The following is a 143,142-nucleotide window of genomic DNA, read 5'->3' on the forward strand; positions in this document are numbered from 1 at the left end:
GCTGCCTCACAGTGATCAAGACATCGAGTTCAAGAAGACTTTAAATCTGGCGATGAAGACAAAATGCCGCAGATTTTTTAGAGTAGTCTTTTATTTCTAAGAATTATGTAGTGGCAGTTATGCCTTAAATCAATAAATGACATTTTGTTTTAACTCTTTCTCACTTGGCTCACCTAATTAAGTATGAGGTCTAGGAAAGTAATTGAGATTAGTGGTACTTAAGAGAGCCTCGCTCCACCAACATTTCTTCCTACTTTCCTGGTCATATTTGATTGGGGTCACCGAGCGGATTGAGTGACTACAATCTGTCTAAGTTTGACTTTTATTTTTGGATATGATTTTGGTTAAAGAAACTTTGATATAATCATTGGCTATTAATAAAGTGTCGATTCTTTAATGTCTTGGACATACCTAATTCGAACTTTATTATTTTAAAGATATAAGAGCCAATGGTTTTCATGTGGAAACACATTGTGAGAATGGCCAAGAGTTCCTTTGCATCACCTCTAATGACTACGGACATAAACGAGTATTAGAGAAACTTATGTGTCGCTCTAGTGGGTTATATGCAACCACTATTCTAGTCATTGAATCCAACCATGTCATGAGAGATGACTTATGAGATTCTAACACATATAGGCTTTGGCACGATCGTCTGGGACACCCAGGTCGTGATATGATGATCCGTATACTAAAGACTTCACACGGACATCCATTTTTCAAAACGAAAAGAAGTCAGAACCGAAATTTGGTCCAAGGTAAGGCTGGTGCCGCCTACCCCCTACGGCCCAAAAGTGGTATTGACACCACTAATACCTCCTTGGTTCCCTTTTCTACTTCTAAAGTCAATTGTGACTTCGTGGCTCAACCGGATTCTTCCCTGGTTGCTTCTAAAGCCCATCTTTCATTTTGCAAAGCTTGCTCTTTAGCAAAATTAGGATAGAGACCATCCTATGCAAAGGACACTAACGAAAATATTTCATTCTTACAAAGAATCCCTGTGGATCGACTCAACCAACTTGCGGACTGCTTAGATGTTTTATGGTGTTGGTTAATGTGCAGACACGCTGGTCACGTGTCGCGCTATTATCCACTCGTAATGCTGCTTATGATGAACTCCTAGCCCAGAACATATGGCTACGGGCTCACTACCCAGATCATCTCATTCAGTCAATTTGACTTGATAATGCTAGAGAGTTTATATCGAAAATTTTCGATGACTATTGCATATCATTGGGTATTGATATCAAGTATCATATTCCCATGTACACACCCAATTGGTCTAGCGGAAAAGCCACCATTAAAAGACTACAATGGTAGCTCGGACTTTGGTAATGCGCACCAATATTTCTGCTTGGGTTATGCAATATCGCATGCAGCTATGCTAATTCTTCTACGACTCAAAGCCACTCAACTTTTATTTGCGTTACAAATATGTCTGCAAGGATTTATGTCCCCACATGAGGACATGGTGCCTCCCAGAGGACATGGAGACCCATAGGTTCGATGGATTCTCGCCTTAAGAAGAAAGCGAGTTTGGCACAACTCGATCCATTGATCATTGATACTCAAAATCCGTCTCATGAGAATATTCTAGATTGTGGTTATCGTTGGGGGACGCCTCAATGTTAGAACCAATTCCTGAGAATATAGAGAGCTCTACGAATTACACTAGTGTACATGAAGACGTGGAATTATTGAGACCAATGACATTGAACCTTACTCCGTTGAAGAATGCCAACATAGAGAAAATTGGCCTAAATGGAAAGATGCGATCTGACACGCTTTGAGCAAGCGCATAATTTAACCCTGAAAATATCGTTAGTAGTATAAACAAATAGGGATCGTTCTATTCGGGGGATTGAGGGTACACCTGTCATTGTCAAACAATTAAACAATTAAAATTAAAACAAAGTATAATATTCACAAAGATATTCACAAGTATAAACATTATTTACGAAAAAGGGGGGATTTTTGGTTTAGGTTTTTCGAAAATTAAACTAAGTAAAGAAAACAAGTAAAACATAAAAACACGAATGGAATGAGAGAACAAAGATCAAAACCGAAACTATGATTAAAATCGATTCAAACCCTAATATTGTTCATCTAAGTCATGATAAAGGAGTTGATCATGTGAAATATTCGAAAGCAAATAATTTCCCATATTTTACTTTTCAATGCTAATTAACCTAAGTGAAAGCACCTAGATTAATCCTATCAAACATGTAATCAAACCCTAGAAAGCTAGTCAATCATGACATGTTTAACGCATGAAACACATAGAAAGGCTATCAACTCAAGTGTGCAACTTAGTATGAAAAAGTCCGCCACCTAATTGCAATCTTCTTTAATTAAATTCGATCTTTGTCCAAAACCTTTACTACTTTGATTCAAGTTTACACAAAACAAAAAGTTGATTTCATGTTCTTAAACCTAGCAACATTCATATCAAAACCCTAAGTGTTTCGAACCACATAAGATTAAAATACAAAAGATATCTATAACGCAAATTTAATTACACAAACTCACATAAGCAACTCTCGAATTACAATAATAGAATCTGAAAATTTCATTCAATCATATAAAATTCCAGAAATTAATATTTGTTCAAACATATATGTCAACTAGGGAAAAACCAACGAAATTCAAACAAATGTTACAAAGTAGAGGTTGAATTACACCGTGGATGGAGGATGATGATGGGTGAATAACGATGGAATCCTTGAATTTCGAAAGCAAGCTTCAAGGGTGGATGGTGGAGGAATAGATCACGGCTCCTTCTTCTCTTCCTTGGCCTTGCTTGAACTTCGTGGCTTGCTCTAGAGGATGGAGATGCTCACGGCAACAAATGAACTTTTCTGATTTTTTTCTAAAGTGTAAACGTAAGGGAGAGGACCCTAGACGTCTTCATTGAGAGAGTATATATAGGGACGGCAAAACTTGGTCTCCAAGCCGTGTATTTCTTCTTTATTTTCCATGGAATTAATCTGAAAATGCCACATAGTTTCCTCCAATGATAGCTTGCCAAATAAGCCCTATGAGATGGTCCAAACAATCACAAAACTCCATTTTAATTCCCTAGAAATCTTGGCCGAAATACCTTGAGATAATTTCTGATTTTTTAGTTCAAATTCGGCCAAACTTCCTTTAGGAATTCTAGGGATGAATCTAGACTCCTTTGAGAGCTTTTTGTGTTCAACACATATTCTCTTTCCTTAAAAGTCTCCCAAGAAAATCTCCATCGAAATCTTCTTCATATTTTCTGATTTTTCACACCATTCCTTATTTCTCTCTTGATATTTCACTGGAAACTCTCTCTAGGGTTTCTTCATTGCGTCACAAACCCTAATTCCATGGGCTTTTGTGGGCCTTTGATCCATTTTGCCGAAAATCCAATAAGTCTTGAGAGTTCTTGGGCCTTGTTGCTTCAACTTCAAGCCTTGTCACCTTCCAACGTCATAACACTTTATTTTTCCATGTCTTTTTCATGGTTGCGTTGGAAACTTGCTTGGTAAGCTCTCCTCCTTTTCGCAGGGTTTCCTGGTTGAAGCAGGAAAACTTCTTTTCTTCATTTCTGCTCATTTCTGTGGTCCATTGTTTCTCATTTTTGCTCCCCTTAACGTTTGCAAGCTCCTCTTTCCATTTATGAGTTCATTTCCACTTTTTAGCTCCGAGATCCTGAAAATAGAAACTATTAAGAAAAATAGAAACTTTCCTAAAATGAAAAATGGCAACTTTCCTAAATTGAAAATGGAAACTTTCCAAAAATGAAAAATAGAAACTACAAAAGTAGAAACTTTCTACAAATAGGGGCTTTCCCAATCAAAGAATGGAAACTTTCCTAAACAGAGTTTTATTAAGGAAATAACGCAGAAAATGTAGGGAAATGCAGTTAAAATGTCGCATTAAAATGCTTCTATCACGATCCAGGTTGAATTGGATTCACTAACGAAGAGGAAGAATTTCGGGCCTGAGATGCCAACACCTCCTAACATAAAACTTGTTGACATTAATATGTCTTCGTTAGATAGCGTGATGAGAAAAAGAGATAATAATCTCGCCTTATGGCGCAAGGCTTCTCACAAAACGCCCTGGAATCGACTACGAGAAGACATATTCTCTCGTAATGGATGTCATTGCACTCCACTACCTTGTCAGTTTGGTAGTTTCCAAATAACTGAACATGCGGCTTACAAATGTGGTCACTACATATCTCTATGGGGATCTAGATACGGAATATAATGAAGGTTCTTGTGTACTTCATTTACCCAAGTCAAGTGGCTCTAGACCACGGAGCGTATTTGCAACGAGGTTGAAATGATCACTAAAATGACTACTTGATTGGGAAGGGATATAATGAACTATGCCCACGCGTTTCCATGACAAGTTCCGGATTTGCAATTGTTGCGGTTTATGTTGATAAACATAATTGAAACCCTTGAGAGTTAAGGGAAACCGCTGAACACCTGAAATCCGAGTTTGAGAGGAAGGACCTTGGGAGAACACGGTTTTGTCTAGATTAAGAACTTGTATACCGTGTCAATAGATGCTTAGGCATTTTGATAAAGTCAAAAATGCACTCCCATGGTCGTCTGTAGTCTTGGCCCTAAAAGGGATCCGTTTCGTCCCAGGGATGATGACAAAGACGTGTTAATAACAGAAGTGCTTACTTATGTACAATAGGTGCATTATTGTACTTATCACAATACAAGACCGGACACCTCAATTGTTAAGAACTTGTTGGCTAGATATAGCCCCGCACCAACGCAACGTCATTGGACTGGTATAAAGACAATCTTTCGTTACTTAAAATGTACGATAGATATGGGCTTGTTCTATCCCTGCAGAGAGACAAGAATGACGGAAGAATGAGAACGGATCTCATTAGCCCAAGAGGCGCCGTCCAAGACGCCATGACTGACAAAGCTGCCACCGCCAAGGGTGGCCGGCGTCATCCTCCTCCCTTACACCAAAACGATGGTGATGTTTGTTGATTTAGGGTATCTCTCTGACCCTCACAAAGGTCGCTCCCAAACGGGTTATGTCTTTACCATGGGAAGCACTGCGATATCTTGGAGGTCTACAAAGTAGACCCTTGTTGCTACTTCCTCAAATCATGCAGAGATCATTGCTCTACATGAAGCTGTGCGAGAATACATATGGCTAAGGTCTATAGTTAGACACATTCGAGGAACTTGTGGTTTGAAGTCTACCACAGATGAACCTACATGCATTTATGAAGATAATGCAGCTTGTATTGAACAAATGAAATTAGGTTTCATCAAGGGCGACAACACCAAGCATATATCGCCTAAGTTCTTTTACAATCAGCAACAACATGCACTTCTAAATATTGAAGTGAATCAAATCCGATCAGATGATAATGTAGCGGACTTATTGTAATACCCCGGAAAAAAATCCAAATTAAATTCCGTGGATTTTTAGAAATGATTTCACGATAGTAGGAGCGAGTACGAAGCTTGGAGAAGTTGTGGAATTAGTTCGAACGATTTTATTTTCGAAAACGAACGTTTTTAGGGGGTCAACAAAGTTGACTTTTTATACGTTCAAAATTTGGGAAAACTTCCTTCATGAAAGTTGTAGAGCTCGTCGATACGAGTTCGTGGACATGTGGAACGCATTATTCGGAGTTCGTATGATTAAGTTATGAATATTTGAAAATTGGGAATTTTCTATAAATAGGAAAAATTTCTGATTTATTCATTAAGGACGAAACTTTTCTGTTTTTGCGGAATAGTCCCCCGGACTCTCTCTCTCTCTCGATCGAAAACCCTCAGACCCGGCGGGTCGAGCTCGACCCGACCCGGCTTTTTCACCACCCTCCGGCCACCTCCAGCTCAGGACCCGGCGCCTCCCGAACTCGCCGCCGCACGCCCAGTCGCCTGGTGGTGTCATCTTGCTCCGCCGCTGCCCCCAGAAGTGGATCGAAGCCCCCCCGAAGCTAGAACCCGACCCGACCGGAAAACCACTTTTCCGGCGTTGCATGGGCCGATCGTTCCCATTTTCGTGATCTCCTCTTCATGCTGATCATCCCCATGTAAGCCTTTCATCACGATTTTGTGTATAGAACGCTAGATCATGGTTTGACTTTTTCGACGTCCCTGATTTAATCTGAAATCTGATCAGACGCACGAGATTAATCCAACTTCAACGCTTGATCTAGGACGATCTAGGCCAAACCAGACTTAGCTCCAGGTATGAAAGTCGACCACCCTTTCATTTTGAACCAGTTTGTAGTTGGTCACTTTGCCATCTGAGGTGGTTGACCGGCGTTGACCGCCGCGTTGACCGCCCACTGACCACCGCTTGTGGCGGCGCATCAGACCATATTTCGAGTTTTCATTATCTAGGCGATGATCTATGCATCCATACGAGCGTTTTGATATATAACATGGTCATGTTAGAAAAAGTTGATAAATAGTGGATTTACGTTTTGACGTTACTATTTAACGTTTTTACGTTTATCTTCGGTTTACGATCTGTGAAGATCTGACCATCGGTTTTGCTTCAATTTTGGATATGTTGATCGTATGACTGTCCCGGTGACTTTGTGAGGTCACGGGCGAAGATCCGACCGTTGGATCTTCGTATAATTGAGAAATAGTGATTCGGAAGGCGATTCGTGAGAATCTGACCGTCGGATTTTCATATAATTTTATGGAGATGTTTGTTAGAGTGATTCAAGAAGATCTGAGTCTTCGTGATAATTTTGGAGGATGATCCTAAAGGCGATCCGTGAGGATCCGACCGTTGGATCATCATTAAATTCAGATCCGACCGTTGGATCATCGTATAATTTCGATCTGACCGTTGGATCATCATTAAAATTAGAATCCGACCGTGGGTTTCCGTATATGTGTGCTTTTGAGTTGTTGGCTAAGTTAAGATCATTATTGGATTAGGTGATCGATGGATTTATTTGGCGGACGATTCGTGAGATTGTTAATGGAGCTGTTAAGAAGACGCAGCTGGATTAGAGGTGAGTAAACCTCACGTGGTTCATATTACGAACCCAATATATTTAATTGCTTTATTTTGCAATCATATGAACTATAGTTGGTATTAATGGGCATTCCTGTGTGAATGTCTATCTATATATATATTATTTATGTGAAATAATATGTATTGTTGAAATTGTGAGATATTATGTACTGTTATGGTTGTGTTGAGTTTATTGTTGAAAAGCAACAATATTGTGAGAGGTATTAAATTTATTGTTGAGAAACAATAAATTGTTGATTTGTTGAGATATATTGATCTGTGGAGATCAATAGGTCACGGGGGTGACCATGGCATCTATTAGTGAACCACGCCCTTGTACCGGGTAGGTGGAAACTAATAGCATTAAATCGTGAACCACGCCCTCGCGCCGGGTAGGTGGAAACGATCAGTTAGAGCTCTAGTCTGTCTGCCAAATGTTGAGTGACCTTATGAGGGTAACGGGGAGTGACTCATAAGTGTATAATATTTATATATATATATATTTATATATATATGAGAGTGAGAAAGTGAAGTGGTTTTGTGGTGATCATTGTAATTGTGATGTTTCTACATTTCTATACTTGAGTTAAAGGAAATGTATTTTATTAAATCAACAGTTCTTCTTGTTTACTCATACTGGCTGTAAAAAGCTTACCGGGTTTTGTGTTGTTGCAACTCCCGGTACACTATTCAAATTGTGTAGCGGGTAATCCTACAGGACAGGAGAACCAGGACGGTGATCGTGCGGTTAGAGCAATTGTTAGAGTTTTACAGCAATTGTACGTTGTGAGGTGTGTTATGCTCATTTGAGCTTTACAATATTGCTTGTGAGAGTGAATTGTAATAATGAACTCGAAGTTTCGAGATTTGGATTTTGTAATTGTAATTATTCATGTTTCGGATTTGAATTTATTATTCAAAATTCGGGGCGTGACACTTATTTACTAAGTCGTTACCTAAATCTACCTTCGAGAAACATGTGAGAAGCATCGGATTAAGAAAGTTATCCGAACTCAAGGTTTTTGTTACCTGGCAAGGTTTTTAGTGAGGCAACGATCAAAGTGTCATCACCAAGTTTGAGCGGCACAAGGGGGAGTGTTGAAGGATGTCGACATAATGTGTGCCTTTCTCTAACTAAGGTTTAGAGTTGTAATAGGAAAATGTTCTAAGTATTCAATTGTATTCGGATTCTTACCTTTTGTGTACCTTGTAACTCTCTATTTAAAGGGCTCCTATTATCAATGAAAATACACAATTACAATTCTCCTACAACATCATCATCATCATCATCATCATCATCATTATTATTATTATTATTATTATTTTTTTTTTTTTTTTTTTTTTTTTTGAGAAAAGTATTGTTTACTTCAACCAAAATTTGACTTTGGAAGCTTAGTTCGATTTATTCTTATTTTTAGGGTAGAACGATTGGTTTATCATGAGAGGTATTCTTACTTATGTTAGTAGGTCAAACAAGACAACTTTTATCTACATTAAAGATCGATTACAAAAGAAATTATCTAGTTTGAGAGAACAGTTGTTAAGTGCGCTCGGTAGGGAGTTATTGATGAAGGTGGTAGCCTAATACCTTCGTACCCTATGAGTTGTGTATTGTTGCCACAAACCTTTTGCAATGAGCTCCAACAAATATGTGCTTTATTTTATTGGGGTTCAAAAGACAACTAACGCAATATCCATTGGAAGTTTTGGAATTCACTTTGTACTCCAAAATATTTGGGAGAGTTAGGGTTTATCAATCTTTATGCTTATAATCTAGTCATGTCGGCCAAACAAGCCCAGAGGCAAGGATTAAAATATCTGTATGTACATATCTATCGGAACTTTGAAAAAGAGAGATATCAGAAATATTGGGGATATAGGAGAAAATATATCATTTTTGAAAGAGTCAATTTATTGAAATTACATATAAATACATATGAATGTCAACTTCTTCTACATCTAAGAAGAGACTCTAGGTGGTTGAAAAGCCGCTCACTAGTCTACGAAAATGCAATAATCAGACCAAGACATATGACCCATATAGTACGAATTGTAGTGATGAACATGATAGTTATAGATTTCTTTAGAGCTACCAATTGTTTCCCCTATAAAGGGATAATAACCCAATAATCTGTTCTCTTTGTCTGAAACTTTAATATAATTGAGGCAAATCCCATATAATTGAGAAAAATGAAGTGAATGAGTTACTTTTTGAAATTGCTTCATCATGAATTCTCCTCATCCAAATTCGTTTTGAGGGGATTTCTCCTCACCTAGATTTCCCTTGAGTAGATCTTTCTTCACATAGATTTGCATTTAGAGAATTATAGTTTTTTTTTTTTTTTTATCAGATTTTACAGATATTTCTTCACTTTATGGGGGATATATCCTAAAATTCTTCACTTTATTGGGGATATATCCCAAATATCTAACATATCGAGAATATTTGATGATGTCGGAGAAATTTCGGGGGAAACAGTAGAAGATAAGATTAATCCCCCTAAAATATATCTGCGTATCCAAAAAGGAATATATCGGGAGATATATCGGAAATATTTCAGATATTTTTATTCTTGCCCAGATGGTTATATGAAACAGTAACTATCTCGTAAATCTGTCCCACAGTAGGGTTTTCATTCGACTACTTTCTGGGAAGATTCTCTTGGTTCTCACTGGCTTACACGTGGAGGAGCATTATAAAGCATAGGTTGGTTCTCTGTTATGGTTCTCGGTGGCTATTTGGGAGAGTAGGACGGGTTAACCTCACAACTTTTGCTCGCTTTTATCTTTATGCATTCCAAGTATTTTGTGGTATTTTTCTCAGTGAATTGACCCATTAGGGCATGCTTGAAATATTTCATCACTGGAATCTACCTTCTCGCCATCTTCATGTCAGTCACGAAAGTGTGAAACTTCTTGATGATAAAATTATCTGGCGTTATGACCCAAAATGAGGGGTTTACGGTTTATAGGGCTTATGAGCTAGATAATAAAATAAAACGGAACATTTATAACTGGATAATTGTCCTATCTTTGTCCAAGTTACTTCTTCTTTCTTTCTTTTTATTATTTTTTTTTTCAAGTTTCTTTTTTTTTTTTTTGGAATACAAGTTTCTTCTTTTTTGGCTAGTAGTGTTGGTTGATGTTGGGAAAAAAAATAATAAAAAAAATAAATTATTTTTGTCATTTTTCCAATTCCAATAAACTGCAACGAGGTCTTAGTGAGAGTATTATCGTTATCAGTGGTTTTAGAATTACAATATTATTGAAGTTAGATTTTGCTTACTGTAACTCAAAATTCATATATACATTCACCATATTTTGTGTTTTGCCGCCATGCTACTGTATGATCATTAAGATCATTAAAATTACTTTAATAACTATTGGATATGATAATTAGTTAATTACCTAACATGGTCGGAATATTGGTTGGCAGTGAATGGCTCGTCTATAGACTAACATGCAGCCGCACTCATTCGGTTTGCATCATCTAATTGCTCAATTAGCTACCTAACCAGACCAAAGAAGAAAATAGCTACCTAATCATGCTCTTTGATGTACTCAAACCAGACAAATAGTTCACATTTTTTCAAGCAAGTTTTTTAACAGATGATCAATACTAATTTATTGGGATGATATTCCTCCTTACACAGAGTAGGTAAGTTTATACTTTATATTCGATCACCTTTTCCATAGCTTTGAAAAAGAATGTGGCATAAATAGTTGGTGGTAAACCAACCATATGGTACTACTACGTTCTCTAAATGGCTTCATGGTCAAAATACCTTCACTGCCGATCTACTTCTTTAATTTTCCGATTTCAAACCCTTGTTTCTTTGAAATAGAACGAAGCTCACTTTTTAGTAACTTAGTTAAGTAACACCGCTTAAGTGGTTGGTCATAAATCAGCTATACGGCACAACTACATTATGTAAATTTACTTATCAAATTTACTTATTATATTGAGTAGTATCGCCTTCTAAATTGAGTGACACAAAAACAGTGAATTCACTAATTAAGTTCCACTCTTACTGTTTTAAACATCATGGAGCAAAGTTGGCAATCAAGAACTATTGCATTGCTGCATGTGTATTTTAAGGGCAGGGACTAGAAGAAGCAAGTATAATTTTAGGCAAAACCGCAAAATACAATAGCTCTCTAAAGATGGTAGCGCGCGGTTGCTACTTTTTTATGCAAACTTCAAAGCCCTACCTGTTTTCTATTTTTATTTTTTATTAACTGAAATAAAACATGCGAGTAACAACGATAAAAAGCCTCTACTAGAAACACCCCCTTCCACCCAGCTGATCAAAGCCCTATCTGTTAATCCTCTTTGTTTGTTGACCTCTTTATTTGTTGACAACAGATCATCCTCTGAATTAACTATGCACCAGTTCTGGAGTATCGGCTTTAAATATTTGAGTGTCAGACTGGCAATAGGTTCCACATCTTTTGACCTTATTACACTTCACTAGAAAAGACATTCCTAGAAAGCATTTCCCCTACTGTTTTTACACAATAATCGACTTATAATATCATTTTATCATTTAAAAACACTAACTGGAAAGTGGCTAGCTAACCAAATTGTTTAATACAGAAACTGAAGAAGATGCAGATTTCCAAATAAATATGGTGAAACAATAAGGACACACCATCTGCTATTCAGCTTTTGGTTTTATTTTATAGTACACTTAGATTTTATTGAGCAATATAACTTGGAAACAAAATTTCAAGACTGGATGTGGACATTTGCCATCAGGGAAGCAACTGCCCCCACTGATTGTCTAAATGAATCTGGGTATGGACTGACAGAGATATTGTGTGAATGTGTGATGCATCATATAATTTTGTGGAGGAGAGGTTTTGGACTATGGACTGCTTCCCGATGGCGATTCCCTGTCACTTCAAATAAAATACCCACACCGTTGTGCTAGATGAACCGTGAACCATGAAGCCCCGCTTGTTATTGTTTATGTGGATTTCCTCCAATATATTGTCTGCATTTTAAAGTGAAATTTTCACAAGTCGTGAATATCAATTAGCAGCATGTTGGCTACCCAAAATTAATAGGTAATGTACTTGCATGGTTTGAGACTAAACTAATCTTGATGCGGATATTGCTTTTGGATAGTTAATGTTCAGTTAACTTTCCAAACAATAATAAATATTACATAAATTCAATGACACAATAGGTAATATAAAAAAAGGGTTTAAAATTGTGGCTATTATAATATATATATATTTTTTTAAGAATATCATGTTGATATATTATTATTATTCAGGCCAGAAATAATCATTACATATCCTCCCTCTACCATATATGGATAGATAAGGAGTTTGTGGTATTACACAGCGATACATAGATTAGGTCCGATCATTTTACGGTACATATGCTCACTTATTCTAAGAAAGCCTATAAACTATGTTACCAATGACAAGTAAATAGGCAAAGTTCAAATGAAAATAGGCAAAGTTCAAGTAAATAGGCAAAGTTCAAATGTTAACACTAGGGGTTTACTAGGGTAGATGACACTAGCACATCTTCAGTAGAAACTTTCTTATTCTTGGAGGCTAGGGGTTCTTGTTCTTCGACCCCAAAGGCCTTCCCTTCTTCTTGATTGGCTGCATGTCTTCTTTTGGGATCATTCCTTCCTTAGGAATCAGGATTCCCCCTAGAGCCTCAATCAGTCCAAGAGACTTGGCAGAGAATTTGGTGTGGAATTCCAGCACCTTCATCTTCTTTCGGAGCATGGATGGACTTGTAGTCTGGTTATTTTCCCCAAAAAGTGTTTTCAGTTTTTTTGGGGACGTGAATGGTGAGGATGGACGCCCTCTTTTGACTGCAGCCTGGTTTGTCTCGGCAGGAGGTAAAGCTAGCACAGTATTTGCCGCTTCAGGCCTCAAATCTTCATTCCTAATGACAATAGGACGTCTAGGTTTATGCGCAGATGGAGCACCAAACATATCCGAGCAATAGATGGCAGTATGGGGGCCTGTACTCCATGAAAATGAAATGTCCCATTTTGAAAGCGAAGATCAGAAAAGCTTGGAAAGTGGGACACTAGAGAAGTCCCAATTGCAACCTGTGTTTCAGTATTAGTCTGCTCCTCCGGAGCAGCCTTAAGAGGGCATATATCCTGATCATGGAAAATTAGATTGCAGTCCCTACACTTCCCATGTAAATTCTCAAAGAAAAAGGATATATATCTCTTTCACCACACCAGGGAGAAGTTTCAGCATACGTTTCAGAAAGAAGGGTTGGGATATAGCATGCGCACATGAACCCTAATAAGGCCTTTGTTATCAAATAGCTTTTGATCAAAGTCTAGAAACTTGCCTGCAATCGAACCCACATTCATAATAGTTTTCCTGTCTTCTAGGGTAGGAGGAATACCTGAAATCTTGACCCAGAAGAAGAGGTGATTCATGGAAACCTCAAGCGAATCTGCAAGCCCATCATATTGTTGCAGCAGCACAGGAGATCGGCTACAGTACCATGGCCCTCCCCGGATAACCTTGTTTCGGTCTCTTTTCAGATCAAAGGCAAACACAAACCGGCCTTGCATACTGGTTTGCACTTTAAAGCCTCCACCAAGGACCCAAATGCGCATGAAATGGCGTTGAAGGTCCATAGCTTCATATTATTTCTTCTTTGTCAAAGGTTTGGCCAGAACAAAAGCTTGAGAGTTGGATCTGTTGCCTCCATCATTTAGGTGGGAGATGTAGACAACGTCAGAGCCTGCAAGAGAGAGCGAAGCAGCAAAGCTTGCAGTAACATCCTCGATGGATGTCATGCTTTCGGCGAGGGAGGTTGGGATGCCGTGAAGAGGAGGCTAGGATATCCTTACCTTAGCCTTAGGAACGGATTTTCAGTTTTTGACCACTTTTCGATCACATATTCACATCTTAACCGTTCAGTTTTTAGGTCTTAATATATAGATCACTTCTGCAAATTTTCAGCCAAATTGATGATCGTTAAGGTATCGAACTCGATTAAATCAATGAACGAACCGAATCTGTCGAACCGGAATCGTTCGTGTTCATTATTGTAAATTGCAGTTTTGAATGCCTTAACGATCATCAATTTAGCTGAATTTTGTAGAGATAATCTATACATTAGGATCTAAAAACTGAACGATTAAGATGTGAATATGTGATCGAAAAGTAGTCAAAAACTTGAAATCCGTTCCTAAGCTAAAGTAAGGTCATCCTTAACCAAGAAGGATTGTGTATATATATATATATGGCCCTTCCACTAAGGGATTTTTTTTTTTTTGGGTCATTTTAAGGGATCTCTTGTGAGACCAGCTTTTCGATGGCATCTCGGCATCTTGACCATTTAGTTTTAGTTCCTAATGTATAGATCACTTTTGCAAATTTTCAGCCAAATTGATGATTGTTGAGGTATCGAACTAGATTAAATCAATGGATGAACCGAATCTGTCTAAACATGAAATCGCAGTTGTCTAAACATGAAATCGCAGTTATAAATGCCTTAACGATTATCAATTTGGCTGAAAATTTGCAGAGATGATCTACGCATATCGACATAAAACCTGGATGGTTGAGATGTGATCATGTGTTCGAAAAGTGAGTTTAATAGGTAATCCCTTACAATGGCCAAAAAAAAGAATCTCTTATATATATATATATATATATATATATATATATATAATAAAGTCTATATAAAGACGTATTCAATTTGCATACAATTCTCTGTTTTGAAGTCGTTTCATATTCTGGTGGTAAATCCATGTTCACTTCCTCAAAAAGATCTACATGTAGAAAAACATTCTTCACATCAAACTGTTGTAAAGGCCAATCAAAGTCTGTGGCTAAGGATAGTAGGACTCAAAACTTTTTTATCTTAGCCACATGAGCACATGTTTCTTTATAATCAACTCCATATGTTTGTATGTAACTCTTGGCCACTAACTTGTCTTGTACCTGTTCACAGACAGGGGCGGAGGGATGAAGGGGCACCCTGGGTCAAGTGTCGCAGTCATGATTTTGGGCAAAAGATATATATATATATATATATATATATATATATATATATATATATATATATATATATATATATATATAGATTAAATACTTGTTACTCCCTGTACTTTTCACCGAAAAACAGTTCAGTCCCTCACCTTTTAAATTAAACAATTTAGTCCTTATTCTCTCTAATTCTCACACAACAAGTCCCAAAATGACCATTATACCCCTCACTTTCTTTTTTGATATTTTTTATATATTTTTCTCTCTTTTTTATTTTTATTTTTCCTGCTTCTCTCTCTCTCTCTCTCTCTCCAAATTCGTCTCTGACCTCGAGTTCATCCACATTGACAATTCGACGACTCCAAGCTCGGAGTCAAAGGCCTCGTCAACTCAAGTCTCTCCTCCATCCCCCGATCTTTATCCACCCACCCATAATATCACACCAATTCCAACCCACGACCCAACCCGATGTCGAATCAATCCCCACCATCAACCTCTCCGACCTCCACTCTGATCATCGCTCCGCCAACATCTACCCCATCTCAACAACAGTCTCATGATTTCTCTGGAGATCCCCTCAATTCCGCCTTCAAACCTATTGACAAAGTCCAAAACCGCCGGAACAACCAACTGAGGGCTGTAATCCCTAGTCCCAATCCAAGCACTTTCAATAGCCAATCCATTCTCATACTCATGCGAAACCACCGGGTGGTGCAATTCCACACCCTTGGGCGACTTCCTACAATACAAAAACGCAATCGACGGCGGGCAAAAGAACCACTTGTGTAAATTACTAGTATAATAATCAGCCCCAATCTCCTTCATATCAACCTCAGTGCACCCAATGCTGTGAGCCGCATCGACGAAAACCTGATCAACCCCCTCCTCCCTACAAATCCTAACCAACTCCTTAACAGGTATAACCACACACGGCATTGAAGTAATATGATCAATCACAGCTAACCTAACCCTCCTACCATTAGCCTTCCCCTTCTCCAAAGCTTTCTTAAACTCGGTTACAATCTCATCGTTGGAATTCAAAGGAAACGGCAAGGGTACCTCAATGACGTGCCCGCCGGCGCGAGTGACGTAGGCCTCAATCGACTTCTTGACGGCGCCGTAGGCGTAATGGAGCATGACGACGGCGTCGCCCTGCTCGAATTTGCTCTCGGAGAAGCCCCAGGCGGCCTGCTGGAGGACGATGGCGGCGGTGGTGGTGGCGTTGTCGACGATGGAGACCTCCTCGACGTGGTCGGCGTTGATGAGGTCCTTGATGAGGGTGCGGGAGTGGAGGATGCCGGTTTGGAGGTGGTTGAAGTAGAAGTGATCAGGCTGGGAGAGGTACTTGAGCTGCCAGCGGCGCTGGGCCTGGAGGACGGAGTCGGGGCAGGACCCGAAGCTGCCGTTGTTGATTCGGGCGACGGTGGGGTCGTGGTGGGAGAATTCGGCGGCGATTTCGGAGGGGGTGATGAAGGAGAGTTCCTCGTCATGATCTGATTATCCGTCTACTAAAGACTTCACATGGACATCCTTTCTTTCGAGCGAAATGAAGCATGAATCAAAAGTTGATTCCTGGGGCAGCCGCTGTCCACCACCAGCCAAGGGCTGGCACAATCCTTATCCATGACGCCATGGATAGCGTACATCATGGTGATGACGCCCTAGGTGATGCTGCAATCACCGACTTTGCTTCAAATAGTGTTTCAGACGCTCAGGCCCAACCACAATCCTCATTGGTTGCTTCTAAAGCCTCTCGCTCGTTTTACAAAGCCTGTTCCTTAGGAAATTTAGGACTGAGACCGTCCTATGCAAAGGATATGAAAATACTCATTATGTTCTTACATAGAATCCATGGGGATTCTATGGACTGATTCAACCAACTTGCGGACATTTAAATATCTCATGATGTTGGTTGACACGCAAACACGCTGGTCATGTGTTGTGCCATTGTCCACTTGTAATGCTGCTTATGCTACACTCATAGCACATATCATATGACAACGGGCTCACTCCCCGAATCATCCTATTCAGTCAATTGAATTTGACTATGCTAGAGAGTTTACATCGAAGACTTTCTATGGATATTGCAATGGGATTGATGTTGGACATCATATTCTCATGAACACACCCAAATGGTCTCGCGGAAATTACTACAATGGTAGTCATTGGCAATGCGCACCAATCTCCTTCTATCCGCTTAGGGGTGATGCAATATCGCATGCAGCTATGTTAATTCGTCTACGACCTACCGCTACTCAATGTATCTCTGCGTTATAGCTAGTGACTAGGTACAAGTATTTCGTACTTACGCACATTTGAGTGAGCTATTTATGTGCCAATTGCGCCGCCACAGCTCACTATGACAGGTCCTTACAAACGAATGGGCAACTACGTTGGATTTGAGACTCCGATAATCGTCCGCCACTTAATGCCCTTGCAAGGAAATCTCATTACCACTAGATTTGCGGGTTGTCACTTGGATGAGACAGTCTTCCCGTCGTTAGGGGGAGATAAGAACACGAATGTTTAGTAGGAACGACAGGAATTGTCGTGGTCTGTCCCCACTATGTCTCATCTCGATCCCCACTAAAGTGAAGAGATCACACATATCTGCTGCAAATATGCCTGCAAGAATGAACATCCCTACGAGAGGACGTAGCGCCACCCTACACGGAGGTAGGCATGGCGCTAACGCCAAAGAGAGTGGCACTCTGGCGTTATAGGCCATGGCCCCAGAAAGGATGCGTGGGAGGCCTGGGGGTTCGAAGGATACTTTCGCACAACCCAATCCTTTGATCATCAAGACTCAAATTCCGTCTCATGAGTATCTTCCAGATTATGGTTATCGTTAGGGGACGCCTCAACGTCAGAACCTATTCCTGAGAATATAGAGCTCTATGAAATTACACTAGTGTACATGAGACGTGGGATAGAAATTCCATCATAATTGATGATGTAGTTGCGCATTTTGTTGTGCATGAGTTTGTTGAGTCCGATGATATCGAACCACGCTCCGTTAATGAATGAATGCCAACGTAGAGAAATTTGGCCTAAATGGAAAGATGCGATCCAGGTTAAGTTGGATTCTCTAACGAAGAGGAAGGGTTTTTGAGCCAGTGATGCCAACACCTCCTGACATAAAACCTATTGACTAATGGGTCTTCGTTAGAAAGCGTGATGAGAAAAAGAGATGGCAATCTCGCCTTATGGCGCAAGGCTTCTCACAAAACGCCCTGGAATCGACTACGATGAGACATATTCTCTCGTAATGGATGTCATTGCACTCCACTACCTTGTCAGTTTGGTAGTTTCCAAATAACTGAACATGCAGCTTATAAATGTGGTCACTGCGTATCTCTATGGGGATCTAGATACGGAATGTACATGAAGGTTCATGGTGAACTTCATTTACCCAAGTCAAGTGGCTCTAGACCACGGAAAGCGTTTACAATAAGGTTGAAACACTCACTAAAGTGACTACTTGATTGGGAAGAGATATGCCCGCGCGTTTCCATAACAAGTTTCGGATTCTATCGCGGTTCATGTTGGACATGATCTTCATTAGAAGCCCTTAAAGAGTTAAGGAAAACCGCTGAACACTTAAAATCCGAGTTTGAGATGAAGGATTTTGGGAGAACACGATTATGTCTCGGTTTGGAACTTGAGCATCGTGTTGATAGATGCTTAGGCATTTTGACAAGGTCAAACCTTCAAGCACCCCCATGATCGTCCGTAGTCTTGATCCTGAAAATGATCATCTTCGTCTGAAGGATGATGACGAAGATGTGCTAGGGGCAGAAGTGCCTTACTTGAGTACAAAAGGCGCATTATTGTACTTAGCTTAATGCACAAGACCGGACATCTCATTTACAGTGAACTTGTTAGCTAAGGTATAGCTTTGCGCAAACACAACGCCAGTAGATTGGTGTAAAAGATATCATTCGGTACTTGAGATGTATGATTGATATGGGCTTGTTCTATCGCTACAGAGAGATGATGGATTCAGACCCATCACACACCAGGAACGCCGCCAACACTGGCCTGCGTCCACTATCCTCATTCCAAAACGATAAGCGTTTTGGAAGGCTTTGCTGATGTTGGGTATCTCTCTGACCCACACAAAGGTCATTCCCAAACTGGTTAAGTGTTCAACATGGGTAAAGACCATGATATCTTGGAGGTCTACAGAACAGACCCTAGTCGCTATATCTTCGAACAATGCAGAGATTATTACTCTTCACAAAGTGGTTCGTGAATGTATATGGATTGGATCCATAGTTCCGCATGTTCAAACAATTGTGGTTTGAAGTCTACCACAGATGATCAGCCTACGAGCATATAGGATAATGCTGCTTGTTTTGAAGCAAGGCTACATCAAAAGCGACCACACCAAGTATAATCAGCAACAACAAACTCTCCTTAAGATTAAAGTGAACTAGGTTCAATTTGAGGACAGTGCGGCATCTTGCTCACTAAGTCATTGCCTAAATTCCACTTTCGAGAAACATGTTGGTAGCATCGTTTGAGGAAGTTATCCGAACTCCCATGACCGTAGTCATCAGGGGGAGATGCAGACGTACATCAGGGGGAGATGTCTACATGGATGGTCTCGAAACATGAAGGGTGTGTTGTGCTCTTTTTCCCCTTCGACCGAGGTTATTTTTGTCCCATTGGGTTTTTGTTACTCGGCAAGGTTTTTAATGAGGCAACGAGATGAGCACCACGTTTGGGCGACACAAGGGGGAGTGTTCAAGTAAATCCAAAATATGTGTCTGGCCCAAACTCAAGGTTACTTGACCTAGTTGTAATTGAGTTTAGAATTAGAGATATTCTCGGAAATATTCATAGATATCCGATTAATTGTACGATTATCTTTCATTGTACAACTCTAATTCTATGTCTTGTAATCCTCTATATAAAGAGGCCCCTATTATCAATGAAAGCACGACTCAATTCTCTCCCAATTTCAGTTTTCCTTAAACAATATATATATATATTATTTATTATATGTATTTTTAATATTATTTATAAATAAATATTTATGTAAACTTCATCTTTTTGTCAATATTTAAATTCTATTAATAAATATGTTCAAAAAAATAAAGATTCTTTTAATAAAAGATCTTTATCAACATATCAATTTTCTTTGATTGAAATAAAAAATTTATTTTATTTTGATGTTTGATTTTAACTTCATATTTTACAATCCAAAATTATTTGTATGAATTTTTATATAGTAAATTAGTAATATTGTTAATGGGGATTGAGGCGGGTACAGGGACCTAATCCCCTATGGAGACGGGGACGGGGAATCCCCAGTATCTTATTACAGGGATTGGGGCGGGTAAGGGGATGGGGAATGAAGTCGGGTATGGGGATGGTAATTTAATCCCCTTACCCTACCCTCCCCATTGCCATCCCGAACCCGAATTATGCTAGTTCAGGCTTTTCTCAAATATAATTGAATGAGGTAGCGTCAGAGGATTATGAAATTAATATGATGTCTTTCAGTAGCTTTCGGATTCTCCAGTAATGGATAATAAGGGCACCATTAATACAACTAATGTAGATTCTCGAGTTACTTTCAACTTGGATTTGCTTGTACCCAAATGCAGCATGTTGAGATAAAACATCTCGTAGAGTAATTGCTTTGGTAACTAATATATCAAAGGAATCAATATTCTACATTATGTAAAGGCACAATTATTGATAAGCGCTAAGGAACCACCACGGTATGGCAAACCCTAATATCTCCCTAACGGCGCTTCTCTTTGCGCTCACCCTAAAGCGGCTTGTATGCGGCGGCGAGAATCTAAGCGGCTCCGGCCACATTGAACCACCAAGAAGTCTCTCTCTAGTCCTAACAGAGGTGGCTGACCCTCTCTACCTTAAGGATAAACCTCCTTACTTCTCTCGATCTTCTGATCGAATTAGGGGTGATGGTGATGATCCAAATCAGGTGGAACCTTGGATCAAGAAGACCATGACGAGAATGGGCGGTGGTTTTGCACGAAGATTGGTGACTGCGCTGCTCTCGGGGTGCAGTAAAGCATAGTTTTTGGTATTGCCAGATTGGGTGACCTCGGGGGGCAGGTTGTCTTGGCTGCCAGAATGGGCAGTGGTCTCCAGCTATGTTTGGGTGTCCTGGGTGCCCAAATCAATGTGGGATCAAACCCAAGTCCAGTTTTGGGTGAGTTCGACGGAGGAGACGACGGGGCTGTTTTCTCCTCTATTATGCGATCCGACTCGACCAACTTCTATCTACTCTATCTCCTGCCCAGACAGCTCTATTGCGTCTCCGAACAACAGCCTGGGGTGGGAGAACTCGGATTGGATCCGTAATGGGGGGAGCCCGGCGTTGGTACCCCAGAAGGCGGCGTAGTGGCCTTCAACAGTTCAACGTATTGGGCCTCTATCTGGGCCTGGAGCCATGTTGGTTTCTGGGTTTTGACTTTTAGAGGTGCTACTGCCATCGAAGCTATGGGCCGTTATACGATCGGAGGTGAACTATGGCAGAGGTGCTACTGCCCTAGTGTTTTAGGCCCAAATTGGCTAGGGCAAACTGTTGGGCCCATGCTTCGGGCTCTTAAAGGAAAGTGTGATGGGCTCGGTCTCTTCCTTAACGAGTCAATTTAGATCTTCAAGAATGTGGGCAGCTGTGGGGCCCACCTCACCCTGCTGTTAGGCCCAACCTCTCTATGGACCGGGCAACGATTGTTTTCGGAAAAATCTCCTAGCCCTAGCTTGAAAGGCAAAGGAAAAATATAGGTTGGTGTGGTAGGGGCCTATTTACTATGTCTTACTATTCTCCATAGTTTATAGGCTCACTTTAAATAAGTGAGCGGTTAGTTCGAATATAGATGGTCTGTTTCTATGTATAACAGTAGTTCTCTTACTACAACTTCTTGATCTGTCTAGTTGAAGTCACCAGAAGGATATGTAATGGCTATCTTGGCATGCGTTAATGAAATCCACATTTCTTTCAAAAAAGGAATCAATATTCTCATCCGTATGAGTTAGAGAAAAACCTTGAGTGACCTTATAACAAAACCGGCTACAGCTCTTGAACTATTGATTACAATTACATCAAAAGTGATAGGTTTTAGGGTTTCCAAATTGATAAAGAATTTATTGGTACGCTAACTATGCTCTACCATTTTATCAGTAAAAACTGTTTCTTTTCCTATTTTCTGAAGGAAAAAGAAAACAAACAAAAAAAAAACTTTTTTTGAATCGAAGGAGGTCAATCAAATTTATAATTCAGTAAGCAGTACCAGAAACGACACAGCTCAGAGAGACCGATAGAAAGAGTCGTCCATTACGACATACAAATGACCTATTCTAAGAAAAAACAGAACCTCGCACTCCCGGGTACACTCAGCTTTCAAGGACAATTAAGCACCTTTATTCTAACAAAACATAGAAACTCAGAAGAAAAATAAAAATGTGACAACCGAGTAACTAGATCTTGCGACCTAAGAAACATTTAAACATTACTAGTTGAGGATGATGCACCAGCATTCCCAACAGTTCCACCATCTGTATGCAGCTCCTCTTTAACACACTTAGGCCTATTCTTGCTTCTAATTGCCTTTTGGGCCCAAAACCCAATCCATGTACACATTGGGTTCCAACTTGGAAAAACCCTAGTAGCCCAATACCAGGCTCAAACAACCCAACTAGGACAAATCCTAGATGAGATACCAGCCTTCTCCACCATGCTGCCATATCCGTTGTAGTCCACCGCCGCACCTGCCGTCAGACCACTAGTGACACTTTCTCCATTGCCGACTCCCACAGTTGGCGACGACCCTTTGCCTAACAGTTCCATCATCCAGAGCTCCTCCGCCGTCAGCATGTTAGCACTGAAGCCAATATTGCCTGCCATCGTCGTGTACACCAACTCATTAAGACACCAAGGAGGAGCAAATCCACCTTCGTGCACAAACACCTTAGCATACCAGTCCCAGACCGGATCCTTCACACCGGCAAACCATCCCAGTATAGCAGAAGCCAAGTCTACTACCTTGCGCCCTAAACCCGGCCGCGCAACACGAACTACCACCATTGCCGATCCAACACACTCAGCACCAGCAAATAAAACCGACACAGATTTATCCCCACCCAGACAAACGAGGAAAAGAATAAGCAGACGAAGATCTGCCATGAGCACCATTGAATGGAGAAAGTTTTGAGAAACCACCAGCACTCAAGCCCTAGCAGAGCACTAGGTCGGATGCATGCTAGAAAACAAAAAACAAAAAACTTATTTTAAATGTTACATTTCCATTTTTTAAACATTGAAGTTTAATATTTGAATGGAAAAATTGAAAGTGGCCGAGACCAATATTGTTTTCAGATTCACACCTTCTAACTTGTCATGCCGCCTCACCCATTTTAATAAATGGCATTTTTTCATCGTTTTGTATACAGAGACAATATGTTGCTCTAGACTGATCAACACATATAAATACTCATATATGGCTTTTGGGTTTCAAGATTTGACTCTTAAACTATTACATAATATGAGACACATCGTTTATCGAGACTTCTGACTGAGATTATGATTTGAAATAAACCATATTTAAAAGCTTCATCCTCTACAAAACTACAAAATTTCCAGCTTCATGTTTTTGTCTTTTAATTTCAGTTAAGCAAGTTCCGACCTTGATGTGTCTGACCTGCTTCACGCAAAAGATTCTGGCCTTACTGCCAAAGTCCCAAATACCCTCCATCACATTTGAGAAACCAATGGTACTGAGTGAGGGTAGGTTTGTCGTTTCCACTAGGTGCAGACCTACTAGTTTTAGGGCACTCAAAAAACTATACATATCACCCCGCTAAAACTATTAAAAAAATAGTAACAAAAGGAAAACATTGCATGCTTGGTTTGTATTTTAACATAAAGATTCTTGATCTTGTCTGATGATAACTTCAAGCTTCTTGACTTGTTCTCTAGTTTTCATGAAAACACTATACCTTTTATTTCTCGGATTCACAGTGAGATAAGCCAAAGACCGTACAGTTGAACTTAACACATCATCATCATCTTCATCAATATTATCATTAGTCACTTCGCAAAAAGAAAATGCATAAAATCAAAAGAAGCTTTTAACATGTACTGTCAAAAGAAGAAAATGTTTCATTTCATATATCAAAACACAGACTTGCTGACTAGTACTGATATTCATGAGTGTTTTCTGAGAAACATCTCAGCACCACCATGCCCTCCCTCACTTAACCCATCAAATCTTTCTGATTCTACTTACAACAGTCAGTAGGCACTCATTTAATTCAGTAGAAATACATCACCTTCTCTTTATGATCAGTCTTGTTTTCATCAACACTGAACAAGCTGTTAGATATAGACCCATTTTCATTATTAATATTGATATTAATATCAGTGCTACTACTACTAATCAGCTGCTTAACATCTTCAAGATCATAATCTCCGAAACGGGTATTATTACCATTGTACCCAGTTGGCCTCTCACCCCATTGGTTGTTGTTGTTGATATAGTTATGATGATCACCTGATATTGCAGCACTACTACTGTTTCCATAGTTAAGCATCATGAACTTCTGGTTCTGATCTTCAAGCTGAAAACCCATACCCATTTCCTCTTGTTTGATATTTCCTGATGGCCTGGACTCATAGCTGATCTGATTGTTGTTACAGCTCCCATCAGATGATGTACTGCAGCTTCCTTCACTTCCAAACATGATGAGGTTTAGATTTTTCTTCACAGCTGGGTGATTGTAGTGCATGGAACCCACAAGGCACTCTTGAGTTTGAAAAAGGGAGGAGTAGTTGGTGAGAGGGGTTGAAATGTTTGGCATTATTTCAAAGCCTGATGAGAAAGATCCCGGAGTAGCAGGACTTGTTAAGGTTGGGGTGTAAGTACTGTAAGTCATCATGTTAAGGTCTTTGTGCATGAGTGAGAGAGGTTGATGATGAAATGGTTGGTTTTGAAATTGGTGAAGAGAGGAAGAAACAGGAAATGGGGGAGGCTTTGATCTATGACTCTGAGAAGTTGTTAATGAAGGAGGAGCCATATGAGTCTGCATATCCCTGAGCTTCTTCTTCAGCTTGGTGTTCCAGTAGTTCTTGATATCATTGTCAGTCCTTCCTGGCAGCTGCGCTGCTATAATCGACCACCTGTAATTAATTAATTGTTAGTTAATTACATATACATATTATAAGTCATGATGATTCAGAAGCTAGCAGATAAAACCTAATTTTGGCTGGCTTTATTTCCCTCAACAAACAGCTGTTAAGTGGTTTTTATGATGTTAGATCCAAACTTGGCATGCACGCAGAGAAAATTATCCTAATATGGGTAGATTATTGATAAATGCAGCTTTTAAAGAAATAAAATAAAACTAAAACAAAAAATAAAAACACAAACAAAAAAGATAAAAAAAAAAAAGACTAGTTCTGTCTTCTCTCTCTCACCCCACCCCCCAACCCCCCCCCCCCCCCCCCCCCCCCCCCGGTTCTTTGTTATTACCCAGTTTGGAAAAAACTCATCATCATCATCATCTCTAATGAGAGCAAAAGATAATTGAGGAAAAACAGCAGACTTGTTCTAACCATGGATATTTGTTAAAAAAAAAATTAAAAAAAGGAAATATTTATGTACTTAGAGTAGTAGTGGTACCTGCTTCCAATACTAGTAAAGAGGGTGCAAATTATTCTGTCTTCCTCCTCAGAAAATTCTCCATGTTTGATGTTTGGCCTCAGATAGTTAAGCCATCTCAATCTGCAGCTTTTTCCACATCTCTTCAAACCTGATTCACAAAAACCCAAATTAATTAACCCGAAAACATGAATTGATTAAAGCACATCTAGGATATCATATAACCTCTGTGAGAGAGAGAGAGAGAGAGAGAGAGAGAATTGGATAGGTAATAACCAGCTTTCTGAGGGAGAGCGATCCAATTTCCACCAGTACCATATTTGTCAATGTATTCTTTGAGCTTTGAGTCTTCTTCTGGTGACCATGGTCCCTTCTTAACATTTGCCTTGTCACAACAAGGAGCCCTTCCCATCTCTCTCTCTAAGTCTCTCTCTCTTTCTGGGGAGAAGTCTTTGATCTCTTGGATATGATCCCCTAAAGCTCTCAGAGGAACCAAAGGTCTTCACTTTTTAAATGGGACTTTGGTTGGGCTGCTACTACTGCTGGGGCTTATTATATTTATATGCCTTTTCACTTAATAATGGACAGAGAGACTATAGAAACGGGTTTGGACAGCGTACACTAGAACTAGTATTACTTTATTCAAGTGATGCTTAAGTCAAAATGAGAGAGACAATGTTCAATTCAATCACCAGTTAATTTCTAACTCCTACATGTGTAATGCCAATTAGCTAGGCTAATAGCACTTTCTAACTTTCCATCTCATAAACGTTGGCAAACACTACATATATATCAACCTCACTCGGACGTCTTTTCCCTTGAAAGTATCCAAAGTCCAACGGCTGATTTAGTAGAAACAAATAGACGGGCAATTGAAATGGTTATGGCCAAAAGGGCTCTGTTTAGTTTTGACCGGTTGAAATATTTACCTAATAAGAAAAAGGGCACTAGTTAATAATATTTTCAAATTTAGTCATTATAAGAAATATTTGAATGTTATTCGTATCACGTGATAGTATTGAGTTATATAACTATGCGACTAATCAACAGTTGACACCACATAATGAGTAAAAAAGTAATGATTCCTTGAATTTTAACAAACTTTAATTATTTAAAAAGATGTCCAAGATGTAATAGAAATGACATTTATATTTCTATTATTTTAAAATTTAAAATTTACAGATTTAGTTTGACTACTATAATAATTTCTTAACCAATTATCTATTGATTCATTCTTATGTCTTAATAAGTTAATATGGACATATTAATAAGCTATCGAATACAAATTAGTATAAAGCATAAACTTGGAAATCCTTTGATCCTCTTTATAGATAAAGATAAATATATATATATATATATATATATATATATATATATATATATATATATATATATATATATATAGTTTTAATCAGACCTCCAAGCTTGGTGCGTCGGCCTCCCATCAATACATAATTTACATGAACCTTCCAGTTTTTCCAAATTCATTTTCTCAAATACAACTTCCCTTCTTCCATCTCACCTCCACACCACCCATCACCACCTCTACCTCAACCTCCACAACATATCTCTAGTAAACCCAGCCCAGACTAGCCGCCTCCAATAACATTACATTGCGTGTTTGGCGATGTCTTCGAACCACCTCGTGAAATCTGAAATTTCCGTTGGAAGCAACCAAACTATGCTATTATTTTCGATCTTCACCTACAGAGTAATTAGTAGACATTTTGTTGGAGTCTGCGGACATTAATACAAATATTAGATAAATTTTCTAAAACCTTAAATTGTATGATTTTCATAAAGGTCGAATAAAAAATAATAACATTTTTTCGCCCTTCATTTACTAAACGACGTCAATAACCTCTCTCTTTTTTCTCTCCTATCTCCGACATCAAATACGAACGTTACATTTACTCATCAACAGGCAGTCCATGCATGCTGGGGAGGATTGCATATGCAGCGATGGTGGTGGCTGTGGTGGAGTGATAGATCGAATTGATGGCTTGGCTATGAGTACTTGCGGATGCGGAGGTTGGGGATGGCTACGGCGGCAGACACCAATTGGTAATTGATGAGAGTGATCATATTCATGCATAGTTAATTTGGACCCATCGATTTATCATCGATCAGATTCTTTACCCTTAAATTCATCATCTGTTCAGGTGCTCGGTACTACATGACCATTCATTGCCACCTTTCTTGGATTATTGCTGGTCGTGGATGCATCCATCATAGCTCTTATAGCTACTAGCTATTCCATTGTCACACCCTTGTTTTAATAGGCAAACAATCTTCGCAGACAGTTGCGGTACACTATAGCATTTCCTCACTGGGATTATATACATTTAGATACTCGGTTCAGTGTACGTACTATTTGGATTTCTGAGTGACCCTAGCTAGCTAGCTGCATGATGATATTGCAGACCATGTCTAAATTAATCAACAGTATACTTCTAGCAAGCTACATGGTTCTGACCACTCAATGATGTAAAAAGAAAAGAAAAGAAACATGAAACTGCATCAGGTAAATCATATTTATATATACTAGGGCCTATAACGTGACTTCATAAGGATGTACTACGTACATTGCCTATCCAAAATAAGATTTTCCACCCGTGCAAGTTTTGATCTGTCCTTCTGGTTCTAGGCACATAACCTCAAAACACGCGACTGAATCATTACGAAGCTTAATTGTTCACAAGGTCAAATTTTTGGTTTGGTGAAGCTTTAAGCCTTATGATGTTCTTCTTCAACGATGTCACCTATTGAGAAATTAATTAACCAAAAACACTCTCTCGTACGTGTTACATACTTTTTATTTTTTATTTTACTTTGTCAAGGAGAACTCAAAGGTTTCCTAGGTCCAAGATAAATCTCTTCGGCGCATGTGAAATGCTCAAACTGTGCATTGCAGCACAGTGCCTGACCACTTTAACAGCTTCGGAGTTCGAACTTAGATTGGGGAGCACACCCAACTAGGCAAGAACTACTAGGCCACTTGCAGTAGTTGTGTTAGATACTTGTTATGCAGCTTCAACTCAATTTTTTATGCTAAGTTAAGGACCAACTTTCTCTTTTTGGAATGAAATTATTACGAAATCTCCATTACTAAATGAAATTTTACAACAAAATTTTCTTTATATATTAAGGGGGTGTATTGTATATGGAATTAGTGGAACTTTTAAACAAATCTATGGAATTTAAAAGTCTGGGTGTTTTCAATATAGACTTTTAACAGTCCATGAAAGTCTTGAGGTATTCAATTAGGATTTTTAAAGACTTCATGAATTCCACCAAAATGTAGGGTTATTCAATTAGGACTTTTAAAAATGAATAAAAGTACAGAGGTATTCAAAATATCATTCATACTTATGGAATTAGAAAATCATGGATAATCATGGACTTTGTAGTGTTAACTATACATACCAAACTCCAATAATTTTCCAGCCTCCAGACCAAAGATTTCAAAAAGTCTATCAAAGTTTCTTCTTCAAAAAAAAAAAAAAAAAAATGTCTATCAAAGTTCTTCTCTCTACGCACGAAGAAGTTTGTCTTTCATCATCTCTCTTTCTTAATTTTTTGTCTTTTCTCTAATCTTTTATGATTTCAACCTTTTTTTGATACCCAACATGTTCATTGTAGTTGTTGAATGTGATTTTTGTTTTTTTTGTTTTTTTTTTTTTAATTGTGATACTTCGAACCCTAATAGCAATAAAAATGATTTATGAAGCCCTAAAACTCAAATATTGTGGTCTAACCCTAAGACCTTGAACCATACTAAATTTTATCTTATTAATTAATTATTCTCATTAATTTGAATTTATATTATGGTTAAAAAAAATGGTTGAACAATTGAATTTCAATTGATTGATTATAGATCAAGACATTGACCAATATTGCTACAATATATGTTAATCGGTGAAAACAAAATTGATGAGAATAATTAACTATAAACATCAAGTGATCTATATTGTATATTTATGTTGTTGGGAGATTAGGAATAAGAACAAACTCGCTAGACAGACTAACAATCATTTATTTGAGTCAATTTCTATTAGAAGATACTGGAGCATTGAAGAGACAACAAGTTATTATTTTGTTTTGTGTTTGGGCTGCATTTGTTTTAATTTTTTTTTATTTTTTGTTTTTGTTTGTTTGTTTTTTTATTTTTTTATTTTGTACATCCTAGGAAATCTGTAGAAGTCATTCATAATAAAATATATAGATTTTCATGAATCAATAAAAGTCTGTTGCTAAAATCAATGGTTTTAAGAAATCCATAACAGTCTATCAACTTTTTAAAGAGTCTGTGGACTTTTCAAAAAGTCTGTCATTTAAAAACAGTCTGCACAAATCCAAATACAATACACCCCCCTAAAAGAAAACCAATCAAGCACTATTACTATACTACCCTTAACAGTTAGTAGTTCTGGTACACTGACCAAATGATACAATGCAAGCTAAAGTTCTTAATAGGATCACTGATCATATTTATCCATAACTTAGAGGAGTGTAAATGATTTTGTTTCTCTGAAGTGAAGAAGGGTGTAAAGAAGAAGGGAAATATACATGACATGGTTTGCTAGGCAGAGCCGGCTCTGAGGGCTGCCCACTGAGGCAACCGTCTCAGGCCACCGGTTTCTAGGGGCCTTGGAGCTCTGACTTTCAATAAATATTATATAATATATATAAACTCTGCACCTAAATCATTAGTGTTATAAGTTAGAGCAGTGGCAGGGCTGCCTTTGAGGGGTACTTTTCAGCACGAGTTCAAATCCCACTAATGACATTTTTGCATCTGTTTTCTTAAGTTTTTTGTATATTTTTGAATTAGTTTCTTCTTGTTTTTTTTGGTATAAACATGTACTCGAGTCGTATGTCTTTGTAGTTATATAACATAAATACTATAGGTTTCTTTTCGCTGTTATCATTTTATAATTATTAAATTAAATAAAAAATAACTTGATAAGGAAAAAAAAATGTATATCTTCGCCTCAGGTCTCTACAATCTCAGGACTGGCCCTGTTGCTAGGCTTGGTCTATATTCAGTGGCTTTTAGCCAAAATCATTAGGGTCATGACTCATGCGTATATATAAGAGTCCTGAAGGCCGGGGCATTCTGTTGGAAAAATCAACTTCTTCTTGTCTATATATGGGCTTCTTAATTAATCTTGCATGTTCAAAATTAACGTTTGATTAGTATATTATGGTAATGATGGCCAGTTAACGTACAACTCCATGGATCTCTCATCCACATTTTGAGCTCCTTTTACATGAGAGTTTATGTATATCTTATTTCTAATGTTTGAGGATTCTAAAATATGCTATACATCCTTACATAACCTGTAAAAAAAAAGTTTTTTTGGCGAAGACATATTCTGTTAATTGAAAGCATGACACATTATGTGTTTTATTTTTATGTATCACAATCATTTTTTGTCTATTGGTTGAATTGAGAATATATCTTCTACCCGATTTATAAATAAAAGACTTATGTCACTAGACTAAATGTGTGTCACACACTACTAGTGTCATGTTGTACTTTCGCCTTTTAATTTTGGTTAGTTTGGGTGTAGCTGTCATACAACAACTATCATATGTTATTTTTACGGAAAAAATATTATTCAGTAATAAAACTAGTCAACACCAGAGTATTAGAATAAAAATGATTGTTAAACAGCCTAATAGTGTGGAAGTCACTAACGAATAACACTCATTATAGATTAGCATCACATTTAGTTAGAGGCGAAAAAATTGTTTACTGTGAAATATTTTTTTCTTTTCCTTGGAGGCCTCTTCCCATCGGGGCCTGCTACCTTCGTTGGCGAATTACTCAAAAGTCAAAACCAGTGACTTTATGGGTACACTCCATTGAATTGTCTTGACTACTCCATGACCTTCTTGTGCCTCACTTGGCTCCACTATAGCAACCGCCAACTCGCATGAGCTAGCCGGCTTGAACCTCTTAGGCTCCCAATCCACTTCTTTGTCGCGTTGATGTTGTGCTTTATAAACATCACAGTGGCAAGAGGTGCAATTAAAGCAAATAGAGTAAAGTTATTTTTAAGTGTTTTATGGCTCTGCTTGAGTTTATCTTTCCAGTCACTGTTATTGTAAAATAAATAGAGTAGCTAATGGAACACTCTTTATTAGTTAGTGCATATTAGTTAACATAGGATTCGTGGAGACATTTGCTATTATTCATAATGTTCTCTCAATTATAATCTAGGATTTAGGCACCATGTCAATTACCTCCATTGTATTCTGTAGTTTCATTAACAAAGACCTGAAGGCAGCCACACCGGTCCTTATTTAAAAAAAAAAAGAGGTGCAATTAAAATATATAGCAATACTGATTAACTTAAAGAATCTCCAATGAAACTCTTTATTTTTTCATAAATTTTTCATCCCACCATGAAGTGATGAGATAAAAGCGGATCCCCCATTCTAGAGACCGTCTGAGACTTGAAACTAAAAGTGTCATCGTACGCTAACTACAATTCATTTTGTTGTTGTTGTTGTTGTTGTTGTTGTTTTTTTTTTTTTTTTTTTTTTTTTTTACGGTATCAAACCTATGACATAAATTGAACCAATTTTTCGCTCATCATTTCAGCTTACAGCCTTACAGGCATCAAATTCTACACTTTCTGTTTGTGGCGGCAAAATCTAAGAAACTAGCACTTTATGCCTATTTCGTCAAACTTTTCTCCATTTTTTATGAAAATAAGAACTGATTGGATCCCCTTTCAGGAAAAAAAAAAAAACTTATGGATCATTACCAGTTGGCTCTCACTTTTGTAACTTCTCATCTAGTTATATTCATACGACGACTTTCTTGCATTTGGTGGAAAGGTCTCACCAGTCAACCTAAACTGACCTTGCCACGAACTTTTGTATACATAATAAACCCCCAGACTCCATCAAAAGGGCATATACCATGGATTTCATTCACATGGATGATCTCATCTAAATTGTTGATTTCCTCAGTAATTAACTAATAAATGAAGGACATAATATTCCCAGTTCTCAAATGGCATATATGGCTATAAAAAGGGGCAAAATTTTGTATGCATTGATATAGCTTATTTGGTTTAGCCCCCCTTTCGTCAAAGCTCAAAAGATACTAGGCACAAGGAGTTACAAATGCTTGATTAGATAGAATATTTGTTAAACCACTGTGTAACTTACAGTAAAACAATGGTTATTTCAAGTTTGATCGATGAAACTTGCTGGAGGGAAGCTTCAAAGGCACACATTTGCACAAAATGGTGTTTATTATGCATTTACTCATAAAGTTGCAAACGAGTGGTGTTTATTTGTAGATCTACCCATACGGCAAAACCAACAAACGTCCTTCTGAGTTTTGGGTCATACTCAATCTTGTTTTTGTGATTTTAAAATATCTAATTGTAGTTCACTAATTAATCAAGTTTCATCCAAGTACCCAAGTTCTTATTATTTATTTATTTTATCCCAATTAATCACAATGCAAATAACTTTCAGTATCACTTTGATTTAATCAAAATGATTTTGCCCGAATCATTGTGAGAAAAAATGAATAATTTATGTTCACTCAATCAAGATAGGCTATAATTTCAAACCACATGAGTAGCATCAATAATCAAAGGCTCGGCACCATTCTAAACTTTGACCTAAATGCAATTATAGTAGGAATATTAGTATTAGACACCTTAACAAAGAAATTCAAGAACCAGACTAAAAACCAATTAATGCGTCGAGAGATTACTCACTCATTAAAGCTCTTATACTAAGTCACAAATTTTTACGGAGATAACACTGTACATTTTCAACGCTCCCACTCTCGTTTGGGGATCGACTTTCAAGCTAAAACAATTGTACAACTTAAACCGAGTCATATGAAGTACATGTGATTGTTAGATATACACGTACACATGGGTTAACCCAACCTTTAAAGTAATATAAACATTTGACAATGGGTGAAGAGAACAAAACCACTCTAACCTCTTTTGCAAGTATTACATTCTCATTATGTCGACCAACTCAAACCAAAAACGTGGAGAGAGGCCCAAACCATTTAAATCTATTTCTTAAAGTCTCAATTTTTCAATGTGGGACAATACTAAACATTCTCAAAATTGCTCACTCTAGTTGGAGAAATTACTTAACATTCAACTCTTAGCATATATATAAATATATATTAACATATAAGAAAATTTCAACATACATTAATATATTAACCACGTGGTGTGGTGTGCTGGTCGAATGACCTAGTCTAGAACCTCTAAGTCTAGCGTTCGAATCCCAGTTCCATTCCGTGGCCAGTAGATTTGAGAGACCCTTTAGGCTCGTGCATCTGTGGTGCAGTGGATTAGTCTAGCTTTCGCCGCAATGATGGTGCAGGTGCTGGGATACCACTGCATGGGTGTGTGCGTTACTAACCTAACTTCCCAATAAGAAAAAAAGATACATTAATATATTAGTACATTAATTATAGATATGCTCTCTACAATCATATACTAATTTGAGATCAAGTTAAGTCAGTTGATCAATGCATGTATGAAGCAAGTCTACCTTTATATTAAATTAATTCACTTAATATATCGATACATCAGTACCGTAGATACATAGATACATTATATATAATTTAGACTTCACAATTGTAGTATATATACAGTAATTTCTTAAGACCAAGAGGAATATTAGACCAAAAACAACTCAAGCGAGTAGGTTGTAGGTTATACAAGACTCTATCAGTTTTTCTTTTTACAACGAAAATGAGACTTTATTATCTATATATATTGTACAAACTATTGCATCGGTACAACTCTGATTAGTTTTAATACATGCATACGGCATACCCTGCATGACTTGTACATTTAGAAGCTAGAGGATCGATGATAAATAAATCGATCCAGGGAGGAGTGGAGGACTCATATGGAACAATGCATGATTCGATCTGTTGATTGATGTACACCAATGTAGCAAACTTCTTGATCCAGTTGATCACGCTAAAGCCAGCAACGCTAATAAAACTAATAGTGTGTTGCGCGTAGCTTCTAGATTATAAGATAATGTATATAAATTCGCTTGACCAACGATTAATTAATTAAATGCCTTATCATTGTTAATTTCACAATTAATTATTTGCCTTGTGCATCATAAGCAGTACATCTTGGTTCCCTTCCCATGCATGCACTAAGATTCGTTTATGAAAATATTGAGCATCATTACAGACGTACATATACAATTCTATCTATAACCAGCTAGCCCAACAACCATGCATGCCATCCACATTAATCTAATCTATTTGCTTTCAAACTTGAGCAGCGGGCAGCGCTCGATAATATAACTTGAAAGTTGCCTTATTTAGCAACTATTCTTTATTTCTCAAGAATAAACTGTACGGTATGTCGGTATCAGTTCCTAATTAGCGTTGCTTAATTTGATATTAGGAACGTCAACAGTAATAGTTGTGAATTTGTCAGACTGCAAATTGAAACTGCGCGCACAATAACATATAGTCCTACATGAGCATCGATCGATGTCGTAGTTATAGCTTGATTTACAGTGACATTGCCAAGAATTGGGTGAGTGCGTGATTAGATTCTAGTTAATTAATTATATAGTAAAATACCGATATAATTGACAGATTGATGAAGCTTCTGCTTTAAGCCAGTATAATTTGGTTTAGTGGCATAAATCTCCCATTTGAAAATGGGAAGTCGTGAGTAGACTATTAGAGTTGTTAATTTGATTAAAAAAAAAAGTTAGACCATTTTTACTATTTTTTAAATATATGTTTAAAGAGTGGTTTAAAAACGCACAAAGATATTAAGACATAGTACCCTATATATATGGCGAATTGTTTTAAAATCAACCACGGTTTAAAAAAAAAAAAGATAAGGCAAGTTAGTTCGTAAGATATGCTTCACGAATCATATATTCTTATTTCCTTAATTGGCATGTTCCCTATATATGCTGCTAGGATACAACGTTACACATTTACACATGCAGTCAGGGAATAATTAACCCTAGCTTTATTAACTATTCAATGAAGACATATGTCTACACCTTTTCGTTGACTTAAAATCTAGCTAAGTTAGCTACATTAAGGCAATCATTACATCAATCAATCATATTTTCCCATATCCTTTTGCTTCAAACCATACGAGTCTTCGTCTTTCTCCCATGTCTTCTGGTTAACGTACTTGCGAAAACTAAAAAAGATGGTCTATAAATAGCTTATGAGAGTGTCTCCGGCATTGTTCTTAGATTTTAATTAATTTAACTGATCAGTAACTCTACAGCGTATAATTAGAAAAGCAAATGACAATATCATTGGCTCTTCAATAGGGAGCGCTGCAACGAGTACGTTTCCTATCCGGCCAAGACCTAGATTAATAAGAATCATGAACTAGCTAATAATTAACGCAACTACTTCAAATTAGGTGGTTTTTTTTTTTTTTTGAAATAAAAGTTGAATTCATTAGATCAACAACAAAATGGTTGTAGTCTACCAAAACTTACATCAGAAATCCGACAAAAAAATCCGGAGTAACCTACTTAAGCTAAAGCAAACAATAATAAAAAAAAAAAGCAAATAATTAAAAATAACTGAGATGCTCACATTTAAACGAGCTTGTACAAGAATGAAAAAACCTCACCCCCTATGAAAAAGAAATCATTCAACTAGCCCTTACTTGTCAATCACGCAATTGTGGTACAAGCAAGACACTAGAAACACCATAAAAGACTCATAAAAGTTAATCCAACCTCATACAGGCTCAATACCCTAATACTTCAAATTAGGTCGTTATTAACAATAAATGGTAATTAACTACGAAAAAGAACAATGTATCAACAAATATTCAATATCATTCCATAAGATCTAATTTTGTTTTAAAAAAGAAGAAGTTCTTAGTCAATTGAAAGGATCCTTTGATCAATTCAAAGATTGCTTTGATTCGAAAAGTACATAAAAAACTTCTTTAGAAAACCATTGTAACTTTATCAGAGGAGAGAAAGAGTCAAGCGAGAGGTAGTGGCAAAAAGCACTACCATTTCAAGTTGCATTCGCATCTAGAGAGACATCGAACCTACAGTCTCAAATAATAGAGATTTAGTTTTTATTTTATCGGAAATTTAGCTTTGTTTTCTTACTGTGTCAAAATCGATGATCGATTCACACTCTTTATTATTAATTTCATATGAACTCGGTGCTATTAAGCCAACGGCTTTATAATCCAACTTAAGTCGGACATATCTCAGTTTAGATGAGATCTAAGTTTCTGAAGAGTCTTCTGTGGACCAAGGTCCACCTGCACCAAGCCCAAATTCAGTGCGCGTCAGTCATGCACGGTTCTCAATTTGCCTATGGTCCACCTTCACCATGGTTCATGGTAGAATTTTTCCTAAGAGCAAGTTCACCCGTTGGGTCACCGGGTCACTTACTATTCACTATTTTTTAGTGTATATTTTCATTCTCTAGGTCACGAAATACATTGTGCTCGTGACCCAGGGCACGAAATACACTGTGCAGGTCACCATGGTGACCTAGAATACTGTACAGGGTGACTCAGGGCACGAAATACACTGTGCTCGTGACCTAGAGGGTGAAATTAACACTAAAAAGCAGTGAATAGTGGGTGACCTGGTGACCCAACGGGTGAACTTGCTCTAAGTTTCACCCAAACATAGTTAAATATAGTTCGATACTGCAGCCGTGTAGGCATGATGTTCGATGCAAAATTATGCATTCGAAAAAGCACACAGACAAAGTAAGTCAAAGGATTTCCCAACTGGGATTTTGCAGGGAGGAGGACAAAATCCCAGGAGGTTGACGTCACAACAGGCGTGGCGGTGGCGGGAAGTATCGTTTTCAAGATTCGCACTATCCTCACAACTCGAAGCGTGTCTTACGTACGTAGCCTCCTCCTCCTCCTCTCATCCTCCTCCTCGGCCTTGGCACCATTCCCCCGCCAAATTTAAAAGTCACTGCATGCGGTGGCCAAAGCTTTCTCTGAACCCTAAATCCGAGCGTGCAACTCACGCTCCTCTGCAAGGCCATGTGGGAGTCAGACAGGGGGAGTCGGTGAGATTTGGTGGTTGAGTTGTATATATTTGGGGGGTTTTCTGAGATTTGGGGTCTGAGATCAAAGATTTGTGGAGGGAAGGCAATGCAATCAATCAGTGTCAATCTCTCCTGCAAAGTTTGCAAAGTCAAAAGGTGGGAAAAATGTTCTATGCGGGTGCTGATATATTGTGTATTTGTGTTCTCTATAATTAAAACTGTTTTTAACTTTGGGTTGTTGAAGTTGGTGTAGTATTCTTAGTTATATATGGGGTTCTTTTTAGGTTTTGACATTGTGGTATAAGAATGTTATATTTACGGAGCAATGCCTTCGGGGTTTGCAGATATGGATTTCCATTAGACTTCTTGCGAGGGGTTAGTTTGATTATAGCTTGACTATGTGACAATTAGATGTACATACATACAATTTTTCTGCTTTTATTCTTCGATGTTTGCTACGTTCTCGAGTGATCTAGTTCAATGTACTTGTTTTAAGGAGGAATAATGAGGATATATATAAAAAAAAAAAGTGGAACAGGAATTAGGATATTGCATACATAAAACGATCAACTTAGAAATAAATTGATTGGATGATGATGATTTAATGAGATTTACAAATGAGAGTTTTGCGTTTTGAGTATTGCATACTTAAAATTTTAGTGGTTTCAAGGCATTAGAGATCACGCTCTAACCCGTTCACATAGTTGATTTTTCTAATTGGCACATTGATTTTGGAGATGTTTTCTATACTTTTGCCCATTCACACGATCTAGCGCAAACTAGAGATAAAAAATGAAATGGTATTCACACACTTCATATTTCATAACCAAAGATACCCAGCTATTGTGAAAACCCAACTTCCTCAAGACCCCCACTAGAAAAATCTCATTCTACCTTGTCATACATATCCACCTTCAAACCAACTCAAACTGCTTCGTTGATTTCTTAATGAGCAAATAGTGAAAGGCTTCATGGGAAACAAAGAATGCTATCTTGTTACTGCCTTTTCAGGTACAAAGGCATTTTGTTGTTCTGATACAAGATTAGGGAGAAGAGCTTTTGATCGATTGGCTATCACTTTGGAGAGAATTTTGTATGAATTATTGCACAAACTTATGGGTCGGAATTGATTCACAGAAACAGCGTTTGGACATTTGGGAACAAGGTAATGTTGGTACGATTTAGATGGTGTAATGAGAGGGTATAGTATTGGTCCGATATTAGTGCTATGTAATCAATTCTGAAACTCTGAACTGCTTAGTAACTGTAGGTCTCACTGGCGGCGGTTATCCACCAAACCAGCGAGTAAAGTAACATGCTGGAGAAACCAAATGAGAAAGCATTGGAGAGTTCTAATGAGAAAGAGCACAAATGAGAACACAATCATTTGAAAATTTAGGGGGAGGACAATATGTAAATAGAGAGAGGTGAGCAATTGAAGTCCACTCGAGTTCACTAGAATGCATCATCATCTCTAATAGATGGTGAAAAATTCATACTCATAAGACTTCTATTCCAATAAAAACTAATACATTTGACAAGATAAGACTATAATGGAGCAAAGTTCTCTGATATCAATGTGCATGCTAAGATGTAATTCCAGAGTGGTAAAAAAGTGGCAGGCCTTTCCATTTGTAAAAGTCCCCAGATGTGTCAAACTTTTGCAGAACTAGAGTCATTGGCAGAAGAAAGAATCACGGAATGCACTCTTGCAGATGATCATATCCCCAGAAAGCTACCTTAGCCAAGGTTGACAAATCTTTACTTGAAGTTTGCTTCAGAAAAACAAATAACAGTCACATACAAAAATATGACGCCCAATAATATTGCTTGCATCAGTGTAATAGAACAAAGCTATTGAAACTTCTATGCCATTGTGAATCAAAACCTTCTGATCAAGAATGCACAAAAATTAAATTGTACTATTAGAGTCACGGGCCTCAAGGCATAAGGCATTGATAAGAAGACTGGACCAAAGAACAACAGATGTGTTTTGAGTCCATTAACAGCTAGGTCTTGTTTAAGTTGTATTTCTAAATGCAGAAACCTACTTATAAACCGAAACTGAGTCGACAGAATGTGTTAAGGGTAATTTGTTACAGTTATAAACAGCGCATCTACATATATATGAATCATTATGCTCATCCGAAGTTTCGTTCTTAGCAACCTAAAGCTAGGTTGCAATTGCCATATAGAGCTGACCCTAAACCCTACAGTACCTACTTATCCTGGTGTTGTAGACATTTCATTGAGAAAAAAATTAATTTGCAGCTATTTTTTGAGTAATCAAAGGTCATATGGAAGAAGAAAATGAAGGATTGGATCTAGTAAGAATTTTCATCTGACAAAAATGATGTCACCAGTAGAAAGCGGATGCCATATGTGCTGAATAAATACCTTTACTCACTCGAGGCATTTGGAATTTTGGGAATCATTCACCGTCAGTAAGATCAAAGAAAGGTTCTTGATTGTGTCTGCAGGAAGCATGGGGCAGAAATGAGAATTATCAGCAGATATATATGTCAATGATGTATCTATGTTGATGTTGTCATCTGATTCACCAGTCAGCTACTGGCAGGAGAAAGAATCACGGATAAGTATCTCATCAACAGGATGCTGTCATATGATTTTCTTCTTGAGTATCTGCACAATGTTCTAAGCTTAAATAGGATGATTGTTAGATCATTACCCACGGATATGAAATGACTGACATAATCACAACAACTTATTCAGCCAATTTACTGCTGAAAATGGTTTGAACCTGTCTCTAGGGCTATTAAATAAAGAACCATGATTGGGAGGTTCAACAGCCCCATTCCAGGAGTATGAAGTGAATTCAGGTATGAAAGTTGAAACACCTCACTGTGAAAAATCACAACCAACTCCCTATCAAGTGATCTTTCTCATCTCCTGGGTGTAAAAACTTAAATGTATTGTCAGACAATATAACTTAATTTCTGTACATAGACAAAAGCGGTATGCCAGCATCTATAACTTCTTTTTTACTGATGTTCAGTACTGTATTAAGGCCCAAAACAACAAAACTATGAAACAATATATTATGAAAGTGAACGTTTTAAGAAGCATTAGCTTCAACAACAGGTAGGACAGGGGGATTTCCAGAATGTGGACACCCAAATCAACTTTATGCGCAAGCTATCCAAGGCTATGAGCATGAGCCGCAGAGTTTTGTTCTCTATACTTATGGGAAACACAGAAGTTCCAATTTCCCTCAATCAGTTGCAATTACTGAATAACAGATCATTGACAGTCAGAGAAATATTATCACTGGATATATCAGCTTTGGCAAATTGCACCAGAGAACCACATCCAGACCAGTTATCCAGCAAAACATGACAGAATCACCAGAACCAACCCTCTAGTTGAGACCAGATGGCAACAAATGAGATCCATAAAGAATAGCCCTCCAAGTAGAAGAACACTTGTTAGTAACCTACCCTTGACCTAGAGCTCATTATACTATAAGTGTTTAGCAGAACTTTCTTCCAAAGGACGTTATCCTTTTGCATGGTTCTCTAGCGGTCTAGACATTTTAAGCAAGCGATGCTTAGTTTGTAGCACCTGTCTTCTTGAAGCCCAAACCACCAAAATCTTAGGTGTGCAAACAGTAGTCCAATTTACAAAAATGACAAATAGAAGTAGGTACTTTAACAGCCTTCATAGCATATGTAAGTATGGCAGCAATCACACATTGCAAGAGGGCAGCTCTACCAGCCACGGATACATGTAACTTTTCCAAGATGAAAGGTCCTTCTGAACTTTTTCAATCACCCCAAAATAAGTTGCTTTAGTAACTCTCTACCATGAATCAGAGAAAATTCCAGGTATTTTCCCAAGTCTTTTTGTGATAGGGGAGCACATATATCAGCTAAACTAGAAGCAACATTAGATGGAATATTACGGGAGAAAAGAACTCTAGATTTCTCAAATCCAACCTTCTGCCTAGAAGCATTGCAAAAGAGATACAGGGCTTCTCTCATAACACCAGACTGCTGCTTCATTGCCTCTCTAATAAAAATTCAAGTCATCAACAAAAAATGGTCGTCGTTGATAGAAGGTTTAACAGATTTCCACTCAACCTCGAGAACTATTTGATTAATAATATGAGAAAGCTTCTCCATGCATAAAACAAAGATGTAAGGGGAAAGTGAGTTACTTTGTCTAATTCCACACCCAGGAGTAAAAGCACTGGTCATCTCCTTCTTTAATAGCTTTGTACATTGCATATAAGCTCAAATATTGAAAAAATAGAGGAAGATGTCTTGAGCAAAGTAGACATTTTACAAAGCTCAACCTCTAGAACCATTTGTGTTCTGGTCAGTGTTCTGCAAATATTGATAAAATATAGCAAACAAGGCATTTTAACATCTGTAATACTAACCTCAGTATGCAGGGAGTATATAAGATCATGTTGCATATCAGGAGAAAAGATAGGCAGTTGATTAGCAAAAACTGTTCTAGAGTGACAAGTGACAGCCAATAGGAATAAGAAACAAGAATCTGTTTCAGAATTGTTGTCAGTATGCCTATCGCCAGACGCATCATTAAAGCCTTCTACCTTCTTCTTCTAACAATAGTTGAGAGGTGGAAAACTTTGAAATTTGTATCAAGCTCTTCTAGCAAGATAATATGAGGATTTTGAAGCCAGCAAAGTTCTTTTTGTTCAAGAGTAGGATTATATTCAGCAGTGAACTCAGTTTCAAGGTTGTACAGAAAGGTACTGTGACTTATACATAGGGACTTTTGAATTCTACCAAGACGAGCTAATAGGATTCTCTTCTTTTTAAATAAACACCTGAGATCTTCCTTATTCCATTCTTTGAGAAAAGAAGCGAACTCAGAGACTTTTTACTAAGGATAGGAATATAAGTAGACTTCCAACAGTTAGCAACAAATTCTCCAAACTTGGCATGTTGTAACCATACGGCTTCAAGACGAAACAGTGTATCCTTAGATGGTATCTGATAAGAAGTAGTGCACACCAGGAGAGGACAATGATCAGATTTAACTATTGGTAAGTGTTGGAGAAAGGCTTCAGGAAATTGTTGTCTCCAAGCAATGTTACAAACTCCCCTATCCAAAAATTCCTTAAGCAAACCACCTACAAGAGTTTTCTTAAGCCAATTGAAATTAGCAACAGCGAAACCCACGTTAAGAAGATAATGATTCTCAATCCAATGAGCCCAACCACCATGCCCCATGGAAGCAACGCCACAGTTTTGTATTTTTGGTGGATACTCATAATGTGGCAAACCTATTGATTGTAGCTATCCCTTTGTGTGCTTAATTTAGACAACCGCAGATTGCAATCTTATACTTAGACTGAGATAATGCATTATGATGCCCATTTTTCATTGCAAAATTTTCTCATTGTTATGTTTAAACGTTTATGTTGCAGGACAAGGAGGAGTTCATGTTACCAGAAATTTGGTAAGAGGAAATAAAAAAAACTTGACATGTGGTCTAAACTTTGACAAGATGAAAAATTGGCAAGAAGAACAACTTTGATAAGATGACAATCTTCAGGAAGAATAATATTAAAGATTGAAATCTTCTGGGACGGCAAAGATATCTGGAAATTTTTTGTATAGAGACCTGAAACCAGGATCAATACTGTTCTATGGCCTCTGTCCATTGATTTCTTGGTAATTGATATGCTCTAAGTAGCAGTAGCATCCTCTAAAATCAAGGCTACCATTTCCATCTTTAAAACCAACCCGTAGGCCTCCAAAATTTAAAGTGAGCAGAACCACTCTATGCACTTATTTTTTAGGTGGATTCCACTCCTCAAAACAAATGCATGATCATCCTCACAGCTTCATATCATGTGTAGGAGGTATTATCCTACCCAGACACCTGCCAATGATTTGCGTTTCCCCTAAATGTCTATTAGAATGCAGTATATCAACGTAACCTGAAACAAAACTTGGGTACTTATATCGCATTGAAGAAACTCCCCTTTCGGCTTACATAATTTGAAACGACACCAGTTTCAGCTAGAAAGCAAAAACTGTTTCCAATCAAAAGGAGTTTAACAAGAAAAGCATAGTGTCGAGGGAAATGATAGAAGCGCTGAAAGACTATTATTAACAAGTTATACTTAAAACCTCGGATCACTACAAGTATTTGACACTACACCTTATTGCAACAAAATTTATGTAACAAAACTGTTAGACACTTGTATCCCTAGACTTTACTCAACACACTCTGGAGCTTAAAGCCTCTGAATCTTTATTGAATGAAAACCAGTTGGCTTTATACTTAGCCAGGCAATACAGGAATGATAACAAAATAACAACCACGTTAACAACCCTACTAACGTGGAGCATTAGTTGGAGAATAATTCAAACCTAATCTAAACCCTAATGACTAGGGCTTTATTAACAGAATAACAATCAACCCTATAATAAATGAGACTAAGTCATAGTGACTTAACTAACAAGAAACCCTAACAAATCCTCCCTTAAACTGAACTGCTATCTGCAGTCAGTTTACACACACCAAGTTGATCTCTTATCTTCAAGAACGCCTCCAGCTTCAAGGGCTTAGTCATCACATCAGCAACTTGATCTTTTGAACCACAATGCACTAATTCAACTACTCCATCTTTCGATAAGTCACGAAGAAAATGAAATCTGACATCAATGTGTTTACTCTTACCATGCATGACTGGATTCTTTGACAACTTAATAGCTGAGCTATTATCACAAAAAATGGTGGTACACTTACTTGGTTTGTGATCAAGCCTTTCAAGAATTCTCTGCATCCACACACACTGACATGCACAGGAGTCTGCAGCAATGAACTCAGCCTCCGTGGTAGAGAGTGTGACGACTGGTTGTTTCTTTGAGGACCAAGCCACTGCACCAAAACTCAACAGAAATACATAGCCCGAGGTGCTCTTCCGATCGTCAATGTCTCCGGCGTAATCACTATCGGAGAAAGCCAGCAAACTTCCATCTCCACCTTTCTTGTATTGAATCCCTAGCTCAACTGTACCTTTTAAGTATCTCAAAACTCTCTTCACAGCTTGATAATGCAAGTCAGTAGGCCTTTCCATAAAACGACTAATCAAGCTTACCACATACATCAAGTCGGGCCTGGTGGCTGTTAGATACATAAGGCTGCCCACCATTTGTTTATAAGCTGTGGCATCAATACACGCACCTCCTTCATCCTTCATAAGCTTGGAACCTGGCACGATCGGGTTTTTCACAGGATTACAGCGTTCCATGCCAAACCTCTCTAGCACTTCGTTAGCATACTTCCTCTGGTTAATGAAAATTCCATCTGAGCTTTGAATAACCTCCACACCTAGAAAATACCTCATTTTCCCAAGGTCTGTCATATCGAAGTGTTGCTTCATGGAGTCTTTAAATTTCTCAAACATAGCCTCATCATTTCCTGTGAAGATAAGATCATCAACATACAAACTTACCACTAGAAGCTTCCCACCTTCTTCAGTCTTAATAAACAATGTGTGTTCACTAGGACATCGCTCAAACCCTTCAGTAGTGAAGTAAGACTCTATTTTGCTGTACCAAGCTCGAGGAGCTTGTTTGAGTCCGTATAGGGCCTTTTTCAGTCTGTACACCTTGTCTTCTTCACCCTTCTTTTCATACCCCAAAGGTTGATCAATGTACACTTCCTCATTGAGTTCACCGTGCAAAATGCACTCTTCACATCAAGTTGGTACACACTCCATCCCTTGTGTGCTGCAATAGCTAAGATCATTCGAATAGTATCCCATCGAGCTACAGGGGCAAACACTTCGTTGTAATCAATCCCATGCTGCTGAGTGTAGCCCTTGGCTACAAGCCTGGCTTTATACTTGTCAACCTCCCCATTCTCGTTCAACTTGGTCTTATATAGCCACTTTACTCCTATTCTCTTTGCTCCTTCTGGTAATGAACATAACTCCCAGGTGCCATTCTTCTCGATAGCTTCAATTTCACACTCCATAGCATCTCTCCATTTTAGACTATTGATTGCATCTTCAAAGAACACAGGATCAGCTGATGAGGTATACATCACTAGGTTTTCTTCTCCCTCTGATAAACCTTCTCCGCTCACATAATCCTCCATCCATGGAGGTGTTCTTCGTGTCCTCCCTTGAACTGAACTAGATGGTGAACCTGACTCATTTGGTGAAGTTCCTGAGGCATCACCTCCTTCTTCAATCACATTTTCTTCTTCGATATTCTGCTCCCCTGCATCACTTTCTTCTTCTTGTTCACTTCTCTCCATCTCATCTTCGTCTCCCCATTCTAGTACATCACTCTTGCTACCTCTATTAGCTGCATCCCAATTCCACCTCTCATCTTCTTCGAACACCACATCTCTACTTATCACTATTTTCTTCAACACTGGATCATACAATCTATAGGCTTTTGACTCCTCACTTAAGCCTAAGAAGACACATTTGTAGCTCTTGTCATCGAGTTTTTGTCTCTTGTTGTCAGGAACATGTACATGTCCCACACACCCAAACACTTTTAGGTGAGCTACTGAAGGCTTGTACCCACACCATGCTTCCTCCGGGGTCATATCCTTCACTGCAACTGTAGGACATCTGTTGAGAACATGGACTGCCCAATTGACTGCCTCCGGCCAGAATTCCCTTGGAACTTGCTTTTCTGCTAACATGCATCGTACCATATTCATAATGGTACGATTTCTTCTCTCTGCCACCCCATTTTGTTGTGGGGTGTAGGCTGCAGTGAGTTGTCTTCCAATCCCATTTGAGCTACAAAACCTGCTGAACTCCTGTGAAGTGAATTCACCTCCTCTATCGGTACGAAGACAACATATGAAGCTTCCTGTCTCTTTCTCAACTAAGCTCTTGAATTTTTTGAACATGACAAAAGCTTCTGACTTGGCATTCAAGAAGAAAGACCATACTTTTCTGCTATAATCATCGATAAAAGTAATTAGGTACCTCTTTTGGCTGTTGGACTCAGGTGTAATTGGACCGCAAATGTCTGCATGAACTAGCTGTAATCTTTGTGATGCTCTCCACAAACTTTTCTTTGGAATAGCTTCACGGTGCTGCTTGCCTACCATGCAGCTGGTGCACACCTTTGTGGAAGCATTAAGTGATGGCAGCCCTTTCACTAGTTTCTTGTAGGACAAGGTTCTCAGGCCTTTGTAGCTAAGATGTCCAAGTCTCCGATGCCATAATTCAGTCTCATCCTCTTCTGTAGCCTTAAAGCATGTTGTAGCTTGAGTTTGCATTGATGCAAGCAGGATGAACATACGATTGGCAGACATGGCAGTCTGCATGATCAATCCTCTCATAGGATGAAAGATTTTGCACATACCATGGTGAATCAAGATGGCCAAATTTTTCTCTTGCAATTGGCCAATACTAAGCAAATTATTTTTCAATTCAGGAATGTAAAATACCTCACCAATCACCTGAGTTTTCCCATCAATCTGTAACCTGATGCATCCCTTCCCCATTACTGCCATCTTCATGTTGTTGCCAAGTTTCACTACATGTCGGAATGACTCATCAAGATTGAAAAACCATTGTTTGTTGCCACTCATGTGGTTGCTGCAGCCTGAGTCTAGGAACCAAACTTCCTCTCTTCTTGAGTTGTGGAGCTCCACATATGCCATCAACAACATCTCCTGCTCTTCATCAAGTTCTGCATAGTTAGCGCCTTTCTCCCAGCTAGGACACTCGTATTGGAAGTGTCCCAACTTATGGCACTTGAAGCACTCCACTACTGCCCTGTTGAATGGCTGCCTTCCATGACCTCTGCCTCTTCCTCTCACCATGCCTCGGCCTCTACCCCGGACTCCAATCCTCTCCTCATAGCTTACTTTCAGAGCTTGTTCTTCACTCCCATGGCCATTCATCCTTTGCTCATGGACCAGTAGACTACTTTGTAGTTCATCTACTGTCAATGTATCCAAATTATTGGATTCTTCCACCGAGCATACCACATAGTCAAACTTTGTGGTCATAGATCTCAGAATTTTCTCAATAATGACCACCTGCTCCATTCTTTCTCCATGGATCTTCATTTTGTTGACAATTGTGAGAGTCCTGGCAAAGTAATCATCTACTTTCTCTCCTTCCTTCATCTGCAAGACTTCGAACTCTTTCCTGAGGGCTTGAAGCTGTGCACGCTTAACCCTAGTTGAGCCTTGATATTTCTGTTTCATGGAATCCCAGATATGCTTGGCTGTATCTTTATTGAGGATTGTTTCCATGCTTGTGCGGTCGATGGCCTGGAAGAGATAGTTCTTTGCCTTGAGATCCTTCAGTTTTTGATCCTCAATAGATTTGCGTTGACCCTCTGTCAACTCAGCTCCTTCTACTGGTATCGTGACTCCATTCTCGATCAATCCCCAATACTCCTTGGAGCGTAAGAAATTCTCCATCAACATGGCCCAGTGATCATAATGGCCATCAAATTTTGGGATCGATGGCTGCACAAAGCTGCCCTCAGTTGCCATCCTCACTCACTCTTTTCTTACTCTTCTTTCTCTTCTCTCTCACTCAGAAATCTAATCTTGGTCAGGCTCCGTGGTGGTGCTCTGATACCACTTGTTAGACACTTGTATCCCTAGACTTTACTCAACACACTCTGGAGCTTAAAGCCTCTGAATCTTTATTGAATGAAAACCAGTTGGCTTTATACTTAGCCAGGCAATACAAGAATGATAACAAAATAACAACCACGTTAACAACCCTACTAACGCGGAGCATTAGTTGGAGAATAATTCAAACCTAATCTAAACCCTAATGACTAGGGCTTTATTAACAGAATAACAATCAACCCTATAATAAATGAGACTAAGTCATAGTGACTTAACTAACAAGAAACCCTAACAAAAACATGGTGTAGCCAAAGGCAACAACAGCAGACAAAAGCAGAAAGTCAGTATAGAAAACAAAATTGTATTTCCAACTCCAGTTCCCTACATAAACTAACCCATTGTATCCACATGTTAACGTTTCAGATTTGAAGCTTAGAAATAAGAAGATGGATCGCCTTAGCAACCAACCAATCTCCCCACTTACTATAGATTGATCCTCATTCAAGGACTCAATGACACATACACATTAATGATACATAACCACAAAACCCAGAATTAAATTCTAATGGTAAAAGCAACTCCCAGCAAGAGACTAATACATATTCTAAATCACATTTCAAATACCTGGGAGAAGTTGGATTAATGGAGGAAGAGACGCACTGGGTAACTTCCAACAGTGATAGAGCTTTAGAATCTGGGACGATACCATCAACAGATTTCATTCATAGCAAAAAGGCGGTAAAAGAGAAATTCTTTGCTTAAGAACTCAATTTGTGCAACATCAGCAAAACGAACAACAAGTGGGAATCTAACCGATCGGGTCAGGCTGCTCTTAAATTTTTCATGGACCAAGTCTGAGGCCTAAGTATTCGGTCTGGGTCGGTTCGGGCTATTTGAAATGTGAGAACCGAGTCTTTTTGAGTCTGGCACTCTTCAGAACATTAAAATTGAGTGCCCAAATTGGCAAATTTCCAAACTAGCAGGGCTGCAACTGCAAGCAAACAAGTTAAAACTTAATACCACATTATCATTGTCTAGTACTTATTTCTGAACACCAAATTCGAAAGAATAAATCATGAAATAAACATATCTAGGCAGCAGGCTCCAAATGTCTATGCTCCAGTCTCCAGAAGTGATCGTATGCTGCTAGCCTGCTTTGATTCTCACTCTTTCATTATGTCAAAATCAATATTACAAGTGCAAATTTTCAAGATCAATAACACATTTTCAAAAGGTCACTTGAACAAAAGACCACCAGACCACTTGAGTAAATCGAGCTGGTTCGGGTTAACCAAATGAACAAAAGGTCAAGCCCGGGATCGAACCTAGGCTTCGGTTCGGCTTTGGCATCGAACTGAATTTTTTTTTTTTTTTTCACAGACCGAACTGATTGGGGCTTTTCAAGTGCTCCAATCTTACTTGGCTCGGCTTGATTGTGGACGAGCGCTTTGGTTAAGTTCATATTGACTCGATATTAACTTCTTAAATTAATATAAAAAATATTCAAATATAATTATGAAAAACCACAAAAGTATTTAATACTTGCATCTAATAAGCCAATAAGCCAACAGTCTTTTCAAATGATTAAATTTTTGAAAGTTTTCTTATATTCTTGGTTTATTTATTTGAAAAACAACACACAATTTATCAAAAAAATGATAAAATTGATATTGGTTATAAAATTGGAAACATTATCAACTAAAATTTTTTTTCTTCAGTATTTATTTATTTTTTCACAAAATCCTTAAAAATGAAGGAGCTCTTCTAAACCCTAAATCCTACATATATATATATATATATATATATATATATATATATATATTATTATTATTATTATTATTATGATCAAGAGATGATGTCTTTAAACTCTTAAAGTGAGGATTTTTTTTTTTTTTTGAAATGGGGCTGGTGCGACTGCCCTCAAGCCTTGATTAATGAAATTGTAGAATACAAGAGGGGGACGTAGAGCCTGAACCCCAAATTATCATAAGCATAAAAAGAACATCCTGAAATAATATCAGGACTCTCTACAAAATCTATGTATTCTAACAAGCACCAATTAGCAAAAAGTGCATCAATGACTACTCCATTTGCTTTGACATAGCGGTGACATACCAGAAAGATAATTCTATCACGAAGAAGAATCATTACAAAAAGCACAGCTTTCCCACTATGTTGCCGCACGGAAATAAATCCGACGACACTTAATTTCATCCTGCCACTAGGAGGTTGCGTCTATTTGATTAAGCAAATAGCTCGCCACCTCGCTAAGACAGACAAGGCACACTGAGTGTGCATACCGGGACAAAGCCCCATATCTCCCTACCAAAATAGAATAGGGACTTATTTATGGCAATAAGCCATACCTAAATAAAACTAAAAAACAATAAATTAAAATAGTAAAATAGTTAAGGTCCAAGGCCCAAGGCCAGACCCAATAACCAGCAGGCCCAAGCCCAAGCATTAGGTTGCAGGACCCAAAACGCCGCCACCTCGTCTGCGCTACCCGTCCCGTCCCTCCACCGGCAACGACGCCACCTTCACCGTCCTCACGCCCTTTTGAAGCGTCGACCCTCCCCAGATCGGATCTAGACAACCCAAACCTGCTCAGATCCAATAGATCCGATCGGAACCCCGAAGTTCTCAGTGCCATCACGTAGTCAGCGCCGTCACCAGACGACCTCCGACCCCGCACCACCACCTGTCAGGCCATCCACGATCGTCCCTAGGATGAGGCGACACCAGCCCCTCCATCCTACCACCGACCCACCGTAGCCTCTCATCGTAAAACTCACCAAGCATCCAGGGCAGCGACGCCATCTCCCTGCAAGCCTTACTCCGACCAGACCACCCGCTACCGGACACAAAGTCCCTTCTGTCCCGTCCGACGCCGCCACCGCGAGGGCGTGCCGTCGGACTGAGCATATGATCTTGACTGGAGAGTCTTCTCACCCTAGGGTTTTTCTTTCTCTGCTGGAACTACTTAGATTTACAAATGTTTTAAAGTGAGGATTTTTTATTTTTAAGATGTTTTTTAATAATCTGTTTAGTTATCTATACACATATGAATTCTACAAAAAATTAGTCAAATTGGAAAACATTTAACCATTTGATTAACACAATGTTTGTTTTAATTTGATCTAACGGACTACATTTGTTTACACAATTTTGAGTGACCAAATGATTATGGATTTGGTTGATTTTTTGTTGATACAATTCTTGCATAAGAATTTAAAGGATCAACCGTTGAAATTATTGAATTATGTCATATACTAGTATAAATTGGTAAAATTCTCAAATTCTTAAAGTAAGGACGTCCTCTATTGATCATTCTTTGACATCCTTACTTTTATAATACATTAAAAAGAAAGCTGATTGATCTGAACTATGTAGCTGAATTGCTGATTTACAGCCCTACCGAAACGACGTCACTCCATTTGCTTGGGTCCAAGAACGATGTGAACATCTGAACCCCCTCCTTTCCTTTGCTTTGCTTAGGAGTCAATGTACCCAACAGTCAAAAACGCAGAGAAGCAAAAAGCTCTGCACCTCCACCACTCCACTTCTCCACCCACATCATGAACAACACCCACACCCCAATCCCCATTTCCATTTCAAGATTCCACCTTTTACTCCTCCTCTCACTTTTACTCTCACTCTCTTCTTCTTCTTCTTCTTCATCCTCATTGCTCAAAAAGCCACCCCCTCTTCCAATTCTACCCCTCCCCTCAGCTCCCCAGCTCCAATGGCAACTCGGCCACATGGCCATGTTCCTCCACTTCGGACCCAACACCTTCACCAACTCCGAATGGGGCACCGGCCACGCTGACCCCTCCATCTTCAACCCCAAAAACCTCAACGCCACCCAGTGGGTCAAAGTCGCCAAAGACTCTGGCTTTTCGCGCGTGATCCTCACCGCCAAACACCACGATGGCTTCTGCTTGTGGCCCACCGAGTACACCAACTACTCGGTCAGCTCCAGCCCCTGGAGGAGCGGCGGTGGTGACGTGGTGGGTGAGCTCGCTGAGGCTGCTAGGGACGCCGGTATTGGACTGGGGCTTTACCTTTCGCCTTGGGATCGGCACGAGCCGTGTTATGGGAAGACTTTGGAGTATAATCAATTCTATATGGCCCAAATGACAGAGCTCCTCACAAGGTAATCTTTGGTTCAATTTTGTAGCTTTCATGTGTTTAAATGTGATGGTCTTATTTTGGAGAATAAGATCTGCATTGGGTACTTTGAATTGTTAGCATTCTAGTTCAGTTGGTTGAGTTGACTAGATTTTACTTACAAGAGAGTTGTAGCACTTTCTTATAATGTGGATTCCGAATTGTACTTGGCATTCTTGTTTCTTGAAAATCGATGCTATGGGATTCAAATGGTGTTAGGATTTCATGTTCTGTATGGCCGCTATTTCATTATTCTATGTGCTGTCTTGGATTTGACTACATGTTATTGTTATGATTCTACTAGTTGTACACTGAGGTTTTGATATTTGTGTGTCTTGGTTCAACTTGGTGGTCACTGATTGTATACGAATATGTACGTTGTGATCTCATCAGGTATCCTGCCATATGAGAGCAAGTAATACATATTGTTTTGGACCATCATAGAGACTGAGGAGGGAGGACTTTTTGAATCTTTCTTTTTAATTTTGGTTTGAAATGAATGTCAAGTTTTAAATTTTGCTTTGGACCACCAATCAGCTCGAAGCAAACCAGATTTACACATTTCCTGCTGTTCAGGGGGTACTGCTTCTATACAGACTCATTTCACTAACATTAAAGGAGCATTCTACATAAGTTTTCATGATTTCTAGTTTAGTCATAAGTTCCTAACCAAAATTTCAATTGGTTTGGTTTGCTGTATTTTTTCTTCTTCCTTCTTTTGCTGTGTATGTGTGTGTGGATTTTGTTTGGTTTTATTGATCGCTTCTCTGATCCTAATTAGTTTTCTCGAGTTCTGATTAACCTTTAATCGGTGAGTATTTTCTGCTATCGGTATTGAAGTCTCTCCAGTTTAGTTCTTTTGGTGGTTGAGTCTATTTTACTATAAGCAACTTATAGGTCCTTATAATGCCACTTGATATCTGTTTAGCGTCTTTCTTCTTGAGAAAAATCTTTTGGATGTCAAAGTGTGTTCTGCTTAATTTAGTTATTGCACCTTGGTATTCCATTAAATGGGCTTTAGAATTCCATGTTCTGTGTAACTATATCACTTATCTGCTCTCTTGAATCGAGTTCATTTCTCACATTATTGAAGAGAAGTTGGTGTTACTTTTGTATCAATTAATTTTACAGTTTTTTTCTTTCAATATGGCTATTTCTGCATTCTAGAGATTTGATATGACTTTTTGCTTTAATTTCGATGAATTTCATGGAGAGATATACAAAGTAGTTGAATTTTTTATTTTTTATTTTTTAATTGGACCAGGTATGGAGATATCAAGGAAGTATGGTTGGATGGTGCAAAAGGGGAAGGGGAGAAGGATATGGAATATTTCTTTGATTCTTGGTTCAGTCTGATTCATCAACACCAGCCAGGCGCTGTCATTTTCTCTGATGCTGGTCCCGACACCAGGTGGGTTGGCGACGAAGCTGGTGTTGCTGGGTCTACTTGTTGGTCTCTTTTCAATAGGAGTTCTGCCAAGATTGGTGACACTGATTTCGAGTGAGTTTGCTTTTCAAACTTCCATTAGCTTTCCTGTTTTCTGAAGCACTTATATGTCTCCATACTGTTTGTACACATACATTTATCTCCTTGTACACATACATTTATCTCATTGGCATCCTATATGCTTAAAGAGTGTAAATGAGTCACTGACGTGCACTAGCCAAAAACCAGGAGGACATGAAGGAATCTATAAGCATAGACTTATTCCTATGCAATATATTTTCCTTCCAAGTGTTAAAGAAAGCTATGAACTAATATGATCTGCATATCTACCAGATATTCAAGAGGAGGTGACCCACTTGGTCATGATTGGGTACCAGCTGAGTGTGACGTCTCAATTCGTCCTGGTTGGTTTTGGCATTCATCAGAAGTTCCAAAATCTGCAAGGACTCTGCTTGAACTATACTACAAATCAGTTGGTAGGAACTGTCTCTTGTTACTAAATGTACCCCCAAACTCTTCTGGTCTCATATCAGCAGAAGACATTCAAGTGCTTAAAGAATTCAGTGAGCTCCGAAGATCTATATTCTCACAGAATCTAGCTATGGATGCCATTATTCGTGCGAGCAGTACACGAGGAAGCACCAATAATTCTTGGTTCAATGCCTATAATGTCGTGGAAGAAGGTTTTCATTCCTATTGGGCACCTGATGAGAATCAGTCTAATTGGGTTTTATACTTCGATCTTCAAGAACTAGTATCATTCAACATTCTTCAAGTTGAAGAGCCAATTCACATGGGACAGCGGGTTATTGAGTTCCATCTTGAGATCTTGAATGCAGGTGGCAAGTGGAATAAAGTAACTAATGGAACCACTGTGGGATATCGGAGGCTTTTGCAATTTCAAACAGTTAAGTCTCGAAACTTGAGGTTTGTTATTGACAAGTCCCGGGCAGACCCACTGATATCCTATCTGGGTATATATATGGATCCATTTTCCATTTTAAGCAACATATCTCACACAACCACACAGACAGGCATCAATAGCAGTCAAATAATTCACCATATTGAATTCAACCATTCTCAAATTGCTGTTTTGTAGGTTACAGGCTACATTCAATTGCATATAAAGGTACTGCCATTAATCATTTTCATTGTTTTCTCGCGATCTTATTTTTTACTGAATGTAGATTCCAGTGTGGAAATACCGAAATACTGCTCTTGTGAATATTTGAAGAAATAGTTTACTCAACATTTACAAGATTGTGAAATTATGCATCCCGAGACCCGAGTTGATAATGTAGCCTATGGGATTCAATCCTTTTAATTTACAGTACAGAAAATTTAGATAGTGTGCAAAATCATACTATATATTAAGACAGATCACCACTGTTCATCGGTTTAGTAATAGTGTTGGCTCGAGCCGAGCTGGTTATGAAAATTACTGTTTTGCCTGCTGTTTTTTATTTGTTACAATGCTGCCATTCACCCTAGGTATAACAGCTTGCGCCAATTTTTTATTTATTTATTTTGCTTTAGTTTGAAGTCTTTCACTGTATTGGAAGCATAGATGTACACCATAAGGGTCTTAGGCGTGGATGCTTGTTAGGACAGTGGCTTTGTTCTAGGGTTGTGTAGAAGTGGGATAGGGGGTTTTTTTCTTTCCTGCATTTGGCTTTTAGTTTTGCATTTTCTTTTTGAACTAGTCATTTTGAATAATTGAGCATCGAGATGTAATATGAGGGATCTTCGAATCCCTCAAGCTTGACCTGATACGGTCGTGTATGATTTTTCGATCACATGAACATATCTTCCTCTCCCCTCAAAAGAAAAATAAATTAAAATAAAATTCAAGCTAATTGGGGGATCAATTTTTCATTAGTAACACCGTTTGTTAAACAATTCGTCACTAAACTAAAGAACTGGCTAATGTCCATATATTTTGCAGTCTTAAGATCAAAGTTTTTGGGGAGGTTCTCATCCAAAGCACCCTACCAAAATTATGTGACAGCGTCTGAATTGGATTCAGAATCCACCTCCAACCCTCCTTCACATCTTGATGTCTGATGCCGTTTCAGCTCCCCCCATGAGAGCTTGTGTCATGGGTTTCTTTCTTTAGGTTTTTTTGTTTTCTTTATTCGCCAAAAAAATAAATATGTGACAGCCTCCCCCTCCCAATATCCACAAGATAAACTCATAACAGTCGGCAGCCAATCGGAATTTTTGGAGAAAGAGTACATATGATATATGAGAAAAAAAGGTATTCATCCGTATAGGCATATGCCCCAATTTAATTATTTTTCTGAGAGTATTTTAAATTTTTAACGACGAAATTTTCAACAAAGATGAACATGAAAAAAAGCAATCATATCAGAGAGACGGCCAAAGTAACTACATTGCATAATTTAGCATATTATGGTTATGGAGTTCTTCACTTGCTCAACCTTAACCTATAAATAAGTACTAACCTATGCAGTCCAACCTTGACACACACCAACATACATTTGTAACTCTATTTTCAAAAGCAAACGAACATGGAGGGAGGTGAAGCACATATAGGAGCGTGTGTCGCACACGCACACCAGTTATAGCACACAGGCCAATGGAGGTAAAGATTATAGCATTAGCAATGCAACTAGAATTCTAAAGTCCAATCTCATCTCACCCCTGCCCCGAGTTCTGAGATGCAATATTCGATCGGTAACTAAAAGTAAGACCAATCCAGCCCAACCAATCTTCAATCTGTTATCTTTTCTTCTTGATCAAAGGTGATTCAAGTGGTTGGTTCCATTGTAATCTCGTTGAACGAACAAGTGATATCCCTTAATTTTCAGGCGTAGAACCAAAAAGCTCTAAACAGCTTAATAATGTACTCATAATTAAAATCATCACTAGTTCAGCATCCTAGTTATAGTCAAGCAAAGATATATGTACACCTACACATATGGGTTGGCCATTTAGCATATTGAAGCCATACATGCAGTATTGAAGTTTTGCTTAAGAGACTCGAAGCATACCAGAAGCAGAACTCATCAGTGTGGTTGTTGACGTATTGCGTTCAACATTTGTCATTAGCAATAACAAACCTCAACTATAGAGCAAGGAGCGGTTCTTTCTGTCGACCCCATAGGAGTATACCGTTTGGTACTGCTTGCTGACTTACAAAATTGAATTGAATAAAAATAAAATAAATAAAAAAAGATGAAGAAAGATCCCAATATATAGCAAGATGGTTAAATTCTAGTCGCTATGACGAATGGAAAGAATTTTCCTTCCTTTCTTTCTTTTAAAATAGAGTTTATCGTTCAAAACTTCAAATACTTGTAAGATGCTCTTTTACTTTTATAGGCATGTGGAACCATTCTTCCACCAATATCTATTACAAAGCTGAAAACGCTGCCACTGTATCCCAACTAATTAACACACTGATCATTAAAGTAAAAACTAGATAAGCATTTCAGACCCAGCCAGGTAAGCAAGTAAGCAACATGACAGTGGAAATTAATTAAATCACAGAGAGAAAAACTAAGGAATTATGTGATTTTGACATCGTGCAGAAGACGTGCAGCCATCGAGCCATATCTTCTAGCTTCCCAATCAGTAAGTTTACCATTCTGAGGTATTGTAACTGGCTCACAATCTTCTTCAACACTTCCTAAAAGAGAGCTATTTTCTCCTTTTTCTTTACTGCTTCCCACTTGGACAGCATTTTGATAAATCACCTTAACTGGATTTCCATCAACTTTCTCATCAATTACCTTGGCTTTATTGTCTGCTGTCTCCACTTCATCAACTTCTTGATCTATCCGCTCAACAGTTTTTTCTGCATACCCTGATGGCGGCTTTGATCTCATAATGAAAAGTTGAATACTTGGGTGTTGGTAGGTACTATCCATCTGCAGTAGTCAGGAAAAGGAAAATGTTGACTTGAGTAAAACTAAACACACAGTAAGCTAGAAAATCATCAATTTGGTACATGGTGCATCATCAATGATGCATGATCCTGCAATAGTTAACCCCTTGAAACATCAGCCATTTAATCCCTAGACTTAATAGGCAATCAACAGTCCATATCTATTCTTATTATATCGACTGCATGTTATAGGTACCTGGAATTTCACTTGCAAACCACATGCAGAAAATATGAATACTGTATGGATTTAATGCATTGCATCTGAAAAACTAAACTGTACCTTAGAATTTGGAACAAGTTTCACCTCGAAGTGTCTTTTCCACATTTCAACCATTTGCTCATGGACACTTGTAGAACGAATCTCATAGCCCAGCTTCCAAAAATTGAAACCAGCCATGTATCAATAACTTTTGAGAAAAAAAAAATCATAAAAATATTAAATAAAGAACCTGTGAAGCGATGCATACCAAAATTGCAGTTTTAGGCCCTGACAATGCAAATATTGTCTGCAACAGTGGCTCCAAGAGATCTTCTTTGTAAACCTTCAATCGAAGGAAGTTAAATGGATCAGCTCAGCTGAACACAAACTAAGTTACTAACTGTACTGTTAAAAAGATTATAACATCATACACGTGCACTTAAAGGAACTGTATCTGAGATTGAGACCAAATTAATATTCACTATAAATAGAGTAACTACCCAAAAGGATCTATAGATAGCAGGAAAGAAGCCTTCATTGAACAGTAAAAAAAGCACGCACATCAATTGGATACGAGAAGCAGTATCAGAGTGTGTTTCACATTTTAAATCACATTTTCAAAAGAAGACTTATTTGAACTCAAAACATAGAAGTTTGACCTGAATACATAAGCGTGGTGCTCTGCTTCCAACATACTTGAAAACTATGAAAGAAAAAAGATTCAGCTTTTCATTTTGGTGAGAATGACATGGTTTAAACTGTAGTAAATCAATTAACAGATCCTATTTAATATCTTTTTATACGTCCAGAGAGTTTCAACCTTACCCAGACATAATTCATAAGAATCCAATCAAAGGTTGGATGAAAAAAAATGTATGATGTCACATATTACAAAATCAGCCGCTTTTTTATTTTATAGTAGTGCTCACCAATCCTTTTTTTTCTTTAATTTTTTACCAATGAACATATATATTATTCAATGAAGATCGATAACAAAATTTTGAAGTCTCCAATTTTATAAATTGTTTATTGTTTGTTTGTTTCCTACCAGTTGATAGATTTATTAAAGCAAAGCCAAGATCAATATTGCAAAAATTTTAAGTATTCAATCTGTACTGTTCTTTATGTTGTTTTCCAAATATTCATTACCCACAGTAATGGCTTGACGGCAAAACTGTTAAACCAAATCAAGATCTCAAAACTTTCTATATCGTCACTTGCTAAAAGTGGAACCACTGACATGCAGGAATCTTGCAACACCTGAAAGCTTATTCTGAATCTAGATGTGATCACAATTCAGAAAGGCCATACAAGAATGTCATGATATGGTCAATTATAGCTCAATATTGAAGCATCAATTTAGATAACATCACTTATTTATCTGTGTGAAACCAAAGATCAACGCTCTTTAGAGCGAACACCAAAAAGGACCTCATTTAATTCTGAAATGAGAATCGCAAGCACTTTATGTTATAGTCACAACTCACAAGCAGAATGCAGGTAAAAGAACATTGAAATTGGAAGAGGAAAAAAAAAAAAACTTCACAAGAGTAGTGGTATAATTGTCAACATAGATCCAGAAACTACTTAATTTTTAAAATTAAGTTGAAGATATTTAACTTACAACATCAGTGCCAATGATGTAGTCAAATGGTGGATCAACGGCTCTTATATGATCCTCATTTCCCCAATTTAACTCTGCTACCTGGACCGAACCAAATGACTCTACAAAGAACATAACTTTCATGTGTTATGAGCAAACAAACAAATAAAACTACAAATAAAGATTCGATTAAACTGACAAATTGAATAAAAATGACTGTTTGGTTTGGTCATAATAATGTTTTCTTGTTAAGTTGAGTTTCATAAATTTATAAAGTTGATGCAAAGTTTGCAAAATTTTAAGACTTCCTCTTTTGAACATCACCACACACATACACACACAAAGTAGCATGCAAAGTGGCCTGACACTGCTTGTCTCATTTTTATTGTTAGTCTTCTTATTCACATCTTACTCAATCTTAACCTATGAATATGCACACACCTATGCAGTCTAACCCTGACCCACACACAGCGCACATTTATACTCAATTTTCATAAACAAACAGACATGGAGGCCAAGTACACATGCAGACACATCAGTTATAATATGGAAGTGAAGATAAAATTGTTCACACACACCCTTTATACTGTATTTTCAAAAGTGAACAAACATGGAGGTGTACACATACAACAGTTATAACATGGATGTGAAGATCATAGCTTTCACGGGCAGAGACAAACACACAAAAACCACAGACACAGACTCACACATACAGAAGTTATACTCTATTTTGAAAAGTGAACAAACATGGAGGTGAAGCAGAAAGCCGCACACCAGTTATAACATGGAAATGAAGATTGTAGCATTCACGTACACAGACAAACACAAAAATACCATACGTGCGCACATGCACACAAGCACAAACACCAGGTATACTCTATTTTCAAAAACAAACAAATACGGAGGTGAAGATAATAGTTGGCAATGCATCTTGCGTCCGTTCAGTCCCATCTCCATCCACCCCAGGCCCCTAGATCTGACAGCCAGTATCTCTGTAACTAAGAACAAAATCAATCCAGTTCAACCTCTTTTCCATCTGGAATCCATTTTTCCTATTGATTAAGATCATGCTGGTACTTTGATTCTTTGAAATCTCATTCAAAGAATCTCATTTTCATATTAGATACAAGTAGTACTACTACTGCAAATCTAAGATGCTATTATTGCTTGGCTCCCAAATAACTTCCTTTATCAGACAGCTAAATAGTATACTACTTCCTCTATCAGCATCCAAGTCATAATAAAGCTAAGCCACACTAACATATGTACATCCATACATATTGGTTTGCCAGCTTATGAAAGCACTACATGCAGAAGGTATTGAACATTGTTTGAAAAGACTTGAGGCATACCAGAACCAGGATTCATCTGTGTAATCCTTGAAGTATTCCGTTCAACATTTCTCATTAGCAATGGCAAAACCTCAACTTGATCTGTCATAACCACATCACATCCCAGTAATGCCATGCCTGAATAATGAGATAACACTGTGAGTAGAATACCCGAGAAAACAACATATAATTGACCTATTTCAAAGTAGTAAAGTATGAGGGATAGCTTAACACCAATAAGAACTTAACAGGAAAAAAAAAAAAAAAAACTCACCAAACCCTGCTACTCCACAACCTGCTCCAAGTTCAATGACACGTTTCCCTTTAAGTTTTGACGGGGAGAACTTTCCCCTTCTGGAATTCTTTTCCTGGAGAAAGTAAAATAGCACATTTAGTCTTATAAAGAAGAAATTTTAAAATAAATGTAAAGGAGGGTGGGAACTAAGAACAGATAATATGAACTGGAAGCACATCAAACCCAATATCCAAACCGAAGGAGAGTCTAAAAGCTACAGCATGAAAATTTAAACCTAGTGCAGATGAAATATTTTCACCACCTTGAAAACAATTATCAAAGCTTTTTGAAGCACAGTCAACCCACTTGCGAGGACGAAGAGATTAAACCCTCTTCCATTTCAAAGAAGTAATGATTGTTACCTTTTGCCCCCAAACTAGTGAACTGAATAACCTTAATAATTCCTAGGAAGCAAAATAGTGCTAAATATTTACTTACAAAATATGTTAGTCATTGTTTTATATTACTATATGTCTGTTATTATGTACATCAACCTTGTAGAAAGAATAGTAGATTATCTTATAACAACAACAATTCTGAGACTTTTGTGACCTAACTTGTAAAGACTTTATAGCTTTTATGTTCTAGTTATCACATTCAAAGTCATCAAAATATTGCACTCAACTGGACACATAAAGTGTCAACTCAAACCTTAAACCTACACGAATCATACACCAGAAGAGCCTAGCAACATGTGGAAGCTAAAATTAGGGGAACTTTACGAGAGTCTATAGAGGGTTACAGTCATTACCAGAAACTTGGCGAATACCAGTGATGCATCCCAAACTGTAGTTCCTAGATGCTTTGAATTAGGATCCTGCGGAAGATGGTACGAATCGTTACAGTCAGAGAAGAAATTATTACAATATTTAGGATTAAAGAAAAACTAAAATTGATAATGGGTAACTCATGCAACCGATATAATTTGCCTACTTAGCCTAGTAGGTATGCTGTAGTTTATTATTAGCCATGGTAATGCGATAAACAGGTAGAAGGTAGATTGGTAAACAGATCAAATGAATAAGTATTTTAGGTCCACTCTACCACCACCATATACTGGATCATACATATCTCTCTGCCTTGCAAATATTAGAAGAATCTACTTTATTAGCACTAACTTCCTCACTTCTGATTATAATATTTCCAAACGTAAATACTAATAACCCAAAAACAAGCAAATGATCAAAACCTGAATGAACTGCAACTCATGCCCCAAAACTTCCAAATCCATTGTAAATGTGCTGGGCGAGTTCAACCTGCAACAGCACATACAAACAGTTTCAATAAAACAATCTTTATACAAAGGAAAGCTCTTCGCTGTCCCGATACATATACATTTGGAACATGGGAAAACAGCAATCATATCAAAGAGACCTTCCCAAGTAATTCATTCCTCAAAATGCATAACCAATTTTTCTTTGTTATGATAAACCCTTCATTTTGCAGAATCATATCATAAAGTAGAGATTGCCCATAATACCTGTCGGGTTCCATTTGATTTACTATAACTTTCCTCAAGAGAACTGAAAATTCCGGAGCTGAACTCAACTGAATCCGCTAAATGTTATCACCCTTCAAAAAATTAAGAAAAGAAAAAGGTTGAGCTTCATGTGTAATATGACTGTGAATCGATGCTTTACTCAGGAAGCAAGAAACTTTAATGTAACAAAATTGAAAGTGATCGACTTTAAGTTGAAACTAGTTTGGTATTTCATAACCCAAAATGCATCAAAGCTAACTGAAATAGAATTGGGGAGAGAAAACCAGTAACGAAGTCGAAGAGATGAAAGGGGAGGAGCTTACCTGAAACTGAAATGAGGGACCTTTCAGAGTTTGCAGTGTTCACTCTCTGCGAAACTCTACATATAATTGGAGACTTGGAGTGACTGCACAACTAAAGAGGTTTATGTGCTGAAGGCCATTAAAGGCTTTTCCACATTTCTTGTCTTGAACTTGAGAGAGAGAGAGAGAGAGAGAGAGAGTTATATTTAGCACCTTCTGAATATATATAACAATTTTCAAAATGCCCCATATCTTTGAATAAGTCTCAAATTCATCTCAAAATAAAGAGACATATTGAAGAATAGGTACAACAATAATGTCATTTTAATACTTGGATTATTGGTATTGGGTGACAACAACTAAAAGTTCTATACCAATATCAGAACAACATTACCCTCTTACACCATGAATATCAGATCACTTGCAATGGTTGTTTAACTTGTTTACTAGCACATTGACAATAAAAACAAACTGATAATAAGACATTTAGTCCATTAGAATAACTTTATAGCAATAACATAATAAAAAAAACCAAAACCTTAAAACCTAGTTCAGTTATGGCAATGACAATTATGACATAATAAGAAGACCAAAACCTTAAAACCTAGTTCAGCAGAGTAAGAACTCATTTGATCTAAAGAAAAACCAAAACTGTTAACAAATTTAGAAGAAACTTACACAACTCACTTCTCTCTCCATAGGCATCGACCTTCTATGAACAACTGCGGTAAGATTGGAACATGCAAGTACCAAAAAATCTACCCCAATTCTCAAGCACAACTACAAAACTACTAACTACCACACCCACAAGGCCACGATGTATTCACCGTTAGAATTCAACTCATACACCAAAATATCATTCACTAGAGTGACAATAATAAAATTTGTACATGTGTTGATGTGGTTAGTGAAACAATCTGTGTATGTTATTGACCATTGCAAACGCAAAAGAAAGTGGCTTAGCATTGATGGTTAAATTGACCATTAAAGGGCCAGGAGTACCAAACTGTAACAACTTTGAAATAATGTGTCAAAATTAAAATCTTAAAACCTACAATATTCATTCAAATTTATATTTTTCTTTTAAATTTCCCCAAACTATATATATACATTGTGTAACTGAGTCCCTCTCAGTCTCAAACACAACACAGCAGGGTGAGTGATGGAAGCCAAAGAACCCACAACAATGATGTGCACACTTCTGGCAATAGACCACACCGACTTCTCTTACAGAGCATGCTCCCTCTGCGAGAGGACTCTCCCTGACAACCCATCTTCCCTCTGTAGATACTGCAACCCCTCTGCCTTCAACCCCCGCTTCCCTCGCTCCAAACGCTTCTTTCGCATTCTTGTCAGTTTCTTACATTTCTTCACTATCTGTTTGCCTTCACTGTGTTTTCCAACATTTGTGATAGTTTGTTCTTTTGGGCAGATGTCAATTGCTTCGGATACCAAGGTGTTCACTGTCATATGCTTTGATAGGGTAGCCAAGGTCCTCTTTGGTTGCTCTGCTGATGAGTTTTTCGACTTTGCGAAATTTCACCCTTTTGCTGGTATGAACCCTTAAAAACCCAACTCAAGTTTTGATACCTCATTACTCATTTTACATTGGAAAATGTGAATTATATTGAATGTAATTGTAGCTTAATGTTCTCATTTGGCACTTCAGTTCTTATGCTCATCTAATCAAATGCAATGTGCTATTCTCTTTAGAGAACTGAATCAAAGCTTGTCAGTTTGACTTATTGATCATTGGTGCTAAATTAGTTTTGAATCAGAATTGGATCTTCTGTGCAACCTGCTTACATTTCAACTGCTATGACATATTAGTGATTTTTAGTTGTTGGGTTGCTCTGTTAGTTATACTCGTTTTTGGGGTTTTGGGGCGTTTGATGCAGCTGCTAATGCTAGTAGAATTCTGGAGGGAGAGATGTTTAAGATGACAATATCCAAACCGAAGAATGGTAATGCACAAAATCTGCGAGCAGTACAAGTTGTACCATTGAAGACTGGTTTTCAGCCGGCAATTGTGACCTTGAGGGAATTGTATGGAGTAAGAAGCTCTTGACTGTTCTTGTTCATCTAGAGCATGCTAGGGACTTGAAATTTGCAAATGCTATTTCCGTTTGTTATCTTAAAACTAGTTACATATATAAAATATATGAACTGCACTGAGGGTCTCAATACACGTAATCTGTTTTCTATTGCCACGCATTACTGCTCACATATCTGTGATGGTATTTTGATTTGCCTGCATATTCACTCGGGAAAGTTAAACTAGTTTTTTCTTGTTTTTTAACAGTTTAGTTGTTTGTCTGACAATAATGCCGAAATGTTCTGGACTTTTTCATAGAGCTGAAGAACTTTCTATGCAGTAGATGATTGTCAAATTTTCAAAATGAACATGAAAGTATTGCCAATTTCAGATCAGTTGAACTTGCTAGAGAGTAGAAACAACACCAAAATGTGTAAAATGGTATATTGAACTCCTTTGAAAGAAACTTCAGATCTAGACTAGGAACTTTATAAGGTTTGTATATAAAATATATGTTGTTGTGGAAAACCACGTATTGACAGGCTGAGAAGGATCTCAGACAATCACTTGGGAGCAGTTCTTTCACTTTGCTCAGCCATCATGAAATTTCCTTGCATCCAGTTTGTCAGCATCTGTAAGGCGGCTTTTGGTTGATCCATTGGAACCATGTGACCGGCATCATGGACCTGTTGCCAAAGTTACAGTGTAATTAGAGAAAGATAAGAGGAATAGGTGAGGAACAGATATTAATCATATTATATATATATATATATATATATATATATAGAGAGAGAGAGAGAGAGAGAGAGAGAGAGAGAGAGAGAGAGAGACCTTGAGGAAAGCGAGGGGTCCATGACTTTTTAGCAGTCCTGCTTCTGCACCACCAACCTTGAATGGAACATTTGATGATTCTCCAAATGCTTTCTGACCAGACCATTCCATGGCATGAACCCAATTTGAGTTCCCTGCAAAAAATTAGAGAGATATCAGATATCATAAGTGGTAGTAGGCAAAACTACTGTATTATCTTGAAGACACAAGAAACATGAGCATTTTGCTGGTTAAAAGGGACTCACCAAGCCAATTGCAGATAAGATCGTACTCTCCAGCATACACTAGCACCTTAATTCCATCTTCAAGAAGGGTAGGAATATCCACTTCCAGATTTCTCATCCAATCCGTCAGCATAGCCTCATAAACTGTAGTGCTGCAAGAAACAAAGTCTATGTCCCCTACACCTAGGGCATCCCTAACTGGTTTCTTGTTCAGGAATGTCTCCATGTTTGAGAAGTCATAACACAGATCCCCTACACATTGTTTTCTGACATCATAATACTGCATGCCAAACAGAAAACAGACTCTCATCATACTTGAATTCACATTTGGTTTCTTTAAAACTAAGTTGTTTTCAAATAACAATAATTCTTGCCCTTGCTTACATTTTTATCACCAATGATATCCATGATCTTGGAAAATATGTCATTACAAACATTGTATGCATCAATACAAGGCTGTCCACCAGTAGGGCCTGACACAGTTTCACTTATTAGTAAAGTTCATGGGTACAGAAATAGGTCGAGAAACCAAAGAAATGAAGAGGACATACCGCAAGTCTCGATTGCTTGTTCGCAGGCTGGAATCGACTTGGTAATTCTATCATAATCAGGTTTCTTAATCAACCCCATCTGCATTGCATAATCAGGGTATGCCTTGTACTGGAAATCTGGATTGGTTAGGCCATTACCTATTGCAAATCCCTGTTATACCATATAATTTATTTTGGTTAGTTCCTTCACGAATTTATACAACTCACAGTAAGTATTAGACATCACACCTTGAAGTTTATGTGAATCCCTTCCTTGTCTTTGTTTCCTTTGTGAACTCGAGAAGCAAATGCCGGAATGTAGTGGCCAGCATATGATTCTCCAGTGATGTAAAAGTCATTCTTAGCAAATTGAGGATGCTGGGTAAAAAATCCCTGTGATTATGCACAGAAGTCAGAAGATTCAAGCCAAGGAAAAACGTAAAAGCTGCTATCAAATTCATGGGAAAATCTTCTCAAAATTCGCAATTCACCACTTGCATTCGCATTTCACATTGGAAATCATAAGCTACACAATGGAAATCGTAAGTTTGTAACAACTGTGGTTGATTGCCAACCATTTATGTAAGGTGAATTTCATATAAAGGAATGATTAGGACCTGCAAGAAATCGTACAAGTCGTTGCTAACACCTTCTTCATTGTGACGAATATCACGGCTATCTGAAGTATAGCTGAAACCAGTTCCAACAGGTTGGTCAACGTAGAGAAGGTTTGACGCCTGCCAAAGAAAAACTTGTTCATAAAACCCTATAGAAGGGAAAACGAGAAGGAAATAGTAGCATGCATAAATTGTTAAAGAGTTGCAAACCATGACAACATAATAGTACCTTGTCCCAGCCATAGTCATTCCAAGATAGAGACAAGTTATTTGCAATTTGGAAAGGACCATTTTCATAAAACACAGCCAGTTCACTGCTGCACCCTGGTCCTCCAGTCAACCATATCACAACAGGGTCATTCTTGTTAGTCCTTGATTCAAAGAACAAGTAGAACATCCTGCAGAAACCAAAAATAGAATAAAATGTGAAAAACTAGAACAGTGGTTGCAGTGATTGTATGGAAGTAGCCGTGTCCTGTTTTGTATTTGATTCTTTGAGGTTGAGGACAAGTTGAGACAATTATTGACTAATTTGGCACAGGCAGAAAGATACAAGCAACAGATATGGACCCATGAAACCAGAAAACCACAAAACTACATTTATTGCTTCTAAGCATTTCGCGTATATGTAACAATTTGGCACAGGCAGAAAGATACAAGCAACAGATATGGACCCATGAAACCAGAAAACCACAAAACTACATTTATTGCTTCTAAGCATTTCGCGTATATGTAACAATCATACAAAAGTGATATTAAATGAGAAATGTAGCAATCAGCTCTGTTCATATTGTCTTTTATCCAGCAGTAAACGACAACCAATTGGGCATGACAGCCATGACTTGTGTCTTTGCACAGTAACAATGAAAAAATTTTCAGATGCATACAATGTCCAACAGATGAAGAAGGCTTTGATTACCTTGCAGCGTGGGAATGAGGAAGCCGATAATAGCCGGCGTGATGTCCAAACTCTTGAACAGTAGCTCCAGAAGCAGCACCAAGGTAAGGCATCTTGAACCGCTTCTCGACAAGCTTTGGAGCATCCAATGAAGAGTTGTAATGGGCGCCGGTGTTAATCTCATCATTGGGGAACAAGTTGAGGTCTCGGATGAGCTTTTCGGCTTGGAGTTTCGGGAAGAATGCTGGTGAAGACAAGTGAAGCTGGTCAGGTTTGGTATTGATACCATAGGAGGAAGAGAAGAACGGTAGGAGAAGGAGCAAGAGAAAAGAGAAAAATGTGCGAGGAAAAGTAGATGCCATTGTTGTTCTTGTTGTTGAAGAAAAAAGGCTGGCTTTGGAGGGAATATATATACGTGTTGAATGTGATGTGAATGCAAGTCACAGGTCAATTCTTGGCCGATAATACAATGGTGGAGTATGAAATGTTCAACCTGTGAGAGATGAGGTGAGACAGAGGAAGAGGGTTGTAACGGTCTTTCTCTTATTGCTTTTGAAATTTGTTTTCTTTTGTCTCATGGTTGAAGTTTGCCCCTCTCTAGTTTGTTTTCTACTAAGAACAGAAAAGAAAACAAAAGGAAAACGAAAAGGGCGACAAGGCAGTTGAGTTTTGAACAATCTATCATTCTATCGTGGGTAATGAGACCACATTATGCTCCAATTTACTTTTATATTTTTGTTCTTGTATATCATGGAGTTTAGCAATCACACCCAACCACCTTAATTCCTTTGCCTGCAAGATTTTGGATCTTACCTAGTCCATACTATTAAGAGCATTTGCCTAGTCTTTTCTGTTTCTTTCTTTCGTCCTTCTTCTTTCCTTTTCTGATGTAATTTCATCACATCCCACATACATTATTGTATGCATAAAATAATTCAATCTCTTTCAAAGACAGAGTCGACAATAATTCTAGAGACCCTTTATCAAATATTTATTGATTATAAGGTTGGAATAAAATGATAAGGTGATGTTAGCATTTTAGACAGAGCATCACTTCCTCACTCTTCTTCAAGAGAATGTCTAAAGGGGTCACACATGGAGCTGAGCAATAGGCTTGCCCGACCTACGAATTAGAAATCGCTAAAAAAAATTAAGGATATTCTGGTCTTGCATGTGCAAAATGAGGGATATTTGAGGTTTACATTTTATTCGCTCACTTATTTAGCGCATTCTTATTTGTTAAACCAACCAATCTAGTAGTCCGCCTTACACAATTTCCTCCTTCAATACCATTTGAGATACATAATCTACTCAAGGTATGGTTCACGAGAATTGTAATACTTTGTATTCTATGCAAGTAACAAGCATAATGATAAAAATCATTGGCACTTTCTCAGTAGAGTGCATGAGGTTTTCAAGAGTGAATAACATTGGCCCTCAATTTAAGGAATAAGGGATTTGTTAGGTTGAGGAATTTTCCCTTAGTATTATTGCCCTCTCATACATTATACAACATTAAGTTAGCACCTTCCTCACAAATAGTGGAAATTAGGTGCTTGATGAGTGTGTTTGAATAGCACTCATCATGATTCGAGGGATTAGTTTTGATGGGATCATTGTCCTCTAATACATTATAGAAACATCAATAGTTAGAATTAATAGGCCAAAACAAGTTGGGAATACTTGCGTGCAAGACATATCTTTGCCTTCAGAGAAACGCAAGATTTGTGATGTTAATGAAGATGAGGAAATTCTCAAATAGTTGTTCAAAAGCTTTGAAAACATTGAGATTTGCAAGAGTAGGAGTGACTTAAAAGACAGAACCATCTTCCTCTCATCTTCCTTAGTGATCGAATTGGGTGTGCTTAGAAGCGAGGAAATAAAGGCAGATTGGATCACCCACCATCAGTTTTAAATTAAACAAGGACTTTAGCTTGATGCATGAAGCACATGGTGATCTTTGATTATTGAGGTCACTTTCCACTTTTCCAGCAATGTCAACCCTGTGATGGTAGTGGTATAGTTTGACTAAGCTGCTGAGAAGGATTTGATTCGTCTTGCAGCAATACAAAGAGTTTTAGACTTGTTTTTGAAGTAGGTACTGAATTTATTTACTTTGAAAAATAAGGAGCTGATAAAAGAGGTCTTATTCTTCACTTTCATTTTGAGTGCTCCAAGTGCCCATATAACAATTTTTTGCATCATGACATCTAACATAATCGTATCATGTTTGGAAAGCTAGCAAAAATGGTCCTCTTGTACAACATCTTCTTCATGAATGTGATCTTGTTGGAAAAATACTTGAAGCAGAGAATTTCACATTGGCAGTTGATCTTTTTTTGTCAAACAAGAACTTTTATTAAAGAGAAAATATCAAAAAAAACATAGACCCAACAACATCAACATAGGCCCAAAAGCCCAAACAAACATAAACAAACAGAAGCTCAAACACAAGGGCAGCCACATCGGTACCAACAACCATCGGCGGAATAGCTGCCACACCGCCGCAAAGCAACTAGCAACAAACACCATCTAGATCAAAAGGTTGAGGAAGAAACTTAAGACAATTCTGATATTCCCAACCAACGAAATTCCATTCAACCGGTGTTTTAATTATTGTTCGAGTGGTGCGGTCCCTTTCTTTTTCTTTTTTTTTTTCTTTTTTTAAATACATAGGGATTAAAAAAAGCTCAACAACATAAAGACGTTACATTTTAGGAACTACTATCCTATATCTAGGACAAGTCATCCAATAAGAGTTCAGTCCCTTTCTGCTCGTCTTAATTTCTCTATTTTTTTTTCTTTTACTTATAAAAATTGATTTTCGGGAGACCACTTGATTTAGTTAATTTTTAGATAGTGCTGATTTTGTTACTTTCTGCTTGCCACACAAACAATTCCTGCCAAGGGTAGATCCCCATCCATTCAAGCTGTTTTTTAAATTATTGTTCGAGTGGTGTAGTCCCGTTCTTTTTCTTTTACTTTTTTTTGGATACAGGGGATAAAAAAGGACCAAGCAAGAGAAAGAAATTACATTAGAAGAACTACTATCTTATATCTAGGACATTTGCACAAGTCATCTAACAACAGTTCAGTCCCTTTTTGCTTGTCTTAACTTTTCTATTTTTTTATTTTTACATTTATAAAAATTGATTTTCGGGAGATAGTGTTGATTTAGGCTTCCATTTGAGACTTGGCTTTCTTTATTCATAAGCCTCAATGGTTATTTTTTTTTTTTTTGAACAAGAAAATAGGACATTCTATAGGCATGACATTGAATTAGAGAGATCTTTGAGCTATTCTGTTTGAGGTTTAAGGATGGGTCTTTGAGTTGCGAGTATCGGGGATTCTCCATTCTTCTACTTATTTTTCTTCATCTCTTTCTATCATGAACACGACTCTTCCCGTCGACGTAACACAAGTTTCGGGGATCCAATCTTTTACTATTATGTTTATGGTTTTGTTTACTTCATTAATTAATAATTGCTGTGGCTAAAACACTAAGTTAAACTTTTGCCATAATTCATAGTTGTGTTACTGTTTGTATGGTTTGCATGGAGTTATACAGGAAAACAGTGACTGGACTGAATGACATACAAATGTCCTATTACAGTGCAATGCAGTGGAGAATATCTCCCGGTGGGCGTTGATCAGATATATCTATGCCAATAATCTTCCTACTTTCGATTTAAGAATGTCAATTGTAGATAAGGAATAAGGGTCTCCCGCAGAGGACTTGTGGAACTAATTGCTAAACTTTCCGATTTAAAAGAGTTGATCTGATGTTATGAAAACAAATAATCAAATAGCTTAAGGGAGAATCAATAGAGAAATAGAAGTCAGGGAATGTATTCACCACCAATCAATCAAGTATGCATAGCTATGTTTAACCTAGTCTTATTTATGGATGAAGGTGCTGAAGTTAACTCAACGCGAATTAACCTATTGTTTTTCCTTACTTTTATGCTATGTGAGAGACGCTATACACCTAACCTTTCTAAATTGCAACCTAGATTGACGCAACTCTAGATTTAACACAAATAATTTTTTTTTTTTTTTTTTGAATGCGGGAAGAATCCCGTTAGGTTGGAACGGTGGTACTCCTCCCTATACTCTCATTATTTATCATAGGATAGTACAACGAGGGGGACATAGAGCCTAAACCGCGGGATAAAGAACAACCATCCTCTATTAAGACATCCTGAATAATATCAGGAGTATCCTCCACCCAAAACTCATCTAACATGGATGTACTACAAGACATTATGAGTACGACGCGTCTCAATTAATATAGGAATCTAATCACTTTAGACAATTTACTACTTTAGAACTCTCAACGGAACCTTCTTAAAAGGAACATGCAATAAATATTCATAGCAATAGAATCCTAGACATGCATTCTAAATTGGCCACCAAAGAAGACATGCAAAGAACTCATCAATGTAAAAATAGAGTTTAGGTTCTCATCCGTTAAATGAACAAAAGCTAATTAGATGTCATAACATAGCATATAATCATGATTAGGGCTTCAACAACCTCTAACAACTAAGAAATTAGTTGCACATAGTCTTGAATGAAAGCATAAAGAAAGTCATAAGAGAAAGAAACAGAAGAACAAACTCTAAATTGGGAAGATGTCGGAATCGACTAGTCAAGCTGCAAGTTTCGACTAGTCGACAACGGCTCTGATTTGCTCCTATTCTCGGGTATCTGGCTTGATTCTCGCGAATAAGAGTTTTCTCGTTAACTTTACCAGCCTTTTTATAGTGCTCTTAATTGAGTCCTCTTTCATTCTTTTTTGGTCTTAAATTATTTGAGGTGTAGAGAAAGCCAACTTCTTAATTATTTGATTGAATTAGGATTTCTACACATCACTTACCCAATTGGATTGCGTAGGGCTGGGCATTTAAGACTTGTCTGTCAAAGTCCGACCTGTATTGGCTGGGCCCAATTTTTTTTATAAACAAAACGGTTCGAGCCTGGCCTTGACTTTCAGAGTTGAAAAAGCCCGTCAGGCCCTTTTTAGATAGAAAGAGACAGGTGTCCCTATATTATTTGTTATAAGATAAGGCACAAAATCCTTATCATAGGTAGGATCTCATTGAATCTTCAGCTCCAAAGTCCAAAAGCCCAAACCTAATTGACTAATGTCTTCACTCTTCACGATCAGACTTCATCCGCCTCTCCTCTTTCAGACTTTAGTTATCAGACTAATCAAGATTAGCCTAGCCTAGCCGCCTCTCCTCCTTCAATCATCACGATCAGATCTCTTCCCTCTCCTCCTTTCTTTCTCCCTCTTCGAGTCTTCTTCTTTCTCAAAGTAAAAACACCGAACGACCTAAAGTCCTGAACTGAGACGCCGAACGATCTACCTCCTTCGCAGAATCGCCGAGACGCCGACAACAGTACAACCGGTTGCGATAACTACCGCCTACTCTTCTGTACACAAATCCAAATCCAAGTACCTGTGTTGGCTTCTACTTCTAAACAGATCAGAATCATTGGGTACTGATTTGGATAATCTCGATCAAAATCCAGTTGATGTCGATCTCATTTATTTTTATTTTTTTAATAAGGCTGTCTAGGCAGGTAAACTAGAAAGCCCGGCCGGAAATGAAACGGGCCGGTCCTTGTTGAGTGCAAAACGGGTTTTAGGCCGGAACCGTAAAAAAGGTGCCGGTCCCATGCTCAGCAAAATTCTTGTTGAACCCGGCTCGTGCCCAGCCCTAGGATTGCGCCATGTCATCATCAATATTTTCTGGAGTATTTTGTCCTTTTTTTGCTACTATTTCTCCATGGATTGGGCTTCTCAATCCATCAAGGTCTCATTTTCAAGTCTAGAGTCTAAATTTTTCTTTATTTGCGCATCTTTCCTCAATATTATCTTCTTTTGTATATTTGCTCCGCAATAACTTAATAAACAGAAAAGTAAATAAATAAAGAGAAAATAAAATAAACTAAAGAAGATCAACATAGAAATCAACATTATAAACGTAACACAAAATGCTCCTACGTACAACTCTACAAGGAGTGCGAGTATGTTTTGCAATTGCCTATTTTGAGTAAAGATGCACCTTCAATCTCATTAATTTATAATGGGAACACATCACATCAGGGACTATATAATCACCCAAAATCATAGGAGGCCTCTTATTGACAATAGAAGCCCATAACGATGCTTGTTAGGGACATTGTTAAAATTTATCTTATTTTCGTACCTCGTGTTTTTAGCTATCTAATCATATGGTATAATGAATCGTAACATGCGGCCTACGTCATCTCAAGATCGTAGACGCTCAAGCAAGAAATTTACTATTAAAACATTTGGACCAAAAAAACCAGATCGAAGAGGTAATTTGTGGAGGCTTTTTCATGTCTCATCTGAGTTTATGATTTATTAATCCAAGGAAAAAATATAGTTTTAGTCACTCAACTTTCTCTTGATTGACACTTTGGTCACTCATATTTATAAAATCTCACTTTAGTCACTCAAATTTAACTCCGACTATCACTTTAGTCCACCGGTGAATTTTTCCAATAAAAAAAGTCACATGACGCCTCTTATGCCATTTTTCAAGGGTTATTTTAAGATGTTGAAGAGATGTGAGACCTTTGGTTTGAATATAGGTTGAAATTTTCTGAAATTATAGGACGAAAATAACCCTTAAAAAACCTAACATGCCGTGTCATGTGACTTTTTTTATCGAAAAAATTCACTGGCGGACTAAAGTGATAGTCGGAGTTAAAGTTGGGTGACTAAAGTGAGATTTTATAAACATGAGTGACCAAAGTGTCAATCAAGCGAAAGTTGAGTGACTAAAACGATATTTTTTCCTTAATCCAATGATATAACAAAATTGGATACATGAATGCAGCAGCGTAGACTTTTAGTTAATGTTCTGATATTCATAATGAAAAGTGAGGGGAGGAAATTACATATATGTCTATACAATTGATGAAAATAAAATTTCAAACAAAAATTGTCTAAATATTACATTGACTTTTTTTTTTAGGAAAGGAAATTCATTGAACTAGCAATAGAAATCGCTCATGAGGGCATCCCAATGGGGAGCATACAAAGGCCAAGAAAGACTTAACCCTAGAGCTAAAGTAGAACAAATTAGAAGGTGTACTACACCAATAACTTGTCCATGTACAATAGAACATTGCTCTGAAACACTTATAGGAAACCTAGCTGAAACTAAAGGTAAATCCTCAGCCTCCTCAAGATAATTACCAACAATATAACTATTGTCACGACGTTGAGATTTGTAGATCAAACCATCAGAATCTGCAATCTGAGCATGCAAGAAATCGGTCAACCAATCAAATCTAGACTCGTCCCAGCCTAAAACACACTGCTCGCCAAGGCACACAATTGTGGTACTCACAGCGTGAATGTACTCAGACTCTTTATAGAATATAGAAACGAACAGTCTACCGGAAAGTAAAACCAGCATCCCCAGCGAAAAGAAAACAGGAGAATTGAACAACATCATCGCATCTCTTGGGTCCCAAATCCACCCCCTAGAGTGGTTAAGCCCAGTGAATGGATTCTGATCTGATCCCAACAGCAACCCAAAGCCTTTGCTAGATTTGATCTGGACACCCAACTTCTGTTTGGCATCCAATCACGCCATCTCCACGCGGCCATCAGCACTGACCGCGTCTGCATCTCCGACTTAGCCGCACTGAACGGCGCCGTGGTCAACCACCACTCTAGCCGACCACCAAACCCCATCACGACACACAGCATATCCTCCGTCGTCAGCCTCACGTGTGCACAGCCCCACACCACTACCATCACCATCAATGACAGAGCTGCAAGGAAACAGCGAAGCCACCATCTAGGACCCGGATCCCAGAGCCATATCAGATCCCTTGAGCTGACAACCCTGCCCAAACAGCGATCAACGCTCGCTTGATCCCGGTGAAAGAAAATTGATCCATCTGATCGTCTGTCGAATTGATGGAATAAGGGCAGAGCGCTACCCTTTGTCGCGGTCACGGTGGACTTGCGTACAGGACCTCCACCGATCTTCCCCAGATCTGGGGCACGACCTCCTTCAGCAAGAGCAAGCGAGGCTGCAAAGCGCGCTATTATTGCATCAATGGAGGCCATAGTCAATGAGAAAGTAGACGAGAAGAGAAGGGGACGAAGCAAGTGTTGAGGGAGGCAAGGAGGTCGTAGACAAACTAGGGTTGAGAGAAAAACTCTCCTAGGGTTTGAGAAAAACTCATCCTGGAAGTAAAAAGGTGGCACATGTCTAAATATTACATTGACAAACTCGCTTCTCTTAATGATAGTATAGATATATTTTTATACATTATAATATATATATATATATATATATATATATATATATATATATATATATATATATATCTCCACACTCATATATAAAGGTGTAAAAATAGGATAGAGAAAAGTGTATGTGTGTGTCTATTTACATATAATACTATAAAGCCAAGCCAAAAGCTTCACCAAATTATGGATGGGATTGCCTATAATCCTCTTCATAATAATAAAAAAATAAAAAAATACATAAATAAGAATAATTGAAAAAAGTGAGTGACACTGAAACTCCCACATTATTTTTCTCTTCAACAATAACACATGGATTGCACGGGTATGAGGCTTGTGTGTGTGTGTGTGTGAAAATAGGATAGTGAAAAGTGTATATACACTTCTCTATATTACTTATAAGTATGATAAAGGATCTGGCCAAGAACCGGCTGTAGTTGCCGAAGCCAATGATGCCAATTTTGAGACCGTTGGATTTTCGGTTATGGGTTTTAACGAGGACAGTGTGACCTTGTTGGACAAAGGACCTGGCCAAGAACTGGCCCTAGTTGCCGAAGCCAATGATGCCAATTTTGATATCAGCATTGGATTTTCGGTAATGGGTTTTGAGTTGGGACTAGCAGTCAAAGGGCTGTGTAGCATCGATGGTTTGGATTGTTAGGCATTGGGGATGAAGATGGGTCTGGTTTTTGGTGGGTTTTAGTGGTGGGAGAAGAGAGTGAGAGAATGAGTGAGAAGATGGGTAGAGATTTAGAGGGAGTGTACATACTGCCTATATTACATACCGCCAAGCACAAGCAACGACCTCGTAGATGGCTACCTCGCCATGGTGGAGGTCGGTCGATATCTCGTCGGGAGACCACCTTCCCATGCTCTCCAAAAGGCTTCAAGAGAAGCAAATATGTGTATTGTGTCCCACATTGGAAATTTAAAACAGAATGAGACCTCTTTTAGCTATAAAAGGGAGTCCTCCCCTTCTTAGAAAGGATGGGATCCATGATCCCCACACTTGTATCACTACAAAGGCTACTTGGCCTCCCTCTTAGTAAAATCTCCAAGTGGACGCAGCCTTACCTCTTGGGCAAGGTGAACCACTATACATGTTGTGTCACATCTCTCTCTATATCTTGCTTCATACTTAGTCTCAGAATTCTCACTCAGAAACAAGGAGAAGTGAAGGTTTTGTTTGAGGGGAAGAGAATGAGAGCATTGTAGAAACTAGGAAGTAGAAACAATTGTTTACGTTTCTCTTAAAAAAAAAAAAAAACAAAGATAGAGGGAGAGGAAAAGTTTGAGATGGCTGTTTTGGCATCCTCCGATCATTGGGTGGGTGAAGATTAAATCGGATGGTGCTTGGAATCATGCGGAGGGTTTGGTGCGGTTTTCCGTGACTTTAAAGGTCATGTTCTTGGTGCTTTTTCTTCCAACATTGACATTTTTAGTTTTATAGCGGTGGAGGTTTTGACAGTTATAACAGCTATTAAACTTACTTAGGTTCGTGATTGGTAGTACATTTAGTTAGAGCAGGTTGGCTCGTCACTTATGCTAGATTACCCACGTTATCCTTTGCTTATACCTTAGCAACTTCATGTTCGTTGGCTTAATTGTTTAAGTTACATCTCAAATATGACCTTTCGATATTCTCATATTTTTCTTGAAGGGAATAAAGTTGCAGATGCATTAGCTAATCACAGTATGTCATTAACTCAATTGGTTTGGTGGGATGTACCTTCTCCTTTTATTTTGTCATATTGTAATAGTGACATTTTGGGTCTTCCTCAATATAGGTTTAGCTAGTTTTGTTTCATTATTAGTTTACTACGAGAGGTTTCGGTTCTGCTAGTGATATATATTAAATAAAAGCCTAATCACCATTAAGAGTAAAAGATTTATTATATATATAGGATAAAGAAAAGTTTATATACATTATATGCAACAATACAATTACCCCAAGGTTAAAGAAAAGTAAATCTCTAATTTTTGTCGACGATTCCAACGTTATTAATTTAACTTTTAGTATAGAACATCTTTTGAGTATCTTCAACAACGTAAGCTATATTTTAAGTTAAAATAACTAAGAAACTGAAATATAGCTATAGTTTAATAATTTTTTTCCAACAATATTAGTTATTTCAAATGTTTTCTCAAATTATATATTGCCGTTTGGATAAATGGCCAAAAAAATATGAGATAGAAATATAAATATGCAAACTTCATAGCTAAATATAGCTATATATCCAATTACCAAAAGTTATAGCATCTCTAATAGTAGAAGTTACTTTTTAGTTAAGTTTAGCTAGAGTTGTAAAATATAGCTATTGATTTAACAATATTTCTCCAGCAATAGTAGCTATTTGTAAGTGATATATTATGTTTTATCGAATCGTAAACTGGTATGTGGACGAAGGAGGAGAGATACATATAGAAATATAACTTTTACTTTAGCTATGCGTGATTCATTAGCTAAATATTTAACTTAGCTATAGCTAGTCTATTGGGGTTGAATTTTGCTTCAAAAATAGCTATTACATATACTATAACTCTAGCTCCCAATGAATAGTATTAGCCATATTGATTTACTATTTTGCCTCTAATGTTGTGTTTATTACTATTCTGCCCCTCATGCCTGTTTTGTCTCTCTCCCACCGCTTAGGTTTTGGGTTTTGGTTATTCTATACTCTTTTCTCTTTGTATTTTGTATCTTTGATGTTCATAATTATGGGTAGTGAGTAATTTTCTTGTTGGGGGTTAGGATTGTGTGCCCTAGCCCAAATTTTGTGTAAAAGATGTTTAATTTAAAATGAATGAAAGAAAACCATGAAAAAAAAATTAAAAAAAAGAAGAAGGGAGAAACAGAGTGATGTGTGATGCTTCACATACCTATTCCCTTGCTTATTCATATAAGCAAGTCTATAAGTTATGCAAGTTTCATCTCTTCACTTCCCAAGGGGACACCAATCTTTACTTCTTGATGATTACCCTGTCATGCTCCCGATTTTTATTTTTTTTGGCCGACTGGAACCTGAGGAAAACCAGAACCTTTCTTTGCACAATTGCACCATTTTAACAAAAACTACGTACATGTCGATAGGTCTTGCTCCACCATCCCCATCTAGCTTCTTAAACAGATAAGTTTGCAGCAATCCAACTCAGTAGATCAAATTAATCTCACTTTATCTGCAGCAATGAAAACAGAAAATGTACCTCTTTGGACTTTAATATTAAGTTCAAGTCGCATCTAATTGAACAACTTAACCCAAAGAGGTGACTATTGCAATTACGAAGATGATCACATGGCTGCTGGAGCTCTAGTCCAGTTTGATAGTTCAACAAACGCAGGCCATATTCCTCTCCCCGTTCGTCCTCTCTAAGCTAGTGCCTAGACTTTGTACTCTCCTTGCCAACCTAGGTAAACAAAGGATCTCTTATGGAAACTCTTCACTGAAAGGTGATAAAGGCCAGAAACTCCAATGTACGGTAATATGTTTTAGTGAACCAAACCTAATTGTGCCATGCCACCATCCAAATATTACAGTTGACGTTCAAAATAAGGTTAGCAGTCATCTCAAAAAGCGGAGGGGAAAACCCTAGACTTCTGTGCAACTATAGCAGAGCAACATCCTCTCACGAGGATATAAACGAGAGAAGCACACGGCTCTAATATCTTTTTAACTGGCGTTTCATTAAACATTACAAGGGAAGCTTTTGCTTTTTAGTGATCCAAGTGATTTTATAACATTTTAAGGGAGTACCAACCGTATTAGAATTATTATTTAAAGATGGTATGTATTTTCTTAGAATTTCTCATGATGTTAATGAATCTCTTTAGCATTTTAGAGCACGAATAAAATTCATTACATGTTGAACATGAATTTACGCATCCGGCCGCTGAACATGAATTTACATATGTGAAAGCAAGCATTTAATTTTAAGACTTGCATATCAACTAAGTAAATGTACCAACCCAATTGATCGATGTCATCAATATACTCAAAGTGGGAAGGAGATCGATGATCAATTATTCTACCAAAGCATTTACATAGCATATTACAAGGATACCGATTAGATTAGTGATTGCCAACCAAAATGCAATGAATGAGTTATGAGTAGTTGACAAAATAGATCAAGAAGAAAAGAACGAGAAATGACTCAAATGAGAGAAGAGACACATATGGGTCTCTTCTTCTCCACTAAGATATACCAGAAGTGATGCATACTAAAGATGTCTTTCTTCATTCTAAGAGGAATTGCAACTGTGAGAATTTTAGCAAAATATTATAAAATTAAAGGTCAAGGGTAAATTAAGAAATGAAAATGATAAAAAAAAGATAGGAAACTCAATCAATGAAACTCATTAGAAAAGCGCAACAGACGGTAGGTAGTGTGAAAATCATGATTTTTTGTTAGTATATGTATTTATTATTTTGGATTCACGCATGTACTTCATAATCAACAAACCTTAATTAGGATGCACGAGATTAATTACGAGTTGAGGTGCAATAGCAATGCAAACTGTAAGTTATCTTAATAACCTAAATAAGAAAGAAAGAGAGGGAGAGAGAGAGATACACGTATCAATAAACTCCTAGAAGGAGGGCCATGATCAATTTATCCTAGCTAATTAACCAAGTTTCATTCTAATGGTAGTGTGTAAATCATGACTAGTTCTCATGCTACTTATGAAGAAAACAAAAATGGCATTTATGATTGGGTTTGGGTGAGGAACCTGCCGTTGAACTTATAGATATGAAATTTCCTAGCTCTATAGAAGCCTAGCTATCATGAAAAAGAAGTTTTCTTTAGGAATATCACTTGGGAATATTACTAATTATGTTATGCTTCACGTATCGTTATGTGAGTGTAGAAACAGTCTGGCTATTACTAATTATGTTCATAGCTAGCAACACAATTAATAATTTTTTGGACTAAATACTCGTTACGGATCCTCATACTTTTGCATGAAAAACAATTTAGTCCAAAATTTTAAAATTTAACAGTTTAGTCCTTATTCTTTCTAATTCTCACACAAGTCCTAAAATGACTATTATACCCCTCACTTTTTATTTTTTTATTTTTCTCTCTTTTTATTTTTTATTTTTTTCTGCCTCTCTCTCTATATGTGTGTGTGTATATATGTGCATATATGTGTGTGTGTGTGTGTGTGTGTGTATATATATATATATATGTATATAGAGAGAGAGAGAGAGAGAGAGAAATCAAAAGTGAGGGGTATAATAGTCATTTTAGGACCTGTTGTGTGAGAATTAGAAAGAATAAGGACTAAACTGTTTAATTTTAAAATTTTGGACTAAACTGTTTTTCATGCAAAAGTATGAGGAGTAACGAGTATTTAATCATAATTTTTTTATTTCATTATTAATTTTTGTTTCGGCTTTGAAACCACGCAATTAAAGTAACTAGAAAGCTCCACAAACCTTAGAACCCCTCATATATTCTCATGCAACTAGAAAGGTGCCACAAACTCTAACACTACCGGCATCAATTTTTTTCCTAGAAGAAAACTCAGACTCAAACTATTGATATAGTCCTCAATCGAGACACTATTGATATGGTCATTGTCCTTGAAAAATAATAATAAGACAAATAAAGGAAAAACAAGTCTCCTCTTTCTCTCAACAAAAAGTTAGATCGGGCCCTAGGTTCAAATTTTTTTATTGTAGTTGGCTCATTAAAAGGATGAGCAGTGCTACATATCACAAATTTTTTTTTACCAAATATGAAAACAAAATGATGTGACATCGGCCACACCAACACTCTTGTTTTCAAAATAGGAAAATGCTTGAGATCCCAAAAAATTGTACCAAAACTCATTACCAAATGATGTGGCATATGCCACATCATTGATTACATGGGGTTTTTGCTTAGTGGATTTTTTATTTTATCTTTTGTAATAAAAATAAACTAAAGTAATGAATAGAAAATAAATTCAAGATAAATCATTAAACTTTTTCAGAACGAATCAGTCATTTGGTGCTTCAATTGCTGATGTGAAATCATGATCAATTTCATATGTCAATTCATTTGATGCTACTTGTAATTGATTTTGATACTTTTTTCTTTTGAAGAGAAATTGGTAGTGATCGGTGGGATTCTAAAAAGTTGGTTCCAAATAGAAGGAATTTTTTTTAGAATTAGTCAACAGCCAAAGCAAATACTTCCATCAATTGGATTTGAGAACTTAAAAAAGTTGGTTCCAAGTAGAAGGAATTTTTTTTAAGAATTAATCAACAACCAAAGCAAATACTTCCATCAATTGAATTTGAAATATCTGAGTTCTCAAAAGGCCGAGCATGAATTTATTTTTTGCCACTCGGTTGGTATAGATTTTGATAAAAACAAACAAACATCTGTTATATGTTGTTTCATCAAGCTCTAAGATTTGTAGTGGATGGTGGAGATGTCAAATTTTGTCAGATACCTTCAAATAAGGTTTTAGAAGAAACTCATAGGCATTGGTGAATTAGGGTTCTCTAAGATATATCAAAAATGAAAATAATTTTATTTTATAATAGGAAAAAATTCAGTTTATCCCCTGAACTTTGGGCCTAAAATCAGTCTGGTCCTTAATTTTTATTTTTTTTAATCAGACTGATCCTTGTACTCACAAACAGCATCACCAGAATCTAAAATTTGAATCCGGGTCCAAAAATGATGCGCGTCACTTGCTGAGTTGGAACCGGCATATGGGCCCACACTTCAGATTTTTAAACCCTGAAGGAGGGCAGAATGAACACTCTTACAATAAAAAGATTAAAAAAAAAAAAAAAAACCTCAGAGGATTTCGTTCTTCCGAACCCATCCAATTCCCTTTCTTTCTTCTTCTTCCACGCCATTCCGAACCATCAACACCCAAACTCAAACCCAATTGCTACCAAATTAAAATCCAAAACGCAATTGCTATCAAATTCAAATCCAAAACCCAAACTCAAATCTAGTTGCTATCAAATTTAAATCCACTGTCTTCGATCTCACCCTTGATGGCCATGAGCAGAGACTTCTTGGGATTGGAGCCGTCGTACTGCTTCAGCTCCTCTGCGGTGATCTCTCCAATGACAAGGAGGAGGTGGACATAGAGGGAGAGGATGGAGGAGAGAGAAGGTGAAGAGAGAGAGAGGGTGAGGAGAGAGAAAGGGAGCCGAAGAAGAAGAAGCGGGCCTTGGTGGCCCAAGTCTCCGACGCCCACCAATCCAACTTCAATGCCCAATTTGGCCTCACCCATCACCATCGCCGATCTTCGCACCGCCACTGAAGTAATCTACTCCCGAACTCCCTCCCAAATCACCAAATTCAAGCAACTCTGGATTTGCAATTTCAAGATCTAAAATCCAAAATTTCCAGATCAAACTAAAAGTAAATTTCAAGATCCTTTGTCATTGTAGTTGTACCTTTTGGAGATGGTCTCGGCAGCTCTGAGTTTGGAGGACTGCTGCTCTCAACGGCTTTGAGTTTGGAAGAGAGGGAGGGCGAGATGGCATGGCGTTTTCTTCGTCATCGGCGGCTCTGAGCGAGATGGCGTGGCATTTTCTTCATCATTGGCGAAGCTGAAGAACTTGGGGGCATGGTTCTGAGGCCTCTTGGGCTTAGCGGAGAAGGAGGGGTTTTGGCGTCGTAGAAGGGGTCGCCGATATAGAGAAGGGGAGGGAGGGAGAGAGTATATAGAGAAAAAATAAAAATAAAAATTAGAAATTATATTAAATTTGAAATGTCCATTCTACCCTCCTTCAGGGTTTAAAAATCTGAAGAAATCTGAAGTGTGGGCCCACATGTCGGCTCCAACACAGCAAGTGACGTCATTTTTGGACCCGGATTCAAATTTTGGGCTCGAATGATGTTGTTTGAGAGTACAAGGACTAGTCTGATTAAAAAAAATAAATTTAAAGACCAGACTGATTTTAGCCCCAAACTCAGCAAGTGACCTCATTTTTGAATCCGGATTCAAATTTTGGACTCGGGTGATGTTGTTTGAGAGTACAAGGACCAGTCTGATTAAAAAAAAAATATTTAAAGACCAGACTGATTTTAGGCCCAAAGTTCAAGGGGGTAAACTAAATTTTTTCCTCTATAATATTTTCAGGAAATTCATGTCAGAAACTATTAATAATTGTATTTTATAATAGATGTTTGGTAGTTTTAACCAATCTATACCAACCGAGTGGCAAAATATAAAATTCATGCTCGCCCTTTTGAGAACTCAGATCTTTCAAATTCAATTGATGGAAGTATTTGCTTTGGCTGTTGATTAATTCTAAAATAAATTCCTTCTATTTGGAACCAACTTTTTGTAGTTCTCAAATCCAATTGATGGAAGTATTTGCTTTGGCTGTTGATTAATTCTAAAAAAAAAAAAAATTCCTTCTATCTGGAACCAACTTTTTTGTCCTAATAGAATCCCACTAATCACTTTAATCATGGTATCAAAACCAATTTCTCTTCAAAAGAAAAAAGTTTCAAAACCGATTACAAATTGTTGTTGTAGCATCAAATGAATTGACATATGAAACTGATCATGATTTCATATAAGCAATTGAAGCACCAAATGAATGATTCATTCTTAAAAAGTTTAATGATTTATCTTGAATTTATTTTCTATTCATTACTTTGGTTTATTTTTATTACAAAAGATAAAATAAAAAATCCACTAAGCAAAAACTCCATGTAATCAATGATGTGGCATATGCCACAACATTTGGAAAATGAGTTTTGATACAATTTTTTGGAATCTCAAGCATTTTCCTAAAAGGATAGATCATGCGACACATTATAGACTAGCCCAAATGTATAATTTTACATGGATAGAGCCCAAATGTATAATTCCCCACAAATATATATATATATATATATATATATATATATATATATATATATATATATATATATATAATTAATTAATTTTTTTTTTTCGGCTTTGAAACCACGCAATTAAAGCGTTTAGCGAAAGCCTTCCACAGACCTCAGAACCCCTCATATACTCTACGTAAGAATCTCTCCTCTCACGCAACTAGAAAGCTGCCCCAACTAGAAAGGTTCCAGCTCTCTCTCCAATGGCAACCGAAGTACCGGAGCAAGTCCCTGCCGACGAAATCAAATCGATGTCGATCGCTGACTCTGAGTCGCAAGACCAGCCCGCAAGCTCGTCCAGTCCATCTGTCCAGTAAGTCTCCATCGCTTTCTTCTCTTTTCTTTCATCTTCTCTATCATTCTTGTTAACTAGCTTGAACTCATTTCGAAACTGTGTTGATGATTATGGTGAAGATTGAGTCTGGATGAGAGGTACAACCTACTTAGGAGCATCGCGGAGGAGTGTATCCTAGAAGAAGAGCTCAAGAATTTGCTGGATAAGAAGGCCGAGCCGATCTGCTACGACGGCTTTGAGCCCTCCGGTAGAATGCATATTGCTCAGGTAATTGAACTCCGGAGCTTTCAGTTTATGAATGAGAGTTTGTTTTGTTAAAGAGATTCGAATCGGAATGTAAGGGCCTAGCTGTGTTTTGATTAGGCAAGTGTTTGTTGTTATTGTTGTTGTGCAGGGAGTTTTGAAGGCAATTAATGTGAACAAGATGATTGCCGCAGGCTGCAGAGTCAAGATATGGATTGCCGATTGGTTTGCGCAGCTAAACAATAAGATGGGGGGTGATTTGGACAAGATTGAGACTGTGGGGAAGTATTTTATTGAGATATGGAGGTCTGTGGGGATGAATCTAGACAGTGGGAAAGTTGAGTTTTTGTGGTCTTCTAAGGAGATCAATGCCAGGTCACATGAGTACTGGCCGCGTGTAATGGATATTGCCAGGAAAAACAAGCTTTCGAGGATCATTAGGTACCTAGAGTGTGTGATTCTCATTGTATTGGATCTGGTGAATTTCGATATTAATGTCTTGTGCTTCTAATGTTCAGGTGTAGTCAAATTATGGGTCGTACAGATCAAGAAGAGTTAACTGCTGCCCAGATCCTCTACCCGTGTATGCAATGTGCAGATATTTTCTTCCTGCAGGTGCTTACTGTTTTACTTTTGAATTTGATATTTTTTTGACATAGGCTTGTGTTTGAGACTAAGAGAATGAATGTAGGTTTGCCTTGATCATTTTTTGAATGTTGCATGGATTTGCATGGATTCGGAAGAAGCCATGCTAGTTTTAGGGAGTAAAGCATATGTTAGATCCACTTATTGGATGACATTGCAGTATATTCTATTTCAGTTCTTGCACTCATTTAAAAAAAAAAAAAATACTTGCATGAATATAGAAAGCTTAATCAATAAAAACTGCAAAGGGCACGAAGCTCATAAAGCCAATTAGAGGAAGCCAACATGGCTGTCTGACATCTGACGATAGCACTTATATAGGAACACTGCTTTGTTTTTGTTATATGGCTCGACTATAAACCATTATATGATTTTCGCAGTTTTAAAGGTAGGATTTACCTAGCTAGTCTTAGGTTCACCCCTGGTAACATATCTTGAGACACTAATCCAGCAGGTATTAGACTTCCTGTCTGCTAACTCGGTTTTATTGAGAACTTTAATTTGTTAATAAAACTAAAAGTGCGATGCTTAGTTTAATGAGATATGTCGAGATGTCCACTCATACACGCCTTACAATTCAGATTCCCTTGTTCATTGCTCATTTCTTCGAGTATTGTGGTCCTACCACTATTTAGTCCTCGATCACTAGGGTTTGGATTGCCACAACCACCTACAACATGATGGCATGGAACTAGTTTGTGGTGCTTGCAGACTAAATGTGATTCATTATATTCTGTTATTTTTCTGATCATCCCTTTATTTTGATACTTTGATTTTCCGGTCTTAGCATATAACATGGTTCATCAGATAGATGTTTTGTTTGACATAAAAAGAAGAGGAACATATCTATATTGAAATTTAACTAACATGTGATGATATGTGATGTTTTTCCTTAGGCTGACATCTGTCAACTCGGTATGGATCAACGTAAAGTGAATGTGCTCGCACGAGAGTACTGTGATGACATCAAGAAGAAAAACAAGCCTATTATCTTGTCACACCGTAACATCCTAATTCTATTACAGCTATTGCAATGCTAATCTTTTATACTGATATGTGAGAGTAGTAACATAATTTTTGTTTATTTTGCTCATATGATGATTTGCAGATATGCTACCTGGTTTACAGCAAGGGCAGGAGAAAATGTCAAAAAGTGATCTATCCTCCTCCATATTTATGGAAGATGAAGAGGTGGGTTGGTACTAATGTTTACTAAACTTGCATTTTTAGGCAAGGGTAAAGTAAATTAACCTCTACTAGTTGCCAATGAAATGGAAGGGAAAATATTTAAGTTTAAAATTTTGGTAGCTATTCTTTTATGCCACTTGAAATTGATTGGTTTTAATTCAGTTTTTTATATTTGTGATTGAATCCTAGGCGGAAGTGAATACAAAGATTAAGAAGGCTTACTGCCCTCCTATAAAGGTCGAAGGCAATCCCTGTTTGGAATACGTACAGTACCTCATTTTTCCTTGGTTTCATGAGTTCACCATAGAGTGCAGTGAAAAGAATGGTGGAGATAGGTAAGTAACAGACTCTAAATAGTTCTATGGTGGTTGAAGTTCACCTACCTAGTTCAATTTTCCTCACATTCTACTGAGAGTGCCAATTTTTTAAACCTAGTGTGGTTGTCTTGAGCTATCTTCCATAGTTGACTTTTCCTGTAACATTGGTAACAATTGTTCTGTTTGTGCCACATTCTATTCCTCCAATACAGCACTTTCAAAGAGTTTGAAGAATTGAGTGCTGCTTATGCAAAAGGTGAGGTCCATCCTGGAGACCTCAAACCATCTTTGGCAAAAGCATTGAATAGAATACTGGAGGTAGGTTCATATTTTTATGTCATGTGCGTTCAATTTTTCTTTCTCCTGAATTAAGGTTCCAATGGCAATTATTGTTAATTGGTATTCCTTCCCCATATTGTCAAGAAATTATTGAAGTTTATTCAAAGCTGTATATCGGATATATGATCTTTCCCGCTACCCCAAAAAAGTTTAAAAGTTGGGTTAACTACAAAGCACTACCAGACAACAAGTTTTTTGACAACAAAGTCCACAACCTTTTCCCTTATACAATTAAGGACACACACTATTCTCCTTTTATCTTTTTACTCATTACACAGTATCAGCTCCTACACAGTCTCAGCTCATGTTTTACTTTTCCAGACTAAACACAGTATCAGCCTAAGAACTAGCCTTCAACATGCCACAATTTCGCCTAACGACTTCCTGTCTAAGCGGCTACTAACACGGCGGAATCACTGCTGCCTTAGGATGCTAAAGGGTTCAGTCTTTTATAGCAAAATAGAATAACTGCTACTGCTTACTAACTGCTACTGTTAAAAACATAAATGTAAAAACAACAAAATATTTTTGTGACAGGGTACTGGGCACAAACTGAATTGATTTATTCAAACATAAACTTCAGTTACAGAATCCAGAGCCTCACTCTTGGGTAAACAGCAAAAGCTGTTTAGCTATCCATAAGAGTGATTACAGGTACTTACTTGTAATGAAAGCATACTGCTTCACACTAAACAGGAAGGGAAGAGCACACTGCTACTATGACTTTCTTGTTTGAGAGACTCTGAGTCTTTCTCAGTTTTTGAATCTAAAACTGATATGGAAATTTTCGAATGCCTTACAAATGAAACTAAAGCTCTTTATATAGAGAGCGGAACTCAAACTAGAATTCAAAACATAACAATGTACAGGATAACACTCCGTGACCTTCTGCTTTTCTGAGTGCTCTTGTTGGTAGAGGTCGTTCGGGAAAAGCAAAAAGGAAGTTAGGTGAGAAGTGAAGTGTTTTTTACTTGTTCCTTTTTTGAAAAAGGACAAAGCAAAAGTAGCTTTAGAAAAGTCTAAAGATCTACAGTTGCAGGTTTGGTGCTGATTCTTCACCTGTTGCTTCACATGTTCTCATCTGTTTCAGACTAGTGGCCGAAGACAAAGGAGTTGTTGTCTTCCTGGGCCATACGAACAGTTGTCGCATTGTCCTCGACGTTAGTATCAACATACATCTTGTAGTGGTTGTCATTCTCAAGTTTTTCCACCCACTGCATGCATGCCATTGTCGAGTCTATCTCTTTTCTGGTGAGAGATAGGAATAGGTCACTACTGACTACGTCAGGATGGTCGTAAGCAGTGACGATTGTCTTTTCTCCTGCTGCCAGGAAGGTGTTGTTGACATCTTCAGAGATGATCTTCTTGATGTAGTCTAAGGCCATGGCCTTCATCCACGGGATGCTTGAGTTTGGTTGGCCATTGTATGCTACACAGGCTGGTTGAAGATATTTTCTTTGAATAATCCTCACATAATGATATGGGGGAATATACTCAACCTCACCGTTTGCTTTCTGGATCCATTCTGCAGGAGTGGATCTGAACTTCAGTCGAAGTGTACAGTCATTTTTTCTGATATTTTTGACTGTGTTGACAATGATGGGCGGCAAACCTTTTAGATCATCATTTGTTTTCCTCCATAGATTATGGACAAAACCATTTTCAACAAGCCAAAGCTTGTGTTCTTGAGGATGTTCACTCTGAACATTTACCAAGTATCTTCCAACATATGATCCTGAGACAATGAAGAGGGTTGGAGGAACTAGGTCTTCTGAATTGTGTCTTCCTATCAGATTGTGGAAATCATGCCAATCTGATTCATTGAGTGCCATGATAGGGACCCTAGCACTTTCTGGATTTTCAAGGAAGTTAATTTTTTCTTTCTTGACAGCACTCTGCTGTATTTCTTCAAACTGTGGCCTTCCGTTTTCATATAGTTCCTCAGCTAAGGCAAAGAGAGCTGGAAACATAAGACCACTGCTTCTTTCCTGAAAGGCAAATAAAAGGTTATCCAGAATTGCCTTCTGGTGGTAAGCAAGTCTCCTGCCAGTTCTGAACACAGGAGTATCGAAAGTTCGAAGTTCATAGTTAAAAACATTTATTACTCCGCTGGGAGTAGGTTTGCTTTTTGGCAAAGCAACAACCATCAACGGTCTTGATGAGCCTTTACCGTCTGCCATTTGAGACGGGCTGGTCAATCCTTTACCCTGAGATTGATCAGTTGAGGCTAAGCCTCTTGGACTTAGCAGGAATCTCTTGAGGATTTTTTCTTTGGGATCCTCATTGGTTTCATGTTCTTTCCCAGCTCTTCTGCTTCTGGGATTGCGACCTTCGTCGTCGTCATCATTTCTTTTGCTGAACATGGCTAATTCTCTTGTTAAGGCGTCTGGAAGATAGTTCTTGTTTCCTGCAATTAATTCAACAACATAATCGTATTGGTTAAGAAATAATTGCCAGTTAGCTAGTCTTCCTCTGTCAGCTGCTTTATCAAGTTTGAAATTTTTGAAATTCTTTACTCTGGCACAATCGGTGCGGACAGTAAAGGGTTTTCCAAGGAAAGCTGGAGAATTTAAAATCGTTTTCTTGACAGCCAAAATTTCTTTTTCCCCTGTGGGATAATTCAGTTCTGCAGGGCTGAATTTGCCACTACAAAATTTACAGATCTTTTCAATGTTAGTTTCAGGCGCTTTCGCCAGAACTACACCGGACCAGTAATTATCGCTCGCATCTGTCTGGAGGATAATTTCATCATTCTCTTCTGGTTGTTGAAGAGGAGGGAGGTTTTTGCAGAGATTCTTTATCTGCTTCACAGTTTTTTCATCATCTTCTGTGAAGTTCCATTTTCTTTTGGAACTTGTCTTTGGAGATAACATTGCTGTTAACCCTGAGATTTTGGGGATTAAGTCTCTCCCATAATTTAGGATACCAAGGAATCTCTCTAGACTCTTAGCATCAGGAATTCTATCTGGGAACTTCCAGATCTTCTCAAAGATATGAGGATGAATTAATCTCTTTTTCAGGAGATCTTTCATATCTGTTCTGAATCCTTTTTGAGCTTTCTCTTTGTATTGAGGAATGGCTTTGATATGACTGATAGCATTTATGTCATGTATTCTCAATTCACAGACCACTGGGTCTTTTTCCCAAAACTTCTGCGGGTCTACATCGATGTTTTGCTCGAGTAGTTTTTTGATTTTCTCAAGAGTGGGAATTTTCTGAGACTCAAGCTTATTCTGAAAGTGCTTGAGGTAATGCTCATGTAGGAAACTAGCTTCTTCTTCTTTACTAGTTTCTGCTTCTTTTTCTTCTTCTTCAGAAGATTCTTCTTCTTCTTCTTCTTCAGAAGATTCTTCAACAAGTAATTCTTCTTGTTGTTTGATTTGGAGTATGGGTACAAATTTTTTCGGTTTGTAGGGGTTAAGATCACCACTATTCTGTTGCGACCTCTGATATTGGGTAGGAAAGTTTGGACCTACAATAGTTTTGGCCTGAATAAGCCTATTAGCCCAGAACACCCGTTCTCCTTTTCTGAAGCCTATTGCTTCTTCATCCTGAATAAATCTCTGTTGGAGAATGAAATCATTACCCAACAAGAAATCTGCGCCTTGGCCTTCAGATTGCCAGACGTTATGGATGGTAAATGTTCCTCCACCAATGGTGATATGAACATTTTTTGCTACTTTATTCATGGTGAGATGGCTTCCATCAAAAGTAACACCAGTAGCTGTTTTGTTTTCTTCTTTCCAGAGTTTTTCTGGAATTGCAAATCTTTTTGCAACTGTAAATCCTGATCTATTATCTACAAAGGCATGTAGATGATATTTTTTGTGATCAGAGAATTTTTGTCCAATCTCTATGTAGTTGCTGTATCTACTCGTAGAGACGACTTTCGATTGCTGAAGCTCATTTTCTTGAGCTTGTTCCTTAGGAATGAATGGTTGACATTCTTCTGGAACATTTTCCTGAGTGGGAGATTTATCAGAACTCCTGGGTTCTGTATCATCCCAGTCTGTAGGAATAATCTCTTTGCAGTCTGGATTACTGAACCATGAGGGAGGGTCATATCTGACTTTATAGTCAAACTTGCCAGAAGGTTGGCCAAGTAGATCCCATGTTTCAGTGGCTGCTGTAGCTGCTTCTTGTCTTTCTAAAAGATGAGCAGTTTCTGGTGGTTTCACCATTTCTACCTTTTCTGGTATTTCGACCAGTTCAATATCTGCATCGATTTTTTCTTCATCGATGATTTCTTCCTTTATTTTTGAGGAAGATGGTTCCATAATTTCTTGGAACAAAGTTTCTACTTCTTTCTCTTTTTGTTCAGAGAAATATTCTTCATATTCTTGTTCAACCAGTTGGCTGACAAGACCATTCTTGGTTTTTCTTCTTGCTTCAGCTATGAAGCATTCTTTGTGATAAGTCTTTTTTGACTCTTCACAGAACATAGGGAGACCATTCTTTTCATGACATAAGCAGTAGTCACAAACGAATGTACCGGGGTTCACCTGATAAGAAGACATTAAGGATTCTGTCTTGCTTTCTTCCCAGTTTTTGATTCTCAAAACATTCATTTGTCTGGATTCGAAGTACTCTACTTCAGAATCTGTCTCAGACTCAGATGAATCTTCTTCTTCAGACCAGGCAGAATAAACTGACCTGTTGTCTTCTTCATCATCAGAATAGGCTATTTCGTAGCCTTTCATATTTGCAGATTCTACTATGTGCTCATATTCTTCAAAGAGAGCTTTAGTAGATCTTTTACCCTTTTCCGGGCATTCATTGGCATAGTGCCCTTCAGCTTTACATAACCAACATCTGCAAGCTTTCTTGCTTGGTTGTTTATGTTGATGAGTATTCTTCTTTTTTTTGAAGAATTTCTTTTTAGGATTTTCCTCCTGTTGTTTCTTGTAATTGGAACTTCTCTTGAATTTCCAATCTCATTTCTTATTACCCTTTCTGAATCTTTTGGGGTAATATTTTTCTTTTCTTTTTCTGAGGAACTTGGATTCATGACATCCCCAGTTAGTGGGTACATCCAATATTCCATAACAGAAATTTTCAACTCCTTTGAGTTGTTTCTTGGCCATCTTAGCTCTAAGATTGGCTTTGCATTGTTCTTTCAGTAATTGCAGGATTCTGTCGGCAATTCCTCCAACTGAAAATCTTTCAATTGGTTTTTCTGCTATGCTTTCCCGCACAGCTGTTCTTCATGGTTCAGGGAGTTTTCTGTGCAACAGGTTGACTAGATCAGTGCTTTCTAGTTCACCAATTGTACAGTAATATTCTTGAAATTCATTCAAGTATTCTTCAAAATATCTCATGTCACAAATTTTGAGAGCATAGATATTTGATTTGGCTGTTTCTCTGGCCTTTTCACTCATATTTGCAGAATCTCCACAGAACTGATCGTACAGGGGTACTGCAAAATCATACGGAGATTTTGAAGCTTTGATATCTTCAAGCCATTCTTTTCCTCTGGCCGTTTCTTTGAAAGAGAAATAATATTTCTTTGCTACTCCTGTGAGAGTAGTTTCAAAGTACATCTGAAGATTAGGAGCTTCGAATTTTCCAAAGGTAAGAGCAGATGCCATCATCAGGCTGTCTACCCATTGGTCAAGAGTTTTTCTCTTGTCTAGAGTTTTATCCAGATCTAACCAGATACCAAAATTGGTAATTGGTACTCTGGGTATCTTGTCCTCTGGGACAAATCTTTGAGAATTTCTTTCTCCATTTCTGCCCGTAGGGGCTTTCTGTATAGGGAGTTTCACCTTTCCTTTTTCTCTGGTGATGGAAGTTTTGGAGCTTTCTCCTTCTTCCATTTCAACATCCTGATAGGGAAGGAGTTTTCTTTCCTTTCCTGGATTGAAAATTTTCATTTCTTCGATTAGTTTTTCTAATCTTTCTGGATTTTCACAGAATTCTGCTTCTTCATAGAGATCATAGAGCTTTTGTGCTCTAAGCATATTGACTGGTCTATTTAGATCAGCTTCAAGGTCTTCTTCAGTAATTGGATCTTCAATAGTGGATTTTGTGCCACTAGTACTAGCTTCTCTAGTGCTGTAGCTTCTTCTGAGAAGATTTTTGTTTATCCTGATATTCTCAGGACAGACATCACTTTTTCTGTGATTGTCAAAATTTAGACTGATTTCTCCAGTCTTTCTGCTTTCATAAATTTTAGCTTTTGCACTTTCTGCTGGTAGCTTCGGACCAGATAATTTCCATTCAATAGGAAACGTTACTTCATTCCAAGTAACCTTGTGGATCTGTTGTGAATGGTTCTTCTGACTGGTGAGGAATCCAGTAGTAAGACCAGAGATGTTTGATATCCTTGTCTTTGGCTCTACTGTGGTACTCATCAGCTTATAATATATTTTGTATACTATTGCCAATTCTTGCATATCATTTTTCATAGATATGCCATCTGTCTTGACTCTTAGTCGGAGACAGTGAGCTGCATCTTTTAAGCTGGTAGAGAAGTTGGGGAAGCAGTTGAAATATGCTACTTGGTTGCACAGAGATGCTTCAAGGGTTCCCAAAAGACTAGCTTGAAAATCTTCCAGTCTATTGTCTTGTAAGACACATAGAACTGAACAGTTTATGCCTTCTCGAGCTAAAAGTTTTATGCCTACTTGGACTGCTCCAATATGCATAAATTGATAATTTTTTGCTTTTGCTCTGGCGACTTCTGCAGGAGTGATCAATAGTAGATTTGTTTCTCCTGTTGTAGAGGGGGTTGTAAATTCAAGTAATTTGAAATGATGGCTATCCATCAAGTCAAACATTCCCCTTTTGTAAATTTGCTTGAAATCTAGCTTTGGAATTGAGGCGTTTTTTACCTCATGCTCGATTTCATTGTATTCAAATTCTTCAGCATTTAGGAGTTGTACTCCTTTCTTTTTCCCGAAGATGCTCAACATGTTAACATCTCGAGTTTCTTTCGGCTTTTCATACCGAATGCTAGTAGAACTAGTTGAAGGATCCAGAAAAATCAAGTTTGGAACAGGATTCTCTGGTCTTTCTAATGGTTTGAATCCATTAGCTTTATTTTTTACTGTAGGCACTTTCTTGTCCTTCAGTATAGTTTTCATAGAATCCAGCGTTTTTTGCTGTTCAGTGATTTTTCTACTAACACTTGTTAGCTTTTCTTCTTCCGTTTTTGGAAGTCCTTTGATATAATCCAGTTTGTTTTCCAGTTTTTCTAACTGATGGATTATAACAGGAATTTGTTCTAGATGATCTTGACATCTAGATATTTCTTTCTGCAGGATCTGATATTTTTCATCAGAAGACTTTAATAGAGAATTCAGTCTCTCTATTATTAAGTCAGACATTGTCCCCATCGGGGATTCCCCTGCTAAGCTATTTTACAAGCTCTGATACCAGTGATTTGCGGATCTAACCAATGCTCAAATAATCAAGAGGTTTTTGTTCCTCTCCCAGAATATATAAAAGATTTTCAATGTCTTCTTCTAATTTATAAATTCTGGTTTGAAGTCTATAGATAATATCCCAGTAATTGGGAGTTTCTCTACTAAGACTTTCTCTATATTCTTTCAATTTTCTCAATTTTTCTTTTTCCTTATGAAGTTCTTTGCTAGTATTTTTGCAGATAGCATTTAACTCAAGTCTGTCGACAATCGAAATTATGAATAGTAAAAATAACTGTTTACCTTTGAGTATAGAGGATGGATTTATACCTGCAATATGTTTAAACAAACAAATTCAAAAGTATGGGCCCACTACGCTCCGTCAATTTAAGATTGAATCTACATTCTTTTGTATTACTTGACCGATGTTCATTATTATGTTAAACATCGTTTCCTTTTACGAAGTGATGTCCAAGCTTATATTAAACATCAGTTTTTGAGGTTGACACCGATGTTTATACTTATACTAGACATCGTTTTTCATTTAATAAATCAATGTCCATTGCGTTGTTTTACATCGTTTCTTACTTAATAAGTCGATGTTCATTAGGTTGTGTTACATCGTTTCTTACTTAATATTTTGTTATCCACTGGCTAATGGGACATCAATTTTTTCTTTTAGAACTGATGTATTAGTTCTTATATGACTTCATTTTTATAGTTATAAACTGACTTGTAACTATTGCTAGGAAATCTAATGAGAATACATATCGTAAGTAAATAAATTTTGATTAATATTGATGCTCAAAGTACATAACAACATCCCAAGTATTTCTATGCATAACATGTCGAAATAAAACAAAAATTTAAGTCTAAATGGTACATAATACTAGAAACATAAACGAAAGCAAGCCTCGCCATACTTATATCCCATTTGTTCTTCTGTTTTCACCTGCAAATAAAATGAAATGAACAATTAGCTATAACAAGAAAAACAGAAGGAAAGAAAGGAAAGGAAAAGGGAAAGACAAAAAGACATTGACCTTACAAGACATTCCTATCCTAGCATCCATAACACAATCTGTTGGTTAACTTAACTATACCTTTCTGGGATAGAAAGTACTGAAAGTATGTGCCTAGGTTGATTATGAAAAGGAAGATAGAAAGTACTGACCCGAAAATGTAGATACCCGATGGCTCTTCTGAAGAAATCCAATCATCAATATCAAGGTTTTCATCCGGAACTCTTCCAGCAACATTCCAAGTGCTTATTGTCAGCCTACATGAAACAATGTGCCCCAGGAAATTCCATTAAGAACCAAACTGGTGCTACTTCTAGGCCTAGCATTGGAGGAGGTAGAAAAACATAGACAAACCTCACATCCTTTGTGTTTATGTACTGAGCACGAGTAGTTTCTGATTTTCCTCTCCTATGTCTTAACTGATAGCCAAAAGAAGGCGGATCTGAACCAATAAATATCATATTTATGTACATTATTAGACAAGAAGAATGTAAAAGCACTCCAAAATATGATAGAACAAGCAGCTACATTTTTAAAATTCCCAAGTGGTTTCCTTTTCAAGGAACCCCATCATTTTTAAGGTCCAAGGTTGCAACAATGATATCACCTTGTAGCCCCCCAAATAAAAACAAACTAATTGCTTTATCATACAATAGAAATACTGGATTATAGCACACATTGAACATCTAGAAATGGTTATTTGAGATCTGATTTGTAAAGTAAAACTGTGCAGCAGAAATGCTCATGCACAAAGCCAAATTTGTCGTGATATAAATCTTTCATACGAACTCCAAATGGAGGCAAGCTGGTTTCATATGAAAGGTGGGAATGCCTACTTCTAAAGTACTGGTTTCTCGAAGCAAGATTGTACATAAAAAGATACTAAAAGAAACAGAAAGAACATGACAGTGATACTGTTTTCAGAAATTCCTGCAACAGACCTGTAACTTTGAAAAATCATAACTAATTATAGAAAAATCTTTTTTAGGAGATTCCAAGTCTCAAATACTCTTTAACAAGTCCACTACAAATTCTCAGAAGAAAATAACTTCAAATTATTAACAGAAAATTACAGTTTTACAGAAACAGGTCGCTGGGTCTGGAAACTGTAGTTTCTGAAATAATTTATACAAGTGATAGTCCAATTTGATAAGTACATCCAAACTCATATAGTTTTGAAGAAAAGTGAGAACCGAAAGACAAACTATCAAAGATCATGCATCAGTTCAGTTTGTCAAAACTCAAGCTATTTGGAAATATAAAATTGAAACAGAGTATGAGTTAACAACATCACAGAAATAAAAGCTTATTCCAATTGGTTTCTATAAGAACAGAGCTTAATCAAAGAGAGGCTAAAAGATATCCAGACGTGTATTTGAATATGAAGAGCTGCAAATCAATAGAAAGTAATCAAAGAATTGAGATTGAAATTATCTATGATCATAATTCTCAACATTTAAGGTGGAAGAGATGTGATGAAAATCATCTCTTTTAGAGGGGAGATTTAGCTACCAAATTTCCCAACAACCCCAAACTACTTAGACGACAAACGCTCTAGTTTCTCATGTCTGCAGACTTAAAAAACTAGAATACAAAAGTGCGCATGCATATGGGAATTACTCTCTTATGTCATACTGATAAAACATTCATTTGTCTGGATTCGAAGTACTCTACTTCAGAATCTGTCTCAGACTCAGATGAATCTTCTTCTTCAGACCAGGCAGAATAAACTGACCTGTTGTCTTCTTCATCATCAGAATAGGCTATTTCGTAGCCTTTCATATTTGCAGATTCTACTATGTGCTCATATTCTTCAAAGAGAGCTTTAGTAGATCTTTTACCCTTTTCCGGGCATTCATTGGCATAGTGCCCTTCAGCTTTACATAACCAACATCTGCAAGCTTTCTTGCTTGGTTGTTTATGTTGATGAGTATTCTTCTTTTTTTTGAAGAATTTCTTTTTAGGATTTTCCTCCTGTTGTTTCTTGTAATTGGAACTTCTCTTGAATTTCCAATCTCATTTCTTATTACCCTTTCTGAATCTTTTGGGGTAATATTTTTCTTTTCTTTTTCTGAGGAACTTGGATTCATGACATCCCCAGTTAGTGGGTACATCCAATATTCCATAACAGAAATTTTCAACTCCTTTGAGTTGTTTCTTGGCCATCTTAGCTCTAAGATTGGCTTTGCATTGTTCTTTCAGTAATTGCAGGATTCTGTCGGCAATTCCTCCAACTGAAAATCTTTCAATTGGTTTTTCTGCTATGCTTTCCCGCACAGCTGTTCTTCATGGTTCAGGGAGTTTTCTGTGCAACAGGTTGACTAGATCAGTGCTTTCTAGTTCACCAATTGTACAGTAATATTCTTGAAATTCATTCAAGTATTCTTCAAAATATCTCATGTCACAAATTTTGAGAGCATAGATATTTGATTTGGCTGTTTCTCTGGCCTTTTCACTCATATTTGCAGAATCTCCACAGAACTGATCGTACAGGGGTACTGCAAAATCATACGGAGATTTTGAAGCTTTGATATCTTCAAGCCATTCTTTTCCTCTGGCCGTTTCTTTGAAAGAGAAATAATATTTCTTTGCTACTCCTGTGAGAGTAGTTTCAAAGTACATCTGAAGATTAGGAGCTTCGAATTTTCCAAAGGTAAGAGCAGATGCCATCATCAGGCTGTCTACCCATTGGTCAAGAGTTTTTCTCTTGTCTAGAGTTTTATCCAGATCTAACCAGATACCAAAATTGGTAATTGGTACTCTGGGTATCTTGTCCTCTGGGACAAATCTTTGAGAATTTCTTTCTCCATTTCTGCCCGTAGGGGCTTTCTGTATAGGGAGTTTCACCTTTCCTTTTTCTCTGGTGATGGAAGTTTTGGAGCTTTCTCCTTCTTCCATTTCAACATCCTGATAGGGAAGGAGTTTTCTTTCCTTTCCTGGATTGAAAATTTTCATTTCTTCGATTAGTTTTTCTAATCTTTCTGGATTTTCACAGAATTCTGCTTCTTCATAGAGATCATAGAGCTTTTGTGCTCTAAGCATATTGACTGGTCTATTTAGATCAGCTTCAAGGTCTTCTTCAGTAATTGGATCTTCAATAGTGGATTTTGTGCCACTAGTACTAGCTTCTCTAGTGCTGTAGCTTCTTCTGAGAAGATTTTTGTTTATCCTGATATTCTCAGGACAGACATCACTTTTTCTGTGATTGTCAAAATTTAGACTGATTTCTCCAGTCTTTCTGCTTTCATAAATTTTAGCTTTTGCACTTTCTGCTGGTAGCTTCGGACCAGATAATTTCCATTCAATAGGAAACGTTACTTCATTCCAAGTAACCTTGTGGATCTGTTGTGAATGGTTCTTCTGACTGGTGAGGAATCCAGTAGTAAGACCAGAGATGTTTGATATCCTTGTCTTTGGCTCTACTGTGGTACTCATCAGCTTATAATATATTTTGTATACTATTGCCAATTCTTGCATATCATTTTTCATAGATATGCCATCTGTCTTGACTCTTAGTCGGAGACAGTGAGCTGCATCTTTTAAGCTGGTAGAGAAGTTGGGGAAGCAGTTGAAATATGCTACTTGGTTGCACAGAGATGCTTCAAGGGTTCCCAAAAGACTAGCTTGAAAATCTTCCAGTCTATTGTCTTGTAAGACACATAGAACTGAACAGTTTATGCCTTCTCGAGCTAAAAGTTTTATGCCTACTTGGACTGCTCCAATATGCATAAATTGATAATTTTTTGCTTTTGCTCTGGCGACTTCTGCAGGAGTGATCAATAGTAGATTTGTTTCTCCTGTTGTAGAGGGGGTTGTAAATTCAAGTAATTTGAAATGATGGCTATCCATCAAGTCAAACATTCCCCTTTTGTAAATTTGCTTGAAATCTAGCTTTGGAATTGAGGCGTTTTTTACCTCATGCTCGATTTCATTGTATTCAAATTCTTCAGCATTTAGGAGTTGTACTCCTTTCTTTTTCCCGAAGATGCTCAACATGTTAACATCTCGAGTTTCTTTCGGCTTTTCATACCGAATGCTAGTAGAACTAGTTGAAGGATCCAGAAAAATCAAGTTTGGAACAGGATTCTCTGGTCTTTCTAATGGTTTGAATCCATTAGCTTTATTTTTTACTGTAGGCACTTTCTTGTCCTTCAGTATAGTTTTCATAGAATCCAGCGTTTTTTGCTGTTCAGTGATTTTTCTACTAACACTTGTTAGCTTTTCTTCTTCCGTTTTTGGAAGTCCTTTGATATAATCCAGTTTGTTTTCCAGTTTTTCTAACTGATGGATTATAACAGGAATTTGTTCTAGATGATCTTGACATCTAGATATTTCTTTCTGCAGGATCTGATATTTTTCATCAGAAGACTTTAATAGAGAATTCAGTCTCTCTATTATTAAGTCAGACATTGTCCCCATCGGGGATTCCCCTGCTAAGCTATTTTACAAGCTCTGATACCAGTGATTTGCGGATCTAACCAATGCTCAAATAATCAAGAGGTTTTTGTTCCTCTCCCAGAATATATAAAAGATTTTCAATGTCTTCTTCTAATTTATAAATTCTGGTTTGAAGTCTATAGATAATATCCCAGTAATTGGGAGTTTCTCTACTAAGACTTTCTCTATATTCTTTCAATTTTCTCAATTTTTCTTTTTCCTTATGAAGTTCTTTGCTAGTATTTTTGCAGATAGCATTTAACTCAAGTCTGTCGACAATCGAAATTATGAATAGTAAAAATAACTGTTTACCTTTGAGTATAGAGGATGGATTTATACCTGCAATATGTTTAAACAAACAAATTCAAAAGTATGGGCCCACTACGCTCCGTCAATTTTAATTTTTACTGAAGAAAAGGTAAATAACAAATAAGAAGAAAAGACAAAATGTCCTTAAGTGTCTAAAAACAAATGTAGTGGAGTTTCTTGTGTTTTGGAGTTTGGTCAAGGGGGTAGGTGTAGTTTCTCCTTAAAAGTTCATGCCCTCATTTGTAGGATCAAGATCTTTTGCTGTTAGGAGAGGAAAATGTTATCATGTATAGTTGACCTGTTGTTTTGTCTATGTATTCACTTGCTAAGGAACTGTGCAATTTGCACATGTGCGTTCTTGTTCATTTATGTTGGGATTAACTACTTTTTATTTTTTTTATAGCCTGTACGATCCCATTTCAAGAATGACAAAGCTGCCAAACAGCTATTACAAAGTGTAAAGGTACATTTGGTTTTACCTTTGGATAAAATATTATGTGCTTAGTACATAATTCAAAATTATAAAATCTGATGTTGCCTCGATATCAGTTTATTGATTGGAGGAAAAACTAAACCTTGTTTTTCTTTGGTTTTGTAGAATTATAGAGTCACCAGATGATGACAGTAATGGAGCTAGGACTTCTCACCTTTGCCCCTACTCCTGCAATTGTGGGGTGAAAAGAACTGTTTCTTGGGAAAAGGGGGCTCCTCTGTGCTCATCTTGAAGCTTTTTTTATTCAGTGTTTATTGGCATTATAGGGAAATATACCTTCAGAGAAAAGACTATCGATATCCTGTGTTGTAAATATTATAAATATGTGGCTGTCCACATTAATTCTCATCTTTTATGTCCTTAAGATATAAACTCAACACCTATATAAAAGGGTCCATGAGAATGAATAATACATACTTCTACCTCCATATTCTGTTTCTTTCTTCTATCTCTCTTATTCTCTAGTGTATAACACGTTATCAACACATTTTTGCTATTATTTCTTTGTGGATTAAATACTTGTTATTCCCTGTACTTTGCCCCGTAAAACAGTTCAGTCCAAAATTTTAAAATTAAACAGGTTAGTCCTTATTCTCTTTAATTCTCACACAATAGATCTAAAATGACTATTTTACCCCTCACTTTTTATTTAATTTTTTAATTTTTATTTATTATTTTTCTCTTCTTTTAATTTCATCTCTTTTTTTCCATTCTTCTTTTTCTCCTTCTTCTTCAATTTTTTTCTTTCTTTCTTTTTCTTCTTCTTCTTCCTTCTTCCATGACAGTGTTCATCGAACATGATCTCTCTTTCCTTCTTCGATTTCAAGAGTTAACACATGCTCCAAATCTGGTCTTGCAGGTTGGTCGCCGGAATCTGATTTGGAGCAGTGAGTTCCTTCACGGCTGATCTGACAGTATCTGAATGCAGCAAAGCAGGAACCTGATCTGGGTCTAAGTCCAGTGTTTAGACGTTGGTGTTCTGGGTAAGATGTCGTCCATGTCTATTCCGTCGTTCTTCGATGGGTTTGGGTTGATGATTCTAGTATTGTTCTTCTCCACCTTTGATTGTTGGAGCACAATGCCAGAGCAACAACAATAAGTATTAAAATGGTTATGGATTCTGGGTATGTATGTTGCTATGCTTATGGGTATGGAATAATAATATCTGAATTCAAGTTCGATCTCTATTGGAGCCTAACCTGAGCCCCATCGACCCAAGCCCGATCGAGGTCCTGCAACTTCCAGCTACAGTCGTCGTCGGTGGCCGAATCCTCCGGGTTTAGGGTGGCCCCATGGATCTCTACCATACATAGCTTCACTGATAAGTCTGCCGACACCTACAGATTTGAGCACACATGCTGAATATGAATCGGTGATTAGCTAATTACTAAAACAGTAAGAGAGAGAGAGAAAGCGAGAGCAGAGAATAAGAATCGATCTCAGAGATAGAGAGAGGAGAAAGATAGAGAAGCATAAAAATAAATAAATAAAAAAGAGGGAAAAATTAAAAAAAAAAAAAAAAAGAGATGTCATTGCTGCCTTTTTTGGCCTTGCTAACTCGATTAGCCATCCAATTCAGCCTTCGTCGTTGAAATCATTGACATGTCAGTGTAGTGTCTTAAGAGTAAGTATGCGTAGTACTAGTCACTTGCTGCTTCACTCTATTGTAAACCCGTATTTGGGTGCTGTAATTGCGGCAATGTTGTAATTGCAGTTTGAATGAATGATATTTCACTTGATCAAAAAAAAAAAGTTATATATTTTTTAATCAAATTTATAGTTTTCTTTATGATGGTAACATATTTTATCTTTTATTTTTAAAATTATAAGAAATAATAGTGTTAATGTTGAAAAAGCAAGAAATTAAAAACAAAACTTAGTCTAATGGTGGCAAAAAGCCTCGAATCTGAAACTTGCAGCTAGTAACAAGAAGCTACAACTACACCAACTTGGCATCTAGTTAGTGTAGGAAACTTTATACTACTTATTATGGAAAAATCTCAGCGGGGCACATGACCCACCGGGCCCCAACATGGCTCCGCCCATGATCAATAACATCTGCCACTACCTAATCCTCTGTTCCCTCCATTATGGGTGAGAAGGGTTTGAAAGAGCTAGGGATGGGCACCCACCAAACATTCCACAAAGAGACATTTCTTCCATCACCAATTTGGTACCGAAAACCCTTTTGTAACACCTCTCTTCCAGCTATAATGCTATGCCAAGTATCAGATGCACCTTTTTTCAACTCCACCTCCATTAAAAAACAATTAGGATAATACTTGGCTTTTAGCAAGCGACAATTAAGGATCTGATACTATAATCAACAATCTTTGAACAACAATATATAATCAAAGATAGTAATATTGACACTATAAATTTAGCGAACCTTCATCGGCTCACCAACATCAGGTAGTTAAAAAAAGGCTTTACTAGTTGTGAAGTCATTGCCTTTGTGCGTCGACCTACACCCCAACCATCAATTCAAGAGAAGTAAGCATAAAAATTTCTGAATTTGCTCCAACAAATCCAAAACTGAATCCATTGCTGATCTAACCCAACGCTATATCTGAATCCATAAGAAGCCAGACGTCCTCATCATCATCATCCCCGCAACTGAAAAAATCAGAGTATATCATTTTCATTATTATATTTTCTTTGTCCACAATATTTAAATGATTTTGTTTTTTAATTTCACCAGAATGAACAGTGAAAGTACTACTCCTTCAACGGGCCAATCCAGCCTTTGGAAAGCTACGTTTAATACAACTAGTGTGTTTTTAGGTAAGTAGTGATCCAGTTTAGTTGTTTTATTTTATTGTAAACTCCATTGAACTTGAATGAGGTAAAGTTTCGCATTATACTATTTTCCCTTTGAGTTCTGCTTTTTATGTCTGCCAATATAATTGTGCTGGCTAGATAATTTTGAAGCTTTTGATAGAGATTTGTTCGAGTCATGCTAACTGTTAAAACCTTGATCAACCTATAGCTAATTTAGTTTGTTGTAGTTGATGGACTAAGAATGAGTAGTGAATTAATTACTCCAGCAAAATGGAAATGATATAACATAGAACTCACCTTTCTGTACTTGTGATATTGGGAATTAAACCTCGTCGATCAATCCAACTTTCTGATGCATAAAAGTTAGGATTCAAAGATTGTCATAAAAAAAATTTTAAAAAAAAAGAAAGAAAGAAAGATAGGCTTCAGAGATACAAGCATAGAAAGTGAAATTGTTCATAAAAACAGAAAAACCTACAGTGGCCCAATCAAGTATTACTGGATCGTGACCTACATAATGATTAGATTGAAAACAATATTGCCAGTCAAACAATGTTAATACAAAAACCTTGGAATTCTTTTCTATATAACCATATGTGCATTAATGTGTGTGTATTTATGTGAGATTGCCCTAGCTATTTAAGTCTTATGTACCAATCTGTTTTGCTACACAAATGTGACTTCATTCGAGGAACTTAATTGAAATTTATTTGATCTAATAAAACTAGATGAAATCTATCGTTGCTAATCAACTTGTTATTTTTCAGGGATAGGCATTATTACTCTACCGTACGCACTCTCCAGAGGAGGGTGGGTATCGCTCCTTCTTTGCATTGTCATCGCCATGATGACATGCTATACTGGCATGCTACTAAAAGCATGCATGGATGCGAACCCATCATTAACCACGTACTTCGATATTGTCGAACGAGCGTTTGGCAATAAATGGAGGATTATAGCTTCCGTGTTTTTAAACACGGAACTATACTTAGTCGCTCTCAGCTTGATGATAGTCGAAAGTGAAAATTTACACAAATTATTCCCCACGTTTGCCATTAAGCATGGCGGCGGGGCAACAATAATTAGCGGTAGAAAGACTTTCGTCTTAATTACCGCTTGCATTACTTTACCGACAATGCTACTCACGGATTTGAGCATATTGTCGTATGTGTCGGTCATGGGAGTTCTTTCTTCTCTCCTTATTGTGGGATCGCTCATATCCGTCGGAATATCAAAAGTTGGCTTTCACGCACAAGGGGGTCAACTGTGGAACATGAGTGGAATCCCAACCGCTATGAGTTTCTACATTTTCTGCTTCGCGGGCCACCCGGTTCTACCTTCCATTTATGTGTCTATGAGACATCGACAACAGTTCATTACGGTAATCTCGCTAGGCATGCACTTGAACTCTAATCTTATGTCTTTCATAATAATTTGTTGTTTAATTTCATGGCAATTAATTTGGTATATGCATATGTTGTAGGTGTTGATGATTAGCTTTCTTCTCACCACCACGACTTGCTTGGTTATAGCTGTGATTGGCTATCTTATGTATGGAGGAGGAGTGCAATCTCAGATAACCCTGAACCTCCCCACCTCAGAAGCAGGTGCGAAAGTCGCTATTTATACATTACTATTAATACCGATTACCCGCTTTGCATTGTTGGTTACCCCTGTAGCTTCGTCTATTGAGGGTCACCTCCCTCAGAAGTACCAAAATAGGAGTTTAATTCAGAGAGCTGTTAGGCTAGTAATTTTGGCTAGCAGTACCTTATTAGCTTATTTCTTTCCCTATTTTGAGACCCTAGTGGGCATACTAGGATCCATTTTTATTGTATTAGCATCTTTTTTACTGCCTTGTGCATGCTACATCAAGCTTACTCATAGCTTTAGTACATGGAGCTGCAAGTTAGTAGCCCCTTTAGCTATAATGGTGTTTGGTGTTCTTGCCGGAGTTCTAGGCACATATACAGCCATTGTTGATCTTGTAAACCATTAAGTAAACAAATGTAATTTTAATTTAAGGGAGATGATGATATGCATCACAATCTAGTGTTCTACCACGTCTTTATTTTTTATTTATTTTTTGTGAATATAAATTGAGTGGTCTTAATCAATGGCTAAAGTACCTTGTGTTGCAAGAAATATTGATGATGGTTGGTAGTTAGGGTTTGCGTCCATGAGTTCAGTTAAGTAAACCGAGATAATCACAGTCCATCCTGCAAACCTGATAAAAGAAGTACAATCAAAAGGGGTGGGCCTAAACCGACCAGGATCTCAAAAATCTACCAAATTTGGTCAGAGAACGAACCGCATGCAACAAACACAGAAAATGACATTCATCGAACCAGATTGGATCTTTCTGGTTCGGAACCGGTTTTACACTTCATACTGAGGGAACTACACCGAATTGACCAAATTATAACACAATTACTTTTTTTATTTTTTATTAATGTGTTATCACTTTGCTAGTGTGTGAGGTTTTGTTTACTATGTACCTTACTACACACAATTTTGAATTCCTAATATAAATCCAATAACCCTAGCTAACAGCCTCTCTCTCTATCTCTCTCTCTAACAACAGCCTTCTCATTCTCTCGTTCTCCCTCACCCTCTCATTCCCATTCTCTCAATTCTCTCATTCTTTCTCACAAAAACCATCCATAACAAAATATTTAGTCACTATTTTTGTTTGTGATCTAACGGACATCATTAAATGAATATGGTTTTCATCAAAATCTATTGGTAAGTTCCTATTTTGAATATAAACTAGGCTATAGATCTGGGTTTTGATTGGATGGTTTTGGGTTTGCTTTCTAAGGATTTGGATTTGAGGATTGAGGATCGATTGATTATATTCATTTGCAAAGAAAAGACGATCTGCAAAAAGGAGTATTTATGAGTATTTATCTTCACATCAAAATCTATCTGTTAAATTCATTATAGGATATTTGCAAAGAAAAATGGATTTGCAAAAAGGAAATATTTCTGAGGATTGGTTACTTTATCTAATGCTTGAGTAGTGATATTTTTTTCTTCTCTTTTTATGACATGAAAACTTGAAGTTTATAATTTACAAACTACCACAGTTGGTCGAGTAGGTAAGAGCCTCCAAGTGCGGAACCCTCACACCCGGGTCCTACCGACGCTGATTTGAGTTATATCTCAATCTATTGTTGGTGGAGGGAGGGGAAGAACTTTTCTAACATGACCGCGCGGCACGGATTAGTCTCTGGATCTATGAAGCCTTTGAAAAATTGTGGGATCTCAATAAAAAAAAAAAAAAGTTATAATTTATATATTCCTTTTTGGTATTGCATGTGTCCGATTAAAAGTTTAATTATTATGCTATTAAGATCAGTGGTGAATTTTATGCTATAATACTTTTGTATGTTTGTACCAAGATTAGTGGTTTTCACAGGTCTTGTTCATCCGCGGGAGCCAAAAGATTAGAAGCTGGAAATTGGAACTCTGTCCTCCAACCTTTGATATATTTTTGTTGTTGTTTTTGATCTGTAATAAGTTAGTTTGTTCTTGTTAGTTCACCCAAATTGTTTGTTCAGACTAAATCCTGAAGAATTGGTATTGATCTTTGTTGAAGTCTAAAACCTATTGCTAAATTGAAATTGGGCCTTAAATATGTTACTAAATTTGAAATTGGGTCTGGATATTAGACAATTGATTAAAATAATTTTGTTAAAAAAAAAAAAAAAATTTAAGCCCATTAAACAAACCCGAAACCGAAATGGGGCCGAACCGCTATTTCGGCCCACCGAACATGTGGGTCCATCTTAGAAATAATTGAGTCGCGGTTTGAGATTTGGCCCAACCGAATTCGGCGGTACAGAAACGTTTTGGGCTCAACACCGATCTGACCCGAATTACGCCCGCCCTTACCATCAATCCACCCAAGCAAGAAAACATTGATTCTTTTATGATTTGTGGCATTCTTGACCTGAGCCTTTCAGGAAATCCTATTATGCAAGAGGTTTGCTCCTTTTATTTGGTACTTTGCTAATTGTTAGACTGTTAGCTATTATGCTTGTAGTTATTGCTGGACGCATTGCAACTTGCAAGCAACTACGTAACTGAGGAAATAGTTAGTGTCTTTACTAGTCTCAATTTTCCAATGGTAAAATGGAAAATTATATTGGATTTTTTTTTGTAAATTATTTATGATACATATGTCGGAGGTTTTTTTGCTCAGTTGTTCTCGGAGATTCTGGGTTTTGTTTAATTACCCAGTGCATAAAGTTTGGTCTTTAATGTAGTGTCTGCACATGCCCTTCTTAAAGCTCAAAGGTATGGCATTTTCGGGCCTTTTTGTTTTATTTTCATTAAAGAATAGACCGAATGGGTCCCTTTCTTTTAATGCAGCTTGGTTGGTAATTTTGAAGAACCACTTTTAGTTTCTTCATGGGTTTTCTGTAGCTGGATACTACTGAGCCCATTGATTTGCTTTAGGAACTGGCCCTTGTTGTTTTGCAAAAGATATGTTCCCATACTTTCTATTGATTTTGAGCTCATTAATCTTTTCTACTACGGTTCAATATGAATAAGGTGAATACCCAACCCCGTCCCCTCTTAAGCAACTACTAGTAATTCTCCAATGTTTTCGTAATGTTTTTTTTCATGGGTTGTTTTCTTAGATTTCAATGATGCAGAAAAGGTGGCAAAAAGCCACAATGACGGTAGCTTAAACTTTGAGTACTATACACTACTAGAATTTTTCTCATATACATCGGCCAAAAACCGATGTAAAAAAAAATTTGTACACATGTGTTAGTGGGTGATGTAAAAGATCGCCAAAAAATAGACATCGGTTAAAAACCGATGTCCCATACTACAATAAACATCGGATTAGATTCTATAATCGATGTTAAACTGCTATTATGATCACAAATTGGTGTTTTTAGATATTGTTAAACCTTCATATTTATGCATTTAATGCTTAACGAAATATAGGTCCAATAGCACTAGTATTCATTTTAACATCGTTACTCATTCTAGAAATGATGTGTAATATATTCTTACACATCGGTATTTTTGAAATTTGCCTGCTGTTTATAAGCTTTACGGATACTTGCCATATATCACACTATTTAAGATTGAATCTACATTCTTTTGTATTACTTGACCGATGTTCATTATTATGTTAAACATCGTTTCTTTTTACGAAGTGATGTCCAAGCTTATATTAAACATCAGTTTTTGAGGTTGACACCGATGTTTATACTTATACTAGACATCGTTTTTCATTTAATAAATCAATGTCCATTGCGTTGTTTTACATCGTTTCTTACTTAATAAGTCGATGTTCATTAGGTTGTGTTACATCGTTTCTTACTTAATATTTTGTTATCCACTGGCTAATGGGACATCAATTTTTTCTTTTAGAACTGATGTATTAGTTCTTATATGACTTCATTTTTATAGTTATAAACTGACTTGTAACTATTGCTAGGAAATCTAATGAGAATACATATCGTAAGTAAATAAATTTTGATTAATATTGATGCTCAAAGTACATAACAACATCCCAAGTATTTCTATGCATAACATGTCGAAATAAAACAAAAATTTAAGTCTAAATGGTACATAATACTAGAAACATAAACGAAAGCAAGCCTCGCCATACTTATATCCCATTTGTTCTTCTGTTTTCACCTGCAAATAAAATGAAATGAACAATTAGCTATAACAAGAAAAACAGAAGGAAAGAAAGGAAAGGAAAAGGGAAAGACAAAAAGACATTGACCTTACAAGACATTCCTATCCTAGCATCCATAACACAATCTGTTGGTTAACTTAACTATACCTTTCTGGGATAGAAAGTACTGAAAGTATGTGCCTAGGTTGATTATGAAAAGGAAGATAGAAAGTACTGACCCGAAAATGTAGATACCCGATGGCTCTTCTGAAGAAATCCAATCATCAATATCAAGGTTTTCATCCGGAACTCTTCCAGCAACATTCCAAGTGCTTATTGTCAGCCTACATGAAACAATGTGCCCCAGGAAATTCCATTAAGAACCAAACTGGTGCTACTTCTAGGCCTAGCATTGGAGGAGGTAGAAAAACATAGACAAACCTCACATCCTTTGTGTTTATGTACTGAGCACGAGTAGTTTCTGATTTTCCTCTCCTATGTCTTAACTGATAGCCAAAAGAAGGCGGATCTGAACCAATAAATATCATATTTATGTACATTATTAGACAAGAAGAATGTAAAAGCACTCCAAAATATGATAGAACAAGCAGCTACATTTTTAAAATTCCCAAGTGGTTTCCTTTTCAAGGAACCCCATCATTTTTAAGGTCCAAGGTTGCAACAATGATATCACCTTGTAGCCCCCCAAATAAAAACAAACTAATTGCTTTATCATACAATAGAAATACTGGATTATAGCACACATTGAACATCTAGAAATGGTTATTTGAGATCTGATTTGTAAAGTAAAACTGTGCAGCAGAAATGCTCATGCACAAAGCCAAATTTGTCGTGATATAAATCTTTCATACGAACTCCAAATGGAGGCAAGCTGGTTTCATATGAAAGGTGGGAATGCCTACTTCTAAAGTACTGGTTTCTCGAAGCAAGATTGTACATAAAAAGATACTAAAAGAAACAGAAAGAACATGACAGTGATACTGTTTTCAGAAATTCCTGCAACAGACCTGTAACTTTGAAAAATCATAACTAATTATAGAAAAATCTTTTTTAGGAGATTCCAAGTCTCAAATACTCTTTAACAAGTCCACTACAAATTCTCAGAAGAAAATAACTTCAAATTATTAACAGAAAATTACAGTTTTACAGAAACAGGTCGCTGGGTCTGGAAACTGTAGTTTCTGAAATAATTTATACAAGTGATAGTCCAATTTGATAAGTACATCCAAACTCATATAGTTTTGAAGAAAAGTGAGAACCGAAAGACAAACTATCAAAGATCATGCATCAGTTCAGTTTGTCAAAACTCAAGCTATTTGGAAATATAAAATTGAAACAGAGTATGAGTTAACAACATCACAGAAATAAAAGCTTATTCCAATTGGTTTCTATAAGAACAGAGCTTAATCAAAGAGAGGCTAAAAGATATCCAGACGTGTATTTGAATATGAAGAGCTGCAAATCAATAGAAAGTAATCAAAGAATTGAGATTGAAATTATCTATGATCATAATTCTCAACATTTAAGGTGGAAGAGATGTGATGAAAATCATCTCTTTTAGAGGGGAGATTTAGCTACCAAATTTCCCAACAACCCCAAACTACTTAGACGACAAACGCTCTAGTTTCTCATGTCTGCAGACTTAAAAAACTAGAATACAAAAGTGCGCATGCATATGGGAATTACTCTCTTATGTCATACTGATAAAACTATAATGAAGGTATAGTTTTGTAGATTGTTATCGAAGCATTTCTTACCTCAAGGATCATTTTGATCTTAGATTATAATTTACAGTATGCTGTGGACTGAATTCTTAATTACCTCGGTAATAACCATTATGAGTAATTACATCTGGAGACGAATTCGATTTTATATAGCAGAACAAATCTTGGGTCTTTTGTTATCCCCAAGGGCAAAATATCAGTTGAAAATACTACTGGTTGCAGCAGATATAGCTGTCATATGAGTTCAGTATAAGCATATATATCATGCGCTAAATGGAAGTACCACCAAATGAAGTGCGTTACAAAAGTGAGAAACAAATAAAGAAAAGGAGGGGTTTGGACAAAACCTTATGGCCAGAATCTGCTCGAACATTATCCGAAGCACGAGTGTCAATCTACACTTTGCTCAAACAAGTTTCCTGAATTACTACCAGAAATATTTGCAGCATTCTGTTCGTAGTCACAATCAACCAACTCTTCTAGTCTATCAACCTGAACTGGCATACATATAAAATATTAAAAGTAATTAATAAGATGCATTTTTACTCAAGAGAAAGAACAAGTGCTAATTAAAACTGGAAAGGTTAGCAGTTCATAAAGATGGATTCTTTCTTTGTATGGCCATTTTGAGGCATTTATCCAAGATTGTAGATTACTAACTCAAGCTGTCTCCTATATGGTTTGGAGTTTTTAGTAAATCTTAAAGATACAACCTTGGATTAGTTATTCAAGGCTAATATGTGACAGTCAAGCATTGCATTAGCATAGGAGCTAGATGTCAACAAGATATACAAGCGAATAGAAAAAGCTAATAGAAGCCCACCAAGAATTGAAACTGTAAGAGCTGACTGATAATGAAATGAAAGGGCAAGTAATTAAAGAGAAAACTGAGAAACACTTTGTTCCCATCAACTAGCAGAAATTAAGTTTACTCGCAATCATTAAATCAATGAAGCAAATCACTCATCAAACACAATCCACTGCAGAATCATCAAGTATAGGGGTACAACCTTTGAGAGGATTGGTAAACCTTTAAACTAGCCTTTACTCTGTCATGGTTATTCCTGTTTATTTTAGCACAACCCTTGAATTTTTATTTTATTTTTCATTTCTATGAGTACATTTCCCTATCTGGAAAGGAAAAACAGAGGAATATTCAAAGTAAAGCTAAACTAAAATGCAACATCATAATACAAAAGTCTAGCTAAAGAAAAATGGTTTGAGCATGTAATGTATCAGAAATCCACAAGCATCTAAACATTTTCATTAAACACAAAATTTTCAATTTTACACTAACTCACCCAGTGTTCACAGCTCACATAAACATTTTTGTGGTTTTATGATCTTTCTGCACAAACCAATTTAGTAAAGGCACTAAAGGAGGCTTAGACAGTCTATCAACCAATATGTGTGTGTGGGTGTGTCTAGACTCTAGATTTCATTGTATTAATTTTGGTCATTACTGATAAGAGTTAAGTATCTATCTATATTACAAGATACACATGCAGGATACAGATTTTCACCACAAGATAGAGGAGCGAAAATTGGTCTTCCTAGTAAATTTTTTTCTTTTGATGAATGATATTCTTTTTCTTCACACCAACAATCCAGTTAATTCACAATTAAAAGGTTTCCTGTATTATATATCAGATCTTCGGGAGCAACCCATCTCCCAATTTTGCATTTCAGATGAATTGCATCTCAGAAGTTAACACACTGAGAAAATTTTGCATTTGAGGCCTTGTCGAGGGCTCCATATTTCCTCATAACATGAAGTATGTACATGACAAACCTGCATCATCATGGATATGAAAGACTGACATGACAAACTTGGACCCAAAAGTAGTAGACTCAAACAAAAGAATCGAAGAACTGACCTAGTACTCCATCATGAGCAAATCATGTTACTAACTGAAAGCACCTCTAATATTATTACCCAAGAAAAAATCACAGACATTACTTATTCCAGGTGAATGGTAGTGTATATGAAATTACCATGTTCATTTATTAGGTTTCCTCAGCAGTGGCCATCGTAGGAAGGGCAGCCATGATAGCATAGACACTGACGCGGACAACCTCATGATAAGGAGCAAAAACCTGCTGTAAGAAGCTTAGGAACCAGATATATTAGGGAGATCCCCCTGCCAATAAACATTGGAATTACAGTGGAGTACCAAATGTCCGAAAGTTAGATCTAAAGCTAATTTAAAACAGGAATTCAATAGACAAATATTATAGAATCTTGCAAATTAAGCTAAAGACCTCTTTTCATTGGTACTTGCATGATTAATGAAGGGGTATTAAACAGGGATTGCAACAGTGAAACAGTCTAACCATCTTATATTGTACATTGAGCTTTTACAAGTAATCTGTTTTTGTTCCACAGCATCGGTCAGGTTTTTGAATTGGAACTTAGAGTAACACAGAACAACTACAATGATGAGAGCATGAACTAGTTAATGATGTTTCTAAAATTTCAGGACAGAGACATACAAAGAGAAATTCTGAGAATCAAAAGTATAGACTTTAGAGATACCCATTGGTAAAAATGTGCTTGATCATGACTGTGAGCATATCAAGTATCTCTTCATTAATGGTAGGAATTTTATGAGATGACTGTTGGAATCCCTTTAGGCAGTTATTTTTAACGTCGTGATATGTTAGCACATCAGCTAGATCAATCATTGCGGCCTCAGCTGCTAGATCATCAACCTCATATAATGACAAACCAGTGAAAAAAATCTCAATATCAATGTACTCTAAGCGAACTCGTGATAGAAAATTCATGTTGATAACATAATGAGTGAAGTATATGCTGAAATGATATTTTTCCACTCGTGTAGCATAAAATGATCTAGCTACGTACTTTTGTTATCCGCAGCGGGAAAACAAATTAACTTGAAAACACCACTGCCTGCAGTTGCAATTTTATATGAGCCAAGTACTAGGACATCGGGTGCTAAACAGATCAAAGCTACATTTCAATCTGCTGAGTACCAGGCCACAATGATCTACATTAGAAAAGAATGAAAACATAAAAATGCAGCAATGAAATCAGACAAATAAGGTGTGGACAAAACCTTCTGGACCAAAATCTACACTCGAATGAGCAGTACTCTATCCGATTAAAGTCATGCATCGCGTACAACTTCATCAACCTGCACCCACATCCATACAAAATTAAAAGAAAGCAACTCATCAAAATCGCCTTGTTTTCTTCACTTGCCAATTTTTGTTCTTTAACCAAGCAATGTATTACTATTTCAAGGGTTGTACAGTTGTACTATACGGTTGATTTGGAGTTTCATACTAAAACACAAAGATACAAGGATTTGTAATACACCTCAGAAAGAAGAAAACCCAAGATAAAACCATTTCCCCCTGCGTCTTCTCTCAATCCAACAGACACTAAAAACGTAAAATTTTAAGTTTATTGCAGTTATGAACAACCAAACATCAACTACAAACAAAAAAGTTAGTACAAAATTGAACTGAAATATGATGAATCGACCAGAATATATTGCAGAAAATCTAATAAAATACTGAAACCAAAGATCATATTGTGCTATTCACCCCAAGAGAATCACACATATTCTGCTTCTAAAACCCAAAATATGCCATGAATATATAGACCAGCCCCAAAAGCCACTCTCCGTGTAAACACCACAAAACCCAAGACCCCATTCATCAAATCTACAGAGATAAGCAACTATATCACACACTTGCAATTCAAAATAAAACAAACCCAGTTCCAGACTGAGAGCAATCACCCAAAACCAAGCCTAGAAACCAAAACCCAACTAGTATAACTGAGGAGGAGGATTATGGAGGAGGCGGAGAACGAAGAGGAGGATGGTTTTTGTCGGAGGGGGAGAACGAAGAGGCTGATTCTCTTCACCGTCTTCGAGCAGAGGAGCTGGTCCGAGGCAGAAAAGGCTGAGGACGAGGAGGGTCGGGTTGTGATTGTAGCCGGAGAACGGAGACGAGGAAGAGGGTTGTGGTCGGAGGCGGAGAACGAAGAGGAGGATGGCTTTTGTCAGAGGCGGAGAACGAAGGAGAAAAGGGAGGTTTGGTCGAATAGTGTTAGGCAAGCTGAAGTCAATTTTAGTTCAAATATGTGTAAGTGTGGGAATGAGCTTTTCCTCCCCCGCGCTTCTTTAAAATTTTTTAACTTAGCCGCTCAGCGTTTTTTCTGAAAATTCAAACAAAAGTTTTGTCACCGGCTAATTTCAAAACCGATGTCAGTTATATGCATACAAATCGGTTTTTGAGGAATCGATGTTAATGACATTGTTTTACATCGCATGTATTTCTCACCGATTTAATTGTCATGATGTCTATGAGCATAATTCTAGTAGTGATACAATTGAAAAGGCCACATAATCTTTTGGCAATGACAATGAGCTTGGACAATGAGGTTTCGGAACAGTTTATAAGGTTAGCTGTTCTCCATATGCTTTGAACTGGAACAAAATGTGTTATTATGATTGCAGAAACTAATTGGTTAGTTTCATATTTGCAGGGAGTTTTGCCTAATGGGAGAGAGATTGCAGCTAGTGAAGAGGCTTTTCTTTAACAACAGGCATAGAGCAACAAATTTCTATAATGGAATCAACATTATAAACATTATGGAACACAAAAATTTGGTTAGATTGTTGGTTCGAAGTTGCTCAGAACCTGAAAGCCTTCTGGTCTATAAATACTTAGCCAATAAGCTAGAGTCTTGACCACTTTATCTTTGGTAATTTACTTCACTGTTGTTATCTTAGTTTTATAAGGACGTTGTATTCTCTCATGGCTCTTTTGTTTTGTTGTATTCGGAAAAGTTTAGGCCTTATGTCCCCTTCTCCCTATAATTTGTACTATCTTTTTATCAATGGTAATTTTCTTATGGAGCTTACTATTTGTATTCTCATTTTGATGATTTCTACAACTTATAAATGAATGAACTGATGTCTCTGTATAGAAACAAATCACTTTTAGACTTAAAACTGATGTAAAAGAATGATACACAAACCACTTGAAAAAACAAAACTGATGTTACAGAAAGATAGAGACATCGATTCTACCTAAAACACATATGCCAAATATGGATAAAGAAATCGAAAGCTTGACGGAAATGATGTCATAATAAGAAATGAAATCAGTTTTTTACAAATCAACTGATGTCCAGACTCATTTTATACATCAAAATCAGGTAAGAAACCGATCTGTATAATTATATTGGACATCGGATAAAAACTGATGTCTAGATTTTCTTGATCTTTCTCATCATCCACTAAGAGATTGATCGTGATTTTGTTTCTCATTAGTTTTTAGCCGATTTCTGATGAAATTATTCGAGTAGTGTTATTTTAGCACCTTCCTCATAAATGGTGAAATTAGGTGCTTGATGAGTGTGCGTGAATAGCACTCATCATGATTCGAGAAAACTAGGATATTTTCTTTTAGTAGCATTGTCCTCTAATACATTATTCATTTTGAGTTAATAGGCCAAAACAAGTTGGGAATTATAGTTGCATGCAAGACATATCTTTGCCTTCAGAAAAACGCAAGATTTGTGATGCTAATGAAGAAGAGGAAATTCTCAAACAGTTGGACAAATGCTTTGAAAACATTGAGATTTGCAAGAGTTGGAGTGACTTCAAAGACAGAACCATCTTCCTTAATGAAGCAGAAACATAACCACTACGCATTTTATTTATTTATTTAAGTATAGTTTGGTAACATTTGACAAAAAAAGATTTTTTGTTTATAGAATACAAAAATGTGTCAACTTGTCTTCCCCTCATATGCATCCAACCGGTCACCCGGTTGTACTTTCATCCTGTTGACCAAATCCAACTTTTGCAGATTAAGGAGCACTCATACAATGATTTTGCCATGTTTTCCATCTAGTAAGACCATGTATAGCAAGTACGAACCCTAAACTAATCTTACCGTTGTTACCATAACCCTTTAGATCATTGTTATACTGTCCAAGAGTAAATATCAACCTATACGAGTTTGGAGATCCAAAGATCTAATTATGAACTTAAGGAAATGCTAGACTCAAGTTCTAGGCCATGTTAGCTGAAGGAAAAGAATGTGGTGACGATCATCTGGTTGCTGTATGCTCTATGTATCCGGATAGTAACATCATAACACGTCATGCTATGATCTCATGCCCAGTTACATGAAATCAGCATCACTTTAAAGCAAGCTCTCAACGTGCCAGTCGAAATCCAAGGATATCAATTCACATTGACCTTTCTGCTACTTTCGGTATTCGGTACCCGGTTGCAACTTGCTTCTCGGTGCACAATGGCTTAATACTTTGGGCTTTATCGGATGGCATTTTGCCAAAAAGGTCATGATGTTTATCTCGGACAGTCAGTTCCATCTCCTTCGAGGAATCACTAAGCACGACAGTGCCCTCGATACTCAAACCATGTTCGTTCTGTTATCATCTGAGCAAGTGGACGCAAACCCACAGTCTACTTTGGGCCTACCAGCGGAGCATATCTCCAGGCCCATCAGTTGAAAGTCAAGCTCTCAAAATGCTCTTTTGCTCAGGCCCAGGTCCATTATTTAAGCCATGTAATTGATTCTAATGAGGTGTCCATGGATCCAGGAAAAGTCCAAGCTATTTTAGATTGACCCAAACCCACTACGGTGAAAGGGTTACGCGGCTTCCTAGGCTTGGCAGGCTATTATCGATGTTTTGTTCCATACTTTGGAGTGATTGCCAACCTCTCAATGAGATACTGAAGACAGAGGGATTTCGATGGTCGCCGACCTCAAAGCTTGCATTTCAAAAACTGAAGCAAGCTGTCACCTCGGCCCCGGTCTTAGCCTTGCCGGACTTCACATAGCCGTTTACGGTGGAAGTCGATGGCAGTGCCAAGGGCGTCGGTGCTGTACTAACTCAAAATAAGCACCCCGTGGCCATTCTCAGCAAATCCATGTCCCCCAAACACCAAGCTCTTTCAACTTATGACCGTGAAATGCTCGCAATCATGTTTCCCATTGACAAATGGAGGCCGTATCTTATTGGCAGTAGCTTCACCATCCTCATCGACCATCAAACTTTGAAGTACTTGTTAGATTAGAGGATTTCTACACCGGCTTAACATAAGTGGGTGGCCAAGCTTCTGGGCTACAATTATCGGATCGAATACAAAGCAGGCAATCTCAATACGGTACCGGATTTGCTTTCCCGCCATCACGAATTGATGGCAATCCAAGCTGTTTCAGCTCCGGTTTTCGACAGCCTTTACTTGATCGATCAGGCCTGTCATGCTGACCCTGAAGCACAGTCAATCATACAAGCTCTTACCCAAGGGAATCCCACCAAGAAGGGCTTTACTCTACCCAATGACCGCCTACTCTACAAAGGGAGGTTCTTCGTACCCAGCATATCCGAGTGGAAACCCAAAATACTACATGAGTTTCACTCCTCCCTCCTAGCAGGACACTCTGGATACATGAGGACTCTAAATCGCCTCTCTCGCAGCTTTGCGTGGCCGGGAATGCATAGAGATGTCAAGACATTTGTGAAGGCTTGTGATCAATGTTAGAGGCAGAATTACAAATCGATCCACCCACCAGATTTGCTTCAACACCTCCCTGTTCCGGAAGACAATTGGTTTGATATCTCAATGGATTTTGTGGAAGGGCTGCCAACTTCTCATGGTTATAAAGCCATTATGGTAATGGTTGATCATTTGTCCAAATCGGCCCATTTTATATCTGTATCCCATCCATTTACTGCCACTCAGATTGCAGACACATTCATGAAGCAGATTTTCGCCTTCATGGCATGCCAAGATCAATAGTCAGTGATCGGGATCCGGTATTTGTAAGCCTGGACAGCCTTCTTCAAGCTCCAAGGCTCCACCCTCTGCCGTAGTTCGACCTATCATCCCCAATCCGACAGTCAGACGGAGGTCATTAACCGCACCCTTGAACACTACTTAAGATGTTTTATTGCTGACAAACCTTCCAATTGGAGTGCACTTCTGCACTGGGCAAAGTGGTGGTATAACACCACTTACCATGCCACCATCAAGATGACTCCTTTTGAGGCCTTTTATGGCCAGCCGCCACCATCAATCTTCAAGAACTTGCCGGGCACAACTCAGGTTCATGCTGTTGACGTTGCACTCAAGTAGCGTGATGAACTCCTTTCCACTCTTAAGAATCACATGGCATTAGCGTAGAATCGAATGAAGCAAATTGTCGATAAGGACCGTACCGAACGCACATTCTAGGAAGGTGACTGGGTTTTTCTTAAGTTACACCCGTACCGGCAGAAATCATTGGTGAAACGCCCCACACACAAGCTCTCTCCCCGTTTTTATGGACCTTTCCAGGTTGCTGCCAAAATTGGTATTGTCGCTTATTGCCTACTGCTGCCTCCAAACTCCAGCTCTATCCAGTTTTCTATGTTTCTCTGTTAAAGAAACGAGTTGGTGAGGGCATTCCTATCTCCACCACTCTTCCACAGTTCGATGCCAATGGTGAGATTAATTGGAAGCCTCTTAAGGTGCTTGACATGGGGATTCGTCGCAAGAAGAAACGTAACATCACCACTTGGCTGATGTAATGGGAAGGCATGCCAATAGAAGATGCTACTTGGGAGGATGCTAGGGACATCGCTGCCAGGTTTCCTGCTTTTGCGCCTGAGGACAGGCTTAATGTCTCCCCGGGAGGGGGGGGGGGGCATTTGTTAGAGCAAGTCCAGCGGCAGTGTGAAGGCCAAGAAATAAGCGAGGCCCATGATTTTCTTTTTGACCCATGCTTGGCCGGCTGCCAGCTCAGCCCAGTACCCTCGTGGCTGACATCAGCTTCTTCGGTGGAGAGAAGGACGTGATGAAGGGCGCGCGTCTTGCCCAGATGTTTGTCGCATAGCGCCAAAATTGGCTGAAACGCGTGTTGCGCTTTATTTTGTCACGTAGCGAAAATTATAGGGACAGAAGGCTGCGACGTGGCAGAGAGCTGTTGGGTGGTTTGGTTTTTTGAAGCCAACGGTCAATTAATCTAGGCCGTTGACAGCAACCAATTAATATGTATGTATATTAAATCAAACAGTAACAAAACGGTAAGAAAAAAATTGTAAAAAATTATAAAAATTTCTCTATAAATACCTACCATTTATTTTACATCTCACACCCAAGAAATTTTATTTCATAGTTACACGAAGTTGTTCTTCCTTCTCTTCCTATAGCTCTCATCTTCCAAATTTTTTTATATCCAATATGGCCAAACAAAGGGGAAACACAAGTCTAGTGGCCGAACAAGGGGGAGATCAAAGTGAAGATGAAAATGCCGAATTCGGGAGGAGATGGACGAATGAGGAAGATTTCAATTGTGCAAGTCTTGGAAATATGTAAGCCAAAATCCGACTTTGGGCAAAGATCGAAAAAAACCGAGCTATGGACACTACTAAAAAGAATTGCTTTTGCGACGGAAAAAACTTTTCGCGACGGAAAATTAAGCCTTTTGCGGCGGAAATGTTGGCGTTGCAATAGGTGGCGTCACAAAATCCATTTGCGACGGTAAAATGCCATTGCAAAAAGTATTTGCGACGGAAAACTGTTGCCGTCGCAATAGCTAAACTATTTGCGACGGGTACTTTGCCGTCGCAAAAAGATATTTCATTTTTAAAAAAAAATGGGGTGAATTGGTTGCGACGGATACTTTGCCGTCGCAAAAGAATATTTCATTTTTTAAAAAAAATGGTCTAGTACCATCTATAGCAATTATTATGCACCGAAAAATATCAAATTACAATATGAAACCCATCATTTATAACCAAGCAGCAATCAAGAGTAAGCCAAAACAACAGCACTGCAGCACCTTCACTTCTAAAAGATGGCCAGACTATCAACCACAGCTGCTGCCTAAGCATACTTTCAAATATATATTAGGATCCACACCAGAACACTTCTAGCTGGAGCAGCCCCATTCTAATCCTCCTGCATAATATGTATATATCAACTTTCAAATACAAGAAAATGGAAGTAAATGTTTGCATATACAAAACGTCCTTATCTGACAACCTACACCAATCAAGCAAACATACTTAAGAGTAGCCTCTGCACTTTCAACGGTAACTTTATCATCAGTGGTATCACGGTGAGGAAGACCAAGGTCAAAGTACTTAATGTCCAAATCCAAAAAGGGGAGAATAAGCTGCAGATGTAACACGATCAGAAGAGAAAGCATGAGTAATCAAAATCTTGACCAGAAAATCTAAACTGGAAAAAAGAATATATTATAACACACATATTGATGGAGAAATAAGAGTTAGATCAACACACCTTATCCTTGATTGATTTCCAGAAAATTCGAGTCATCTCATCTCCTGTAACAAATACCAAAAGACTCATAGTATGGGAAAGAGGAATGTAAAATCTCTTCAACCCATGTAAGTACAATGTGTATTAAGTCTGCAAGTGTGCCAATCTTACTGCATTGGAGAGCACACCATCATTTACCACATAATTTGACCTCAGATCATGAGAACATTGTGTTTAGGAACTAAGAGCAATATGAAAATAGTTATTTGTTAAGAAGCGTAAACCATGCAAAAGCTGAAATTTCAATGAGAAAGCAGACCTGGAAAGTAATTTGATCCCTTGCTTTCGTGGGAAGGCTCCACCCAATCGTAAGCTCTCACATGCAAAGAACCATACAGAACTTTGCTAAAAACAGTCAGGCCAGGGTGATCATGAAGTGGAATGACTGAGGAAGTAGGAAAACAGAATATACACATCTACATAAAACAATTTACCTAATCATTCAGTAATAATATAAGAGAGCTTTTAACACAACAAGAATCCCAGAGCCAACCACCAAAACATTGTTGTTCTTGAAGTCAACCCCGGATTTGAATCTGGTCGACTGAAGAACCTCCCTATCAAAACTACTCAACCCTTCAATATCTGGCACACAATACAATAGAATGTATTGTATTGTCAGATGATCTTTTAAGCCTACATTTAATGCACCCTCCGATCCTCAGATAGATAAACCTAATTCAATCTCACAAATAGGAATCACAGAATGTTCAGTTTACACTAACATTCAATTCCTGAAGCATAGAATCATCTAAATGTTCATAAGGAGTGTACTGAGTCCTAACGTTAACAACACCAATGACATTCACAAACCAAAATCAAGAACTCAATTATTTCAATACTGAATCAAAATTAAACTGAAATCTCGATCATATATCTTGAGCTGGGAATCAAAATTACTCACCTCCACTCGCCCTCTTCGTAAGGAGAGTAATCAATGTCATCTCTCTTCACGCAATTGAACATCAAAGCCACCAAAGAAGCAAAAATACCTACAAAAACCACCAATCACAAACTCGATTCAAAAACCCGAAAGACCCAAACTTTACAATATACACTTTCTCACATTAACAGAGTATGAGGAGCAAAGCATGGCCTAACCAAATGTCACATATATAAACTGATCATGGGATGAAAGCATTCGAATCGAATCACAATTCTATATTTCAGCCATCAAACCATATGTATTGTCTTCATAATTCATACCTCAAAGTCCAGTAGCGGAATCAAAGCCACAAAACATTTAACAAAAGAAGAAAAAAACACAAAACGATTCAAAACAATCAAGAACAAAACCACAAATCCAATTCTCACAATTACCTTCGACCCGGTCTATTCTCGCCGAGATCTTCCCCTCTCTTCTATCCCTCACTTGGACCATTTAGAGTATCTTAAGACCTGAAAGAAATTCCGAATTAAACCACAAAAACAAACAATCTAAAGCTTTAATTGATTAGAACAAACTGGAAAAAACACGACTTCAAAATCGATTACCCAGTTCCATCTTCGTCCTCCTCGATCTTCTCGTCCCTCCGTCTCAACCAAGCTTCTGATGAATATGTTTGTTTTTCAAGTTTCTAATCAAGCAGATCGGCGAGGAAACTTTAAGATCGGGATTACCTTTTAAAACCCAGAAGCCAAAAACTTACAAAGATGAAAACTTTAACATCGGGATTACCTTTTAAATGCTATAGTACGGATCGTCAGATTAGAGACCTTCATCGTCAAATCAAAAGAACAAATAGACTGCAGGCGAGTTTCACTTGAGCTATTGGAGTGTTGTGGTTAAAGCAAAAGAGCCTCTTCGCTCTCAGAGTCTCTTTCGACCTCTATCACAGTCCCTTTCCTTCTTATCCGCATCACACTCTCTCTTCTCACCACTTTCGGAAGTCAATCTTGGTTATACGGCCGTAGAAGAAAGAAGAAACCGATGGAAGCATCTAGTACGGGCAGCCTGAGATTGTGGGGGAAAAGCAAGGGTAGTTTAGCTTTCGTATATTGAGAATCTGAAGGAATGAAGGATTAATTGAATAGTCTTGTTTTTTTTTTTTTTTTTTTTAAATTATACAAGCGACGGCGTGACTATACAGTCGCAATAGATGCATGTATAATTATGCGACGGTAAGGTTACCTCCGTCGCAAAAACTCTCCGAGATGCGACGGTAACATAGCCGTAGCACATGCCGTCGCAAAAGCTGACTTTTCGCAATGGAAAAGTTTTCCGTCGCAAATTTCCGAAGCAATTGCAATTGTTTTTAGTAGTGGGAGGGGCGTGAAGCAACACTTTGCCGCAAATTGGAGTGGAAAGGGCCGATCTGCTTCCTCTTTGACCGGAAGGTGGAAAATTTTGAAGATAGAACTCTTTGAGTGACATTGTGCATTAAGGCAAGCTCGTAATTGGTACAAAAGCGGTTCGAATGTGGTTAATGAGCTATGCATTTGTTGATAAATCATTTAATTTGTTGATACATTATAGTTAAATATTAATTGCTAAATAATGTAGTAATTATAATATCGTTATAATTGTAGTAATTGTTTTTCATTGTAATACGACATACATTATAATTACAATAATTACTTGATAAATAAGATGTAATTATAACGGTGTTTATATTTGTACTAATTGATTTTTATTGTAAAACGGGGAGAAAATTTGTTTTTTTTTTTTTGTTTTTTTGTTTTTTTTTTTTTATGGGGAGAAAATTTGTTATTAAAATTATTACTTTATAATAGATGGCCCTTCATAATGGCATTTATATTTGTACTAATTGAATTTTTTATTCTTTTTTTAAATAACATAGCTTGAGGAAGCACATAAATTGTGGCATGTCGGGATGAAGAGAAAAGGGAATATCAAAAGATACAATTTTCAGAGCTTTGATTGTTACGATGTTGTGGAGGGCTTTGCACAATTTAAAGACATCCCTAGCCATACATCCGGAGGAACATCAAATGAAGGAAGTCAACAGACGCAAACACAACCAAATGCTGAAAATTCTCCCTTCAACTTGGACATGGATGTAGATGAGGAAATTGCCGGTGAAACTGGAGATCCTAATATGAGGCCTCAAGAAAGGAAGGTTGCGAAAGAAGCAATTCGGAAAGGAAAGAAGGCAGCGAAGGATCAAAGTCCTTTGTCAACCGTTGTCTCGAGTATAGCGAGCAACCAAAAAGAGGTAGCTGCTGACAAGAAAAAACTCGATGAGGAATTTGCTTGAAGTCTCCAAGAGGAAAATCAACGAGCATGTATCCGATTGCAAATGGAGAGGAAAGAGCGAATTATGGAGAGGAAAGAGTGAATTATGGAGATGGATACAAGTCAGATGACGCCAACTAAAAAGCGTTATTGGTCAAGAAAGCAAAAGAAGATAGTGAAGAGAGAAGATCTTGAAACAAACAGTGGGTCAAGTTTTCAAACACCTTCTATGGGTGGATACTTTCCGCAACCCAATTTTGGTGGTGCATTCCCACAACCAAATTTTGGTGGTGAATTCCCACAACCTCTTTACCTCGGTGCATTCCCACAACCACCTTACCCTGAAGAATTCCCACAACCTCCCTTCACCGGTGGATTCCCACAACCCCCCTTCACCGGTGGATTCCCACAACCCCCCTTCACCGGTGGATTCCCACAATCTCCTTACCCCGGTGGATACTATCTGCAACCATCTCACCCCGGTGGATATCCTACACAACCACACTTTTCATCTTTCTCTACGGGTGATTCCACCAACCCTCACCCTAATGATGACCCTTCAAACACAAATTGGATTTCTAGAGAGGATGAGGATCACGATGAGAATAACCAGTCATAGCGGCAAAGGTCACTGGAGATGCGGTTGAAAACATTGTGACTCATCCTGTAGCGTGTCCGGAATTCCTCATCACTGAAAACTGGATGATTAACAAAGTAATCTTCCATCATGTTTTTGCCTCTTGATTCCCTAAATCACTCCTCATTCGGTGCATGCCTCGGTCGAGAACCCCGTCGTCGTGTTTGATTAGAAGATTCAGCTACAGCGACTGATGCGATCACAAGGGCATTAGTCATACACATATCTTGATAATCTTCATCTCGAGACTGTCGAAACTTAGCCCACAATCTCTTCATTGAAATGAGGGAAGGAGAGGAAATGTGTTGGATATGGAGATATGAAAAAGGAGGAGATTTTCCAATATCAGATTGTGTGTGAATGGAGTGCTGCCTCTTTCTCTATTTATTTACATTTTTCACATCAAATGTGATAAGATGATAAGGACACGTGTCCACTCCTAGATCTACATAATCTGATCCACAATCTTAGATAAGATTACATCGACAATAACCGTTAGATTGAATAATATGCAAATGATCTGGTCCGTTCAAAGTTGTCGGTGGTTGTTTCAAGCTTTTCAAAAAAAATTGTCGGTGGTTGCTTCACTCATTTCAAGAAAAATTGTCGGTAACTGTAGGTGGCTCATAATTTGTCCACCGAAAATATCAGAAAAATAGTCAATTGTAGTTTTGAGGCCCAAAACGATCCTGAAAGCCCGAAAAACCTCACACGTCGTGGCAAAGCGACGAGTTCTCTTCCTAGCATCGTTCCCTTTTCGAAAAGCTATAGCAATCACAATTCTGACATTAATTTTCCATAAATCTCCATTATTACCATCTAGTTAAGTCAAATATATTTTAATTTTACAATAAACAAATTTAAAAAAATTTCAATGAACAGTAACTGACCGATCAAGAAACAGAACGGGTGGAAACTCATGTCCAGTGGAAGTGAACAGTTTCTTGACTGGTCGACCCAGTGACCCATTGACCTTGACATTTACCCCCAATCGGTGAACTTGCTCTTAAGCCTCCTTCTCAACCTAGGCAGATTACTCTCTACACCCAATTAGTGTAACCTTCTACACCCAATTAGTGTAACCTTAAACCAGCATTAGCAAACCACTTAGTTGGCCCAACACCCAGGACACTTGTCACTCTGCTGACTTGTTCCAGCACAACTCTCCTAACTTATATGCTGTACTCAAGACCAGTTATGTACTTGAATTATGAATGAATCTTAGTTTTCCCTTCTTTCAATTTTTGCAATTACTCTTTCAATCCCAACAGGTTTTGTCTGCATCACCCTTAATACTCTTTCAATCCCAACAAGTTTTGTCCCACGAACCCATTTGCCCCGAAGTCGTTATCTTTCTATCAAAAACAACTACCCAATTGCCTATCACTCTTCTCTGACTTAATTTTGCAATGGAGAAATCTGGGCATGGCCGTGATGGTCGCGCCTCTGGTACTACCCAGAGACCCAAATCTCACCATGGTCTCTTTCCTCTTCAAAAACTCTTCTTCTTATCCACACAAACCTGCCCTCATTGATGCTGAGTCCTCTGAAACCCTGTCCTTCTCCCAGCTCAAGTCAATGGTCATCAAGGTTGCCCATGGCTTAATCCATCTGGGTATTAAGAAAAACGACGTGGTTCTGATTTTGGCTCCCAGTTTAATCTAGTTTCCTATTTGTTTCCTTTGGAATTATTGCAATTGGTGCCATTGCAACAACTTCAGATCCTCTCTAGACTGTTTCAGAGCTTTCCAAGCAAGTTAAGGATTCCAATCCAAAACTGGTTATAACAAGGGTTTAAATCTTCCAGCAGTGATTTTAGGACCGAAAGATTCATCTTACCAAATTGAATCCAGCTCAAGAATTGTGGGTTTTCATGATTTGGTTCAGTTATGTGGGCCTGTCTCGGATTTCCCTAGTGTAAATGTTGAGTAGGCTGATACTGCTGTGCTGTTGTACCCTTCGGGTACAACAGGCCTCAGCAAAGGTGTGATTCTGACTCATGGGAATTTCATTGCTTCTTCTCTGATGGTTACGCAAGATCAAGAAGTGGCTGGAAAGATGCACCATTTGTTTCTCTGTGTGTTGCCAATGTTCCACGTCTTTGGATTGGCCGTCATCACTTGCGCGCAGCTGCGGAAGGGAAATGCTGTGATTTCGATGTCCAGATTCAATCTGGAGAAAATTTTGATGACTGTTGAGAATTACAAGGTCACCCATTTGTGGGTTGTGCCTCCTATTATAATTGCTCTGTCAAAGGACAGTGTGGTTAAGAAGTACAACCTTTCATCTTTGAAGCATATTGGGTCCGGTGCAGCTCATCTGGGGAAAGAGTTGATGGAGGAGTGTGCAAAAATTATTCCTCAAGGTGTAGTTGCTCAGGTACTTAATCAAGCTCACCCTAATTTATGGTGTCATTGACGCTTGTGGCTTTGGACTATTTTTTCTTGAATAAGATTTTTAATTGAAAATGTTAAGTTGATGTGAAGTATTGAAATTGGGTAGTGGAAAGGCTAGCCATAATCTAGTGTTGCAAACGCTAGGGGTGTGAAGAGGTTTTGGAAGACGGTTTGTTTTGCATGTTTAAGGTTACCTCAGTTTAGTAGCTTGGAGTTAAAAATTTCTTCACTAGTTAGATGTTTGCTTGTTTTGCAGGGTTATGGTATGATAGAAACCTGTGGAATTGTTTCAGTTGAGAATGTGTTGGTAAATATGTTGGTCTAATTGCTATATTTATAAGAAAATCAAGAAACATTTATGCAGATAAATCTAACCAAAATAAAACCGATAAAAGTTAGAAAAACCTTAAGTAATATGGTCGAGTCTAGAACTTGGTTCTATGTCCTTAAGACGAAATTGCCTCCTCATCGGTGCTTAAAGGATTTTAATGGCAAACGTCTCCCAGGATACAACGACCTTCTTCTTGTGGTAGTAGCACTCCAAACCTCAAGAACAGCGAACTTAGATTGTGTATGAACTCTCTCTTGAAAAAGACTCAATTGGTTTTCATGACACTAGGAATACTCATATGTAAAAGAAGAGGAGGAAAATATGAATTCAAGATCTCTTTTCAGAATATGGTGTAGCAAGTGTTTTATAGATGTAAGGTGACTTTTGGAGTAGAGATGACTTTTCACCAAAAGTTATCTTTTGTGATCAGCCATGACTTCTCATTGCATAGTCATTTACATTTATTCAACTTCACACCTTTTCACTAATTATTCATCCACAAATTATGGAAAATAAAATATTTAATATTAAATTTTCCAACAATCCCCCACATGGATGAAATAATTAGTTAGAAAGGAAAATTTTTAAAAGACGACACGCGCGGACGTATGAGAGAGTTCGGTTGAAATGATATCGCATCGGGATAAGTAGCTTTTGGCTTTGAACTTTCCTTAGTGAAATACCATCGGATTTACTAGCTAATTAGTGAACGTGATGTCTTGAACTATTCAGCCATTTATGTAAACCAAGACAATGGTATTCACACAATATCTTTTCATACACATCTAGTTCTACGGTTGTTTCCTTCTGGCCATGGACAACACCCGGTATTCATGAGTGCTTTAGAGAATTCAGCCTTCAAAATTCTCATAGAAACGGCCTCATTTCACACTCATATAGGTGGCTTCCTATGAAGAGTATCCTTCTATACCCCACTTGAAAAATCAAGCTATAGGAACCATTAAAAGCAAAGCTTACCCTAACTCATTATGCATTGTTTCATCATCATAGGACATGGGAAAGAGATTTATCTCCACAATGCTTACTTCAAAGTCATCCACCATTTAGTTGTCCCTTTGAACCTAGATCTTGGGATCTCCAATCAACTAGGTTGGGTATCCATGATGGCGACTTTATGATTTAGGCTTATATCCCATTCCTTTCGATGATCAACTTACTCTCTTGTCAAACTTCGATTCAAATAATTGGGCCCACTTGTTTGACCATAACTTCATTCCAAATCAAATTCAATATATGAAAATTATTTTCATTCGAGAGTAGTTGTTACCAAGTCAAATCTTCGATTCATCAATTGATCGAGAGTTACGACATGTTGGCTAAGATTCATTTAGCCACACACCCCCACATTTCTAGAAATTTGTAGGAAACTCGTTAAGTGTTCCGAATCTTGTAATGTAATCGTGGGAGAAAACACGATGTGATCACCCTTCCAACCATTAGTTCATGTTCATAGCATAAAGCCAAAAGATGTCATTGTTATTCAAATTGATCGTCTCAATATCACTATTAGAGATCCATGCAAAAGAACATGATCACACATTAATCAATCTATAGAGAGGTTCACTTAAAATAATATTATATTCATGATATGGGTGAAACAATATATCTATTGGCAAATGGCAATACTTCAAGTATGAAGTACATATGCCGTTTCAAAACTTCAAATCACTTGTAAAGTTGCAAGTGCAAGGCATATGCATATATGTAAGCAAATAGATACAGACAAGTGCATTTTCAATAACTATCTAGGCATGAATTTGCAAACAAAACCGTTCACAAGCAAATATTACCTTACAAACCGTTTGAGGGGTAGTACTATATAATTATTTTCTCCTACTACTTGTAGAAACAACTTGGATACGTTCATGTAGTAAGACTAATTGAAAGATCCCCGCTATAGGAACTCATCAAAGATACATAGCAATTAAGATCAACACTTTCGTCTTAAGATTGTTGGTAAATATGTTGGTCTAATTGCTATATTTATAAGAAAATCAAGAAACATTTATGCAGATAAATCTAACCAAAATAAAACCGATAAAATTTAGAAAAACCTTAAGTAATATGGTCGAGTCTAGAACTTGGTTCTATGTCCTTAAGACGAAATTGCCTCCTCATCGGTGCTTAAAGGATTTTAATGGCAAACGTCTCCCAGGATACAACGACCTTCTTCTTGTGGTAGTAGCACTCCAAACCTCAAGAACAGCGAACTTAGATTGTGTATGAACTCTCTCTTGAAAAAGACTCGATTGGTTTTCATGACACTAGGAATACTCATATGTAAAAGAAGAGGAGGAAAATATGAATTCAAGATCTCTTTTCAGAATATGGTGTAGCAAGTGTTTTATAGATGTAAGGTGACTTTTGGAGTAGAGATGACTTTTCACCAAAAGTTATCTTTTGTGATCAGCCATGACTTCTAATTGCATAGTCATTTACATTTATTCAACTTCACACCTTTTCACTAATTATTCATCCACAAATTATGGAAAATAAAATATTTAATATTAAATTTTCCAACAGAATGCACTAGTAGGACCTCGACATAGTGGTTCAGCTGGAACTCTTGTTTCCGGAGTTGAATCTTAGATAGTCAGTGTAGATACACTCAAACCTCTTCTTCCAAAGCAGCTGGGGGAGATATGGGTTAGGGGGCCTAATATGATGATAGGTAAGTGCGATTTCAATTTGCTTGTTGTTAATCTTAAAGAAAAGAATGAACAATTCTTCTGCATTTAGGAGAAGCCAGCTTGCTCATGATTGTCTTGCATTTGACTGACAGTTCATTCCATTTGCATTGCAATCCATACTCGATTAGAGAATGCTTTTTTTTTTTTTTTTTTTTTTCTGGCAGTTATTTTGCGTATGGAAAAATAACAATGAAACATGAGGTACCTTGGACTGCGTTTGATGACAATTTCTGCAGTAGCAATTTTGATTGATATTTTATAGGTTTCATGTCTAACAATCTGCACATATTTTATGACAAAGGAATGGTTTTCCGCTTGGGACGGGTGTATTCAACACCTATTGGCAGAATGTAGAAAACTCAGTAGGTTGGGTTATTTTGTCAAATCTGATTGTCAATTTTGGCAGAAGCCGCACTGTGTCAAACTATGAGTTTGTTCAAGTATCACTGCTAACTGCAACCTATTTCAAAGGGTATAGTTGAAGTTTGCAAATTGCTAGAACATTGTCATGTATCATCTAAGATTCCAAATGATAATTTTCAACTAATTTTTTATTACTTATAGAAGAGGCAGAGCTCTTGTAGTGATGCTTTGTTCATCCCGAAGGAGAATATTTCTTTCTTCATTACTATGTGGATCACACTCCATCCCCTCACAATGTTCACTCTTTCCCGGCTGAAGATTTTATGTGGAATGTTTTCGGAGAAATTTAAATTGATCTGCTTCTAAATGAATAATATGCATTTTACTACAATAACATAGGCATGGAAGACTTTATATGGCATGGGAATCTAATTGCCCTTCCACTTACCAATTTTAAGCATGGATTAAGAACACTCTAAGCAGTAACCTGGAGACATGTCAGTATGATGCACGTTTTAACTGAGGTACTAGTTTAACAGACAAAAGTACTCTCTTTTTCCAATGAGAATTCTCAGTTATGAATGCCTTCGTTCAATAAAATTATTCAATCTAATCAGGTTGGAAACCTTTGCTTTAGATTTGTCCATCAGTATTTGGCTTAAACTTTGTATGGAAGTTGGTAGAACTTTTCATTGAGTTATATTTAAGGCTTTTATATCCTCTTGCAATATTCCTGCATATGATAACATCATGATAACATTACTCATTTTCAGGTTATTTTAACAACCCACAGGCCACCCAGCTAACTTTAGATAAAAATGGTTGGATACATACTGGAAATCTTGGATACTTTGATGGAAGTGGCCAACTTTTTGTGGTTGACCGAATTAAAGAACTCATTATAAAGGTTTTCAGGTAACTTCTGTTTTTGATGTAAAGGAATCAATACATGAAATGTCTAGTGGCGATTTTGGTTCTAACTAGTTCTATTGGGTATAAGTTTCTGTGTGAAAAAATAATCAACATCATCATAATTATTATAATTCAATCATGTTTTCTTTGCTTTTGTGGTCCTTTGCCAGGTAGCACCAGCTGAACTTGAAGGCCTGTTAGTTTCTCACCCTGACATATTAGACGCCGTTGTCATCCCGTAAGTTGTATACACAAAATTCATAACCTGTAGTCCTGTACTAATCACAGGACTTGAATAATTGGATTATTTGCACCATACAGATTTCCTGATGCTGAAGCTGGTGAGGTCCCTGTTGCATATGTTGTGCGCTCGCCAAACAGTTCACTGAACGAAGAAGATATCAAGAGTTTTATAGCAAGTCAGGTAAGGAGGCAACTTCAAGGAAGAATCAACAGCTAACAATCTAAATTGATTTTCTTGATGCTATAATAATAATTGTCTTCTTGCATTATGATTCATTTTCTTTCTTTGAAACAGGTTGCATCTTTTAAAAGACTGCAACAAGTGACGTTCATAAACACTGTCCCTAAGTCGGCATCAGGAAAAAATCCTCAGAAGAGAGCTCATCGAGAAAGTACGGTCCAAAATAGAAGTATATATTCCTCATTCTCATGTTTGTTAATTAGATGGAGACCAAGTCTACAGAGCACTACCCACAATATCGAACATACTGCACTTGCTTTAAAGTTGCAGGTGGTTCTTATACTCATTATCGAAGAAGCTCATCTAACAATAATTGTAGTCATAATTCAAAAAGCAATATAGGATGGTCCTGTCTTGATTATTTACTTGGGTCCAATGGAACCGGGACACAAACTGCTCCAAATGACTCGGTATATCAAAGTGCAAATCCTTGCTGTCACAGACATTTTGTACTCTAATCTTGCAGTCTTTACTCTCAACTTGTTATTATTTATGATTCTTTAATCTTTTAGATCAAATCAGACATATATTAGTTATGTGGAGAGAAATAGGCAGTAAAATTTCCTCCTTAAAATGAATGAAAGAAAACCATGAAGAAAAAAAATTTAAAAAAAGAAGAAGGGAGGAACAGAGTGATGTGTGATGCTTCATATACCTATTCCCTTGCTTATTCATATAAGCACGACTATAAGTTATGCAAGTTTCATCTCTTCACTTCCCAAGGGGACACCAATCTTTACTTCTTGATGATTACCCTGTCATGCTCCCAATTTTTAATTTTTTTTGGCCGACTGGAACCTGAGGAAAACCAGAACCTTTCTTTGCACAATTGCAGCAATAAGTTTGCAGCAATCCAACTCAGTAGATCAAATTAATCTCACTTTATCTGCAGCAATGAAAACAGAAAATGTACCTCATTGGACTTAAATATAAAGTTCAAGTCGCATCTAATCGAACAACTTGACCCAAAGAGGTGGCTGTTGCAATTACGAAGATGATCACATGGCAGGTGGAGCTCTAGTCCAGTCTGATAGTTCAACAAACGCAGGCCATATTCCTCTCCCTGTTCGTCCTCTCTGAGCTAGTGCCTAGACTTTGTACTCTCCTTGCTAATCTAGGTAAACAGAGGATCTCTTATGGAAACTCTTCACTGAAAGGTGATAAAAGCCAGAAAATCCAATGTATGGTAACATGGTTTAGTGAATCAAACCCAATTGTGCCATGCCACCATCCAAATATTACAGTTGACGTTCAAAATAGGGTCAGCAGCCATCTCAAAAAGCGGAGGGGAAAACCCTAGACTTCTGTGCAACTATAGCAGAGCAACATCCTCTCACGAGGATATAAACGAGAGAAGCACACGGCTCTAATATCTTTTTAACTGGCGTTTCATTAAACATTACAAGGGAAGCTTTGCTTTTTAGTGATCTAAGTGATTTTGTAACATTTTAAGGGAGTACCAACCGTATTAGAATTATATTTTAAAGATGGTCTGTATCTTCTTAGAATTGCTCTTGATGTTAATGAATCTCTTTAGCATTTTAGAACACGAATAAAATTCATTACATGTTGAACATGAATTGGCTACTGAACATGAATTTACATATGTGAAAGTAAGCGTGTTTAATTTTAAGACTTGCATATCAACTAAATAAATGTACCAACCCAATTGATCGATGTCATCAATATACTCAAAGTGGGAAGGAGATCGATGATCAATTATTCTACCAAAGCATTTACATAGCATATTACAAGGATACCGATTAGTGATTGCCAACCGAAATGCAATGAATGAGTTATGACTAGTTTTTTTTTAGGGAAATGAAATAGATTTCATTGATTTACAAGTCATTACAATCAATGGATATAAGCTCCACCACTTTTGGAGGAGGTACAGTAAAGAGCTGCATAAAAAACTGTCCATTTTTAGCATCTTGTGCTAAAGTATGAGCCACTATGTTTGCTGCTCGGCGCACATGGTGTACCTGCGCAAAGGATGCTAGCTGCAGGGCCGCTACCTCTTAAGTGACCTTCGAATGAGTTATGACTAGTTGACAAAACAGATCAAGAAGAAAAGAACAAGAAATGACTCAAATGAGAGAAGAGACACATAAGGGTCTCTCCTTCTCCACTAAGATATACCGGAAGTGATGCATACTAAAGATGTCTTTCTTCATTCTAAGAGGAATTGCAACTGTGAGAATTTTAGCAAAATATTATAAAATTAAAGGTCAAGGGTAAATTAAGAAATGAAAATGATAAAAAAAGATAGTAAACTCAATCAATGAAACTCATTAGAATAGCGCAAACAGACGGCATGTATTGTGAAAATCATGACTTTTTGTTAGTATATGTATTTATTATTTTTTGGATTCACGCATGTACTTCATAATCAACAACCTTAATTAGCTAGGATGCACGAGATTAATTACGAGTTGAGGTGCAATAGCAATGCAAACTGTAAGTTATCTTAATAACCTAAATAAGAAAGAGAGAGAGAGAGAGATACACGTATCAATAAACTAATAGAAGGAGGGCCATGATCAATTTATCCTAGCTAACCAAGTTTCATTCTAATGGTAGTGTGTAAATCATGACTAGTAATCATGCTACTTACGAAGAAAACATAAATGGCATTTATATATGATTGGGTTTGGGTGAGGAACCTGCCGTTCAACTTCCTTGCTCTAGGTCAATGGAAAAACTTAATAGATATGAAATTACCTAGCTCTATTCTATAGAAGCCTAGCTATCATGAAATAGAAGTTTTCTTTAGGAATATCACTTGGGAATATTACTAGTAACAGGAAATGTAATGTATCACATGTATCATTATGTGAGTGTAGAAAGAGTCTGATACTAATTATAATATTCATAGCAACTCGTTTTCTTCTTAAATTTGGGGATATTAATTACTAGTAATAGAAAATGTTATGCTTCACGTATCGTTATGTGAGTGTAGAAACAGTCTAGCTATTACTAATTAATTATGTTCATAGCTAGCAACTCGTTTTCTTCTGAAAGCTGAACTGTTGGTCTATGTTGAAACTTGAAACTCTTACGAGCCAACGCGTTTTCTTATACTTAGTAGTATATATACATGTGTTTTGCTTGGATAGAAGCCCAAATGTATAATTCCGCCACGAATATATATATATATATATATATATATCTATATATATATATATATATATATATATATATATATATATATATATATATATATATATATATATATATGTGCAGGTCCCTTCCAAAGCGAATGTCCGCACTATCGCTAAAGTGCGGACGTCGATCTTCTGCTGCGTTTCAGGCCGCGACGGCTGCACGAATCGGGCCGAACGGAGGCCGGAGGCATCCCAGACCTCTTCTGGGCATCGATCGAGGTTGCAGGTTGTAATACCCGAAAAAAATCCAAATTAAATTCCGTGGATTTTTAGAAATGATTTCACGATAGTAGGAGCGAGTACGAAGCTTGGAGAAGTCGTGGAATTAGTTCGAACGATTTTATTTTCGAAAACGAACGTTTTTAGGGGGTCAACAAAGTTGACTTTTTATACGTTCAAAATTTGGGAAAACTTCCTTCATGAAAGTTGTAGAGCTCGTCGATACGAGTTCGTGGACATGTGGAACGCAATATTCGGAGTTCGTATGATTAAGTTATGAATATTTTAAAATTGGGTTTTTTCTATAAATAGAGAAATTTTCCAAATTCTTTCATTAAGGACGAAACTTTTCCCTTTTTGCTAAATAGTCCCTCCGGTTCTCTCTCTCTCTCGATCGAAAACCCTCAGACCCGGAACTATTCGACTGACCCGACCCGGACCCATCTCCGGCCTCCGGCGTCCTCCGGCCACGACCCGGCCCTCCTTGTGATCGCCGCAAGCCGCCCAGTCGCCTGGTGCCACTTTCTTGCACCGCCGTTGCCCCCAAACCTGGATCGAAGCGACCCCAGGCGAAGTAACCGACCCGACCGGATCTCATCGACGCCGGCGTTGCACGGGCCGATCCTCCCCATTTTCGTGATCTCCTCCTTCCCCTGATCATCCTCATATCCTCCTTGCTTGACGATTTGGAGTGTGGAGTGAAAGATCACGAGTTGAAGATTTCGACGTCCCTGATTCAATCTGGAATCTGATCAGACGCACGAGATTAATCCAACTTCAACGCTTGATCTAGGACGATCTAGGCCGAACCAGGCTTAGCTCCAGGTATGAAAGTCGACCACCCTTTCATTTTGAACCAGTTTGTAGTTGGTCACTTTGCCATCTGAGGTGGTTGACCGGCGTTGACCGCCGCGTTGACCGCCCACTGACCACCGTTTGTGGCGGCGCATCAGACCATATTTCGAGTTTTCATTATCTAGGCGATGATCTATGCATCCATACGAGCGTTTTGATATATAACATGGTCATGTTAGAAAAAGTTGATAAATAGTGGATTTACGTTTTGACGTTACTATTTAACGTTTTTACGTTTATCTTCGGGTTACGATCTGTGAAGATCTGACCATCGGTTTTGCTTCAATTTTGGATATGTTGATCGTATGACTGTCCCGGTGACCTTGTGAGGTCACGGGCGAAGATCCGACCGTTGGATCTTCGTATAATTGAGAAATAGTGATTCGGAAGGCGATTCGTGAGAATCTGACCGTCGGATTTTCATATAATTTTGTGGAGATGTTAGTAAAGGCGATTCAGGAAGATCTGACCGTTGGATCTTCGTGATAATTTTGGAGGATGATCCTAAAGGCGATCCGTGAGGATCCGACCGTTGGATCATCATTAAATTCAGATCCGACCGTTGGATCATCGTTTAATTTGAATCTGAGCGTTGGATCGTCGTTTAATTACATATTTGAGTTGTTGGCTAAGTCAAGATCATTATTGGACTAGGTGATTGACGGTTTGAGTTGGTGGACGATTGTGGATCGTATTTTGAGCTGAATTGAAGACGCAGCGGGATTATCGAGGTGAGTAAACCTCACGTGGTTCATATTACGAACCCAATACAATTAATTGCTTATTTTGTTGCAATCATATGAACTATTGTTGGTATTACTAGACATTCCTGTGTGAATGTCTGTATATATATTATTACGTGAAATAATATGTATTGTTGGAGTTGTGTTGAGTTTATTGTTGAGAAACAATATATTGTGAGAGGTATTGAGTTTATTGTTGAGAAACAATATATTGTGAGAGGTGTTGAGTTTTATTGTTGAGGAACAATAAATTGTTGTGATCTGTGGAGATCACTAGGTCACGAGGTGACCATGGCATCTATTAGTGAATCACGCTCTCGTACCGGGCTGGTGGTTATTAATAGTATTAAATCGTAATCACGTCTGTGGCCGGACGAGTGGTTACGTTCAGTTAGAGCTCTAGTCTGTCTGCCAAATGTGGAGTGACCTTATGAGTGAATTTGAGAGTAACTCATAAGTGTCAATATATATATGGTAACCTTATGAGGGAAATTGAGAGTAACTCATAAGGGTCTATATATATATATGAGTCTGTCTACCAAATGTTGGGAAATCTTATGAGCGAATTTGAGAGTAACTCATAAGTGTCTATATATATATATATATGAGAGTGAGTGATCTTATGAGCTAAATTGAGAGTAACTCATAAGTGTCTATATATATATATGAGAGTGAGAAAGTAACGTGGGTTTGTGGTGGTCTTGTAATTTAATAAATCAACAGTTCTTTCTTGTTTACTCATACTAGCTGTCAAAAGCTTACCGGGTTTTGTGTTGTTGCAACTCCCGGTACACTATTCAAATTGTGTAGCGGGAAATCCTACAGGACAGGAGAACCAGGACGGTGATCGTGCGGTTAGAGCAATTGTTAGAGTTTTACAGCAATTGTAAGTTGTGAGGTGCGTTATGCTCATTTAGAGCTTTACAATATTGCTTGTGAGAGTGAATTGTAATAATGAACTCGAGGTTTCGAGATTTGGAGTTTGTGTACCGTGTGGTGAAGTTATATTGAGAAAAAAAAAATTCAGAATGTTTATTTGATTAAATGGTTTAATTCATGTTTCGGATTTGAATTTATCATTCAAAATTCGGGGCGTGACAGTTTGGTATCAGAGCGTAAGGTGCATATTTGGTGATGTGTCAATACCTTCCGAGTGATGGCCCGTCTGCAGCGGATCCCCATCGTGTGCTCTTCGGTATTGGCTAAGTCATTGGGTATGCGTGAGTGTTGGGAGTTGTTTAGGCCGCTAGGTCGTTTAGGGAACGTGAATACCTTCCCTATAGTATTGACTTGGTTAATATGAATTTGTATTTGACTTATACTGTGTTTTAAGTGTTATACATGTCTTAGCCAAGCATACTATACTCCTTAGGTGATGGAGATTCGAAGGGGTTGTACTTAGAACCTTACAGTTGTCTTGTAGGTTCGTATTGGAATAAGTTCAGTGGCCGCGAGTTACAATCCTTGAGGAATAGGAACCTCTTGATTCAACTCTGTTAAGTCAACGAGGATTGTTTTATGGAAATGAGGTTCTTTTGATTGTTGAAGTGTTTGGTTGAAGACATGGTGTGGACCTATGCACGTACCTAGTGTGGATACGAGTATGAATTGTTATAAATTTTGTCTTCTTAAGTTGGACGTACAGATGTTTAGATGAGGTGTACGTATCAAGGATTAGATATCTTGTTTTATAAAGAGACGTCTTAGTGGAGTTTTGGTAATTGACATGTGATACGTGATTAAAGTGACTCTGAGGCAATTATGCTGACCTTGTGTGAGATTGAATTCTTAGTGTAGACTAAGAAGGTTGTGTGGTGATTTTATATACACTACGTGATGAACTTTTAGAAGGAAAAGTTATGAGTAAAAGTATGGGTTTTTCCCTGATGTCTATAGCAGACTTGTGAATATAGTTTTGTTCAAGTGAATGAAATTGAATTTTGAGGCCTATGTATGGTGCAGGAAGAAGCATGGAGGACATGTTAGAGTCAGGCAAGGGTTTGCCTTTGGTGATTGATTTTAGGTGATATAGTTAAACGCAATTTCAGATATTGATTTTAGTGACTTTGTTAGGTATCCATAGTGGTTCAAGTGAATTACTATGTGATATGGAGTTTGATTCGATTTCTGAATCGCTAAATGTTAGGGATTGAATTGTGGTGAGTTTTTGTTGAAGCAATTGATAGATGGAATTATCGAGATTCTATAAGAGTTGTAAGAGTAACTCTAAAAACGTGGGTTTTTCCTAGCTAACTCAGGATGTGTTTAGCTTTATAAATCCCTAATCCTATCGATGAAATTGTTGTGTTTGGTTTGACTCAGAGGATACTAGCTAGACCTCGATGCGACTTAATTGATTGTTGGATTTTTTTTGAGTGATTGTTTTTATTGCATCATTATGAAAGATGTGTGCAGTAGAGTTGTTTATGGTTTTGAAAATAGTATTGGGTGACCAAGGTTCGATCCTTGGTGTTGTTGTTGGTTAAACAAACAGGAAAGAAAACATGCACACCATCTTATTGAGTTTATATTACAAAAAAAAAAAAAGAAAAAAAAAAAAAAAAAAAAAGGAAAACGAGGACTATGCTGTACTAAGCCTAGTCAGCAGCTCCGGATGGGTTGAGGCTGAGCTCAAGAGAAACTGGAGATCCACGGTTGTAACCGCCTGAGCCACCGAAATAGTAATCATGTGCACTACCTTCCTCGGAAGTAGTCTTCAGGTTACCAAAGACGTCCTCGCCGTGCACGGGGAACAGAGGAAGAGTTTGAACCTCCTGGTGATCTCCTCCTCGTTGTTGCAGGGATGTTTGTCCTCCTGTTGTGCCAAAAGAGTTGGACTGGTATTAGTGTTGAAGTGTGAGGAAGAATATGAAACAAAATTTAAATCAAGAAATCCTTCATTACCAGTAGAATAGGTGGAACCAAAGTTGAGATCAATGGATCTACCATCATCAGTAGAACTAGTGGACCCAAAATTGATGTCAATGGATCCACCAGCTGGCCCAAAATTGATGTCGATGGATCCACTAGCACCAGTAGAACCAGTGGACCCAAAATTGAGATCAATGGATCTACCAGTACCAAGAGAACTAGTTCCCATGGGCACTGGAGCAGCCTGATTACACCTATTCATCTGCTTCTCTCGAGCCCTGACGTTCTGGAACCAAAAGTAAATGTTCTTACCCTCAACATACCCATACTGGTTCAGCTGGAGACAGATCTCGTGAATCTGCTCTGTAGTTGGGCACTTAAATCCCTTGACATAGTAAAGATCCTTGAGGATTCTTATTTGTTCTGGAGTAGGAATCCACCTGGTACGGCTTCGCCAGAAATCCATGTTGGCACTACTTCCAGCTGCTTGGGTGTTTCCTCCCTCCTCTGTTGGTTGCTGTTGTTGTGGTTCCATTTGTTGCGGGGTTTGGAGCTCCATTAGTTGCAGAGTTCGTGGCTCTTGGGTCATGGGGTGAGAGGATGTGGAAATCGAGGAATACATGGTTTAGTGTTTGAGGGAGATTTTGTTAGAAGGATTGGAGTTGTTGAACTGGTGATTGGAGATCTGAGATTCTCAGAGGAAAGATGAGATCGAATCTTCAAATGGAAGAAAAGATCTGAGAAAGAAGGATTGAAGATTTGGAGGAAAAGATTGAAGATCTGAAAGTTCAGAGGAAAGATGGGATTGAATCAACTAGATGGGAGAGAAGATCAGAAGAGAAGGATTGAAATTGATGAAGAAAGGATTTGAGAAGAGAAAGGCTGCAGAGTTTGAGAGAGAATGGCTGGGGAAAATTTCTTTTCTTTGGTGTGAACAGTTTTTCTCCAGGATGCACCTATTTATAGAACGAGGTGAGCAGATCTCCACCGTTGGATGGACGATCTCTGAGATTCAATCCACGCGTTGGATTAAAGTCGCCCCGAAACCCGGAAAAGCTGTTGGCGCGTGGAGAGCGTGTAAGGGGACCGAGGGAATCTCGAGGCGCTGTGGCAGACAGCTGTAGCCGAAAGCAGATTTGACTGCCGTAAATCACGGAAGGGATAAGCCGTGACACAAGTGGGCCGTACTTGGGCCTGTCTCGGATCAAGGCATCACTGTAGCTGTGGGTGGAGGCCTGATGGGCCGAGTTTCAGAAACAGTTTTGGACATGATGGGCCGAGTTTCTGAAACAGTTTTGGATGAGTTGGGCCGGATTTCTGTAACAGTTTTGGATACGTTGGGCTGGGTTTCTGCAACAGTCTTGGATGTTTTGGGCCGAATTGTTTAAACAGTTGAAACAGTTGGTTTAAATAAAAGGATTTGTATGGATAATAACGTGAGCAGCCGTGCTCGAGTGGTTGAGTGTACAGTTCGTGTACAAGAGGTCTGAGGTTCGAACCTCGCCTCTCGTTTATTTTTATTATGTTCGTTATGACATAATAAGTATAAAATTTGTACACATTATATTAAGCACAGCTTGTGCTCCAGTGGTTGGGGGACAAAGGTTTCGTGCGGCAGGTTGAGGTTTCGAACCTTGCCTTCCCCGTTATTTTATTTATGTCGCTTATGACATAATAAATATAACACGTGAGCATATATTAATGAAGGCAGCTCTTGCTTCAGTGGTTGGGAGCAAAACCTTCGTGTTCGAGGTCGGGAGTTCGAACCTTACCTCTTACAAATATTTTTGGA

At 37.7% G+C, this 143,142-nt stretch overlaps 10 protein-coding genes, 1 long non-coding RNA gene and 2 pseudogenes across 46 annotated transcripts; 6 read left to right on the forward strand and 7 right to left on the reverse strand.

The window, feature by feature from the left end:
- Positions 1 to 15,508: 15,508 nt before the first annotated feature.
- LOC133730545 (probable L-cysteine desulfhydrase, chloroplastic) lies at positions 15,509 to 23,170 on the reverse strand (annotated as a pseudogene).
- Positions 23,171 to 24,117: 947 nt separating this feature from the next.
- On the reverse strand, positions 24,118 to 26,176 carry LOC133732720 (transcription factor RAX2-like). 2 transcript variants are annotated; one of them, XM_062160304.1, is made up of 3 exons: positions 25,860 to 26,176; positions 25,656 to 25,785; positions 24,118 to 25,153 (listed from the first exon to the last, which is right to left on the reverse strand). In XM_062160304.1, the coding sequence occupies exons 1-3, from the start codon at positions 26,044 to 26,046 to the stop codon at positions 24,289 to 24,291; spliced, it is 1,182 nt and encodes a 393-aa protein (XP_062016288.1). In that variant the 5' UTR covers positions 26,047 to 26,176; the 3' UTR covers positions 24,118 to 24,288. The 2 variants fall into 2 exon arrangements, with proteins under 2 accessions (XP_062016288.1, XP_062016289.1); XM_062160305.1 differs by having other exon boundaries at positions 25,911 to 26,175.
- A 25,530-nt stretch (positions 26,177 to 51,706) lies between these two features.
- LOC133733848 (alpha-L-fucosidase 1) lies at positions 51,707 to 55,143 on the forward strand. Its single transcript, XM_062161492.1, has 3 exons — positions 51,707 to 52,414; positions 53,693 to 53,929; positions 54,209 to 55,143. The coding sequence occupies exons 1-3, from the start codon at positions 51,837 to 51,839 to the stop codon at positions 54,972 to 54,974; spliced, it is 1,581 nt and encodes a 526-aa protein (XP_062017476.1). The 5' UTR covers positions 51,707 to 51,836; the 3' UTR covers positions 54,975 to 55,143.
- Positions 55,144 to 57,122: 1,979 nt separating this feature from the next.
- On the reverse strand, positions 57,123 to 63,176 carry LOC133731791 (uncharacterized). Of its 2 annotated transcripts, XM_062159199.1 has the most exons (10): positions 63,017 to 63,176; positions 62,694 to 62,785; positions 62,403 to 62,469; positions 61,965 to 62,030; positions 61,193 to 61,286; positions 60,940 to 61,056; positions 59,609 to 59,709; positions 58,253 to 58,327; positions 58,066 to 58,158; positions 57,123 to 57,768 (listed from the first exon to the last, which is right to left on the reverse strand). In XM_062159199.1, the coding sequence occupies exons 2-10, from the start codon at positions 62,705 to 62,707 to the stop codon at positions 57,406 to 57,408; spliced, it is 990 nt and encodes a 329-aa protein (XP_062015183.1). In that variant the 5' UTR covers positions 62,708 to 62,785; positions 63,017 to 63,176; the 3' UTR covers positions 57,123 to 57,405. The 2 variants fall into 2 exon arrangements, with proteins under 2 accessions (XP_062015183.1, XP_062015182.1); XM_062159198.1 differs by lacking the exons at positions 62,694 to 62,785; positions 63,017 to 63,176 and having other exon boundaries at positions 62,403 to 62,614.
- A 934-nt stretch (positions 63,177 to 64,110) lies between these two features.
- Positions 64,111 to 65,203, forward strand: LOC133733931 (uncharacterized). The gene is made up of 3 exons (XM_062161589.1): positions 64,111 to 64,346; positions 64,428 to 64,548; positions 64,894 to 65,203. Exons 1-3 carry the CDS (start codon positions 64,158 to 64,160, stop codon positions 65,061 to 65,063), a joined length of 480 nt encoding a protein of 159 aa, XP_062017573.1. The 5' UTR covers positions 64,111 to 64,157; the 3' UTR covers positions 65,064 to 65,203.
- A 257-nt stretch (positions 65,204 to 65,460) lies between these two features.
- LOC133733930 (serine carboxypeptidase-like) lies at positions 65,461 to 68,689 on the reverse strand. The gene is made up of 9 exons (XM_062161587.1): positions 68,152 to 68,689; positions 67,462 to 67,630; positions 67,233 to 67,352; positions 66,865 to 67,008; positions 66,637 to 66,787; positions 66,470 to 66,558; positions 66,107 to 66,365; positions 65,862 to 65,995; positions 65,461 to 65,716 (listed from the first exon to the last, which is right to left on the reverse strand). The coding sequence occupies exons 1-9, from the start codon at positions 68,490 to 68,492 to the stop codon at positions 65,594 to 65,596; spliced, it is 1,530 nt and encodes a 509-aa protein (XP_062017571.1). The 5' UTR covers positions 68,493 to 68,689; the 3' UTR covers positions 65,461 to 65,593.
- A 16,680-nt stretch (positions 68,690 to 85,369) lies between these two features.
- On the forward strand, positions 85,370 to 102,374 carry LOC133733351 (tyrosine--tRNA ligase 1, cytoplasmic-like). Of its 4 annotated transcripts, XM_062160987.1 has the most exons (11): positions 85,370 to 85,432; positions 85,477 to 85,607; positions 85,709 to 85,856; positions 85,984 to 86,273; positions 86,351 to 86,447; positions 87,374 to 87,479; positions 87,586 to 87,668; positions 87,855 to 88,000; positions 88,195 to 88,300; positions 101,857 to 101,916; positions 102,052 to 102,374. In XM_062160987.1, the coding sequence occupies exons 2-11, from the start codon at positions 85,498 to 85,500 to the stop codon at positions 102,070 to 102,072; spliced, it is 1,167 nt and encodes a 388-aa protein (XP_062016971.1). In that variant the 5' UTR covers positions 85,370 to 85,432; positions 85,477 to 85,497; the 3' UTR covers positions 102,073 to 102,374. The 4 variants fall into 4 exon arrangements, with proteins under 4 accessions (XP_062016971.1, XP_062016970.1, XP_062016973.1 ...); XM_062160986.1 differs by lacking the exon at positions 85,370 to 85,432 and having other exon boundaries at positions 85,439 to 85,607; XM_062160989.1 differs by lacking the exons at positions 85,370 to 85,432; positions 88,195 to 88,300 and having other exon boundaries at positions 85,439 to 85,607.
- On the reverse strand, positions 96,441 to 98,290 carry LOC133734036 (type I inositol polyphosphate 5-phosphatase 2-like). The gene is made up of 3 exons (XM_062161696.1): positions 97,062 to 98,290; positions 96,860 to 96,964; positions 96,441 to 96,637 (listed from the first exon to the last, which is right to left on the reverse strand). Exons 1-3 carry the CDS (start codon positions 97,178 to 97,180, stop codon positions 96,634 to 96,636), a joined length of 228 nt encoding a protein of 75 aa, XP_062017680.1. The 5' UTR covers positions 97,181 to 98,290; the 3' UTR covers positions 96,441 to 96,633.
- A 1,962-nt stretch (positions 102,375 to 104,336) lies between the features above and the next one.
- On the forward strand, positions 104,337 to 106,855 carry LOC133732695 (amino acid transporter AVT1I-like). Its single transcript, XM_062160275.1, has 4 exons — positions 104,337 to 104,358; positions 104,648 to 104,730; positions 105,495 to 106,108; positions 106,211 to 106,855. The coding sequence occupies exons 2-4, from the start codon at positions 104,649 to 104,651 to the stop codon at positions 106,724 to 106,726; spliced, it is 1,212 nt and encodes a 403-aa protein (XP_062016259.1). The 5' UTR covers positions 104,337 to 104,358; position 104,648; the 3' UTR covers positions 106,727 to 106,855.
- A 3,342-nt stretch (positions 106,856 to 110,197) lies between these two features.
- Positions 110,198 to 116,219, reverse strand: LOC133734645 (type I inositol polyphosphate 5-phosphatase 2-like). 31 transcript variants are annotated; one of them, XR_009858471.1, is made up of 7 exons: positions 115,893 to 116,219; positions 115,203 to 115,280; positions 114,118 to 114,263; positions 112,470 to 112,614; positions 110,819 to 110,906; positions 110,617 to 110,721; positions 110,198 to 110,394 (listed from the first exon to the last, which is right to left on the reverse strand). XR_009858471.1 is itself a non-coding variant. In XM_062162256.1 (3 exons), the coding sequence occupies exons 1-3, from the start codon at positions 110,935 to 110,937 to the stop codon at positions 110,391 to 110,393; spliced, it is 228 nt and encodes a 75-aa protein (XP_062018240.1). In that variant the 5' UTR covers positions 110,938 to 112,138; the 3' UTR covers positions 110,198 to 110,390. The 31 variants fall into 31 exon arrangements, 1 of the variants encoding a protein (XP_062018240.1); XR_009858459.1 differs by having other exon boundaries at positions 114,118 to 115,108; XR_009858470.1 differs by having other exon boundaries at positions 115,868 to 116,219.
- Positions 116,220 to 119,336: 3,117 nt separating this feature from the next.
- On the forward strand, positions 119,337 to 120,275 carry LOC133730546 (uncharacterized). Its single transcript, XM_062158117.1, has 2 exons — positions 119,337 to 119,676; positions 119,977 to 120,275. Exons 1-2 carry the CDS (start codon positions 119,337 to 119,339, stop codon positions 120,273 to 120,275), a joined length of 639 nt encoding a protein of 212 aa, XP_062014101.1.
- Positions 120,276 to 121,859: 1,584 nt separating this feature from the next.
- Positions 121,860 to 122,880, reverse strand: LOC133734669 (uncharacterized). Its single transcript, XR_009858503.1, has 4 exons — positions 122,725 to 122,880; positions 122,427 to 122,470; positions 122,189 to 122,298; positions 121,860 to 122,081 (listed from the first exon to the last, which is right to left on the reverse strand). It is a non-coding gene; the product is annotated as an uncharacterized LOC133734669 (long non-coding RNA).
- Positions 122,881 to 127,518: 4,638 nt separating this feature from the next.
- On the forward strand, positions 127,519 to 133,844 carry LOC133732804 (probable CoA ligase CCL7; annotated as a pseudogene).
- The last annotated feature ends 9,298 nt before the right edge of the window (positions 133,845 to 143,142 follow it).

The sequence above is a fragment of the Rosa rugosa genome, chromosome 2, assembly GCF_958449725.1.
Source record: "Rosa rugosa chromosome 2, drRosRugo1.1, whole genome shotgun sequence".
NCBI classification, from domain to species: Eukaryota; Viridiplantae; Streptophyta; class Magnoliopsida; order Rosales; family Rosaceae; genus Rosa; species Rosa rugosa.

What these genes read in the sequence shown, in the direction of transcription:
- LOC133732720 (XM_062160304.1), bottom strand. Translation starts at nt 26,046, where the DNA reads ATGGGAAGGGCTCCTTGTTGTGACAAGGCAAATGTTAAGAAGGGACCA. An exon ending in TCTCTCTCTCTCTCACAGAG is followed by an intron (nt 25,786 to 25,859) that starts GTTATATGATAT and finishes TTTGTGAATCAG; the next exon opens with GTTTGAAGAGATGTGGAAAA. An exon ending in TTTACTAGTATTGGAAGCAG is followed by an intron (nt 25,154 to 25,655) that starts GTACCACTACTA and finishes AATTAATTACAG; the next exon opens with GTGGTCGATTATAGCAGCGC.
- LOC133732695 (XM_062160275.1), top strand. Translation starts at nt 104,649, where the DNA reads ATGAACAGTGAAAGTACTACTCCTTCAACGGGCCAATCCAGCCTTTGG. An exon ending in TACAACTAGTGTGTTTTTAG is followed by an intron (nt 104,731 to 105,494) that starts GTAAGTAGTGAT and finishes GTTATTTTTCAG; the next exon opens with GGATAGGCATTATTACTCTA. An exon ending in ATCGACAACAGTTCATTACG is followed by an intron (nt 106,109 to 106,210) that starts GTAATCTCGCTA and finishes CATATGTTGTAG; the next exon opens with GTGTTGATGATTAGCTTTCT.
- LOC133733848 (XM_062161492.1), top strand. Translation starts at nt 51,837, where the DNA reads ATGAACAACACCCACACCCCAATCCCCATTTCCATTTCAAGATTCCAC. An exon ending in ATGACAGAGCTCCTCACAAG is followed by an intron (nt 52,415 to 53,692) that starts GTAATCTTTGGT and finishes TAATTGGACCAG; the next exon opens with GTATGGAGATATCAAGGAAG. An exon ending in ATTGGTGACACTGATTTCGA is followed by an intron (nt 53,930 to 54,208) that starts GTGAGTTTGCTT and finishes CATATCTACCAG; the next exon opens with ATATTCAAGAGGAGGTGACC.
- LOC133733931 (XM_062161589.1), top strand. Translation starts at nt 64,158, where the DNA reads ATGGAAGCCAAAGAACCCACAACAATGATGTGCACACTTCTGGCAATA. An exon ending in AACGCTTCTTTCGCATTCTT is followed by an intron (nt 64,347 to 64,427) that starts GTCAGTTTCTTA and finishes TCTTTTGGGCAG; the next exon opens with ATGTCAATTGCTTCGGATAC. An exon ending in GAAATTTCACCCTTTTGCTG is followed by an intron (nt 64,549 to 64,893) that starts GTATGAACCCTT and finishes CGTTTGATGCAG; the next exon opens with CTGCTAATGCTAGTAGAATT.
- LOC133734036 (XM_062161696.1), bottom strand. Translation starts at nt 97,180, where the DNA reads ATGTACATAAATATGATATTTATTGGTTCAGATCCGCCTTCTTTTGGC. An exon ending in ATAAACACAAAGGATGTGAG is followed by an intron (nt 96,965 to 97,061) that starts GTTTGTCTATGT and finishes TGTTTCATGTAG; the next exon opens with GCTGACAATAAGCACTTGGA.
- LOC133734645 (XM_062162256.1), bottom strand. Translation starts at nt 110,937, where the DNA reads ATGTACATAAATATGATATTTATTGGTTCAGATCCGCCTTCTTTTGGC. An exon ending in ATAAACACAAAGGATGTGAG is followed by an intron (nt 110,722 to 110,818) that starts GTTTGTCTATGT and finishes TGTTTCATGTAG; the next exon opens with GCTGACAATAAGCACTTGGA.
- LOC133733930 (XM_062161587.1), bottom strand. Translation starts at nt 68,492, where the DNA reads ATGGCATCTACTTTTCCTCGCACATTTTTCTCTTTTCTCTTGCTCCTT. An exon ending in ACTTGTACGATTTCTTGCAG is followed by an intron (nt 67,009 to 67,232) that starts GTCCTAATCATT and finishes GCATAATCACAG; the next exon opens with GGATTTTTTACCCAGCATCC. An exon ending in TCTTATCTGCAATTGGCTTG is followed by an intron (nt 65,996 to 66,106) that starts GTGAGTCCCTTT and finishes AATTTTTTGCAG; the next exon opens with GGAACTCAAATTGGGTTCAT.
- LOC133730546 (XM_062158117.1), top strand. Translation starts at nt 119,337, where the DNA reads ATGGCAATCCAAGCTGTTTCAGCTCCGGTTTTCGACAGCCTTTACTTG. An exon ending in TGTGAAGGCTTGTGATCAAT is followed by an intron (nt 119,677 to 119,976) that starts GTTAGAGGCAGA and finishes AAGCCTGGACAG; the next exon opens with CCTTCTTCAAGCTCCAAGGC.
- LOC133731791 (XM_062159198.1), bottom strand. Translation starts at nt 62,576, where the DNA reads ATGATTGCTGTTTTCCCATGTTCCAAATGTATATGTATCGGGACAGCG. An exon ending in TGGTATTCGCCAAGTTTCTG is followed by an intron (nt 61,287 to 61,964) that starts GTAATGACTGTA and finishes TACTTTCTCCAG; the next exon opens with GAAAAGAATTCCAGAAGGGG. An exon ending in AACTTGTTCCAAATTCTAAG is followed by an intron (nt 57,769 to 58,065) that starts GTACAGTTTAGT and finishes TGACTACTGCAG; the next exon opens with ATGGATAGTACCTACCAACA.
- LOC133733351 (XM_062160987.1), top strand. Translation starts at nt 85,498, where the DNA reads ATGGCAACCGAAGTACCGGAGCAAGTCCCTGCCGACGAAATCAAATCG. An exon ending in AAGCTTTCGAGGATCATTAG is followed by an intron (nt 86,274 to 86,350) that starts GTACCTAGAGTG and finishes TCTAATGTTCAG; the next exon opens with GTGTAGTCAAATTATGGGTC. An exon ending in AGCTATTACAAAGTGTAAAG is followed by an intron (nt 101,917 to 102,051) that starts GTACATTTGGTT and finishes TTGGTTTTGTAG; the next exon opens with AATTATAGAGTCACCAGATG.